At 43.8% G+C, this 127,869-nt stretch overlaps 2 protein-coding genes across 3 annotated transcripts; one reads left to right on the top strand and one right to left on the bottom strand.

Moving 5' to 3' along the window:
• Positions 1-16,736: 16,736 nt before the first annotated feature.
• On the top strand, positions 16,737-29,794 carry LOC115154627 (erythropoietin). The gene is made up of 5 exons (XM_029701068.1): positions 16,737-16,964; positions 24,426-24,556; positions 24,755-24,841; positions 28,024-28,188; positions 29,120-29,794. The coding sequence occupies exons 1-5, from the start codon at positions 16,949-16,951 to the stop codon at positions 29,273-29,275; spliced, it is 555 nt and encodes a 184-aa protein (XP_029556928.1). The 5' UTR covers positions 16,737-16,948; the 3' UTR covers positions 29,276-29,794.
• Positions 29,795-30,383: 589 nt separating this feature from the next.
• On the bottom strand, positions 30,384-110,112 carry LOC115154626 (neuroligin-2-like). Of its 2 annotated transcripts, XM_029701066.1 has the most exons (9): positions 109,386-110,112; positions 85,516-86,359; positions 77,447-77,500; positions 70,310-70,459; positions 40,325-40,510; positions 37,146-37,411; positions 36,841-36,994; positions 35,361-35,727; positions 30,384-35,215 (listed from the first exon to the last, which is right to left on the bottom strand). In XM_029701066.1, the coding sequence occupies exons 2-9, from the start codon at positions 86,009-86,011 to the stop codon at positions 34,279-34,281; spliced, it is 2,610 nt and encodes an 869-aa protein (XP_029556926.1). In that variant the 5' UTR covers positions 86,012-86,359; positions 109,386-110,112; the 3' UTR covers positions 30,384-34,278. The 2 variants fall into 2 exon arrangements, with proteins under 2 accessions (XP_029556926.1, XP_029556927.1); XM_029701067.1 differs by lacking the exon at positions 77,447-77,500.
• Positions 110,113-127,869: the final 17,757 nt, after the last annotated feature.

Here is a 127,869-nt window from a genome sequence, read left to right as displayed (position 1 = left end):
TGTTGCAGTTTGAATACACAGATGTTCATCTATTACATGATCAATGCAGCTTTTTCCAAGAAGCTTGAATCTGATGTGGGCAATGAAAGGGGTTCTTCAACAAAAAATCCACTACATTATTGTTAGCATTAGCTTGCCATTCTAGTCGAGAAAACTGCACTCTGGTAGCTAGCTAATGTTAGCACTTGCTACTAAAGTTAGCAAGGCAAACTGAAATAAATTGGATTAACTGAAGTTCTAAAACCAAGAAAACTAAATATAATTTACTTCCTCCATCTCCTGTAGTTTGAAGAAACTAATTTGAATGGAATAATATCCCAAAAATGCTCAACTATCACTCTTCCCTCTCAATCTCTATCCAATATGTCACCAACTCACCAAGCTTCTCAACACATGGAAACCCCCAAATGCTGTGTGGCACAAGCCCAATACACCACACTAGGATCATTCTCTGATCCTAATCCTATGATTGGATGGACAACATGTCAGTTCATATTGTAAAAGCTTTGATTGGTTGGAGGACGTCCTCCAGAAGTGGTCATAATTACCATGTAGGTCTATGGAAGGGGATAAGGCCTACAAGCCTCCTAGGTTTTTTATTGACGTCAATAGCTGTCCTCCGACTACACCATTGTGCTAGCCTAGAGTGTGTTGTTGAGACTACTGTAGACCTTCATTGCAAAACAGTGTGTTTTACTCAGGTATTTGGTTACGTGAATATATTTAGTATAGTTTTATCTAAAAATGAGAACTTTATTCATGTTTAATTTTTTATTTTTTATTCTGAGGAGTCTCCACTGATGCTTACATGTTCTGATTTAGAGTCCCCATTCTCCTATCACAGTAGCTTTCATCATCTCTCTTGGGTAATTATTTATAACCTGTTCAGGTTATTGATAGTTAGTTAGCATTAGAGTACAGGTACTTTATGTAGAGATACAGAAATTGCTCTTTGAACAGGTCGTATGGTTTCCGTTTACTCTATGAACTAATCCAAAACCACAGTTTCCTCAGAGAAGGTCCCGCACACTTTTAGAACTGGTGTTTGTCCTGACCATGTGACCTAACCAGGATAAACTCCTAGCCCTAATTTATGCCTCATAATTAATTTCCCTCTCAGATGACTTTGACTGACATAAAGTCATCCCTCAAAATGTCCCCATACCTCAGAACACGTTGAGCTGTGGTCATTAAACAACGTGTTTGACATGTGCAAGGTCAAATTTGAATGAATGGTGTGTGAGTGTGTGCGGTACGACAATTATTGTATAAAACTTCTGGTAAACTACAGCCACTCGTATCTGATGATGAGGAAGGACTATTTATTAGGCTGCCTACTGTTCATAGTGCAATTATACATGAGCATTTGAACATGTGACTCATGTGATGTGGGAATGACAAGAACTGTGAGTATCAAGGTTACAGGTGATTCCTGGCCAATCATACATAACACTGATTTGCATAGGGGGGAGTCATGAATAAGTTTAGTGAAGGAAATGCTGTAATGCTGACATACTGCTGAATGGTGCTGACACAGAATTAGCGACAGACGAGTGTGAAAGTACCAGAGCAGTATTAAATACGGGGCTATTTCTATAGACCTAGCATGGGATCTATATGGTGGCAGCCTTGGAGTGCTGCTGTGTGCATTTTCCTCTGGGTGCTCTGGGCCTGGTGTGGTGTGGTGTAGGACTTTAACCATGTGGAGCACTGTAATGACTCTCTACATGCTCAGCCCACCACGGGGCTACCTGGGGGGGCAGCAACCTGAAGAAGATATGCCAGTGCCTGGAGGACAAGCCCTGATTTGTCACCCTCTATGACTCCCGCAGACACATGCCCCTCTAATCTGCCTACTCCTTCAAATGGTCTGACGAGGAGAAATGCAAGGATCAGCCCTGAGGTGAGTTAAGGTCTGGGGACCACACACACACACACACACTATGAAAATGCACATTTCTACAACTTAAATTCTGTTCTTATATGAAGAAGACTATTCTGGTCCCTTAGAAATGGACTTATATATAAACTAAAGCTCACTGTCTTGATCAGAGAATGTGTGAGCCTTTCTTTCGCCCACACATTCCATAACTCACTATCTTCCTTTAGTAATAGCATGAATCACCGCAGTAAATATAGAGAATTTTAATTTCACCTAATTACAACAGTAGGTTATCATTTAAAAGATAGCTAGTAGATCGGTAGAGAGTCGGGCACTGCTTTCCCGCAGTTCTGCTAACGACGGCAAGAGCAGGTGTTCGGATACAGATTGTAAGTTGCTCTGGTAAGCAGGTGCATGGGGTTTCTCGGCTAGCGATTCCAAACAGATGGGAATTAAATCAAGAAGCCCTTTTGTTAAAGAAACAGAACATTTCACACAGTATACAGTCTGATAAATAAAATCTTTGGCTTTGGAAAAAAAAAAGATTACTGAAACACTGAGTTTTCATCATTCCTGAAATGTTAATCTGCATACCCTGTACCTGTAACGGCTGTCTGTAAGAGGGAACCAAGGTGCAGCAGAGGATGTGCTCATCATTAGAATTTTAATTCAAATAAACAAGAGAACACTACAAAAAGACCAAAACGACAGCAAACAGTCCTGTTAGGAAAATACTGAAACAGAAACAACGATCGGTGGCAGCTAATAGGCCGGCGACGACGACCGGCGAGCGCCGCCCGACCGAGGAGGGGCGCCACCTTCGTTAGATACTGTGACAGTACCCCTCCCCCGGGCCCGGGCCTCGGGGACGGCCCGGGGGGCGAGGCGCCGGCCGATCGGGACGGCGACGGTGGAATTCTTGTAGCATCGGTGGATCTAGAATGTCCGCCGCCGGAACCCAGCACCTCTCCTCCGGACCGTACCCCTCCCAGTCCACGAGGTACTGCAGGCCCCCTAACCGACGTCGGGAGTCCAGGATGGTTCGGACTGTGTACGCCGGGGCCCCCCCGATGTCCAGGGGGGGCGGGGGGACCTCCAGCACCTCATCGTCCTGTAGTGGACCAGCTACCACCGGCCTGAGGAGAGACACATGAAACGTTGGGTTAATGCGGTAATATGTAGGGAGTTGTAACCTGTAACACACCTCGTTTATCCTCCTCAGGACTTTGAACGGCCCCACAAACCGCGGACCCAGCTTCCGGCAGGGCAGGCGGAGGGGCAGGTTCCGCGTCGAGAGCCAGACTCTGTCCCCCGGATTATACACGGGGGCGTCACTGCGGTGGCGGTCAGCGCTCTCTTTGTGTCGTTCAACAGCTCTCCTTAGGCACTCCTGGACACCATTCCAGGTCTCCTGAGAGCGCTCCACCCATGCCTCCACCGCAGGAGCCTCCGTCTGGCTCTGTTGCCATGGCACCAGGACCGGCTGATATCCCAAGACCACCTGGAAGGGTGACAGGTTGGTAGAGGAGTGGCGCTGAGAGTTCTGGGCCATCTCGGCCCATGGCACGAACTGCGCCCACTCCCCTGGCCGGTCCTGGCAATATGACCGCAGAAACCTGCCCACCTCCTGGTTGATGCGTTCTACCTGCCCATTACTCTCGGGGTGGAAACCCGAGGTCAGGCTGACCGAGACCCCCAGCCTCTCCATAAACGATCTCCACACCCTGGACGTGAACTGGGGACCCCGATCAGAAACGATGTCCTCGGGCACCCCATATTGCCGGAAGACATGGGTGAACAGGGCCTCCGCGGTCTGCAGGGCCGTAGGAAGACAGGGCAAAGGGAGCAGACGGCAGGACTTAGAGAACCTGTCCACAACGACCAGGATCGCCGTATTCCCCTGGGACGGCGGGAGATCCGTGAGGAAATCCACCGAGAGGTGAGACCAAGGTCGTTGCGGAACAGGGAGGGGCTGTAATTTCCCTCGAGGCAGGTGCCTAGGAGCCTTGCACTGAGCGCACACCGAACAGGAAGAGACATAACGCCGAACATCCTCAGCCAAGGTGGGCCACCAGTACCTTCCCTTCAGGCCCCGCACTGTCCGTTCCACCCCAGGATGACCCGAGGAGGGTAGAGTGTGGGACCATCGGATCAGTCGATCGCGAACACCAAGCGGAACGTATTTCAGGCCCACGGGACACTGCGGTGGAGTGGGTTCTGACCGACCCGCCCGCTCGATGTCCGCATCCACCTCCCATACCACCGGCGCCACCAGACAGGAGGCGGGAAGTATGGGAGTAGGATCGATGGTCCGCTCCTCGGTGTCGTAGAGACGCGACAGTGCGTCAGCCTTCCGGTTCCGGGAACCTGGAATGTACGAGAGAGTGAAGTTAAACCTCGTAAAAAACATGGCCCACCTTGCCTGACGGGGATTAAGCCTCCTCGCTGCCCGGATATACTCCAGGTTACGGTGGTCGGTCCAGATGAGAAAAGGGTGACGTGCCCCCTCAAGCCAATGTCTCCACACCGTCAAAGCCCTGACCACAGCTAACAGCTCCCGGTCCCCCACATCATAGTTGCGCTCCGCCGGGCTCAGCTTCTTAGAAAAGAAGGCACATGGGCGGAGCTTCGGAGGAACGCCCGAGCGCTGCGATAGCACAGCTCCTACCCCAGCCTCGGACGCGTCCAACTCCACTATGAATGGCAAAGAGGGGTCCGGATGCGCCAGGACAGGTGCGTTGGTAAACAGAGCCTTCAGACGAAGGAAGGCTCCGTTCGCCTCTGCTGACCATCGTAGCCGCACCGGCCCCCCTTTCAACAGTGAGGTAATGGGAGCCGCCACCTGACCAAAACCCCGGATAAACCTCCGATAATAATTAGCGAACCCCAAGAACCGCTGCACCTCCTTCACAGTGGTTGGGGTTGGCCAATTACGCACAGCCGTCACGCAGTCACACTCCACCTCCACCCCCGAGGTGGAAATGCGATATCCTAGAAATGAGACGGCTCTTTTGAAAAACTCACATTTCTCCGCCTTGACGTATAGGTTATGCTCCAGCAGCCGCCCAAGCACTTTACGCACCAGGGACACATGCTCGGCGCGTGTGGCGGAGCAAATCAGGATGTCATCGATGTACACCACCACACCCTGCCCGAGCATGTCCCGAAGGACCTCGTCCACAAAGGATTGGAAGACAGCGGGAGCGTTCTTTAACCCATACGGCATGACGAGGTACTCATAATGGCCCGATGTGGTACTAAATGCGGTTTATGGCCATACCAGCCTGGGTACGCCCGATCTCGTCTGATCTCGGAAGCTAAGCAGGGTCGGGCCTGGTTAGTACTCGGATGAGGTGGGTAATTCTGTAACGGCTGTCTGTAAGAGGGAACCAAGGTGCAGCAGAGGATGTGCTCATCATTAGAATTTTAATTCAAATAAACAAGAGAACACTACAAAAAGACCAAAACGACAGCAAACAGTCCTGTTAGGAAAATACTGAAACAGAAACAACGATCGGTGGCAGCTAATAGGCCGGCGACGACGACCGGCGAGCGCCGCCCGACCGAGGAGGGGCGCCACCTTCGTTAGATACTGTAACAGTACCAGTGGTTCTTAACCTGGGTTCGATCGAACCCCAGGGGTTCGGTGAGTCAGTCTCAGGGGTTCGGCGGAGGTCAAGACACACACCCGACTCATATGATTCGTGATGACACGCCCCGCTTGGCCATCATTGGCTGCAGGTGATCACGCAACATCGCTTGGCCTATCTGTGCTGCAGGGAATTTGGCGCGCTCAGTAGTCGAATTGTGACTGTCGTGATGGTACGTCGTGTGATTTCTTTCTAAATATTTTAATCCCTTCATACTAACTATGTCGTGCAAAAAAAGAAAGTGATCGGACGAATATGTAGAGCAATTCTAGTCTAGCACCGGCAAAACTAAGAGAACACTTCCTTAAGCTGCATGGAGATGGACAATACAAGAACACAACGCTCGCTGAATTCAAGGTGAAGAGAGCCATTTTTCCAATTAAGAAGGGTTCGGTGAATGCGCATATGAAACTGGTGGGGGTCAGTACCTCCAACAAGGTTAAGAACCACTGCCCTGTACAAAACAATCTGTATCAATAGGCACCTGCCTCGCCGATAATCAAATTGATGACCCCTCTCTCTCTCTCTCTCTCTCTCTCTCTCTCTCTCTCTCTCTCTGCCAATCTCTCTATGCCTCTCTCTCTCTCTAGTTCTCTCTCTGCCTCTCTTCCTCCTTCTAGCTGGCCTCCAGTAAAACCAGTAGTAATATGGATCCCTTCCCCCAGTCTGCCTAGATGTACATGCGTCTCATGGACAGTCAGGCGGTGCTGGATGACTTTGCATACGTGACCCAGAACAAGAGAGGCCACCTGAACCCAGACCAGCACCAGACTGAGCCCTTGGAAAAGGCAGCCACCTACACCCTGACCAACGTAGTGCCTTAGATCCGAGAGTTCAACACCGGCCCCTGGGCCCAGCACAAGGACCGCATCAGACAAGGCCTCAATAACTACTGCCGTGGCAACGCCCATGTCAACACAGAAGTCACCTCAGCTGGGAACATGATCCGACGGGACAACCAGGACTGTGTGGGCATACCAGAGTACATGTGTACGGCCTACTGCTGTCCAGACTATTACCACCATGCCCCCTACCTAGAGCTCTACCGCCTCCCCGTGCCTATCAAGACCCTAGAGAAGTTTCTGAAGGGACGGATGGACGTGGACAAGAACTACCAGATATTCTACAATGAAAGTGTGCCTGATGACATGTAGCCATACTAGAAAATATTTTGTCTCTAGCTAAATGATGAAAGACATAAAAGCAAGGTTGTAGTATTGTGGTGTGGATGTATTTATTCATACATACACTAGAGGGCGCTTCTGTCAAACGTCTGTGGTCAAATGTTTCTTAATGTTTCTTTAATCTGCTTTGAAGTGACCTTTTAAAGGTTATGTGATTGTGAAGAAATGCAAAAGACTGATGCAACAATGTAATTTCATTTGTGTTGATTGACAAAGAGCGGGGAGGGAGAATCGTGCTGTGCTTGGTGTAACATTCATCTATTACATCCAGGGAGAATGACTGCGCCTCACAAGTTGACCGACCGCGGTACTGCAGGTATTATTTCCAGAAAACAGGATACCCATTACACACAATTGGAAAATGGCGATCTCCGGGGTCAATATTCATGGTATACAGTGCATTCGGAAAGTATTCAGACCCATTGACTTTTTCCATATTTTGTAATGTTACAGCCATATTCTAAAATGGATTAAATAAATAAAAAATCCTCATCAAATCTACACACAATACCTCATAACGACAGAAATATCTTATTTACATAAATATTCAGACCCCTTGCTATAAGACTTGAAATTGAGCTCAGGTGCATCCTGTTTCCACTGATCATCTTTGAGATGTTTCTACAACTTGAGTGGAGTCCACCTGTGGTAAATTCAATTGATTGGACATGGCTTGGAAAGGCACAGACCTGTCTATAGAAAGTCCCACATTTGATAGTGCATGTCACAGCAAAAACAAAGCCATGAGGTCGAACGAATTGTCCGTAGAGCTCAGAGACAGGATTGTGTTGAGGCACAGATCTGGGCAAGGGCACCAAAAAATGTCTGCAGCATTGAAGATCCCCAAGAACACAGTGGCCTCCATCTTTCTTAAATGGAATAAGTTTGGAAACACCAAGACTCGTCCTAGAGCTGGTCGCCCGGCCAAACTGAGCAATTGGGGGAGAAGGGCCTTGTTCAGGGAGGTGACCAAGAACCCGATGGTCACTCTGAGAGATCCAGAGTTCCTCTCTGGAGATGGGAGAACCTTCCAGAAGGACAACCATCTCTGCAGCACTCCACCAATGACCAGACGGAAGCCAGTAAAAGGCACATGGTAGCCCTCTTGGAGTTTGCTTAAAGGCATCTAAAGGATTGTCAGACCATGAGAAACAAGATTCTCTTGTCTGATGAAACCAAGATTGAACTCTTTGGCCTGAATGACGAGCATCAAATCTGGAGGAAACCTGGCACTATCCCTACGGATAAGCATGGTGGTGGCAACATCATGCTGTGGGGATGTTTTTCAGTGGCAGGGACTGAGAGACTAGTCAGGATCGAGGGAATGATGAACAGAGCAAAGTACGGAGAGATCCTTGATGAAAACCTGCTCCAGAGCGCTCAAGACCTCAGACTGGGGCGAAGGTTCACCTTCCAACAGGTCAACGACCCTAAGCATACAGCCAAGACAACGCAGGAGTGGCTTCAGGACAAGTCTCTGAATGTCCTTAAGTGGCCAAGCCAGAGCCCAGACCTGAACCCGATCAAACATATTTGGAGAGACCTGAAAATAGCTTTGCCATGACGCTCCTCATCCACCCTGACAGAGCTTGAGAGGATCTGCAGAGAAGAACGGGAGAAACTCCCCAAATATAGGTGTGCCGAGCTTGTAGCATCATACCCAAGAAGACTCCAGGCTGTAATCGCTGTCAAAGGTCCTTCAACAAAGGGTCTGAATACTTATGCAGAGGTCAAATTTCGTTTTTTTAACTTAACAAAATGTGGAAAAAATCAAGGGGTCTGAATACTTTCCGAATGCACTGTATAAAAAAAAATCAGCAAACACAATCATGGTACCACAATCATTGCTTCAATTTCACCAGATGTTTTTCACCAGATGTATGTCCTTGAACCGATTACTTTAAAATTCCTCAGCCTGCAGTACCTCGTCAGCCTTCAACTTGGGAAACTCAATGAGAGGGCACAATACTGAGCTACCCTGCAACGTCACTTCCTAGAGTAGCTCAAATTGTGTATCTAATGTTTCCAAAAACTCCTCCATGTAGCAAGATGGTGCAACAATGAGATGACGTCATCGATGACTTCGTAAATTTTTTTTTACAGTCTATGATTACATCAGAGTAAACTTAACATTAAAATTGGGGTTCTAGACAATGCTGTAATGCAGCATTACATCACTGCTGAAACATTACGCCTTGAGCTGCTGGCTGTGACAGAAAACCAGAACCATTAGGAATGTAGGTCAGAGGACCGGAAGGGGTTAAATGCACCCCATTGGCAGAATTGACCAGTCATAAAAGGCTTTTAGATGCATCTGTCTCTTCTTTTCATTGCTAAAGCACAGCTGAGTGGTTCCTCTGTCCTTGTTGGCACGTCTTTTTTGGTCTATACAAATCCCTGCAGCTATATTTATAGATCTGTATTTCTAGAACTGCAGGTAGTAGTGGTTAGAGTGTTGGGTCAGTAACTGAAAGGTTGCTAGGTCAAATCCCAGAGCTGACAAGATAAAAATATATTGTTCTGCCCCTGAACAAGGCAGTTAGCCCACTGTTCCTAGGCTGTCATTGTAAATAAGAATTTGTTCTTAACTGACTTGCCTAGTTAAATAAAAAAAACTGCAAGTCATCCCAAACAGCACAGACTATAGACTACACATCCCTTGTTTACCTGCATATGTATAAACTCCTTGTGTATGCCTATCTGTGCTAAATTATGTTCCACACATATAAAACAACTGAGAAAATATCTTTAGCTCAATAATAAATTAGGTCTTTGAATCAATGTTCATTCAAACCACAGGGCTGGTAACCTCGGGGGCCCCCAGATAGCATATGATAGGAAAATGTGTAGAATTGCAAGAAATGTGTTTTAAAATGGCTAAATATTTAGCTCAGCCTCATGGCAAATTGTGAACAAAAGCAGACTATAAAAGAGCAAATAAAGATCTCTGCCTCATGACAAAAATATGTAGATTAGCATTACTAAACAGCACAGTTTTCTTTCTGCACCATGGCACAATGTGTTGAAATGCAGTAAGTTAGCTGATTCCCCACTCCAAAAAAAAACCCAAAGTCGGTGCCCTATGGCCCCAAACGCAGTAGCCCAGTACTGGTTACCGAGAAGGCCTACATCAATGCCATCTCATTTAGAAAAGACCGCTGAACAATGACAGCCTCTGTTTGCAGGCTCAGAATACAGTGGTGAGATAAATCCATAAGTGCATAGTAGTTTGCCAAAACACGACCCGGTTAACCTGTAATGAAAGTATTCCCCCATAGTTCTCCTCGGCTGGGCATGTTCAGTACAAAAACTTTTTGGGGAACGGTGCAGATGGAAATCCATGAATGTAACTGACATGATTCCTTTGAATCAGTGAGGCGTGTTTGTTCTACGTAATACATTTGTATCTAAACATACACCAACGTTGTGTCAGTGTCCGTCCTCTTGCTGAACGCGGCCCTGGTTCCCAGCGTCCCTCGTACCCAAATTGTCCCTACCTATGTGAAGCTTGCCACAATAACGATTAGCCACAATAGTGGAATTTGCAGTTTGCCTTTAAAATAAAAATCCCTCATTGAAAGGGATGCAAATTGATACAAATAGCAGAATCATGCCATATTTGCCCTAGATAATGCTAAACAGGTTTGGAACATTTTTACATAATTCAAGATTAAATACAATATTAATTAGTTTGACAATAAACAGGAAAATCTGTTAAAGTCCCGCTATGGATGTATCAGACAGAATAATTGCGTTGGGGGCATACTTATGCACTGTACAGCCTTCCCTATGGACTGCACCCATGAAATGGGGTATCAGGCTACTCAGTGAAACCGACAGAACACAATTCTCAAGAGTTTGACCCCAATGCAATTCTGCAGTCTGATTCATCCATAGCGTGAATGAGAGATTAGCTTCCCTAAATGTAACAAAGAACAAACTTTGGGGGGTGTCTCTAAATAATGCTAATTTAACTATTCTTCTATTTGTTTAAAATGCTGTGGTAAATATGAAAATAAAAGCTTGCAAATGAAACGAACATCCCCACCTCTATGTCATGGTTTAAACTGTGTATTTCTACATAGCTGCATATTGCTGCACGGTCTAGCTGTCCACTAAGGGTTCACTAACTGTCCACTAATGCCTCCCTGCCCGTTCAACATTTCCTAATCTCCCACCCCTTCTAATGCAATTATCCCTGATGCGTTACCCTCTTTTTCCCCTGCCCCACGACAAAGTTTCTCCCTGCAGGCAGTCACTGAGTCCGAGGTGCTAAAGGAGCTCCTTAAACTTGACCCCCAAAAAACATCTGGATCAGATGGTTTAGACCCTTTCTTCTTTAAGGTTGCTGCCCCTATCATCACCAAGCCTATCTCCAACATTTTCAACCTGTCTCTCCTTTCTGGGGAGGTTCCCATTGCTTGGAAGACAGCTACAGTTCGTCCTTTATTTAAAGGGGGAGATCAAGCTGATCCTAACTGTTATAGGCCGATTTCTATTTTGCCCTGTTTATCAAAAGTGTTGGAAAAACGTGGCAATAATCAACTGACTGGCTTTCTTGATGTCTATAGTATTCTCTCGGGTATGTAATCTGGATTCTGTTCAGGTTATGGATGTGTCACTGCAACCTTAAAGGTCCTCAATGATGTCACCATTGCCCTTGATTCTAAGCAATACTGTGCTGCTATTTTTATTGACTTGGCCAAAGCTTTTGATACGGTAGACCATTCTAATCTTGTGGGTCGGCTAAGTACTATTGGTGTCTCTGAGGGGTCTTTGGCCTGATTTGCTAACTACCTCTCTCAAAGTGTGCATTATGTCATAGAATCTTCTGTCTCAGCCACTGCCTGTCACCAAGGGAGTACTCCAAGGCTCAATCCTAGACCCCATGCTCTTCTCAATTTACATCAACAACATAGCTCAGGCAGTAGGAAGCTCTCTCATCCATTTATATGCAGATGATACAGTCTTATACTCAGCTGGCCCCTCCCCGGATTTTGTGTTAAATGCTCTACAACAAAGCTTTCTTAGTGTCCAACAAGCTTTCTCCAACCTTAACCTTGTTCTGAACACCTCCAAAACAAAGGTCATGTGGTTTGGTAAGAAGAATGCCCCTCTTCCCACAGGTGTTATTACTACCTCTGAGGGTTTAGAGCTTGAGGTAGTCACCTCATACAAGTACTTGGGAGTATGGCTAGACGGGGCACTGTCCTTCTCTCAGCACATATCATAGCTGCAGGCTAAAGTTAAATCTAGACCTGTTTCCTCTATCGTAATCGCTCCTCTTTCACCCCAGCTGCCAAACTAACCCTGATTCAGTTGACCATCCTACCCATGCTAGATTACAGAGACATAATTTATAGATCGACAGGTAAGGGTGCTCTTGAGCGGCTAGATGTTCTTTACCATTTGGCCATCAGATTTGCCACCAATGCTCCTTATAGGACACATCACTGCACTCTATACTCCTCTGTAAACTGGTCATCTCTATGTAACCCGTCTCATTCTGTTAAAGGTCCCCAAAGCACACACATCCCTGGGTCGATGCTCTTTTCAGTTCGCTGCAGCTAGCGACTGGAACAAGCTGCAACAAACACTCAAACTGGGCAGTTTTATCTCAATCTCTTCATTCAAAGACTCAATCATGGACACTCTTACTGACAGTTGTGGCTTCTTTCTGTGATGTATTATTGTCTCTACCTTCTTCCCTTTGTGCTGTTGTCTGTGCCCAATAATGTTTGTACCATGTATTGTGCTACTACCATGTTGTGTTGCTACCATGTTGTTGTTATGTTGTGTTGCTATCATGCTGTGATGTCATGTGTTGCTGCCTTGCTATGTTGTTGTCTTAGGTCTCTCTTTATGTAGTGTTGTGTTGTCTCTCTTGTTGTGATGTGTGTTTTGTCCTATCATTATATTGTACTTGTGTTTTATTTTTAATCCCAGGCCCCCATCCCCGCAGGAGGCCTTTTGCCTTTTGGTAGGCCATAATTGTAAATAAGAATTTGTTCTTAACTGACTTGCGTAGTTAAATAAAGGTTAAATAAAAATAAAAAATAAATAAAATGGTATTGTAGAATTCTAGTGGTTCTGTTTACTCAGTAGTGCTGAATTTCAGCCTCAGCTGAGCTTCTTTAAATCAATCAAATGTATTTATAAAGCCCTTCTTACATCAGCTGATTTCACAAAGTGCTGTACAGAAACCCAGCCTAAAACCCCAAACAGCAAGCAATGCAGGTGTAGAAGCATGGTGCTAGGAAAAACTCTCTAGAAAGGCCAGAACCTAGGAAGAAACCTAGAGAGGAACCAGGCTATGAGGGGTGGCCAGTCCTCATCTGGCTGTGCCGGGTGGAGATTATAACAGAACATGGCCAAGATGTTCAAATGTTCATAGATGACCAGCAGGATCAAATAATAATAATCACAGTGGTTGTAGAGGGTGCAACAGGTCAGCACCTCAGGAGTAAATTAGTATCTCTACCGCTCCTGCTGTCTCTAGAGAGTTGAAAACAGCAGGTCTGGGACAGGTAGCACGTCCGGTTAACAGGTCAGGATTCCATAGCCGCAGGCAGAACAGTTGGAACTGGAGCAGTAGCATGACCAGGGGGACTGGGGACAGCAAGGAGTCATCAGGCCAGGTAGTCCTGAGGCATGGTCCTAGGACTCAGGTCCTCTGAAAGAGAGAAAGAAAGAAAGTAAGAGAGAAAAAGAGGGAGAGAATTAGAGAGAGCATACTTAAATTCACACAGGACACCGGATAAGACAGGAGAAATACTTCTGACTGACCCTAGCCCCCTGACACATAAACTATCGCAGCATAAATACTGGAGGCTAAGACAGGAGGGGTCGGGAGACAATGTGACCCCGTCCGACGTTTAAACACATAGATTTTCCTTTGTACTTCCTCATTTCCGCCATTTGTTTGCCATGCATCCTTGATAAAAAGAATTGCCTTCATTCCAATGCATTAGCTGTATCAGTTGGTTTATCATCGTTGCTTTTGTCAGGTCAGTCAGCTGTTTAGAGAACTCATTGCTTTGTTTTTCAGGTGTGCGCGGGTATTGGAGTTCTCCTTGCTGTCTGTGGTCAGACGAGTAGACTATTTATTTAGCTTTATGATTTCCTATCAATATTTGTTGTCTTCCCTGGAACAGCTGATGATGGTCGACAGTATCATTAGACAACTAGCCTATAGCTAGACACCAATATGCATCTAATTAAATACATTTCCTCGGCTGAAAGGGTAGGCTACCTGCAGTGTTTTATGCCTAGTGGAGGGTAAATGCAAGTAAATGCAGTTTACCCTCCTTTTTTTTCAGAAAAATGCATTGAAAGTTTAGGGAGTGTTACTTTTTTCATCGCGACCGGCAATCAGAGTTTACCCAACTATTTAAAAAAAAATGTTTTACCACTACATCACTGGCTACTGGTAGGTCTATTTGATGTTCATGGTAATACACAATAGCCTATACAAGTAAATTAACTGTGTGTTAGGGTGACCATCACGTTTTTCCAGGGACAGTTTCAGACCCATTTTAGGTGTCCCGACTTTTCAGGCTACAAATAAGGTCAATTTGTCAGCAAGATGCATCAATGAATGTAGACCTAATCAATGGCAATCACCGAATGTCATTAGACTCACTTTTTGGTGTTTTGTAAACAGATGTTGATTTCCATTCATCAAATGGTGCAAGTATACATGCAGATTGGATGCTGGAATTATTTTGGAGTACACAAACATGCATAACAGGTAGCCTACTTTTTGAAGTGATTTGTTTGACAATCATGACTGGTTGTGTTCATGCCAAAAAGGTCATACATTTTACCATTAAATTATGTCTTTGTTATTAGGCCCATAACTTTCTTTTTTAAGAGACCCCTGAATGTCACGGTGTAATTCACACTGTGACTGGATCGCCCTGCCTCCCGCCTGTGTAACAGAGTCCTAGCTTAAAAATGGACCAATATAAGTATAAAGAGGGGTTCCGATGGAATGTAGGAATGGCAACATGCAGGAATGCCCCGGATTGCTGGCCGGAATTGCACCCTTCTCGAGATGGAGAACAACAGATGCCGGTGACCCAGTGGCATGTATTCATGGATGCCAAGGGAAGTCAGGCTTCCACAAAAAATTGACCAAGAAAAAAAGACCATTACTAAATAATTAATATTTTGTCTCTCTGAGGTTTCATTATTTTACTTAATTTTGCAAGAGGCTGAATGTCTATCTGATGCTGTCTGGTCAAAAAGAGTATGATATTGTTACTGCCCTTTGCATTGAATGCAAGGGGAGCCAGCGAGCAGTTAGCCTCCCTTGATATTTAAAAAAAAAAATACAATAATATCCAAACAGCGTTGAGCTAAACTGAGTGAGCTAAAGTGTGAACGGTCCTGGCACACCAAAAACAAAAGTGTCAAGGGAAGCCAGTTTGGATTTGGCTTCACACCAATCACACCACATCAAGCCAAATGTAATTGACAGGATTTAAAAAAAAATTGTTGCATCTTGTTGTGTTGTCCTCCGGTGACTAGCTAGCTAGCTAAAATTGTCCCTTTCTTAAATTAGCCATTGACTGAGATAGGGATTTGGACTTGTGGTTTTGCTCAATTATCCGTACTGGCCAATGATTATGATGTTAATTTTGATCCAACCATAAATTCATACATTGTGCCTCTGGCTTGAGACGTTTGAAGTTCAATATGTAGCTAGATGTAGTAGTCTAATGTTAAGTAGCTGGCTAATTGTTTCCCATGAAAGGAAGTTAGGCTAGCAATCAAGCATTTTAGCCAGGTAGCCTATGGCAACAAAAACTAAAAGTGTGTACTATATAACAGCGTCATAGACTGTTTCGGCGACATGAAAGAGGAGGATGGCATTGCAGTTTCTCTACAAGTAGTATGAGTCAACATGTTTTTTCTACTTATGCACACACAAACACACACACACACAAATCAGTACCATGGACTGCCACATGAATGTTTCAGTCGTCACTGTATTAGACTAAGCATAGGTGGTTTGATGATGTTGAAATGTTGAAGTTGAAATGCTGTTGAAATAGTACTGTTTTCTTTGCGAATTGTGGTAATTGTCTGGTGTTCTAAATCAATAGTTGTTTGGTAGTCTGAAAATCTCGGCAACATTGACTTGATTGACCATGCTGTAGGTCATGTAACTGTTCGTTACATGCAATATGCTTTGTAGACTCCACCAGATGTAATATTCATATGTGAATACATACCGAATTATAATTGGATGCATTTTACCGCCATATCCTACTGTGCAGGGATTGGTTAAGACCACCCAGACGGTTAGGGCATCGTCAGATGATCGTGGTTGGAGATAGGCGAACATGTAGTTGTAGCTAGTTAATAAAGAGTTATGTTAAGAAACATCCTGTAGTTCTACGTTTTATTATTTTGTACAAAGCGTACAAAACAAGACACCAGACATGTTGCTCTCCGTTTTTGTGATGAAACAAAGGTGTGGTTGAATCTATTCTGCCACTGTGTTTTCTTATTGTTTTGGCCTTAGGCCTACATCACGGTGGCAAGTCATATGAACTAGCAGGTTATATAGAGGAAACAACGCAAGTATCACAACACATAGGTTGTAATATGTTTTTTTTCCTCAGTGACTTTACTCATGCGCCACTACTGCGGTGACCATAGCAACGGAATAAACAAACATTTTCAACAAGTGAAAAAGTGAATAGTTATAACACCATAAGCATTCATAAAATGTATTTAAAGGCAAGATAAATGATTACTAAAAATGAGATTAGAAAACAATGATTTGTTATTGTTAGACGGGACTCTGTAAACCTATAATCATATAATTGCAGTCAGCTAACTTAGATGATCTGTTACAAGTACGTGCTGATTCATCACCACGTAGCCTACTTTGTGTTGAGCGTGTTGGAATGGGAATGCGCCTTGACCAATGGAAACGTTTGGTGGGCGGGGCCGGTACGGGCCGGACCCTCCTCCTTACATGTGCTGCAGCGTGGGGTACTTGCTCCGGTGTGCACGCGGCATTTCTTTACGCTCGGAACAATGGACAAGGATACAGGTGGAGAAAACATAGACGAATTTCGAGAGAATTTCATATAGGCTACTGCAGTGTAGGCCTACAAAATAGACAATTCGGTCACGGATGTTTTTTTTTTTACTGTGTATATTACACATTTACTTTGTTTAGCAATGCATTCTAAAAATGTTGGACCATTTTGCGAATGTCTTCCATTTCAGGTAAGATATCTATAGCACACAATTGAAACAATTCTTATTTTGATAACCATACTGTGTTGGTGATATAGCTTGAAACTGAGGCAAACATATTCAGGAGAATATATCTATCCATGAACTTTAGTGCGCAAAGTTCCAAACGCATTCTTGAAGGTTTCCAAAGTAGCCTATATTTTCAGAGGGACGTGCCTACGGTGCCTTCGATGGTATCCGTATGGTATGGTTATTGGCATCGCACCACCAGTTTTGAGGGTTTAAACATTAGAAAAGTTATGGGGAACGATTTACATGGACTACACATTCATACCGCATTCATTACACATCTATACGCATTTCATGAAGGTCGTAAAGGTTAATTAAATATATCCATATCTATATCGCATTCATAGCATACTATGCAATATATCATATTTGGTATCTTAATAGATGCACTATTACAACGACAACGTCGTATCATCATTATGGCTGTTCTCAAACGTGTGCTTCTGCCATACCAGTTAGTGAATATGCCAAAAGGCTAAACCACGTTTTGGAAACTATGCCGATATAGCTGGCCTGTACCAGCCCAATTTCCCCCACTGTCCAGAATAGGCCCGTTACTTCCCTTCTGCTCACTGAAGGTCAATGGTGCGTGAAGAACCCTCAGGGTTGAATCCTCAGGGCACATTTTACGGATCAAATCGTGTAGTTGAGGGTAAAAACGCTTTCGTAATTCAATGAAGTTAAAGTAATGTCATCTATTTTCTCATTCATAAAGCATTTATAGCTAAGCACATCATGGTAATTAACTGCAGTTTGCCACCAACATTAAAGGTCAAGGTTAGAATTCTATGCAGTCAATGTAATGCCATTTCTATTCTTCCATTCATATAAACATACCTCACTTATCAAAAAGAACAGACACAACACAGAATTTTAGGCCTAAAGGAAATATGAACATTTTGTAGATGAAACACATTAAACAACTGCTGAGAATCCTACTATTAAAGTTTTATAGGTTTACTTTTTCTTGAATAGATTTAACAAAGATTCATATTCAAAGCATTACAATTAAATTCCCCATTCCAGACTCATAGCAATAACTATTTAAGTGAGTAAAACATACTAACACAGGGTGGTAAAGCTAGGAGCTAGCATTTCCCCATTGTTCACTAATGTAGCTAGCTGCTAGCTAAGCCCCTGCCCAGGCAATGTCAACACTTGGTCAATAAACTTTACAAAATCATCATGAAACTCAGAAAATATTTAGTTATCAATGGTAGCTATCTCATAATTTGAAAGTGATGTTCTGGAACTTTTGTATAATTTCAACCAGTAGTTTTGAAAGTGGTGATCACAAGCCAAAACGGGCCCCCGTATTTTGTGTACTTCGTCATCCAATTGCCTACTACATCATCAATTTCATATAATATGTTAAGTATTTAAAACATTTCTGCAATTTCAAATGATATGTTACGAATCCAATTCGTACAATATGTTACGTATTTGTTGTACTTAAGATCCCGACTGCATCTTTAAGACTTTTTACAACAGGACAAATTAATAGACAGAAACATTGGGCTTGTTCGACATTGCAGCCGACAATGCAGTCGACTGCCGACTGACTGATCTACAAAGAACCTTGCATCATAAATAACTACTCATTATTATGTGTAGATCAGTCAGTCACAATTTACCCATGATACATTACAGTTTTGATCCTCTCGAACACAGCCATCATGACATTCTTTCAATATTGTCTGCACCAAAGACGATCAATTATATTGACAAGATAGTTGAGTGACCACTCTAGCAATGGAAATATATGTCTTCAAATATGGAAGGCAGGCAGGAGGAGGCAGAAGCATCCACCTGCAGGTTATGCACTCTGATGCCGCCTGGTCTGCGAATCGCAAAGCGCATGCGCCTCAGATTATATTTTTGTGTCTCAGTTGGTATATGTGCGCAACCTGAACTCGCAACGTGTTCCAGGGCATCAGTGTGCTACGCACATACAGTCAACCCTACGTACATAACAGTTATGCTTCCATCCATCTTTTGCCCCAACCTGGGCTCGAACCAACAATCATCTGAACACATCAACAACTGCCTCCCACTAAGCATTGTTACCTATCCACAAAAGCCACAGCCCTTGCAGAGCAAGGGAAACAACTACTTCAAGGTCTCATAGCGAGTGACGTCACCGATTGAAACGCTACTAGCACACACCACTAACTAGCTAGCCATTTCACACCGGTTACACTTACCCCCCTTTGACCTCTGTCTCCGCAGCCATCCCAGCAGCTGGGCAGAGCCCAAGTGAGTTATCCGTTAGCATCAATGTAAAAGTATACATATCATGTCACCTATTGAAATGCTTCTATCGCGCAACTTTAACTAGCTAGCCATTTCATACTGGTTACACTTTGAATATCAATCTTTGTTAAATATATTGAACAAAAATATTCTCGCAACATGTAATCATTTCAAAGATTTTACTGAGTTACAGTTCATATAAGGAAATCAGTCAATTGAAATAAATTCATTAGGCCCTAATCTATGGATTTTACATGACTGGGAATACAGATTTGTATCTGTTGGTCACAGATACCTTAAAAACAAGGTAGGGGTCTGGATCAGAAAACCAGTCAGTATCTGGTATCACCACCATTTGCCTCATGCACCGTGACACATTTCCTTCGCATTGAGTTGATCAGGCTGTTCATTGTGGCCTGTGGAATGTTGTCCCGCTCCTCTTCAATGGCTGTGCGAAGTTGCTGGATATTGACGGCAACTGGAACACGCTGTCATACACGTAGTTCCAGAGCATCCCAAACATGCTCAATGGGTGACATGTCTAGTGAGTATGCAGGCCATGGAAGAACTGGGACATTTTCAGCTTCCAGGAATTGTGTACAGATCCTTGCGACATGGGGCCGTGCATTATCATGCTGAAACATGAGGTGATGGCGGTGGATGAATGGCACGACAGTGGGACATCGAAAAAATGCTAATGTTTTCGTTGTCTGTAGCTTATGCCTGCCCATACCATAACCCCACCGCCACCATGGGGCACTCTGTTCACAACGTTGACATCAGGAAACCGCTCGCCCACTCAATGCCATATACGTTGTGCGGCCGGTTGGACGTACTACCAAATTCTCTAAAGCGATGTTGGAGGCGGCTTATGGTAGGGAAATGAACATTCAATTCTCTGGCCACAGCTCTGGTGGACATTCCTGCAGTCAGCATGCCAATTGCACACTCCCTCAAAACTTGAGACATCTGTGGCATTGTGTTGTTTGACCAAACTTCACATTTTAGAGTGGCCTTTTATTGTCTTCAGCACAAGGTGCACCTGTGTAATGATCATGCTGTTTAATTAGCTTCTTGATATGCCACACCTGTGAGGTGGATGGATTACCTTGGCAAAGGAGAAATGCTCACAAAGAGTGATGTAAACAAATTTGTGCACAACATTTGAGAGAAATATGCTTTTTGGCATATGTAACATTTCTGGGATCTTTTATTTCAGCTTATGAAACATGGGACCAACACTTTGCATGTTGCGTTTATATTTTCTCTCAGTGTATATTCAAGAAAAGTCCAACAGAAAAATGTCAATAGTACTAACTTAGTAGGATTGATTATTCGGCGATGTCCTCAACATCCTCAGCAATTTCTTTTCTGTGCTAGCTACATCTATTAAATTAAATAAAATATTCATATTTCCTTCAACATTCTTTGTTGTGTGCATATTATTTTGATAAGGCTTATTAATGCTTTATACAGTACCAGTCAATAGTTTGGACACACCTACTCATTGAAGGGTTTTTCCTTATTTTTACTATTTTCTACATTGTAGAATAATAGTGAAGACATCAAACTATAAAATAACACATATGGAATCATGTAGTAACCACAAAAGTGTTAAACAAATCAAAATACATTTTATATTCTTCAATGTAGCCACCCTTTGCCTTGATGGCAGCTTTGCACACTCTTGGCATTCTCTCAACCAGCTTCACCTGGAATTATTTTCCAACAGTCTTGAAGGAGTTCCCACATATGCTGAGCACTTGTTGGCTGCTTTTCCTTTACTCTGTGGTCCAACTCATCCCAAACCATCCCAATTGGGTTGAGGTCGGGTGATTGTGGAGGCCAGGTCATCTGATGCAGCACTCCAACACTCCCCTTCTTGGTCAAATAGCCCTTACACATCCTGGAGGTGTTTTGGGTCATTGTCCTGTTGAAAAACAAATGATAGTCCCACTAATCACAAACCAGATGGGATGGCGTATCGCTGCAGAATGCTATGGTAGCCTTGCTGGTTAAGTGTGCCTTGAATTCTAAATAAGTCACAGACAGTGTAACCAGCAATGCACCATCACACCTCCTCCTCCATGCTTCATGGTGGGAACCACACATGTGGAGATCATCCGTTCACCTATCTGCATCTCACAAAGACATGGAAGTTGGAACCAAAAATCTCAAATTTGGACTCATCAGATTAAAGGACAGATTTCCACCAGTCTAATGTCCATTCCTCGTGTTTCTTGGCCCAAGCAAGTCTCTTCTTCGTATTGGTATCCTTTAGTAGTGTTTTTTTTTTGCAGCAATTTGACCATGAAGGCCTGTTTCACGCAGTCTCCTCTGAATAGTTGAGATGTGTCTGTTTCTTGAACATTTATTTGGGCAGCTATTTCTGAGGCTGGTAACTGTAATGAACTTATCCTCTTATCCTCTTTTTTTTCTTGTGACGGTCTTCATGAGAGCCAGCTTCATCATAGCGCTTGATGGTTTTTGCAACTGCACTTGAAACTTTCAAGGTTTTTGAAATGTTCCGGATTGACTGACCTTCATGTCTTAAAGTAATGATGTCGTTTCTCTTTGCTTATTTGAGCTGTTCTTGCCATAATATGGACTTGGTCTTTTACCAAATAGGGCTATCTTCTGTATCCCTCCCCTGCCTTGTCACAACACAACTGATTGGCTCAAATGCATCAAGAAGGAAATAAATTCCACAAATTAACTTTGAACAAGGCACACCTGTTAATTGAAATTCATTCCAGGCGACTACCTCATGAAGCTGGTTGAGAGAATGCCAAGAGTGTGCAAAGCTGTCATCAAGGCAAAGGGTGGCTACTTTGAAGAATCTCAAATATAAAATATATTTTGATTTGTTTAACACTTTTTTGGTTACTACATGATTCCATATGTGTTATTTCATAGTGTTGATGTCTTCACTATTATTCTACAATGTAGAACATAGTAAAAATTAAGAAAAACCTCCTCGAATTAGTAGGTGTGTCCAAATGTTTATATATACATATGAAGTCGGAAGTTTACATACACTTAGGTCATTAAAACTCGTTTTTAAACCACTCCACAAATTTCTTGTTAACAAACTATGGTTTTGGCAAGTCGATTAGGACATCTAATTTGTGCATGACACAAGTAATTTTTTACAAACAGATTATTTCACTTATAATTCACTGTATCACAATTCCAGTGGGTCAGAAGTTTACATACACTAAGTTGACTGTGTCTTTAAACAGCTTGGAAAATTTCAGAAATGATGTCATGGCTTTAGAAGCTTCTGATAGGCTAATTGACATAATTTGAGTCAATTGGAAGTGTACCTGTGGATGTATTTCAAGGCCTACCTTCGAACTCAGTGCCTCTTTGCTTGACATCATGGGAAAATCAAAAGAAATCAGCCAAGACCTCAGAAAACAAATTGTAAACCTCCACAAGTCTGGTTCATCCTTGGGAGCAATTTCCAAACGGCTGAAGGTACCACGTTCATCTGTACAAACAATAGTATGCCAGTATAAACACCATGGGACCATGCAGCCGTCATACCGCTCAGGAAGGAGATGCGTTCTGTCTCCTAGAAATGAACGTACTTTGGTGCGAAAAGTGTAAATCAATCCCAGAACAACAGCAAAGGACCTTGTGAAGATGCTGAAGAAAACAGGTACAAAAGTATCTATATCCTCAGTAAAATGAGTCCTATATCGACATAACCTGAAAGGCCGCTCAGCAAGGAAGATGCCACTGCTCCAAAACCACCATAAAAAAGCCAGACTACGGTTTGCAACTGCACATGGGGACAAAGATCGTAGTTTTTGGAGAAATGTCCTCTGGTCTGATGAAACAAAAATAGAACTGTTTGGCCATAATGACCATCATTATGTTTGGAGGAAAAAGGGGGTGGCTTGCAAGCCGAAGAACACTATCCCAACTGTGAAGCACGGGGGTGGCAGCATCATGTTGTGGTAGCAAAGCACCCGCTTTGCTGCAGGAGGGACTGGTGCACTTCACAAAATAGATGGCATCATGAGAAAGGAAAATTATGTGGATATATTGAACCAACATCTCAAGACATCAGTCAGGAAGTTAGAGCTTGGTTTCAAATGGGTCTTCCAAATGGACAATGACCTCAAGCATACTTCCAAAGTTGTGGCAAAATGGCTTAAGGACAACAAAGTTAAGGTATTGGAGTGGCCATCACAAAGCCCTGACCTCAATCCTATAGAACATTTTTGGGCAGAACTGAAAAAGCGAATGCCAGCAAGGAGGCCTACAAACCTGACTCAGTTACACCAGCTCTGTCAGGAGGAATGGGCCAAAATTCACCCAACTTATTGTGGGAAGCTTGTGGAAGGCTACCTGAAACGTTTGACCCAAGTTAAACAATTTAAAGGGCAATGCTACCAAATACTAATTGAGTGTATGTAAACTTCTGACCCACTGGGAATGTAATGAAATAAATAAAATCTGAAATAAATCATTCTCTCTGCTATGACATTTCACATTGTTAAAATAAAGTGGTGATCCTATCTGACCTAAGACAGGGAATTTTTACTATGATCAAATGAAAACTGAGTTTAAATGTATTTGGCTAAGGTGTATGTAAACTTCCGACTTGATGCAGACAAAATGATGCAACATTGATGGAAGGTACAATCTATCTGCAATATCAATATCAATACCCCCCCCCCTAAAAAAAATAAGGCCGACAAGGTTTCAGATGGCACTCTATCCCCGATCTTCAAGTGAAAGTGGCGTATTTTTTAGTTTGATGCAGAGATAGAGCAGTGTTAGGGTGAGGAATGGGGCTAGACCTGCACCGACCTCTATGGTGCGTAAAGTATGCAATGTCTCCTGTCACTCCCAACTTCGGTAGGACTATCAGGACAATCTACCTTTCCAATGAGTTCTTGCATTAGAAAGCAAAATAGAAACCACCTAAACTAAATGCAGAACTGTTTGGACAGCCAAACAGTCGGCAGTCAGTTCGTCTACAGTATTTCCAGTAAATCTGCTTAAGGGATTTCGCTGACATCCTCTGTTCTCTGGTTGACATAACGGTCTGTTATATGACTGTCTGTTATGTATAGCTGCAATTGCTGCCCGTCTGTATCTGCTCTCAGCCACCATTTCCAGCGTCTGCCTGAGGTTTGTGTGTTGTTCCCCCAGGGCTGGTGGCGGTACTGCTGACGGTACTCCAGTGGGCAGGGCGAGGCCTCCCTTCTCCTGTCAGGCCCATCTGTGACCCCCGCGTTCTGGACCGCTTCATCATGGAGGCCCGCGACACAGAGACCGCTCTGGTGAGACACTGACTGACTGGGCCTAACCACCACTAGATGGACCTGGGCAACTTTTACATGTCTGAAAAATGTCACATTAGAAGTGAAATGGATGAGGATATTATTACAGTGTATTATGTACAGAGACAATTCATCTTCATTTGTGTGTCTGATCTTGCTCTAACTGTCAATCTGTCTTGCCGTCTTTCCCTCACACAGCGAGGTTGCAAGGCAGGGTGTGGCGTGACAGGCACCTTCGTGGTTCCACTGACCAACGTTGACTTTGTGGTATTGGAGACAAAGGATGTGAGTACCTGTCTATCAGTTCAATACCTACTGTACATGAATAGCATAAGCCAGGGCCATATAGTATAGAGAGAAGCGTTTGGCCCATTTCTTCTGGTTTCTCTACACTGAGTGTACAAAACATTAAGAACACCTTCCTAATAAGAGCTGCAACTCCTTTTGCAGAACAACCTCAATTTGTCATGGCTTGGACTCTACAAGGTGTCGAAAGTGTTTCACAGGGATGCTGGCCCATGTTGACTCCAATGCTTCCCACAGTTGTGTCAAGTTGGCTGGATCTCTTTTGGGTGGTGGACCATTCTTGATACACACGGTAAACTGTTGAATGTGGAAAAACCCAGTTCTTGACACACTCAAATCTTCAATCTGCCCATACCGTAACCCCACCGTCATCACTATGGGACCCGGTTCACGTTGACATCAGAAAACCGCTCGCACACACACATTGTCTACGGTTCAATCTTCACCCTCTGAATGGCACACATACACAATCCATGTCTCAATTGTCTCAAGGCTTAAAATCCTTCTTTAACCTGTCTCCCCCCTTCATCTGAAATCAATAAGGCTTTCACCTGGTCAGTCTGTCATGGAAAGAGCCTGGTCAGTCTGTCATGGAAAGAGCTCTGGTTCAGACAGATCTGTGTTGGTGACTGCATCTGTGTGTCCTGTATTAACTATTTTTAGGGGGTAGATCAGCTTTAATATTGCAGATAGATTGTGGCTTCTATCAATGTAATTGTCTGCATCATTTCCAATCCTCCATATAGTATTGTCATATATATATATACAGTACCAGTCAAAAGTTGTCATTATTTTTACTATTTTACTATTTTCTACATTGTAGAATAATAGTGAAGACATCAAAACTTTTGGAATCATGTCCAAGTCAATCACACTTCTGTGAAATCAAACTGTCCACTTAGGAAGCAACACTGATTGACAATAAATTTCACATGCTGTTGTGCAAATGGAATAGACAACAGGTGGAAATTATAGGCAATTAGCAAGACACCCCCAATAAAGGAGTGGTTCTGCAGGTGGGGACCACAGACCACTTCTCAGTTCCTATGCTTCCTGGCTGATGTTTTGGTCACTTTTGAATGCTGGCGGTGCTTTCACTCTAGTGATAGCATGAGACGGAGTCTACAACCCACACAAGTGGCTCAGGTAGTGCAGCTCATCCAGGATGGCACATCAATGCGAGCTGTGGCAAGAAGGTTTGCTGTGTCTGTCAGCGTAGTGTCCAGAGCATGGAGGCGCTACCAGGAGACAGGCCAGTACATCAGGAGACGTGGAGGAGGCCGTAGGAGGGCAACAACCCAGCAGCAGGACCGCTACCTCCGCCTTTGTGCAAGGAGGAGCAGGAGAAGCACTGCCAGAGCCCTGCAAAATGACCTCCTGTATGTGTCTGCTCAAACGGTCAGAAACAGACTCCATGAGGGTGGTATAATGACCCGACGTCCACAGGTGGGGGTTGTGCTTACAGCCCAACACCGTGCAGGACGTTTGGCATTTGCCAGAGAACACCAAGATTGGCAAATTCGCCACTGGCGCCCTGTGCTTTTCACAGATGAAAGCAGGTTCACACTGAGCACGTGACAGACGTGACAGAGTCTGGAGACGCCGTGGAGAACGTTCTGCTGCCTGCAACATCCTCCAGCATGACCGGTTTGGTGGTGGGTCAGTCATGGTGTGGGGTGGCATTTCTTTGGGGGGCCGCACAGCCCTCCATGTGCTCGCCAGAGGTAGCCTGACTGCCATTAGGTACCGAGATGAGATCCTCAGACCCCTTGTGAGACCATATGCTGGTGCGGTTGGCCCTGGGTTCCTCCTAATGCAAGACAATGCTAGACCTCATGTGGCTGGAGTGTGTCAGCAGTTCCTGCAAGAGGAAGGCATTGATGCTATGGACTGGCCCGCCCGTTCCCCAGACCTGAATCCAATTGAGCACATATGGGACTTCATGTCTCGCTCCATCCACCAACGCCACGTTGCACCACAGACTGTCCAGGAGTTGGCGGATGCTTTAGTCCAGGTCTGGGAGGAGATTCCTCAGGAGACCATCCGCCACCTCATCAGGAGCATGCCCAGGCGTTGTAGGGAGGTCATACAGGCACGTGGAGGCCACACACACTACTGAGCCTCATTTTGACTTGTTTTAAGGACATTACATCAAAGTTGGATCAGCCTGTAGTGTGGTTTTCCACTTTAATTTTGAGTGTGACTCCAAATCCAGACCTCCATGGTTTGATAAATTGGATTTCCATTGATTATTTTTGTGTGATTTTGTTGTCAGCACATTCAACTATGTAAAGAAAAAAGTATTTAATAAGATTATTTCTTTCATTCAGATCTCGGATGTGTTGTTTAAGTGTTCCCTTTATTTTTTTGAGCAGTATATATTTAAAAAAATATATATATATTTTTTTCCTTTATTATTTTCCCTTAACCCTAACACCCTATCCCCTAATTGGAGTAAACTAATGAACAACAACACTTAGGCTTCTACTTCCAGCTTATACATACTATATACATTTTACGGACACAATGTATTTTACAACAGTTATCAATTTTTCAAAATTTTTTTATCCTTCAGCTACCCTCAAACCCTCACGTCTATCTCTTAACACCATCCAGTTCTATTTGCCGTATATTTTTTAACTGTGCTGTGATTTTTCACAAACGTTCTGAAACTTTCTATTCTCATAGTTTTACAGATTGTAAATGAAAGATACAATTTTTTGCTAAAAGTATTGTTATATTATTGATCGATTGACTATGACTTTTCAAATCACCCAGCAGTGCTATTCGCAGAGTTAACTCCAGGTAAATGTGGCAATTCTTCAGCCATTTCTGAATCTGCGACCAAAAACAAGCTACATATGGACAGTACCAAAACAAATGATTCAATGATTCTGTCTCTTCGCAGCAAAATCTGCAGAGCTGGGATGGTTGTAGCCCCCATATTGCAAGAAATGTGTATAATAATTTAAATTGAAAAACTCAAAGTTTTGAATCCGGTGTCATTTTGTGTATCAGTTCATAAACCACGTGCCATGGAATCAGTACATTGAAAATCTCTTCACAACTATTTCTAAATCTGTATAGCACAGCTGTCAATTCTTTCGTTTTGTTTTAGCGTATGTGTTTATGTAATGTGTAATTTGTGTGTGTATTCCCAGACTGAGGAGCAGGCTCTGGAGGTCCAGTCGGGGCTGTCTCTGTTTGGCCAGGCCCTGGGTGCTGTGCGGGAGTCAGTGAGCCGTGCTGCCGTGCAGAGCCTCATCGACAACAACAAGAGCAACATCCACAGCCTGGGCCAGGTGCTGCGCAGCCTCCACATCAAGGTGACTCACTGAGGACTGTGGGTGTCTCGTCTACAGCATGACCAGTGGATGGGACTGTGGGTGTCTCGTCTACAGCATGACCAGTGGATGGGACTGTGGGTGTCTCGTCTACAGCATGACCAGTGGATGGGACTGTGGGTGTCTCGTCTACAGCATGACCAGTGGATGGGACTGTGGGTGTCTCGTCTACAGCATGACCAGTGGATGGGACTGTGGGTGTCTCGTCTACAGCATGACCAGTGGATGGGACTGTGGGTGTCTCGTCTACAGCATGACCAGTGGATGGGACTGTGGGTGTCTCGTCTACAGCATGACCAGTGGATGGGACTGTGGGTGTCTCGTCTACAGCATGACCAGTGGATGGGACTGTGGGTGTCTCGTCTACAGCATGACCAGTGGATGGGACTGTGGGTGTCTCGTCTACAGCATGACCAGTGGATGGGACTGTGGGTGTCTCGTCTACAGCATGACCAGTGGATGGGACTGTGGGTGTCTCGTCTACAGCATGAATAGGGGTTCCGTGTGGCTCAGTTGGTAAAGCATGGTGCTTGTAATGCCAGGGTTGTGGTTTCGATCCCCATTGGGGACCAGTATAGAAAAAGTATGCACTCGCTGCTGTAAGAGTGTTTCCTGAAATGTAAGCAGTTTGTTACGTAAGACCAGGAAATGTTCCTGGTCTGATTAACTGACCAGGGAAAAACTCCTGTCTCTTTTTATTGGATGTGTCTCAGTGTGCACATACTGTTCCTCCACAGCAGAGAGCCTAGTTATGGAAAGGGATCTTTCCATAACTTGTGGCTTCTATTTGGCTGCATACCGTTTGGCATGGATTAGCGGGGCGGGAAGAAAACCTGGAATAGAACAGATGAGTGGTGCTTTCTTTTTATGGTTTGTATGTTAACCCTTGTTCTTCCTGTCATCTATTGAACAGGACCTGTCCCTCTCTCCAGTGCCAGCAGGAGGTGACTCAGCGACCAGGAAGGTGTCGTCCCTATCCGAGCTGTTCCGTGTCCATACCAACTTCCTACGAGGGAAGGTTCGCCTGCTGCTCACCAACGCACCTGCCTGTCAACAGAACAGCACGTGATTGGCGCTTTCCCTGAAGGCAGTGGCTGTGATTGGACCGTTGTTTAGAGAGAGGATGAGGTCATTGGACTTCTGCTGAAATCTCTGAATGGACTTCCAAGTATGGAATGTGTAGACAAGGTGATTGTTGACTGGATAAAAACTGGTGGGAAAGTCAGTTGATGTGGGTGGTGCTGATGAGAAACCATGAACGAGTGAGAGAAAAAAACATCACTTCTACAACTCATTGACCTCATCGGTTCCTAGTACTACCTGTCAGTACCACAATGAGCTCTGATGCATGCAGCGGGAATAAGCTACAGACAGTACCCGCTGGGCACAGACGTCAATTCAATGTCTATTCCACGTTGGTTCAACCTAATTTCATTGAAATGACTTGGAAACAATGTTGATTCAACCAGTTTGTGCCCAGTGGGTACAGATCATATATAATGTCCTAAATCCAAAGATTCGATTTTTCGTTTTATTTATACATTGTCTTAGTATAACTTTTGTGTTATAAATCTCTATTTTCATACTCGAGTGTGTCCTTTGAAGTCTTTGAACCATATTTTATGATTGACGCTCAGGTTTCACATACCGTAGTCAAGTGTTTGTGTGTTCATGTAATATGCTTGTCAGTACTGTTATAATTCAGACAATGTATTGGTCACTTCTCACTGTGTGCTCTCTGCACTCGGACTGTCTGTGTGGCCCTCCCTCCGACTTACCCTGTCTTTGGGGTCAGAGTAGACATTGTAATTTCACCACCAGGCATCACGAACAGCTCTCCGGCCTAGCAAGCAGAGCACAGAGTCTGAGAATGAGATCAGTTCCTAGTGGAGAGCGTTCTGGACTCTGCTGCCCTCTGCTGGATAGACCTCTGCATCGCTGCCCTACTTATTACCCGGTTATACAAAGAACAGAACCGGCTATGGCTCTAAAAATACATCATGAAATCATCTCACATGTGTATATAGACCTAGTCATTTTCAGCAAAAACGAATCAAAAGAACACCACTAATGTCAACATGGGTAATCATGAATCAGATTAGCAACCACTCACAGATTAGCGATGATAAATCATTGGGTATTGTGTGTTAATAGAAAATAGGGAGGAAAATATGATAATTTGTTTAAGGATATCTTTTTAATGTTCTCCAGTTCAGACACACAACATACAGTGTGTCATCAGCCTCTATATGAAATATTAACGTCCTTCTTTAAACCCGTTCGTTATGCTTCCTTACAGTGTCTCAATCCTCCAGTAGGTTACGGATTCCAGATGAAATGAAAACAGACACAAACAGGCAACCCAGCGCGATCATTGGAAAAGTAGAGATTTGCATCTTTGCAATGTTTTTTTGTTTGTAACATTGAGCCAACGCCAGACTTTAGTGTCACCGTGTAAACAGGTGAGAGTGTGCTTCCAGTCTGTTGGCTGTCATCCCCGGTTTCCAAATTTCAGTCATATTTTTTTAAATAGAAAAATACTGCCTTTTTTTTTTTTTTGGAAACATGGGCATCTCAAATGGACAGCAAACAGGTGAGCTGATATTCCAGAAAATGACTTAAACAGTGTGCATGGCAGACATAATAGTAAAGGATAGCAAAGCAACCACAACCATCAGAGTCTGAAACAAGACTAAAGAGTACCGAGGTGTTGACAACATAATGTACCTGTTAAGCTATTCGGTAATACTATGTCACTTCTCAGGACAGAGAGTGTCACTAACAATTACCAACAGCACCACCATCAATATTCAAATTCCCTTGTTTTGTAGGTTTGGGTTGAGCACAGTTTCACACCATGCCTATCTCTACCATTATCACTGCCTATCTCTACCATTATCACTGCCTTCCTCTACCATTATCACTGCCTTCCTCTACCATTATCACTGCCTTCCTCTACCATTATCACTGCCTTCCTCTACCATTATCACTGCCTTCCTCTACCATTATCACTGCCTTCCTCTACCATTATCACTGCCTTCCTCTACCACTATCACTGCCTTCCTCTACCACTATCACTGCCTTCCTCTACCATTATCACTGCCTTCCTCTACCATTATCACTGCCTTCCTCTACCATTATCACTGCCTTCCTCTACCATTATCACTGCCTTCCTCTACCATTATCACTGCCTTCCTCTACCATTATCACTGCCTTCCTCTACCATTATCACTGCCTTCCTCTACCATTATCACTGCCTTCCTCTACCATTATCACTGCCTTCCTCTACCACTATCACTGCCTTCCTCTACCATTATCACTGCCTTCCTCTACCATTATCACTGCCTTCCTCTACCACTATCACTGCCTTCCTCTACCATTATCACTGCCTTCCTCTACCACTATCACTGCCTTCCTCTACTATTATCACTGCCTTTCTTTCCTTCAGTCTCTCCCTATCACTCTCCCCTTTTCTTTCTCCCCGTATCCATATTCTCTCTCTAAATCTGCTCTCTATGCAGCTCTTACCATTGGCCACCTAACAGATGCAAAAGAACTCATCTTAAATGAATTGTCATTCCAGACAAAAGCTGTCTTCGTGATTGATGTGGCAGTTGACAAAATGTGCAAGTAATGCCGACCTCCCCCAGGACCCCACCCACATCCAGTATATTCCTTCTACCCTAGAGAAACCTGAGCCATATCCCTGTCCCTACTGCTATTTATGTTGAACTCAACCATGCTATGATTTTAGATGTAGTTTTCATTCACAGATCATTCATGTATGTTAATAACTGTCTATATGTGCCCATAACTTGTTGCACTTTGATCTTGAAAATCTAAGATATGAAAGAAAATCAAACAACAAGAGCTCAAATCAGCCGTCTGAACTTGCACCTGTTGTCACAAAGGAAAGATTTGGCCCTTCATTCATAAACCAAACCATAAACATAATATTTACAAATAACAGTTTGTTCTCTTACACTTTAAAAAAAAATGTACAGTTTGTTTTTCATGTGTGTTTTGTTTTTTTTCTGAGTCCTGGTTCTCTGTCCAGTCCCCTGTGATGGACCCCAGTCTATAACCCCGGAGTGTGATCATCCTCATCCCAAAACAAGACAGGAAACAAAACAGGAAAAACATCCCGCTAGGTTTGTTGTTTGTGTTATATGTGAGTAATGTTTATCAAATGTTTTTCTACTCAAGTTTCAGAATGCATCCTCTGTGCATCGGCGACATGTAAGGTTCCTGCTGAAGATTCGTCTCTCCATTGTTGTTTTCAATGTCAATGTTTTCCTAACGTTGTCTCAACTTCGGTAACAGTTTTTTTTCTCATGAATGTCCAGAGTTTGTCGTGTCCCTGTGTTCAGTTGTGCAGTTGAAAGATCTGAAACGTGCGTACAAGGTTTTTTAACCTTTGACCTACCTCAGTCTGAGCCCCCTTCATACCCCCTGCCCCTCAACAACAGAGAGAATCTCAGAACAACAGAAGAGATGAAAAGACTGACATATCCAGTATCCAGAAACCTGTAGCACGCAGCTAAAAGCCCACTGGGGAGAGGATAAGAGTGCTTAAAACTAAGATAATTGTTCAAAGACAACCCTCATTTCCAGGAAAATATTTAGAATTATATCAATTTTTACCATTGAGGCAATTCACGTGAAATATGACATTTTCACGATTGAAAAACTAGTATTAGCCTATCGTGGATAAACACTGCAAGCTGACGGAGTGGTAAAGTCCAACAATATTTTTTACAGAGGAATGATCAAAGACAATCTTCAGTTGAGACGGTAACGCGATGACCGTGCAACACTTCACAGCTGAAGTAATGAGAGAAAGAGTGAACTAAAAAGAGAGGGGGGGTAGACGGGGCTTCAAACAGTCTCTCAGGGCGGCAGGTGCTTGTGGCACAGCCTCAGTGATAAAAAATGAAAAACTAAAGGACATATTTGTTCTCCTTGTTCTAATCATAGTCAATATTCATCCCCTGATACCTCTTTTGAAGTATCTACAGAATAGAACATAGTTTTCTTCATGAAGTGCACAAAGTTCAGCCTATATAAAAAACAAAAAGAAATTACTTTTCAAGAAGAAAAGAAAACAACAATAAGAAAACAAGGCCAAACATAAAAATAAACAAGCTTTCCACTCCGATGTCCGTGCTCCGTTTAGAAAAAAAAAATCATGCAAAAGATCCCAGACAGCAAACCAGTTATGAATCTTAATATTCTCTTTATATTTTTACAAGGATATATTCAGTCTCTTCCCCCTTGAGTAACGCCCAGCCACAGTGCAACACTGAATGCAAGAAAAACAAAACAAAGTGCGATAGATCAAAAAGAAAGATGAAACATTTGGCACTTTTTTTGATGGTAATTCCTTGTGTAAGATCAAGTCAGGATGGACCTCTCCTGGTGGTCCATTGGACCCTCATTGAGAGAGGAACGTTATCACAGTTCTTGGCACCAAGAATGCTGGTAAAAACGAGATATCAGAATATCACTTTTTTTCATTCATATCCTTACAATTTATCAATAATACATAATTTACATTTATGTGTTTGTATAAAAGACTCCAAAGAGGAAAAAAGGAGTCATGAAGTGGTTTATTTGAGAGAGAAAGGAGGATGAAAATGAGACTGGGAGGATTGCGTGAACGTTGCGATCAAGAGCTACAGGAACAGACGGGAAGAGAAAGTGAGTGGGAGGCAGAGAAGAGAAGCAGTAATATGGGTTGAGAGTGAGAGAGGAAGAGAGCGAAACACCCAGATTGTACAGACATATGAACAGGTTGGAGGATGTGTGATAGAGATGTGTTAGTTGTAATGATGGGTCTTTGTCCCAGCAGTCCACAGCCTGAGTTAGACTGAGCCATGTGTCCCAACGGTAGGGGGCGACAGCACAGCCTCATGGGGAGATCGACAGAGAACAGAACAACAGAGAGAAAAAAAGAAAAAAGCAACACAGAAAAAGCTGGAGGATAATCCCAGTGAGAGAGAGAAAGAACAGGAGGGGATCCATCTGTGGTGTTTGTTTGTATCTCTGCTGAACCAGAGGTTGTGCCTGGTCCTATACGCGGGTGGTGGAGTGTTGGTGTGGCAGGGCGTTGTTGCTGTGGCCAGGGGTGGGGGTGGTGGAGGGGGCCGGGGCGGGGGGGTAGGTGTTGAAGGGGTGGAGGGGCTGCATGCCGCTGATGGTGCTTGGGATCATGGTAATGGTGTTGGCCGTCATCAGCGGCACGTCCTCTGGTGCCCGCCGCAGGGCCAGCGTGTAGTCTGGTGGGCCCACCTGCGCCCGTAGAGGCTCCAGGTCGCCGTGGAGACCGCGGGAAGGGAGGGGCGTGCCGATGCCGTGCTCCATCTCCACCCTCTGCTGCTTCATCTGCAGGGACATGAGCTCCTCCTCCTGGCTCAGCGCCAGGTCGTTGTGGGACGGGGCGCCCACCACTCCCATGCCCATGGTGGTGCCCATGCCACGCTGGGGGGACAAGCGGCGGTGGCGTCTCTGCAGCAGCTCGTGGCGTTTGTCCCGCTTGTAGTAGAGGGCTGCAAAGGCCAGCACGTTGAGGAAGAGCAGCGAGGCGCCCACCGCAACTGTCACACTCAGCTCCGTGGAGTAGTCCCTTATCTCGTCGGGGAACGGGTTGCGGCGGGGCGGCTCAGAGGGGTCTGGCTCGGGTTCGGGTGGGTTGGTGGAGATGACGGGTTGGCGGGTGGAGCGTGTCCCTGGGGGACCAGGTCGGTGGACGCGGGGACCTCCTCCTCCTCCAGGCGGCAGGCGGGTGGTGATGGGGTAGAGGTCATCATGTATGGAGTGCAGGTGAGGCACCAGCTCCAACCAGAAGGCCACTTTGTTGGCCCGGTAGTTGTCCCTGACGCGGGGCTTCAGGCCGATGTGGAGGTACTGCTTGTCCTTGGAGCTGAACTTGGTCCAGATTACCTCCTCAAAGCGGTTGGGCTTGGTGTGGATGAACTTAGTGTCCTGGGGTACAGGCAGGTTGGGATCCCTTATGGGAGGGAGTGAGAGAAAGAGAGAGAGAGACAAAAAGATTATCACAAGTATTGAGCATGTACTGTATGCATCTGATAAAGCATGTTTATAATTTGAAGTCTTAGTGCTGTGTCTAGGTCCTGTCTAAGTCCAGTACTGACCCGGTCTTGGCAAAGTTGGTCCAGTACGTCATGACCACAGCGCTGAGCATGACGTCGTTCTTGGAGAAGTTACAGGGGAACAGGTCGGTGGCTCCCACCATGGGGACCCCAAACACGTAGGGCAGCTCATCCCCGTGGGCCGCGTCCGCCCACTCTGGCCGGGCCTCCGTCTGGCAGTGGTGGTGGAAGGTGTAGAAGTAGACAGGAGAATGGAACTCAGCATGCAGCTTGGCTGTGGCCACCGCTGGCGCCACCCACTGGTGATCTGTGAACAGTGCCAGCAGGGTCTTCCTCCTCATGTCTCCGTTGTCCCTGTCGGCCCAGTCTGTGTACATGAACTTTATGGTCTCCCTCAGGATGTCCTTACCTGGAGACAGAGACAGACCGAGAGCAATAGAAAGAGCAAGCAAAAGAGATTAGAGAGAGACACAGAACGAGGGGGGAGAAAGAGACAGAGGGAGAAAGGGGGGAGAAACAGAGCGAGAGAGGCGAGAGACAGGGAGAGGGGGGAGATACAGAGAGAGAGGGGGGGAGGGGGGAGAGGGGAGGAGAGACAGAGAGAGAGGAGAGAGAGAGGGGGGAGAGAGACAGAGGGGAGAGAGACACAGAGAGAGAGACAGAGAGAGAGACACAGAGAGAGAGGAGAGAGAGATAGATAAGGGGGAGACAGAGGGGAGAGAAAGAGAGAGGGGGATAGAAAGAGAGCAACAAGAGACGGGGAGGAGATGGGAGAGAGAGAGACCTTGAATAGCCAGCAATGACATACTAAACCATAGCAAAATAAAATATATATCTATTCTTAACACACATGGGTAACTGGAGCATTACTTCTGCTCCTGTGGGGGTGTCTAACATGCAGTGGTGTAAAGTACTACAGTAAAAATACTTCAAAGTACTACTTAAGTAGTTTTTTGGGGCATCTGTACTTTACTTTTTCTATTTTTGCCAAATTGTACTTTTACTTCACTACATTCCTAAAGAAAATAATGTATTTTTTACTCCATACATTTTCCCTGACACCCAAAAGTACTCGTTACATTCTGACAGGAAAATGGTAGAATTCACACACTTATCAAGAGAACATCCCTGGTCATCCCTACTGCCTCCAATCTGGCGGACTCACTAAACACAAATGCTTAGTTTGAAAATGATGTCTGAGCGTTTGAGTGTGCCCCTGGCTATCCGTCAGAAAATTGTGCTGTCTGGTTTGCTTAATATAAGGATTTTGAAATGGTTTGTACTTTAACTTTAATTTTTGATGCTTAACTATATTTTAGCAAATGCATTTACTTTTGATACTTAAGTACATTTAAAACCAAATACTTTTACTCAAGTAGTATTTTACTGGGTGACTTTCACTTCTACTTGAATCATTTTCTATTAAGGTATCTTTACTTTTACTCAAGTATGACTATTGAGTATTGTTTCCACAACTACTATCATGTTTGTGTGTATGAGGACATTTAGAACAAACTCTCACCCTCAGGGTATCCATACAGGTTGTCCACAAAGTTGGAGATGGTGTAGTCGAAGGAAGCTGCAGAGATTCCATCATCCCCCTCACTGTCGTCCACAAACTTCAGCCCTTCTCCCTGGTTCACCCCTAGCAGGATGTCATAGTTCAGGAACTCCCCCTGGTGGCAACACACACACATAGCATCACAGAACATGGAGGAAGAAAAAGACACTGCTATAGCAACAGTAATTGCATTAACATAAGAGACTGTGAGGAATCCAGATATTTGTATTTTTTAATGGTGACTGGAGCCAGAGGCTGAGTCTGACCTGTTGCATGAGAATCTCGGGGTCATCGGGAACCACGTCTCCATCCACCACAGGGCCGAATGCGATGTGATACCTGGCCGGCTGGATGTCCTGGTCCACCAGCTCCCTGAAGCTCTTCCTCCTCAGACACTCCACCAGGTCGCCTGTGTCCCCGTAGCTGCAGCCTACCTTCTTAGCCAGGATCTTGGTGTACATAAGGGGCCGGTAGTTGACCGACCAGCTGGAGATGGCTGAGCCGCTCTGGGCTATGGCCCTCTGGAACAGCCCTGGGGGCCACAAGAGGGTCAGAGGACTTAGTGTAGTGTAGAATGTGTAGATCCCTGAGTGTAGAACATACAGTGCATTCGGAAAGTATTCAGATCCCTTCACTTTTTCCACATTTTGTTACGTTACAGCCTTATTCCAAAATGGATTAAATAGTTTCCCCCCCTCAATCTACACACAATAACCCATAATGACAAAGCAAAAACATGTTTCGAAATGTTTGTAAATCTATATAAAAATAATAATGAAGTATAACATTTACATAAGTATTCAGACCCTTTGATCAGTACTTTGTTGAAGCACCTTTGGCAGCGATTACAGCCTCAAGTCTTCTTATGTATGACGCTACAAGCTTGGCACATCTGTAATTGGGGAGTTTCTCCTATTCTTCTCTGCAGATCCTCTCAAGCTCTGTCAGGTTGGATGGGGAGCGTCGTGGCACAGCTATTTTGAGGTTTTTCCAGAGACGTTCGATCGGGTGCAAGTCCGGGCTCTGGCTGGGCCGCTCAAGGACATTCATGGACTCAGGGCACTCCTGCCTTGTCTTGGTTGTGTGCTTAGGGTCGTTGTTCTGTTGGAAGGTGAACCTTCACCCCAGTCTGAGGTCCTGAGCGCTCTGGAGCAGGTTTTCATTAAGGATCTCTCTGTACTTTTCTGCGTTCCTCTTTCCCTCGATCCTGACTAGTCTCCCAGTCCCTGCCGCTGGAAAAACATCCCCACAGCATGATGTTGCCACCACCATGCTTCACCGTAGGGATGGTATTGGCCAGGTGATGAGCAGTGCCTGGTTTCCACCAGATGTGACGCTTAGCATTCAGGGCAAAGAGTGCAATCTTGGTTTTCATGGTCTGAGAGTCCTTTAGGAGCCTTTTGGCAAACTCCAAGAGTGCTGTCATGTGCCTTTTACTGAGGAGTGGCTTCCGTCTGGCCACTCTTCTATAAAGGCCTGATTGGTGGAGTGCTGCAGAGATGGTTGTCCTTCTGAAAGGTTGTCCCATCTCCACAGAGGAACTCTGGAGCTCTGTCACCTCCCTGACCAGGGCCCTTCTCCCCAGATTGCTCAGTTTGGCCGGGCGGCCAGCTCTAGGAAGAGTCTTGGTGGTTCCAAACGTCTTCAATTTAAGAATGACAGAGGCCACCGTGTTCTTAGGGACCTTCAATGCTGAAGAAATTTTTTGGTTCCCCTCCCCAGATCTGTGCCTCGACACAATCCTGTCTCAGAGCTTCACGGCCACGGCTTGCTTTTTGCTCTGACATACACTGTCAACAGTGGGACCTTATATAGACAGGTGTGTGCCTTTCCAAATCATGTCCAATCAAGTTTTAAGAAACATCTCAAGGATGATCGATGGAAACAGGATGCACCTGAGCTCAATTTTGAGTCTCATAGTAAAGGGTCTGAATACTTATGTCAATAAGGTATTTCTGTTTTTTTATTTTTAATACATTTACAAAAAAAATAAAAATGTTTTGCTTTGTTATTATGCTGTATTGTGCGTAGATTGATGCAATTTTTTTATTTATTTAATCAATTTTAGAATAAGGCTGTAACGTAAAAAAAATGTGGAAAAAGAGAAAGCATTCACTCTTTCCATTATCCCTCTGACTCAGTCACTAGCTGTTCACGAGGCCTTTAAGGCGGTACAGAGTGAGTGCTTTAAACGAAGCGTCAGAGGAGGAGCCGCCGACGTGGCACCGTGAAGCATTACATGTGGAGGGAGCACTGTTCCAGGTACACCACCTCTCTCCAAAGCCCCACTAAATCATTGTAAACATTAGGCTTGGCAAATCCGCTGATTTCCTCACTTCACATACGGAGGCAGCGACAAGAAAATGGCGACATGCCGGCACACAGCCGTGTTGGCGTTAACACTGACTGGTGGCTGTGTTAAACGGAGAGAGAGAGAGAGAGAGGGAGATAAAGAGATAGAGAGAGGAGAGGAGAGCACTGCTGCACTGTTATGTAAAGTGCCTTGTTGTCCCCCTGTTTTCATCTGCAGATTCTGTCATTAATAATTAAGACCCCCTCCCCTCCATTCCGTCCCCATCCTCTGCAAGTGCCCGCTCCCCTGCTCCTCTCCCTGTGAAATCAATTAAGACTCGTCTCAGCTGCGGCTCAAGTCCTGAGCTCAGCTCAGCTCTGCTCTCTCCTGCTCAGACAGACATCCATATTTTCAGTCCTCATTATAGTTCTGTCAAACACCTGTCTCACATGCACAGACACACATCCATATTAACACAGTCCCAAAGTCCTGACTCACACGCCAGTCTCTCCTTTAGACAGCTACACAAACTGAGATTCCTATTCCTATACCAAAGTCAAATTCACACGGCTGTCTTGTGCATATTGATCTGATTCTACGAAACCTATTCTATGTTTCTGATAGTCGTATCCACACGGGCCCAAGGTTTTATCCAATAATACTTTACCTCATTCAAATTCACACATCATCCCAGGGTTCAATGCCATACTACCTTGTTGCTCAGTTAGACACTATGGAACTGAGGCAAGAGGGACGTTTGTCTTTAAGAACACCATTCTGGGTTTCCTTTGTGACACACACCTGAAGTACATTTAAATCATCTTGGATGTTGCTATGGTAGTGAGGATGAAAATGGCAGTTGTGATAACGATGACAGGTTTGACAGTGACGGTGGGGATTGTTGTCCTAGATTCGTTTTAGTAGCCGTTTATTACATGTTTACATGTAGGCCGTACTTGGCAGCTAAACGTTACATTTCAGTACACGTCACATACAAGTAAATAAATCTCAAGGCGCTTTAAAAGCAACGACGGTGATGATGAGATCGCTGTCATTATAGAGGATGACTGATGAATATTTTTGATGATGTTGGCGATGACGATTATGCTGCTGTTGTTGCTAATGACTAAAACGATGATGACAGGTCCTTACCCTCAGAGTGGTGGGAGAGGATGAGCAGATTGACACAGGAGGCTCCGGCACCGGAGCCAAAGATGGTGATCCTCTCTGGGTCTCCTCCAAAGTGGCCAATGTTCTCATTGAGCCAGCGCAGAGCCTGGATCTGGTCCAACAGACCATAGTTCCCCTTGGCTGACTGGTCCCCAGTACTCAGAAACCCTGCAGGACAGAGAGAGAGGGGGATGGAGGGAGAGATGGAGGGATGAGGCATGTGAGACAGAAGTAAAGAGTGATTCGAGGAATAGGAGAGTGAGAGGTACACAAGGGTGATACGATGACAGAGGGAATATTAATGAGAGTAGGAAGAGAGCAGAATGAGAGCGAGGAAGAAATGAGAAGGCAGAGGAGGGTTGGTTGAAGAGGAGTGGGAAGAGATTCAAGGAGAGAATACCAAATAATTAAATATTTCATCCTGGTCTTTTTCTGTTCTCCGCAAACAAAGATGGCAGCAGCATCCGGTGACAGTGGCCTGGGTATTTACGAGGCCGCAGCTCGTTAGCAGCCTCAAGTGCTTTAACAGAAACTTTGCCAAATTAGTCAAGCACTGTATTATCTGATAAAAGCAATGACACTCATTTTTAATACCCTTGTCGTTAAATGAACGCAGTAAAGAGAGCTCGTTAGGAGAGGCACAGGAGACACGTTTCATATGCTTCCAATATAGACACATACAGTGGCTTGTGAAAGTATTCACGCCCCTTGGCATTTTTCCTATTATGTTGCCTTACAACCTCATTTGATTTACACAACATGCTTACCACTTTGAAGATGCAAAATATTTTTTCTTGTGAAACAAACGAGAAATAAGAAAAAAAACGGAAAACTTGAGCGTGCTTAACTCCCCCCCCAAAAGTCAATACTTTGTAGAGCCACCTTTTGCAGCAATTATAGCTGCAAGTCTCTTGGGGTATGTCTCTATAAGCTTGGCACATCTAGCCACTAGGATTTTTGCCTATTCTTCAAGGCAAAACCGCTTCAGCTCCTTCAAGTTGGATGGGTTCCCCTTGTGTACAGCAATCTTTAAGTCATACCACAGATTCTCAATCGGATTGAGGTCTGGGCTTTGAATAGGCCATTCCAAGACATTTAAATGTTTCCCCTTAAACCACTTGAGTGTTGCTTTAGCAGTATGCTTAGGGCCATCGCTCTTGCTGCTGGTGAGTCTCTGATCCACCTCTACGCAGACGACACCATTCTGTATACTGGCCCTTCTTTGGACACTGTATTAACAACCCTCCAGACGAGCTTCAATGCCATACAACTCTCCTTCCGTAGCCTCCAACTGCTCTTAAATACAAGTAAAACTAAATGCATGCTCTTCAACCGATCGCTGCCCGTACCTGCCCGCGCCCGTCCAGCATCACTACTCTGGACGGTTCTTACTTAGAATATGTGGACAACTACAAATACCTAGGTGTCTGGTTAGACTGTAAGCTCTCCTTCCAGACTCACATCAAACATCTCCAATCTAAAGTTAAATCTAGAATTGGCTTCCTATTTCGCAACAAAGCATCCTTCACTCATGCTGCCAAACATACCCTCGTAAAACTGACCATCCTACCGATCCTCGACTTCGGCGATGTCATTTACAAAATAGCCTCCAATACCCTACTCAATAAACTGGATGCAGTCTATCACAGTGCCATCCGTTTTGTCATCAAAGCCCCATATACTACCCACCACTGCGACCTGTACGCTCTCGTTGGCTGGCCCTCGCTTTATACTCGTCGCCAAACCCACTGGCTCCAGGTCATCTACAAGACCCTGCTAGGTAAAGTCCCCCCTTATCTCAGCTCACTGGTCACCATAGCAGCACCCACCTGTAGCACGCGCTCCAGCAGGTATATCTCTCTGGTCACCCCCAAAGCCAATTCCTCCTTTGGCAGTCTCTCCTTCCAGTTCTCCGCTGCCAATGACTGGAACAAACTACAAAAATCTCTGAAACTGGAAACACTTATCTCCCTCACTAGCTTTAAGCACCAGCTGTCAGAGCAGCTCACAGATCACTGCACCTGTACATAGCCCATCTATAATTTAGCCCAAACAACTACACTCTTCCCCTACTGTATTTATTTATTTTGCTCCTTTGCACCCCATTATTTCTATTTCTACTTTGCACTTTCTTCCACTACAAATCTACCATTCCAGTGTTTTACTTGCTATATTGTATTTACTTTGCCACCATGGCCTTTTTTGCCTTTACCTCCCTTATCTCACCTCATTTGCTCACATTGTATATAGACTTATTTTTCTACTGTATTATTGACTGTATGTTTGTTTTACTCCATGTGTAACTCTGTGTTGTTGTATGTGTCAAACTGCTTTGCTTTATCTTGGCCAGGTCGCAATTGTAAATGAGAACTTGTTCTCAACTTGCCTACCTGGTTAAATAAAGGTGAAATAAAAAAATAAAAAAATTGTCCTGCTGGAAGGTGAACCTCCATCCCAGTATCAAATCTTTGGAAAACTGAAACAGGTTTCCCTCAAGAATTACCCTGTATTTAGCGCCATCCAACATTCCTTCAATTCTGACCAGTTTCCCAGTCCCTGCCAATGAAAAACATCCCCACAGCATGATGCTGCCACCACCATGCTTCACTGTGGGGATGGTATTCTTGGGGCGATGAGAGGTGTTGGGTTTGCGCCAGATATAGCGTTTTCCTTGATGGCCAAAAAACTAAATTTTAGTCTTATCTGACAATACCTTCTTCCATATGTTTGGGGAGTCTCCCACATGCCTTTTGGCAAACATCAAATATGTTTGCTTATTCTTTTCTTTAAGCAATGGCTTTTTCTGGACACAGTTCCGTAAAGCCCAGCTCTGTGGAGGGTACGGCTTAAAGTGGTCCTATGGACAGATACTCCAATCTCCACTGTGGAGCTTTGCAGCTCCTTCAGGGTTATCTTTGGTCTCTTTGTTGCCTCTCTGATTAATGCCCTCCTTGCCTGGTCCGTGAGTTTTGATGGGCGGCCCGCTCTTGGCAGGTTTGTTGTGGTGCCATATTCTTTCCATTTTTTAATAATGGATTTAATGGTGCTCCGTGGGATGTTCAAAGTTTCAGATATTTCTTTATAACCCAACCCTGATCTGTACTTCTCCACAAATTTGTCCCTGACCTGTTTGGAGAGCTCCTTGGTCTTCATGGTGCTGCTTGTTTGGTGGTGCCCCTTGTTTAGTGGTGTTGCAGACTCTGGGGCCTTTCAGAACAGGTGTATATATACTGAGATCATGTGACAGATCATGTGACACTTAGACTGCACACAGGTGGACTTTATTAAATGAATTATGTGGCTTCTGAAGGTAATTGGTTGTACCAGATCTTATTCAGGGGCTTCATAGCAAAGGGGGTGAATACAAAATGCACGCACCACTTTTCCTTTTTTGTATTTTAAATAAGTAATTTTTTTCATTTCACTTCACCAATTTGGACTATTTTGTGTATGTCCATTACATTAAATCCAAATAAAAATCAATTTAAATTACAGGTTATAATGTAACAAAATAGGAAAAACGCAAATGGGATGAATACTTTTGCAAGGCACTGTACACACACACACACACACACACACACACACCCACACACACAAAATAAACACAGGCACCCACATGCATGCACACAAACAGTGTATGTATATATATATATATATATATATACACATATATACACATACATACATATATATACCCACACACATATAATATATATATATATATATATGTTAAAATGTTTACCACCTCATAAACCCATTATCTCCTTCACCATATCAGTGTTGGACAGCTAATTGGTGTTGCTGGTGTTGTCACATAAAACCCTGGGCACACTGGTAGCAGAGCAGCACTCTGTTATCTGTGGGTCTGAGGCCTAACTACTGCTTTACGAGACATACACACACTCATCGGCCTGCCTGCCTGCCTGCCTGCCTGCCTGCCTGCCTGCCTGCCTGCCTGCCTGCCTCTGTCTGTCTGTCTGTCTGCCTGCCTCGCGGTCTGCTGGTTCATTGGTAGTTTGGACTTAATAGTTACTGCATGGGTGGACTGTAAACAATGCCGTCAGTGATTAATACCTGTGGTACTGACATGCTACAACTGTACCAGGAGAGGAGCACAAAGCCCCTACATGTGAACTGACATGTGTAAGACATGACTTTATGAAAAGGGAATTGATAGCTAGGAAGTGGCATTCTGTGAATGGTGATTTTACATATTATACAGCGTTTTGCCAAAGACTGTATTATTGCCTGAATAATGACCTTGACAGGCAGATTAAATGGATCATAAGGTGTCAGTAACAGAATCATAGCTAAGAATGTTGTGTAATTGATTGTCCTTGAGCAGAGCATGCCATCCTGGCTCCATGATTCCACACCATGCAGGTCAAGGATAACACCACTCCAGAAGCTGCAGTACAAGGAACTACATGGGAAAATATGGTGAAATCCTTCCATGGCTCTGGGAGAGGGTTTTGTATTCTCAGTAGCCCTGTTTGTTAGGAGCAAAGGGCAGAGAGAGGGAGAGAGAGGCCTGGGGAGAGACAAAGGGACAAAGACATATGAAATGCAGCTATTCACTCATCCACTGCTGCTTAACTGCCCCCAGCACCAAAGTCAAAGAAAAGAGACCAAAATAAGACTAAACAATAAAGCAATCTGACCTCTAACCCCTGAGCGAGAGAAAGCTGGAGAGAGAGGGAGGCAGAGAGGGAGAGAGCGAGAGAGAGAAAAAGAAAGAAAGAAAGAAAGAAAAAGAAAGAGAGAGAGAGAGAGAGAGAGGGGAATGGATTAAACAAATGAGGACTGGGCGGTCTTCACCCAGTGGCCCCACTCTGATTGGCTGACTGGTAAATGCTCGCCCGATGATTGGACAGTTTATAGAGTGATGACAGAGTGGTGTCTCTGTGTCATAATGATTTGGATCATTGTGGTCAGGGACAGGCTCTTGGCCTCCTGTGACTCAGTGACCCTACGACCCTTAAACTGTGACCCGTGCTGCTGGCCAGAGCCAGAGGTGTGAAGATGTGTCCGCTCTCATAGCATCCATGTGCTGAGCTGTCTGCCTGCCTCTGTTGCCTGGCAACTGGCCAGAGCTACAGTCACAGAGATCTAGACACACACACATGGACTTAGAGTCAGAGACACTTGCATGCTCACATGAGCTTCTCCCCACTGTCTTTGATTGGGTAAGAGGGAGAGGAAATATGGTTATCTGCCAATATTTAAGATAAGTCAGACACTCTCTCTCCCTCTCCCTCTCCCTCTCTCTGTTTTCTTTTCCATACTCTTCCTGTCTGCCGAGTTGGGCTTCCTGCCGACTTTAGCGCTGAGAGCAGCAGTTTACGAGGCCGAACTCATGCATATTCAATACTCGCTTTAGGTAATGGCCAAGGAACTGTGAGGAGAGTCTTCAACCTCGGAGAGCGAGAGAAGGAGAGATCTGGCAGAGAGAAAGAAAGGGGAGAGAGACATAAATGAAGGCTAGAGAGCACTAGATTGAGAGTGATTTGAACAGAAATGAAAAATATGAGACGAAGAGCTCTCTAAGCATCCACCAGACAACACTTCATGAAAAACTACCCCTTCCTGCTACTGGAACCATGGTCATACCATCACAGCTGCTGGGTAATACCCTACCACACATACCAATAGGATGGTTGTTTAAAATTCTCAAGTCTTATATTGTGAATGATTGATGTTTCTTCTTCAGGGGAGACGGTGAGAAACCATTATCATTAATTAATTGTAGCTTGCATATCTTAAATAGGCAACTTTATAATCATACAGACCTGGTATGTGTGGGATTGAATTGTGTGTTCTAATGACGAACTATGAGCAATGAGTCACACACACACACACACACACACACACACACACACACACACACACACACACACACACACACACACACACACACACACACACAACAATTGGCTATGAGTGGAGTCAGAGCTATGAGTGCCAATTAGGAGTAGTGATGTGCTGTTCTCCATTACAGTGGCTCAGTAAAAGCCTGTAGTGTTCACTGTTCCAAGGAGAGAGCTGTCAGTGTGTGTGAATAGTTGATGTAAGATTTGTTCTGTGAAAACTGTATTTCACACCTCATGATTCATGAGGTGGGCGTGGCAGGCGGTGATCAAATCAGGTCATTAAATTAGATAACCACGTGGTCGCCACATGTTGTATGTAAACACCTTTGATCTGACTACTTCCATATGGATGACTTTGATGTACGTTCTGCTGCCGTGTGTGTGTGTGTGTGTGTTTGTGTGTGTGTGTACCCAGGTGTGAGGGGCTTGTTGTGATCCTGGGGGTAGTGTTTTGGGCTATATGTAAGACAAAAGACTTGGTGCTTTTAATCAAGTAGAGTCCTTGGTTAGTTGTGGGACAAAGATGTGTCGTTGATCAGGGGCAGTGTATTAGACTATTGAGGAACTAAGGTCTATTGTGCCATTTGATACATTTTGTGGGGTGGAGATGAGATGGGGGGGGGGGGGTGTTGAGGGGCCTGTTGAAACTGTTTTGAATGAGGTGCGTTTTGGGTTCTGGGCTGAAATCCAACATTGTAATCAAACCGGTTGGGGCGAGGCTTACATGCTGACCACACCGCTTGCGTCACGTGTGCGAGCATGGCAAAATAAATTTAAACACACGTTTTTCAATTATTGCACCCACACTTCTCGCGCGAGCCAACGAGCGTCTGCATTGCCAAGCACTAAAATAGAAGTCAGTTCCATTTGTGACGCTGAACGTGGTGCAAGTCCTGCCTCTCCCATCACCTCATTGGTTTATAGAAGCAGATACCCACGTGCCATCTCCTCATTGGTTATACACACGTGGGTGATTGAAAGTTGAACTGAGTTTGGTCGGTCGTCATGGTAATTATGAAAGTTAGATGCCAATCACCATATAAAGTCTAAAGAAGAAATAGCCTAGAAACGATTCGGTTGACCGTTTTATGTGTGGATTAGAGCACTTTGTGCATTTCAGGTAAAATAACAATTCAACGTTTATATCCCAGGACAAATTAGCTAGCAACAGCAAGCTAGCTAAATAGGACAAATTAGCTAGAAACTGCAAGCTAGCTAGCTAAATTGCCATAAATATTTAATGCTTTTCGACCTGTCCCCAAATTAATTTTATTGGTTCAGAGTTTGTTTTGATATTTCAACCTGCGTGTCATAATCACGTTTGGTGTGGGGGGACAAAATCAATTTGCGCAAGGCCGGTTTGGGTACGGTGGTAGGCCTCCCAGAGCATTCACACCTGGCCCAGTGGGGAATCAACAAGCAGTCGGCTGGACTTCACAGAGCCTTGGAAGTTCACTTTAGTGCAATTTTTATATGAAATATTTTCACAACTCTGAGCACAAAAATCTTAAATCAGATCATCAAAATGTCTCATGTTTCAAAGCTCTAACAACATTTTCAATTGACGGAGTACAACAAACACATTCACTGCACCAAATAACTTGTTCAATTTGGATACACATTCAATCTAAGTATCTGCTTTTCAAAATGCAATATTCACTTTACTTTTGATATTATTTACTATCAGTTAATCAAACTGCTCAAAGCTGATAAGTAACGAACCAAAAGTATGTAATGCCTAGTTAATGAATATAGTTTAATAATGGCTGTACACTGTACATTTCTATATTTTTACCTCATAAATGTATCAATTTGAGTCAATTTATGTTGGAAGGTAAAACCAAATCATATGTGGATGTGGCTTCAAATATTACATCATAGGACAAAGTAGAAAGAGTCAATACGTGCTACCATTTGGAATTATAGTGTACAGTGCACTGCTGAAATACCTGGGTTATATCTAACAATATATTCCACTCATTATCTGAATGTCATTGATACATTGTAAGCTGATGAATTTTAAGGAGAGAGACAGGCGATACTGTATCAGTTGACAAGTCACATAAGAAAAGGCGATCTTGTAGTGTTGCATGGAGGGCAGAAATGGCATACAACACCATGCAACGTTTTTAAAGTAGCCAAATGCTTTACAATACTTTTCTTTACAAGGATAATGAGATTGTAAGACTGGAATATTTCTCAACATGCTCACCTGCCAAGGATAGAAATAATGAAAACAATTGCATGTCAAGTTATAGTCAAATACTGCATGGAATATTATATTTAGCATCTACTATTCTTTCTATTCAGCACTTAAAAAAAACAGTTTTGAAATGTGTATCTTATATTTTTGCTATTGGGTTAAATGGTAGTTAAAAAGACAAAAAATGGTGAGCATATCATTATCTGCTGTATTGGATGTATTTTCCATATCTGTCTCCATCACACATTTCAATGTTCACACAAACATAATACAACAATCTAGTTTATGTTTTTTCAGGTGCTTTATCATACTGCTGAATGTCCTATTCACGACTGAACAATCATTCAGACAAAACACAAAAGTGTTTATATTTGTGTTTTCCCATAAATCAGTTAGTCTCAGGTTGTCTAGATATGGATTTTGTTTGTGGCATCTGTTACAGTTGCATTTTTTTAAAGATTTGTTTTCAGCATGCTTTCATTTATATCTTTTTTTTTGTCATTCACAAGTTGAACGTCAATAAGAAGTAATATAACTGTAAGGAGTGCGCTGAGAGTTGTGAAGCAAGTTCAGGGAGTGAGTGTTTTAAGAAATAAAAGAAACACCGCACCGACATGAAAACAGAGTCAATAACACCTGAGGAAAGAACCAAGGGGAGGGAAAGATATAGGGAAGATAATCAAGGAGGTGATGGAGTCCAGGTGAGTTTCATGAGGCGCAGGTGTGTGAGACGATGGTGACAGGTGTGCGTGATAATCAGCAGCCTGATGACCTAGAGGCCGGAGAGTGAGTATACGTGATAATAACTGTGTGGTATGAATTTACAATGGAATCAGTTCCTAATCTACTGAAACTTCATGGCCAAGTTATTTTCTTTAACATTCTAACATGCCGCCCAGTGTCTTGGTACTAAAGGTTTTCTGTACCAAATCTTGGGAATAATTTTTACCCACCCTTGGATTTTGATGGATACGACATGAGATTGACAGCCCCATTTCACGTTTATACTTCAAAAATATGTTTTTACAGGGTAGTGAAATATTGTTTATATGTTAAACTGTTGAGAATAAGGAACCTATGGTGAAACAGGAAGACACATATCCAGAAGGCTCATAAACAAGTACAGTGGCTTGCAAAAGTATTCACCCCTCTTGGCATTTTTCCTTATTTGTTGCCTTACAACCTGGAATTAAAATAGATTTTTCGGGGGTTTGTATCATTTCATTTACACAACATACCTACCACTTTGAAGATGCAAAATATTGTTTATTGTGGAACAAACAAGAAATAAGACACAAAACAGAAAACTTGAGCAGGAATAACTACTCACCCCCCCAAGTCAATACTTTGTAGAGCCACCTTTTGCAGCAATTACAGCTGCAAGTCTCTTGGGGTATGTCTCTATAAGCTTGGCACATCTAGCCACTGGGTTTTTTGCCCATTCTTCAAGGCAAAACTGCTCCAGCTTCTTCAAGTTGGATGGGTTCCACTGATGTATAGTAATCTTTAAGTCATACCACAGATTCTCAATTGGATTGAGATGTGGGCTTTGACTTGGCCATTCCAAGACATTTAAATGTTTCCCCTTAAACCACTCAAGTGTTGCTTTAGCAGTATGCTTAGGGCCATTGTCCTGCTGGAAGGTGAACCTCTGTCCCAGTCTCAAATCTCTGGAAGACAAACAGGTTTCCCTCAAGAATTTTCCTGTTTTTAGCGCCATCTATCATTCCTTCAATTTTGACCAGTTTCCCAGTCCCTGCCGATGAAAAACATCCCCACAGCATGATGCTGCCACCACCATGCTTCACTGTGGAGATGGTGTTCTTGGGGTGATGAGAGGTGTTGGGTTTGCGCCAGACATAGCGTTTTCCTTGATGGCCAAAAAGCTACATTTTAGTCTCATCTGACCAGAGTACATTCTTCCATATGTCTGGGGAGTCTCCCACATGCCTTTTGGCGAACACCAAACATGTTTGCTAATTCGTTTCTTTAAGCAATGGCTTTTTTTCTGGCCACTCTTCCATAAAGCCCAGCTCTGTGGAGTGTACGGCTTAAAGTGATCCTATAGACAGATACTCCAATCTCCGCTGTGGAGCTTTGCAGCTCCTTCAGGGTTATCTTTGGTCTCTTTGTTGCCTCTCTGATCAATGCCCTCCTTGCCTGGTCCGTGAGTTTTGATGGGTGGTCCGCTCTTGGCAGGTTTGTTGTGGTGCCATATTCTTTCCATTTTTTAATAATAGATTTAAATGGTACTCCGTGGGATGTTCAAAGTTTCGGCTATTTTTTTATAACCCAACTCTGATCTGTACTTCTCCACAACTTTGTCCCTGACCTGTTTGGAGAGCTCCTTGGTCTTCATGGTGAAGCTTGCTTGGTGCTGCCCCTTGCTTAGTGGTGTTGCAGAGTCTGGGTCCTTTCAGAACAGGTGTATATATACTGAGCAGGGGCGGAAATCCCGGGGGGGACACGACCCCCCCATCCTGGGAAAAATATGATTTGTCCCCCCCAATATATCACTGAAACATAACTATGTAATTTAAATAATACGCAATGAAAGCAATTGTGCTGATTATAGACACTTAATAGCGCATTTTTAAGTTTCAAAAGATTGCGACCCCCCCACCCTTTGCCTCACAATGGTTTGGATCCACTGCCAGTTCCTTAGTTGGCAAGGTAACAGAGGGGTGGTATCCACTGTCTGAAAGGCACTCAATGAACGTAACTGACGTGAGGTTAATCCAGTCAATCGCGCACACACACTAGCTGAATATGCAGAGCTAGCGGGCAAATATTAACTATTAAGCTAGCTAGTAATTATTCCATTTATGTGGCCTCGTCAAAGATGGAATCTTTGCTATCGTCAATTTATTCCAAGATCAGCATGCGGATTATGTAAGTTAGTGCTTTAAAGTCCCTGTGATAAGGTTAGCGATAAACTGAAGTGCAAACTGAACAGAACTACACTCTCTTCTACCATTGTCTTAAATATATTTAATGGTCTCGTTGCAAAAGCTAAATTGTCGCAAGGGAACTTTTATTTATTTATTTTATTTCACCTTTATTTAACCCGGGTAGCAAAGATTATAGCAAACACCACTGAAACGGAATTGGTGCTCGCTAGCTTTGCAAATTCAGCTATTGTTGGAAGCCAGCCAATATGAAACAAACTATTAAAATTACAAAAGGTTGCAGCATATGTTGTGTAAATGGTGAACTCATACAGCTGTCAACTCTTGTCATTTTAATCCGTTTCACATTTGCTAGCTACCTTTTAGATCGAAGCCCAAATAGAATGATAAAAGATAAGATGATAGAAGCCCATCTCCTACTGTAAATAACCTACACACTGTGTGTGTGTGCAGCCAGCCAGCCAGCCAGCCAGCCAGCCAGCCAGCCAGCCAGGTAGAAAAATGGCAGAAAAATGGCAGAAAAATAAAAGACAGACATCAGAGTATTTTTCAGTACACCAAAACGCAGAGTAAGAACCCCAGTAGCCTAATATCTCAAAGACTAGTTGATAAAATGTTCATAAGAAAGAAATTAAATTCTAATGGAAATGTTTCACAATGATGTCATTAGGCAGAGCAGGCAACAGATGGCACACAGACAGCAGAGTTGGGGACAGATATGCAGGGACAGACTGGCAGAGACAGGGAGTCTCAGGTAAGTTTGTTGAGTCTTTGTTTGGCAACATTATGAAAGGTTCTCAATTCTTTTGACTTGTAAAATAGGAACATAATTGGAAAATGCCATGGATACCCCCACTCTCAACTTAAACTGGTGACTGAACTAAGATTCGTTAAAGGCAATGGTATTGCTGTTGTGATTAGTTGTGTAGTTTTGGGTACCGGTAGTTAGGAGTACGGCAAACACCTTATTTCTTTGGTTCCTCAATATACATTTACCATATTACAATGTAGGCTATGTGTTACAGCACTACTTTTGGTGTCCCCCTCAGGAATTGCTCTTGAGAAAATTTCATGTAATTGTCCCCTCCAAAGTTGATATCAGATTTTCGCCCCTGATACTGAGATCATGTGACAGATAATGTGACACTTAGATTGCACACAGGTGGACTTTATTAAACAAATTATGTGACTTCTGAAGGTAATTGGTAGCGCCAGATCTTATTTAGGGGCTTCATTGCAAAGGGGGTGAATGCATATGCACGCACCACTTTTCAATGTATTTTTTTCATTTCACTTCACCAATTTGGACTATTTTGTGTATGTCCATTACATGAAATCCAAATAAAAATCAATTTAAATTACAGGTTGTAATGCAACAAAATAGGAAAAACGCCAAGGGGGATGAATACTTTTGCAAGGCACTGTAGCTTTATACTTTTAAAGGATGTTTTAATATATATTTTAGTTATCAAGATGTCAGTACTGTACTACTACACTAATACTACATTGTAACATACTACTATTGTACTACTTTCTAAGATGGCAACCATTTACACTCATACCCATATACTGGTTGAAAATGGCAGATTTGGGAACTGATAAGCACATAAACTGGAACGCAGTGGCTGAAAGTAAGATTATATAAATGATGTCAGAGCTCAGGCTCTGCGCTTCATAGCTCTGTATGGGTTTTGACTGACAGCCATTCTGAACTTGAGCACCGCACGTGACAAAAAGTTGCCCACATCCCTCCTGCTAATTGGCCAACTTGTGCACATTTTGTTGCCTGATTGAGGGAAATGCTAAAAATTAAGAGGACTGTGTATTTTGAAAGATGAGACGTTGAGGATTATAATAAATACTGCTTTGATGTCATACAAGCAAGCCAAACACCCATGGGTCCAAATGTGCACTTCACATTTCCATATCATAAAACTCATGTAATTTACAGTGTTGTTTTGATCATTATGCTTGATGTACAGTTACAAGATGAAATGACCTCATAACCCTGGGTTGTTCTGAACAGAATTTGTCTATTGTGAAGAAAGTTTGCCGCCGAACACAAATCTGAATGCACTCGTGACTAGGGCTGTTAAGGTGACCGTATTGCCACCACACTGGCAGTCACGAGTCATGAAGGCAGTCAAATTCCACGTGACCGTTTAGTTACGGTAATTAGGCTTCTCCAAGCTCTCATGCTGCTGCTGGTCATTAGTAGCCTACCAAACTTGCTAATTGCCTGGTACTCAGCACTCTATTGTTCCTCTAATCATTCTGACATCAATGGAAATGTAATCAAAAATCTAATCAAACACTTCATGAGAGCCCATGAGCCCATGTTGCGCAACATTTCTATTGACTATGCAATTATGTGAGAAAACAGAGTGATGGCCTCTATTAAAAAGAGGAGGATCCCATCAGATGTCTATAGGCTAGACCTACTATATTTATTTCTTAACCTTCCTAATATTAAGCATATTGCTTATCTTTACATCAGGAGTATAGTCTTTCTGGTTGGCATGAAAATGAACCACGGGAAAATCATCCTCCATTCGCTATTTAAGTGCATAGATGACATGTATTTTTTTGTACACCTCATGTAGCCTAGCCCATAGGCCTATACGTTTTGATATGGTTTGTATCAAAACTAAAGTGGCCAAATAACTTCTTAAAATTAAGCACATTAATCCACTTTACAAGGGGTATAGAGTCTAAGTGGCATACATATGCAACGCATGAGTTTCAAGTTTAGGGGAAGATATTCTTCACCATAAAAAAAATCTAATTGGCCATTTGTGCTTATAGCCTTCTGCTGTGTACGCATTGCTGCGCTTATAATGTGAAGAAATAGCCTAATAATTTATCAACATTTTAAGCTAAATGTTCTGATCTGCTGCGTCAGCCTCATTGCGTAAAAAAGTTTTTTTGATGCTAGTGGTTGTATTTATTTGGGATCTATCGCATCCCACAACTGTCCCAGACGACAGTATGTTTGGAATATTTATTTATTACACAGAATAGGTCAACTTTTCTACTATGGGGAAAGTAGATTGACATAGGCAAATGCTTTTGCTGTTCGTTAGACCTACTCATGTTGTTGGCTGACGAAAAGTAAATGTGGACAGTTCTTCCAATATCTTCAATATGCACCTCGGAATTGGATAAGGACGTGCGCAGTTGTGTCCCCGATGTGTCTGTCTTCACTTGTAGCCTGTGAGAAAGACCCGATCACCTGATGGAGAGCCATGTGAGTGAGAGGTGCTTCTGAGCACGCAGCACTCAGGGAGAATAGAATTCAAATTATTATATTTAGCCCAAGGGCACAACGGCCACTGGCCGCAAAAGGCATGTCTTTTTTTAGGGGGATTTACTGCCACACAAAGGGGATGCCGCCGGAAAGTTCATAGCATTATCAAGTGCTTGTCAAATTCTGAATAAGAGACTGATGACGTGTGTACAGCCTGTGAAAAAAACAAAGCAGAGCTCATGCCTTTCAAGCTACTTTTTTCATTAGGGTCGCATCATGCAGCCTTACAATGTATTCAAAATCAAAACATTATCCCAACGTTTGTAGAACAACTAAAGTTACATGAATAAATCTAAGTTAAGCATATAGGAGAACGTATTTCTTTTTTAACCGCTCAACACAGAATAGCCACAGGTGCGCACTCCCTTCAAATCGTTTGGAGAAAATATACTTTCTATTTTATTCAGCTTTGTATTCTTCATACTATAAAATAATCTGTTTGTTAACTTGGCTTTCGAAGATTTTAGAAAGGCAGGGCAAGATGGATATAGGTCTATAATATTTGGGTCTAGAGTGTCTCCCCCTTTGAAGAGGGGGATGACCACGGCAGCTTTCCAATCTTTGGGGATGTTGAAACAGTTTTGGTGTTGAGGGTTGGATTTTGGTTGGGGGGGCCTGTTGAAACTGTTTTGAATGGGATGTGTTTTGGGGTCAAGGTTGAAATCCAATATTGTAATCAAACTGGTTGTGGTTAGACTGGTTGTTCCCACACCTGGACCAGTGGGGAATCAACAAGCAGTTGGCTGGACTACACAGAGCCTTGGAAGTTACCGTTTTTTTTTTTATCACTTAGGCACAATTTTTATGAGGAACTTTTTCACAACTCTAAGCACAAGAATCAAATCATAAAAATAGCTCATGTTTCAAAACTCTAAGCACATTTTCAATTGACTGAGTACAACAAACTCATTCAGTCACTTGTTCACTGCACCAAATCACTTTTTCAATTTGGATACACATTCAATCTAAGTATCTGCTTTTCCAAATGTAATATTTAATACATTTTTGATATGACTTTCATGTCATTTGATAACAATACAATTAAATATCACTTTGAAAACTATTACAGTCAAACTGCTCAAAACTGATGTAATGCCTGGTTAATGTATATAGTTTTATAACGGCCGAATACTGTAAATCTATCAATTTGACATCAATTTATGTTCAAGGTAAAACCAAATGATAGATGGATGTAAATACATCATAGAACAAAGTGGAAAGAGTCACTGTGCTACCATTTTGAATTATAGCGCAGTGAACAAAAGACTGCTGAAATATCTGGGTCTACTTTTAAAAATCCACCTTTTCTTAAAAAAGTCTCTCACCGTTGCCGCTTGTTATAGTCCCCCCTCAACAGTACCCTGGACACCATATGTGAATTGATTGCCCCCCATCTATCTTCAGAGTTCGTACTGTTAGGTGACCTAAACTGGCATATGCTTAACACCCCGGCTGTCCTACAATCTATGCTAGATGCCCTCAATCTCACACAAATTATCAAGGAACCTACCAGGTACAACTCTAAATCCGTAACCATGGGCACCCTCTTAGATATCATCCTGACCAACTTGCCCTCTAAATACACCTCCGCTGTCTTCAACCAGGATCTCAGCGATCACTGCCTCATTGCCAGCGTCCGTAATGGGTCTGCGGTCAAATGACCACCCCTCATCACTGTCAAACACTCCCTAAAACACTTCACCGAGCAGGCCTTTCTAATCGACCTGGCCCGGGTATCCTGGAAGGATATTGACCTCATCCCGTCAGTAGAGGATGCCTGGTTGCTCTTTAAAAGTGCTTTCCTCACCATCTTAAATAAGCATGCCCCATTCAAAAAATGTAGAACTAAGATCAGATATAGCCCTTGGTTCACCCCAGACTTGACTGCCCTTGACCAGCACAAAACATCCTGTGGCGTACTGCATTAGCATCGAATAGCCCCTGCGATATGCAACTTTTCAGGGAAGTCAGGAACCAATATACACAGTCAGTTAGGAAAGCTAAGGCTAGCTTTTTCAAACAGAAATGTGCATCCTGTAGCACTAATTCCAAAAAGTTTTGGGACATTAAAGTCCATGGAGAATTAGAGCACCTCCTCGTAGCTGCCCACTGCACTGAGGCTAGGAAACACTGTCACCACCGATAACTCGACGATAATCGATAATTTCAATAAGCACTTTTCTACAGCTGGCCGTGACTTCCACCTGGCTACCCCTACCCCGGACAACAGCTCTGCATCCCATGCAGAAACCTTCCCAAGTCTCCCCCGTTTCTCCTTCACCCAAATCCAGACAGCTGATGTTCTGAAAGAGCGCAAAATCTGGATCCCTACAAATCAGCTGGGCTAGACAATCTGGACCCTCTCTTTCTAAAATTATCCGGCAAAATTGTTGCAAACCCTATTACTAGCCTGTTCAACCTCTCTTTCATATCGTCTGAGATCCCCAAAGATTGGAAAGCTGCCGCGGTCATCCCCCTCTTCAAAGGGAGGGGGAGACAATCTAGACCCAAACTGTTGTAGACCTATCCTGCCCTGCCTTGATAAAATCTTCGAAAGCCAAGTTAGCAAACAGATCACTGATCATTTCGAATCCCATCGTACCTTCTCCACTATGCAATCTGGTTTCCGAACTGGTCATGGGTGCACCTTAGCCACGCTCAAGGTCCTAAACAATATCATAAACGCCATTGATAAAAGACAGTACTGTGCAGCCGTATTCATCGACCTGGCCAAGGCTTTCGACTCTGTCAAGCACTGCATTCTTATCGGCAGACTCAACAGCCTTGGTTTCTCAAATGACTACCTCGCCTGGTTCACCAACTATTTCTCAGATAGAGTTCAGTGTGTCAAATCGGAGGGCATGTTGTCCGGACCTCTGGCAGTCTCTATGGGGGTGCTACAGGGTTTAATTCTCGGGCCGACTTTTTTGTCTGTATATATCAATGATGTCGCTCTTGCTGCTGCTGATTCTCTGATCCACCTCTATGCAGACGACACCATTCTGTATACATCTGGCCCTTCTTTGAACACAGTGTTTACAAACCTCCAAACGAGCTTCAATGCCATACAACTCTCCTTCCGTGGCCTCCAACTGCTTTTAAATGCTAGTAAAACTAAAGGCATGCTCTTCAACCGATTGCTGCCCGCGCCTGCCCGACTAGCATCACTACTCTGGACGGTTCTGACTTAGAATATGTGGACAACTACAAATACCTAGGTGTCTGGTTAGACTGTAAACTCTCCTTCCAGACTCACATTAAGCATCTCCAATCCAAAATGAAATCTAGAATCGGCTTCCTATTTCTCAACAATGCCTCCTTCGCTCATGCTGCCAAACATACCCTCGTAAAACTGACAAGCCTACCGATCCTTGACTTCGGTGATGTCATTTACAAAATAGCCTCCAACACTCTACTCAGCAAATTGGATGTAGTCTATCACAGTGCCATCCGTTTTGTCACCAACGCCCCATATACTACCCACCAGTGCGACCTGTATGCTCTCGTTGGCTGGCCCTTGCTACATATTTGTTGCCAAACCCACTTGGATCCAGGTCATCTATAAGTCTTTGCTAGGTAAAGCCCCGCCTTATCTCAGCTCACTGGTCACCATAGCAACACCCACCCGTAGCATGCACTCCAGCAGGTATATTTCACTGGTCATCCCCAAAGCCAACACCTCATTTGGCTGCCTAAAGGAGATGATCGTGGACATCAGGAAACAGCAGAGGGAGCACCCCCCTATCCACATCGACGGGACAGTAGTGGAGAAGGTGGAAGGTTTTAAGTTCCTAGGCGTACACATCACGGACAAACTGAAATCGTCCACCCACACAGACAGCATGGTGAAGAAGGCACAACAGCGCCTCTTCAACCTCAGGAGGCTGAAGAAATTTGGCTTGTCACCAAAAACACAAACTTTTACAGATGCACAATCGAGAGCATCCTGTCGGGCTGTATCACCACCTGGTACGGCAACTGCTACGCCCACAACCGTAAGGCTCTCCAGAGGGTAGTGAGGTCTGCACAACGCATCACCGGGGGCAAACTACCTGCTCTCCAGGACACCTACACCACCCGATGTCACAGGAAGGCCAAAAAGATCATCAAGGACAACAACCACCCGAGCCACTGCCTGTTCACCCCGCTATCATCCAGAAGGTGAGGTCCGTACAGGTGCATCAAAGCTGGGACTGAGAGACTGAAAAACAGCTTCTATCTCAAGGCCATCAGACTGTTAAACAGCCATCCCTAACATTGAGTGGCTGCTGCCAACATACTGACTCAATCTCTAGCCACTTTAATAATATAACATTGGATGTAATAAATGTATCACTAGTCATTTTATATAATGTTTACATACCCTACACTACTCATCTCATATGTATATACTGTACTCTATACCATCTACTGCATCTTGCCTATGCTGTTCGGCCATCGCTCATCCATATATATTTTTATGTACATATTCTTATTCATTCCTTTACACTTGTGTGTATAAGGTAGTTGTTGTGAAATTGTTAGATTACTTGTTAGATATTACTGCATGGTCGGAACTAGAAGCACAAGCATTTCGCTACACTCGCATTAACATCTGCTAACCATGTGTATGTCACAAATACATTTTGATTTGATTTCCTTCCAGTCCTCTGCTGCCAATGACTGGAACAAATTGCAAAAAATCACTGAAGCTGGAGACTTATATCTCCCTCTCTAACTTTAAGCATCAGCTTACCGATCACTGTACCTGTACACAGCCAATCTGTAAATAGCCCACCCAACTACCTCATCCCCATATTGTTATTTATCTTTTTGCTCTTTTGCACCCCAGTATCTCTACTTGCACATCATCATCTGCACATCTATCACTCCAGTATTAAAGCTAAATTGTAAATATTTCGCCTCTATGGCCTATTTATTACCTACCTCCTTAGTCTTCTACATTTGCACACACTGTACATAGATTTTTTTTGTTATTCACTGTACGTTTGTTTATGTGTAACTCTGTGTTGTTTTTGTCGCACTGCTTTGCTTGATCTTGGCCAGGCCGCAGTTGTTAATGAGAACTTGTTCTCAACTGGCCTACCTGGTTACATAAAGATGAAAAAAAAATCACTTTCATATACACCAATACACCATCCCTAGGATCACAACAGGACTATGGTACAGGCGCGCGCACACACACACACACACACACACACACACACACACACACACACACGCACACACTCACACGCACACACGCACACGCACACACTCACGCGGTGTGAAATACAGTTTGACAGACCAAACTCTACATCAACTACTTGTATGTGTGTGTGTGTCCAGCCACTTAGGTATTGTATAAGACCTAGCTAGCCTGCAGTGTGAGGGAATAGGCCCTACAAACCCAGTGTCTCAGATACGAACAGGACAATTATCAGGAAGTAACCGAACAAACGGCTATATGAATACATGAGTAGGTGAATAGAGCTATCCCCAGAGAGGAGGAAGGGTGGTATGGAATGGAAATAAAAAGGAGATGTGAAAGGCGATGGATACAAAGAAAGAATAGATTCAGTGCATTATTCAAACGGAACGTGGAAGATGAAGAGTGATGGACAGATGGGATGAAGTTCACGGGAGGGACTTTACATTGTCCAACACATCTCTGTGCATCAGGAAGAGGGAACCAACCCATCATAGATACAAGCAGGGGCGGAAATCGCGGGGGGGACGGGGGGGACACGACCCCCCCATCCTGGGAAAAATATGATTTGTCCCCCCCAATATATCACTGAAACATAACTATGTAATTTAAATAATATTAATAATACGCAATGAAAGCAATTGTGCTGATTATAGACACTTAATAGCGCGTTTTTAAGTTTCAAAAGATTGCGACCCCCCCACCCTTTTCCTCACAATGGTTTGATCCACTGGCAAGGTAACAGAGGGGTCGTAGCCACTGTCTGAAAGGCACTCAATGAACGTAACTGACGTGAGGTTAATCCAGTCAATCGCGCACACACACTAGCTGAATATGCAGAGCTAGCGCGCAAATATTAACTATTAAGCTAGCTAGTACCTATTCCATTTATGTGGCCTCGTCAAAGATGGAATCTTTGCTATCGTCAATTTATTCCGAGATCAGCATGCAGATGATGTAAGTTAGTGCTTCAAAGTCCCTGTGATAAGGTTAGCGATAAACTGAAGTCCAAACTGAACAGAACTACACTCTCTTCTACCATTGTCTTAAATATATTTAATGGTCTCGTTGCAAAAGCTAAATTGTCGCAAGGATTATAGCAAACACCACTGAAACTGAATTGGTGCTCGCTAGCTTTGCAAATTCAGCTATTGTTGGAAGCCAGCCAATATGAAACAAACTATTAAAATTAGAAAAGGTTGCAGCATATGTTGTGTAAATGGTGAACTCATACAGCTGTCAACTCTTGTCATTTTAATCCGTTTCACATTTGCTAGCTACCTTTTAGATCGAAGCCCAAATAGAATGATAAAAGATAAGATGATAGAAGCCCATCTCCTACTGTAAATAACCTACACACTGTGTGTGTGTAGCCAGCCAGCCAGGTAGAAAAATGGCAGAAAAATAAAAGACGGACATCAGAGTATTTTTCAGTACACCAAAACGCATAGTAAGAACCCTAGTAGCCTAACATCTCAAAGACTAGTTGATAAAATGTTCATAAGAAAGAAATTAAATTCTAATGGAAATGTTTCACAATGATGTCATTAGGCAGAGCAGGCAACAGATGGCACAGAGACAGCAGAGTTGGGGACAGATATGCAGGGACAGACTGGCAGAGACATGGAGTCTCAGGTAAGTTTGTTGAGTCTTTGTTTGGCAACATTATGAAAGGTTCTCCATTTTTTTTACTTGTAAAATAGGAACATAATTGGAAAATGCCATGGATACCCCCACTCTCAACTTAAACTGGTGACTGAACTAAGATTTGTTAAAGGCAATGGTATTGCTGTTGTGAGTAGTTAGCCTTCCCTGTAGCTCAGTTGGTAGAGCATGGTGTTTGCAACGCCAGGGTTGTGTGTTCGGTTCCCACGGGGGGCCAGCACAGAAAAAAAATGTATGAAATGTATGCATTCACTACTGTAAGTCGCTCTGGATAAGAGCGTCTGCTAAAATGTAAATGTAGTTGTGTAGTTTTGGGTACCGGTAGTTAGGAGTATGGCAAACACCTTATTTCTTTGGTTCCTCAATATACATTTACCATATTACAATGTAGGCTATGTGTTACAGCACTACTTTTGGTGTCCCCCTCAGGAATTGCTCTTGAGAAAATTTCATGTAATTGTCCCCCCCAAAGTTGATATCAGATTTTCGCCCCTGGATACAAGGCCAATAAGAGAGAGACCGATATATAGTAAGAAGACTAGGAGAGATACATAGACAAAATAGAATTATAGAGACAGAGGGACAAACACAGGGAAATAAAAAGAGACAGCCTTCAAAGCTATGGTAGTGGGGTCAGGTTGTGTATAAAATCCCTTAATGGAGGTAAATCCACAGATGTACACGTCAAATTTCCTGTGTTTGTTCTTTACAGATGGAGTATTACTGTAAGCTGTTGTCCTCCACAGATGAGGCTGTGCTCACAGAGATGCGCTGTGTTTTCAGACTAAATTGTTCATGGACGGTTTGTTCTTTTTAATATTGTTGTAAACACGAGCCTGTGTCTAACAGCGTAAAATTGGACTCATAAGTGAAATTGCTCATTGTGCGGTAACCTTTGAGATCAACTGTATCCACCGTGGCCTTCATCAGTATCTGTGGGTTTTATAGAAACCACTATGGCACTGTATTCTGTTATTGGGCTGTGGTGCTCTCTCCAATGTTATCCTGTTGTGGTATGCAGTATTGGGCTGTGGTGCTCTCTACAATGTTATCCTGTTGTGGTATGCAGTATTGGGCTGTGGTGCTCTCTCCAATGTTATCCTGTTGTGGTATGCAGTATTGGGTTGTGGTGCTCTCTCCAATGTTATCCTGTTGTGGTATGCAGTATTGGGTTGTGGTGCTCTCTACAATGTTATCCTGTTGTGGTATGCAGTATTGGGCTGTGGTGCTCTCTACAATGTTATCCTGTTGTGGTATGCAGTATTGGGCTGTGGTGCTCTCTACAATGTTATCCTGTTGTGGTATGCAGTATTGGGTTGTGATGCTCTCTACAATGTTATCCTGTTGTGGTATGCAGTATTGGGCTGTGGTGCTCTCTACAATGTTATCCTGTTGTGGTATGCAGTATTGGGTTGTGGTGCTCTCTACAATGTTATCCTGTTGTGGTATGCAGTATTGGGTTGTGATGCTCTCTACAATGTTATCCTGTTGTGGTATGCAATATTGGGCTGTGGTGCTCTCTACAATGTTATCCTGTTGTGGTATGCAGTATTGGGCTGTGGTGCTCTCTACAATGTTATCCTGTTGTGGTATGCAGTATTGGGCTGTGGTGCTCCCTACAATGTTATCCTGTTGTGGTATGCAGTATTGGGTTGTGGTGCTCTCTACAATGTTATCCTGTTGTGGTATGCAGTATTGGGCTGTGGTGCTCTCTACAATGTTATCCTGTTGTGGTATGCAGTATTGGGTTGTGGTGCTCTCTACAATGTTATCCTGTTGTGGTATGCAGTATTGGGTTGTGATGCTCTCTACAATGTTATCCTGTTGTGGTATGCAGTATTGGGTTGTGGTGCTCTCTACAATGTTATCCTGTTGTGGTATGCAGTATTGGGTTGTGATGCTCTCTACAATGTTATCCTGTTGTGGTATGCAGTATTGGGCTGTGGTGCTCTCTACAATGTTATCCTGTTGTGGTATGCAGTATTGGGCTGTGGTGCTCTCTACAATGTTATCCTGTTGTGGTATGCAGTATTGGGCTGTGGTGCTCTCTACAATGTTATCCTGTTGTGGTATGCAGTATTGGGCTGTGGTGCTCTCTACAATGTTATCCTGTTGTGGTATGCAGTATTGGGTTGTGGTGCTCTCTACAATGTTATCCTGTTGTGGTATGCAGTATTGGGCTGTGGTGCTCTCTACAATGTTATCCTGTTGTGGTATGCAGTATTGGGCTGTGGTGCTCTCTACAATGTTATCCTGTTGTGGTATGCAGTATTGGGTTGTGGTGCTCTCTACAATGTTATCCTGTTGTGGTATGCAGTATTGGGCTGTGGTGTTCTCTACAATGTTATCCTGTTGTGGTATGCAGTATTGGGCTGTGGTGCTCTCTACAATGTTATCCTGTTGTGGTATGCAGTATTGGGTTGTGGTGCTCTCTACAATGTTATCCTGTTGTGGTATGCAGTATTGGGCTGTGGTGCTCTCTACAATGTTATCCTGTTGTGGTATGCAGTATTGGGTTGTGGTGCTCTCTCCAATGTTATCCTGTTGTGGTATGCAGTATTGGGTTGTGGTGCTCTCTCCAATGTTATCCTGTTGTGGTATGCAGTATTGGGTTGTGGTGCTCTCTACAATGTTATCCTGTTGTGGTATGCAGTATTGGGCTGTGGTGTTCTCTACAATGTTATCCTGTTGTGGTATGCAGTATTGGGTTGTGGTGCTCTCTACAATGTTATCCTGTTGTGGTATGCAGTATTGGGCTGTGGTGTTCTCTACAATGTTATCCTGTTGTGGTATGCAGTATTGGGTTGTGGTGCTCTCTCCAATGTTATCCTGTTGTGGTATGCAGTATTGGGTTGTGGTGCTCTCTACAATGTTATCCTGTTGTGGTATGCAGTATTGGGCTGTGGTGTTCTCTACAATGTTATCCTGTTGTGGTATGCAGTATTGGGCTGTGGTGCTCTCTACAATGTTATCCTGTTGTGGTATGCAGTATTGGGTTGTGATGCTCTCTACAATGTTATCCTGTTGTGGTATGCAGTATTGGGCTGTGGTGCTCTCTACAATGTTATCCTGTTGTGGTATGCAGTATTGGGTTGTGGTGCTCTCTACAATGTTATCCTGTTGTGGTATGCAGTATTGGGTTGTGGTGCTCTCTACAATGTTATCCTGTTGTGGTATGCAGTATTGGGCTGTGGTGTTCTCTACAATGTTATCCTGTTGTGGTATGCAGTATTGGGCTGTGGTGCTCTCTACAATGTTATCCTGTTGTGGTATGCAGTATTGGGCTGTGGTGCTCTCTACAATGTTATCCTGTTGTGGTATGCAGTATTGGGTTGTGATGCTCTCTACAATGTTATCCTGTTGTGGTATGCAGTATTGGGCTGTGGTGCTCTCTACAATGTTATCCTGTTGTGGTATGCAGTATTGGGTTGTGGTGCTCTCTACAATGTTATCCTGTTGTGGTATGCAGTATTGGGTTGTGGTGCTCTCTACAATGTTATCCTGTTGTGGTATGCAGTATTGGGCTGTGGTGTTCTCTACAATGTTATCCTGTTGTGGTATGCAGTATTGGGTTGTGGTGCTCTCTACAATGTTATCCTGTTGTGGTATGCAGTATTGGGCTGTGGTGCTCTCTACAATGTTATCCTGTTGTGGTATGCAGTATTGGGTTGTGGTGCTCTCTCCAATGTTATCCTGTTGTGGTATGCAGTATTGGGTTGTGGTGCTCTCTCCAATGTTATCCTGTTGTGGTATGCAGTATTGGGTTGTGGTGCTCTCTACAATGTTATCCTGTTGTGGTATGCAGTATTGGGCTGTGGTGTTCTCTACAATGTTATCCTGTTGTGGTATGCAGTATTGGGTTGTGGTGCTCTCTACAATGTTATCCTGTTGTGGTATGCAGTATTGGGCTGTGGTGTTCTCTACAATGTTATCCTGTTGTGGTATGCAGTATTGGGTTGTGGTGCTCTCTCCAATGTTATCCTGTTGTGGTATGCAGTATTGGGTTGTGGTGCTCTCTACAATGTTATCCTGTTGTGGTATGCAGTATTGGGCTGTGGTGTTCTCTACAATGTTATCCTGTTGTGGTATGCAGTATTGGGCTGTGGTGCTCTCTACAATGTTATCCTGTTGTGGTATGCAGTATTGGGTTGTGATGCTCTCTACAATGTTATCCTGTTGTGGTATGCAGTATTGGGCTGTGGTGCTCTCTACAATGTTATCCTGTTGTGGTATGCAGTATTGGGTTGTGGTGCTCTCTACAATGTTATCCTGTTGTGGTATGCAGTATTGGGTTGTGGTGCTCTCTACAATGTTATCCTGTTGTGGTATGCAGTATTGGGCTGTGGTGTTCTCTACAATGTTATCCTGTTGTGGTATGCAGTATTGGGCTGTGGTGCTCTCTACAATGTTATCCTGTTGTGGTATGCAGTATTGGGCTGTGGTGCTCTCTACAATGTTATCCTGTTGTGGTATGCAGTATTGGGTTGTGATGCTCTCTACAATGTTATCCTGTTGTGGTATGCAGTATTGGGCTGTGGTGCTCTCTACAATGTTATCCTGTTGTGGTATGCAGTATTGGGTTGTGGTGCTCTCTACAATGTTATCCTGTTGTGGTATGCAGTATTGGGTTGTGGTGCTCTCTACAATGTTATCCTGTTGTGGTATGCAGTATTGGGCTGTGGTGTTCTCTACAATGTTATCCTGTTGTGGTATGCAGTATTGGGCTGTGGTGCTCTCTACAATGTTATCCTGTTGTGGTATGCAGTATTGGGCTGTGGTGCTCTCTACAATGTTATCCTGTTGTGGTATGCAGTATTGGGCTGTGGTGCTCTCTACAATGTTATCCTGTTGTGGTATGCAGTATTGGGCTGTGGTGCTCTCTACAATGTTATCCTGTTGTGGTATGCAGTATTGGGCTGTGGTGCTCTCTACAATGTTATCCTGTTGTGGTATGCAGTATTGGGTTGTGGTGCTCTCTACAATGTTATCCTGTTGTGGTATGCAGTATTGGGCTGTGGTGCTCTCTACAATGTTATCCTGTTGTGGTATGCAGTATTGGGCTGTGGTGCTCTCTACAATGTTATCCTGTTGTGGTATGCAGTATTGGGCTGTGGTGTTCTCTACAATGTTATCCTGTTGTGGTATGCAGTATTGGGCTGTGGTGCTCTCTACAATGTTATCCTGTTGTGGTATGCAGTATTGGGCTGTGGTGCTCTCTACAATGTTATCCTGTTGTGGTATGCAGTATTGGGCTGTGGTGCTCTCTACAATGTTATCCTGTTGTGGTATGCAGTATTGGGCTGTGGTGCTCTCTACAATGTTATCCTGTTGTGGTATGCAGTATTGGGCTGTGGTGCTCTCTACAATGTTATCCTGTTGTGGTATGCAGTATTGGGTTGTGGTGCTCTCTACAATGTTATCCTGTTGTGGTATGCAGTATTGGGCTGTGGTGCTCTCTACAATGTTATCCTGTTGTGGTATGCAGTATTGGGCTGTGGTGCTCTCTACAATGTTATCCTGTTGTGGTATGCAGTATTGGGCTGTGGTGCTCTCTACAATGTTATCCTGTTGTGGTATGCAGTATTGGGCTGTGGTGCTCTCTACAATGTTATCCTGTTGTGGTATGCAGTATTGGGCTGTGGTGCTCTCTACAATGTTATCCTGTTGTGGTATGCAGTATTGGGCTGTGGTGCTCTCTACAATGTTATCCTGTTGTGGTATGCAGTATTGGGCTGTGGTATATTCTATTCTAGTGTGTCGTTTGACCATCTAAACGATGATTCCATACAGTAACATTACAACCCTTTCTCTTTTCATTTCATGCTTCCTCCACTCGGTTAATTTGTGCAGGCAAATTCACTCTCTCCTGACAGCCCCATGCAACAATAACCATATGATCGCCTCATTATAACCGGGAACATGTTATTTCTCATAATACTCAAATCCCAATACTGGCTCTATTTATTCAGTCTGAGCCGGGTTTGTAATTATACTGTACATCCAAACCAATAGAATGTATGCTGAAGTATTAATAACTCCAAAATAACTCCTTGGGTGCATCAGGAGAGCGCTGGGAATCATAATTCTGTGATTTGGTGTTTGTTGGTTGCAGAGGGAGAGAAACAAACACATGAGATTAACTCATTAAGAGTCATCCGATTCTGTCTGTCAGATAGGACTGATCTGATGGAGAGAATGGGGACGAGATGAACAAAAAGAAGAGGAAGAATGAGTAGGAAGAAGAAGAAGGTCGGAGAAGAAGAAGGAGAAGAAAGAAGAAGAAGGAGAAGAAAGAAGGAGAAGGAGAAGAAAGAAGGAGAAGGAGAAGAAAGAAGGTCAGAGAAGAAGAAGGAGAAGAATAAGGAGGAAGAAGAAGAAGGTCAGAGAAGAAGAAGGAGAAGAATAAGGAGGAAGAAGAAGGAGAAGAAGGAGAAGGGGAAGAAAGAAGGAGAAGAAGAAGGAGAAGAAAGAAGGAGAAGAGAAGAAAGAAGGAGAAGAATAAGGAGGAAGTAGAAGAAGGTCGGAGAAGAAGAAGGAGAAGAAGGAGAAGAAAGAAGAAGGAGAAGAAAGAAGGAGAAGAATAAGGAGGAAGAAGAAGAAGGTCAGAGAAGAAGGAGAAGAAGAAGGAGAAGAATAAGGAGAGCGGAGTGTTTCATCTCTCTTCTTGATGTGAGAAAGCCTCTCTCTCTCCCACAGCCCAGTGACGGTGGGCCCTTTCCCAGAGTTCATTAATTAGTTAATTAGTTAATTAGTCAGAACAGATGGCTTTGCAGCACAAATCAGGAGGCTGCATGGGCCTGGAGCAGTCAGGAGGAAGGTAGGGGCAAGGTGAGCAGGCAGCAGCGTTGGGGTGGAGCTCTACTGTAGGTAGGTACTAGTGTATAGACTCCTAACTCCTAACATGCTAAACACTCCTGGACTGTACATGGCAGACATTTAGGATTTTCTTATAGACATATTCTCCCCTTTCACAAATCACAAGCATATCATGAATTAACTTAACATCCACCAAACGTTAAAAAAAAATTGAAAACCCTTATGTAATTGTATGTGAGTTTATAGAGATGTGTGTAAGCCTATATGTGTGTGTGTGCCGTGGCCACATTGCATTAACATTTGTTTGAATGATTTTTTTTGCTTCGCTGCAGATTTAAAAAGCACTTCTGATGGTTTATTTTTAGATTGTTCCCTTCTCCCCCTTCTGTTGCTCCTTCCTTCTCTTCAGCTCTGTCTCTCTCTGTTTCTCCCTCTCTCATCTGTCTCTATCCCCCTTCTCTGTCGTCCCCTCCCTCCCTACCCCCAGCTCTCTGTTAAAGACACAGGCAGAAGTAAGGTTGGCATATGTGAGTGTGCGTGTGCATGAGTATAGGATAATACTATGTGATTATGTGCTAAACCTATTGTAGAAACGTGGAGCAGTTGTCTTTCTCTTTTCAGGCCAAAAACGTTTTTGTCCATTGAGAGAGGTGGTGAGAATGGATGGCACATTGTACTGTTACATATTCAAACATACACACACGTACGCAAACACATACACTTACATGTACGGACACACCCACACGCACGTACACACATACAAACTCCCTAACACACACACACACACACACACACACACACACACACACACACACACACACACACACACACACACACACACACACACACACACACACACACACACACACACACAATCCCTTCAGTACAGTAGAGTAACCCATTAAAAGCAGAACAGAGGGAGCGAGATGAGGAAATAGAGAGAGAGAGAGAGAGAGGTTAGTCTACTCGCCCACGTACCAAAATGTTCAACCATGTTAGAGGAATCGAGGGCACTGCATCATCTCTCTGCATCGCTCAGCAGGATCGCTCTCTACCTCTGTATGTCACTGTGTGTGTGGTGCATAAATACTGTACACTACACACAGGTAAACTACACACACCACACACCACACATACAGTATGTAAATCACACAGACAGACTACTAGTTGGCTTGGGAATGATGCAAACATGGACTCCATTGAGGACTGTTTGGATCAGTGAATTAGAGGCATGCAGAGCAAGGATTAGATAGTGCATTAAGGAAACTTAAGTTCACACGGCGGATTGTTCTCACGCTCCACTCGCTAATGTTTCCAGTTTGTCAGACAGATGTAGAAAAGCATAACAGCACGTGAAACATGCACCACAAAACAGGCAGGACAGAGCTGCTGCCAGGTGTACCTCAAACTCTCAGTATGTTCCCTCTATTGGCTGGCCCAGTTGGTCAATGACTGTGTGGATCACGTTCCACTGTGTTTACACTAGTGGTAAAGCTTGGACTGTGTCCTAAAATACTCCCATTTCCCTCTTTATGAATACTCTGATGTGTTGAGACAGGCTTGATACAATAAACCAGATCCCATTACCCAACCTGGCAACCACAATGGAGATTGTGGATGCTCTGTGGTGTACAGTACACAAACAAACAGCTGTAGAAACAAACAGGCAGTCAGCCCCTCAGAACAGCTGACTAAACTCCTATCCACTGGCTCAGAGTCTGTACACAGGGACAGGGCAGAGCACACAAAACTCAGGTCACATGGTGCAGCTAGGGCCAGATGGTTCTCCTGTTCTGGTCATGTGATCAGGACCAACTCCAGGACCTAGCTGTAGACTGTAACTAGGACCTAGATATCTTCCTGGTCAGTTCACATCATTAGGAAAAGTGCCTCGTTCTATATAATTGTAAGGCGTCTAATTAAGGAGAGTGAAACCATAGAATAAGAGTTCTGGGACCTGATGGTGCAAGCAGGAAGTGATGTCATAGTATGCAGACAGACAGACTCACCGAGCACGCCCAGACGGTAGTTCATGGTGACCACGATGACGTTGCCGTAGGCTGCGAGGATGCTGGCGTCGAACATGTTTCCAGCCCCCTCCATGTAGGAGCCGCCATGGATGAACAGCATCACGGGCTTCTTCCGACGGTCACGGATATCTGTGGCGAAGAGCGGGACATGGACATACACAGAAGTATGCACAAACACAAAAGATGAGAGGATGAGAGAAAGAGAGTAGAAACACTTTAGATTCTGAGAAAGAGATGACAACTTTTCGTCTCTCTACAAAAAAACAATCCACAGGAATGTCCACAAAGCCATTCACTAAAAATCATATATCCCCCTCTGCATACAGATATAGGATCTTAATTGGATCACTCTTTCGTTGCTGAGATCCTTCCTGCACAGGTTTAAAAATGTTTCTAAAGTTTATTTTCCACTTGCCCTGAAGGAAAAATGTATCAACCCCTACAAAAAATGTCCATTAATTATAATCAACATAATAATACACATTTCCTGTTGCTGCAGGATTATTTACCTGATGTAGCAAACTGGCACAAATGAGGATCCTACATCTGTATGTGCCTTTCGATCTCCCTCATCTTTAACTATATCCTCAAAGTCTGAAACATACACTTCTTCTCCTCATTCCTGCTCTTCATACTGAACTGAGGTGACATTATAGGTTGAAGCAACAGTGTTGAAAGCTACAAGGTTGGAACCTATCCAGTACTGTCTCTTATCAATGGTTAGCCATTTTAGATATTGGAACATTGTCTTAGTGTTGTCATGGCAGTCTGTATTTTTCTGCCCCCTCTTGTAGTGTCGTGGTCCTATCTGTAAGTTTCCCTGCGTCCCCTCTCTCTGTGGTATTATGGTACAGGTACAGTCTGTAACTCTCACTGTCCCCTCTGGTGAGTTATGGTACAGTCTGCCACTGTCTCTCCTACTGCAGTATAATGGTACGATCTGGGTTTTTCAGGGTCCCCCCTCTCTGTGAGGTACTGTGGTACGGTCTGCGTGTCTTTAATAAGGCAGAGCTGCCAGTGGTTCCCAGTTAGCCTAGCGTCTGCCCTGTGGATAATTCATATGAGAGCCAGACCAAGTGGAAACATAAATAACAGCCACAACATCTGTTTACCCTGATGACTTTCTGGAAGGAGATGGGAAAGAGACAGAGGGAGAAAGATGGGAAAATAGAGAGCAAGAGAGAGAAAGATGAGAAAATACATACTGTAACTTAGAGAATGATGGGGAAAAAGACAGGAAGGAGAGCGAGAGAAAGAAAAGAGAGAGAAGAGGAGAGATAGAAAGAAAGATACATGGCCCCTGAACAGAGACAGAGAGAGAGGGAGTGAGCAAGAGAAGGAGAAAGAGTAATGTCACAAGAAAATGGTGGGATGGGATGAGATTAAACAAACCGTTACAAAGTTCTACATGGCAAGGTCTCTTCACGGACACAGAGATGCATGTAGGAAAATGCACAAACGCGTGCACACTGACACACAGAGACACACAGAGACACAGGCAGGCAGCTGCGATGCTGAGTCGCTATGGAAACTGCCTCCTCTCTCTCTAATAGAACCGCACCAGCCATTCCATTGCATTGACTCACTCGGAGCCTGTTGCCGTGGTAACAAATTCTACTCACGTATTTGCACACCCGCCTGCATCACAACCTGAATCTCAGGTTACACATGCACCAGAACGCATCACTCACACACCACTGCAACAATGTACAATTTATCAATACACACACATGCAGTCACCTTTTATAGAACATACAGTGCACTCGAGAGACATGAACATTCACACACAATACATTAAATTCCTGACACACACACACTCTTTTCCCATCTCTCCGACATTCACACTTATGCAACCAACATTGCATATGCACACACTCAGCAATGGAGGAGTTCACACACACACACACACACACACACTCTCCCACCCTCCATTCCTTTTCCCCCTCTCTCCAGTGTGTTGTGAGCCTCTGGTGATTTCCCAGAGGAGATGTAAACAAGTTCAATTATCCCAGCATTACCAGGCCAGCAGAGCCCTGGGTGTGATGCCTGGCTAATGGATCAGCTCTCCTCTCTGTCACCAGGCAGTCACACTCCACAAACACATGACAAATGACACCCACACACGCACACACACACACAGACAGAGAGGGACACGTAGCACTGGACTGGCGCTCATCAAGAGCAGAGCTAGGACACTTGGAATACCTGGAGCAGGAAATACGTTTCCCGTTTCACGGAAGTTCAGCACCATAGCGCGATTGAAATGTAAAGTATAGTTTACTGTGAACGCCGTCTAGGCGCACATTGCCTTTAAATGACATTCGCCCTACAGCGCTGAACTTCTGCGATCAGGATTGAACCGAGCCCTTTGTCTCTGAGACTGTCGTTGTATGACTGTTGTGTGTTTGTGCGACCTCCAAAGGATGCAAGACAATATATCTCATTGTATACCCACATAAAGCATTCAATTATCTCTGTGTGAATAAGAGCTAAATTAAAGTACACTGACTGTACAAAACATTAGGAACTGCTCTTTCCATGACATAGACTGACCAGGTAAATCCAGGGGAAAGCTATGATCCCTTATTGATGTCACTTGTTAAATCCAATTCAAATCAGTGTAGATGAAGGGGAGGAGACAGGTTAAAGAAGAATTTTCCTTGAGACAATCGCAACATGGATTGTGTATGTGTGCCATTCAGAGGGTGAACGGGCAAGACAAACGATTTAAGTGCTTTTAAACGGGGTATGGTGGTAGGTGCCAGGCGCACCGGTTTGAGTGTGTCAAGAACTGCAACACTGCTGGGTTTTTCATGCTCAACAGTTTCCCGTGTATCAAGAATGGTCCACCACCCAAAAGACATCCAGCCAAACTTGACAACTGTGGGAAGCATTGGAGTCAACATGGACCAGCATCCCTGTGGAACGCTTTCGACACCTTGTAGAGTCCATGCCCCAACGAATTGAGTCTGTTCTGAGGGCAAAAGGGGGGTACAACTCAATATCAGGAAGATGTTCTTAATGTTTTGTGCACTCAGTGTATATACAGTGCATTCTGAAAGTATTCAGATCCCTTGACTTCTTCCACATGTTGTTACGTTACAGCCTCATTCTAAAATGGGTTAAATAAATTATTTTCCTCATCAATCTACACACAATACCCCATAATGACAAAGCGAAAAACAGTTTTTTGAAATTTCAGCAATTTTCTTAAGAATAAAAAACAGAAATAGGTGCAGGTGCATCCTGTCTTCATTGATCATCCTTGAGATGTTTCTACAACTTGATTGGAGTCCAACTGTGATAAATTCAATTGATTGGACATGATTTGGAAAGGCACACACCTGTCTATATAAGGTTGAAGGAATAGTCCGTAGAGATTCGAGACAGGATTATGTCGATGTAAATATCTGGGGAAGGGTACCCAAAATTTTTTGCAGCATTAAAGGTCCCCAAGAACACAGTGGCCTCCATCATTCTTAAATGGAAAAAGTTTAGAACCACCAAGACTCTTCCTAGTGCTGGCCGCCTGGCCAAACTGAGCAATTGGGGGAGAAGGGCCTTGGTCAGGGAGGTGACCAAGAACCTGATGGTCACTCTGACAGAGCTCCAGAGTTCCTCTGTGGAGATGGGAGAACCTTCCAAAAGGACAACTATCTCTGCAGCACTCCACCAATCAGGCCTTTATGGTAGAGATGCCAGACGGAAGCCACTCCTCAGTAAAAGGCATATGACAGCCTGCTTGGAGATGACCAAAAAGCACCTAAAGGACTCTCATACCATGAGAAACAACATTATTTGGTCTGATGACTGGTGCAAAGGTTCACCTTCCAACAGGACAACAACTCTAAGCCCACATCCAAAAGACAACGCAGGAGTGGCTTCGGGACAAGTCTCTGAATGTCCTTTAGTGGCTCAGCCAGAGCCCGGACTTGAACCCGATCAAACATCTCTGGAGAGACCTGAAAATAGCTTTGCAGCAACGCTCCCCATCCAACCTGCAAGAGCTTGAGAGGATCTGCAGAGAAGAATGGAAGAAACTCCCTAAATACAGGTGTGCCAAGCTTGTAGCGTCATACCCAAGAAGACTCAAAGCTATAATCACTGTCAAAGGTGCTTCAACAAAGGACTGAATCCTTATGTAAATATAAAAAAACATTTTTTGCTTTGTCATTATGGGGTATTGTGTGTAGATTGACGACGAGAAAACAAACAATTTAATACATTTTAGAATAAGGCTGTAACGTAACAAAATGTGGAAAAAGTCAAGGTGTCTGAATACTTTCCGAATACACTGTACATGTGCGTTTGAGTTTGATTGCATGTATGTGCGTACGTGTCTAACATGATGATGTACATGTTGCAGTATGTCTGTTCATGGTGAGTAAATGTGTCATTGAGCCACCTGCAGCAGTCTCCAGGTGTACTTGTCTCCTCAGAGAGACATCTCCCTAAGTGATTGACTCACATCTTGTCAGACAGCATTTCATTAAACTATTAACAATGTTATTAACATACCCAGTCATAGAAACAGCTTTTAGACACTGCCACACGTATGTGTCATGCATGTAATATGCACATGTATATAATATTTACAGTGTCATAGATTTTCAAGCCGATTGAAGTCAAAACTGTAACTAGGCCACTTAGGAACATTCAATGTCGTCTTGGTAAGCAACTCCAGTGTATATTTGGCCTTGTGTTTCAGGTTATAGTCTTGCCGAAAGGAGAATTTGTCTCCCAGTGTCTGTAGGAAAGAAAACTGAACCAGGTTTTCCTCTAGGATTTAGCCTGTGCTTAGCTGTATTCAATTTTTGTAATAAAAAAAAAATCCCTAGTCTTTGCCAATAATAAGCATACCCATAACATGATGCAGCCACCACCATGCTTGAAAATATGAAGAGTGGTACTCAGTGATGTGTTGGATTTGCCCCCAACAACGCTTTGTATTCAGATGATTTCTTTGCCACAATTTTTGCAGTACTACTTTAGTGGCTTGTTGCAAACATGATGCACATATTGAATATTTTGATTCTGTGCAGGCTTCCTTCTTTTCACTCTGTCATTTAGGTTAGAATTGTGGAGTAACTGATCCATCTTCAGTTCTCATATCACCACTATTAAACTCTAACTAACTGTTTTAAAATCACTATTGGCCTCATGGTGAAATCCCTGAGCAGTTTCCTTCCTCTCCGGCAACTGAGTTAGGAAGGACGCCTGTATCTCTGTAGTGATAATTAATAACTTTGCCATGCTCAAAGGGATATTTAGCGTCTTTTTTTCTCTTTCTTTACACATCAACCAATCGGTGCCCTTCTTTGCAAGGCATTGAAAAAACCCTGGCCTTTGTGGTTGAATCTGTGCTTGAAATTCACTGCTCGACTGAGGGAACTTTTTATTAATTTCAAACATTTTCTACAAACAAAATTCCACTGACATTATGGGTTATTGTGTGTAGACCAGTGACACAAAATCTCAATTTAATCAATTTTAAATTCAGGCATTGACAACAAAATGTAGAAAAAGTAAAGGGGTGTGAATACTTTCTGAAGGAACTGTACATCATATATATGTAGCTGTACACCCCTTTGTACAATATATATCATTCATTCATTCTCATGGAGGTGTTACTAAGCTTCAGCACCGGAGCCAACATGGCAGCAGGGGTCTGGACTGACCCAGTCAGACTGGTTCATCCTTAGGAGCAAGAGGACCAGGGGTTTGTCAAGACTTCCCACTTGCCTATGTTTGTGTGGGTTTTGCTGCCCATGTTTGTATGTGATGGAGTGTGTGTTGGTGTAGGATGTGTGTGTGAAAAAAAGTGATGGAGCGTGATTGAGTGTCTGGATTCATGTGTATGTGAGAGTGCTTGGAGGTCATGTGTGTGTGTTTCACGCATGATAAGAGTGCATGTGTTAGTGCATTATAAGAGTGCATGTGTTAGTGCATGATAAGAGTGCAATCGAATGTGAGAACGTGTGTATCATTTTCCTCTCTAACCTTGCAGTGACAGTTGGGGATGAGCCTGTGTCCAGATGGGGAGAGGACAGGAGCAGTCTCACTCAGCCTGAATCCCAGGCCTACAGGGCCAACAATGCCCTCACTGTCCTGCCTGCTTCAAAACAGCCCCTAAAATATTCTCCCTCTCTCCCTCTCCAAATGGATTAGCAATCTCTGTCTCCTTTTAAACCATAGCAATTAGAGACGGCAGAATGGGACAACTTAACACGTAAACAGCATACACACTCTAACACATGCACGCCCACATCATCACACACACACACACATATATACAAATCAGACACACAAACACCTGATCGGATGCACACACAAAGATGCACGCACACACACAAACACTATGGTAACAGTCTGATCTTTCAAACCGCTTGATTACATAAAGTCAATGCATCTTTTCCTGGCTAGTTTTAACAACTGATTACCTGGTTATTTGCATGTGTAATGCATGTCAGTTAGCAAGCTCCACTGCTTGGAATCCATTCAAATGACAGCCTACAAGCCCCCCCCACCACCACCCACCCAAACTATACTGCTTTTACTGTAAAAGTCCTCACCTATTCCCCAACATATAACTTAATAAAGAAATGGTAAAGTGGATCAATCAAATGACCCAATCCAAATGACGAAGGTAAAGAATATTACACAAGGTTAAATATTCACTGGCGCAAGACAGAATACAGTCAAAACAGCACGACTTTGTAAAAAGTTCTACGCAAATCAAATTCTGTTTATTGGTTGATTAACCATATAGCGAAAAAGGAGAAAACTGCTCTGTGGCAAGGGTGTGTGGAACAATTGAGGTGTGTGTGTGTGTGTGTGAGAGAGAGAGAGACAGAGAGTGAGTGTGAGAGAGAGTCTATATCAGTCTACTTCACACCATTAACTAGTGTAGCTAGTTAAGTATATGGTATAAAATAATATATAATTGTGTATATTATTAGACGTATTATATTATTGTGAGACGATTACAATTACAGAGAAAAGTGATGTGATTACACTTAGACACAAACTAATAATATTAGTTTGTTATTCAATTCAACTATCCCCTCCAAAAGTCTGAAAAATACAACAAAAGGGTAAAACATGCAACAAAAATACCTTCATCCCTCGGTTTGTTCATTGTAGACTCATCGTGTTTTTTTGTGAGCGGACCTAAGGTTCAGAAAAAAGGGAGGGAAAAAGAGAAAAGAGAAAATTCAAAAAGATTTTACACTTTGCTGAAAAAGCAAAAACTAAAAAGTCAACAAGAAAACAAGAGGAGAAAAATGACAAAGCAGGAAGAGCAACCTCTATCTCATTATCAAAAGTCTCCGAAACAACCGAAAGCTAAAAGTAAGAGAGCATTACAGATACAGTCTCCTGTGGAGACAACTAGCCTGTTCCCCTGCACAGTACCTAGCCAAGAGCTGCCTGGTCAACGACCCCAGAGAACATCTTATTGTTTTTCTCTTCCCATTTATTCCCTACACGTTAGTGCTTTGTAGAGGAAAATCAATGAAGAGAATCAAGCCATCATTCTTTGCCGTCAGAAGGCAGACAGGGGAATGCCAACCCATCATGAAGCATGTGCCCACTTAGCCCCTTAGCCCAGCGCTGCAGCCCTCAGGCTACAGGGTATCTGGGCCCTCTACACCACGTCCATGGGGACTGGTCTGCCACTATACACAACTACACTGGAGGGGATGACCAGGGACACACACGCACACTCCAGCGATGTTAATGCACATGATGAGTGTCTCTCCCTCCTCCAGTGTAACCATACAAGAAGCCGGCCAGGGAGTGGTGGTTCAGTATTTACGCAGCCATGTGAGGACTTCTGACAGGGCTCCCCTACGCCAAGGTCACAGAGGTCCACATTCCGGTTTAATGGTGACGGCAGTTAAACGCTCCATAGGGGAAAGACAATAACGCCGCTCTCTGTAAGCCTGGCCAATATGGATCCTGTTCATTTGTTTATTGTCTCCATCTGTCAGCGGAGCGCTACATGGCCAGCCCAATCACTGCACAGCTTTTATCATCCCTCTCAATCACTGTTAGCATTTAGCACGCTAGCCTGTCCACACACACACACACACACACAGTGTGCTAATAACATAGTGCCATCTGGCATGCTAGCTATGCTAACAACACACTCTCCCTTTATGATGCTAACACACTCCTTACTAGGCACACAATGGTTGAATCATTTCAATGAAATTACGTCGCACCAACGTGGAATAGATGTTGAATAGACGTCTGTGTCCAGTGGGTCCTCTCTCCCTGTGTGTTGGCGATACACTCTCTCGTCTAACAGACACAATGTACTCTCTGTTGGTGCGCCAGCAGCTTTATCAGTCTCACAGTGTGCTAACTACATCTCTCCCATTGTCTTCTGATGGCTCCCTCATAAGGTGCTAACAACAGCCTCTGTCACGCTGTGCCGCAAAGACAGATCTATTGGCAAAACGCATGGCCAACACTCTGCACTGCTGGATGAATGGCTGCTGGAACAGGGACACACCCAGAGCACCAGCACTGCTTTCTCGCTCGCTCTCCGCTCTCTCTCGTCATTACTATAGTGCTTCCTCAACCCTCATATGCAAGTGCTTTTTTACAAGGGGAGTGATCAATGTTGACCTGATTCCCTTCCGCCGCCAGTCTCCCTGGTGTAAGGGCAGTTCCAGTAAGGGGGTGGGGGTGAGGGACGACAGGTAGACAGCCTCGTAATGGAGGGGAAGGAAGATTAGCCCCTGCCCAGTCAGCACTTTCCCAGCAGCACTTTAATACCACACCTAACTGCTTAATGGAGAGCACAGTGATTTCATACCTGCTCTAATACCCATTAAAAAGCTTAAGCTGCATACAGAGAGCAGCTCTGCTGAAATGGAACCCGTCTCCCTTTGAAATAGAGTGGCAGACTTCAGTTAAAGACTTTGCATGGGCGTAATGCTTCCTGGAAGCCCAATTCTGTCTCTGATGGGAGAGGAGGCTCAATCCGAGATGATTGTTGGATGTGTTTTGTTGGAATCTGTTGTGCTGTCAAAGAGGGGGTTTTTTGTGTTTGGAGGAGAAAATGTAATGTGCTGGAGCACACTTTGGGACATCTTCTGCAGTGCATTTTGGGATGCGACAAGCAGGTATGATAGCGTTGTTCCCTAACAGAGACATGGCTCTGTGGGGAGAGAAACAAACAGGTTTGTCTTTGTGTTCAGCGACGATGTCAGCATGTGCAGTGGTGCTGCATGGGACTGTAGCTGGGGCCTTCTCTCACAGCTAATTGACAGAGCCAGTTCTATGGAGTTGTCAGGTCCATGTGGACAGCCAGCCACTTAGAGTAGGAACTAGTTACAGCACCTATACGCCTGCTTCAATGGCTTGACACTGAACAAGATGTCTGAGAATGGCCAAGAACACCTTAATACACACATCCATCCTTGAAACAGTCACAAATACTCCACCGGACATACGTCATAAACACGTATACCATACTGCAGTATTTACATACGGTACATGCCTCATTTTAAGGGATAACCTCATTGCCACTTTCCTCATCTCTCCGCCATCACTCTCACTCCAATGAACTCATTGTTACATTTCCAGGAAAAGGATGGCGGCACAACAAGTTTGGTAAAGAACGGTAGACACCTCGTTTGTCTGCATACTACTGAGCAAGAACAGTGTTACTAGATGTGAAAGCCTTCCCTTCGGTTTCTAGACAGGTCAATAAGGGCACAAATACATTTTCATTCCGATTATTTTACCTTGGAGAATTCTTCTGCAGTTTGGCCCCTGATTCTAACACCATTTATAAAGTGAAATTGGCAGGAAGATGCAGCCAGGATCAGTCATGCAACCAAAAGAGTGAGAAAATAAACAAACACATCTTACGCATAATAATCAACCACACCGAAGAAAAAAAAACACGTCTAAAGAATTTTAACAAGCTTGATTTGAATATATGTGCAGTTGAAATGTAGCTGGGTCAACAGAGGAACAGAGTATCTATTTCAGCCCTTACATGTGCTCCAATTAGGAGCTGGCCAGCAGACTGACTAACACATGATGTAATGGACTGGCGTTCAGTGAAATCCAGTGGTTCACAGATGATCATTTAGTTCAGCTCCTGTCCCCCTCCTCCCAGTCAACACTGTTTCTCCACGGTTGAGTGAGCATGGAGCGGCCTGAACACAAGCTGCCGTCTGCTGTCCTTCTCCATTTCCCCAGTGTGTCATGACCGTACTGTGCTGTGTGCTTGACGAGGTGTGAGACACAGCGTCATGCCCCCACCGTGCTTCTCCAGCGGCTCACAGTGTTCACAGTGCCTTTCCCATACCCCTCCCTCCATCCATCCCTAGCTCTGTGTCCCCGCCTGCTGAGATATGGACGGTAAAACGGACGATCCGACCGTCGGGAGGAAATAGGAATGCAATGACACAGTGCTCTCGCCGAGCAGGCTGACGGCTCGTACAGTACAGGGGATTCTCCACGTGAGGAACCCAGGCTCAGCTGGACTAAACAGAGCCCCTGTGTGTGTTTGTCTCTGACATTAGCTCAGCTTTGTTTTCATTATTCTAAAAAGCTATTCAAATTTCATTGGAGCTGAGGGCGCAGCGGGCTACATAGCGGCCTGCTGGGGAAGGACATGGAACTGATTTGCATTCAGAGCCTGTGACCTCCTCTACCACAGCCCGCATAGAGAGGACGAGGGAGGGGGGATACAAAGAGAGAGGGAGGGAGGAGTTCAGAGGCTGAGAGCAGAGGGGGTTCTGTCTGAGTATCTCCTCCTTCCACGGTACTACTCTTAAAACTGGGCAAAAGGGTGTGATGTGTGGTTTCCTCTGTGGTCTGTGAGTGTTGGGTCATTCTGAGGCCTCAGATTCAGGTAGCAGATGAGGGTTCATTAGAGGGACAGTCAATAAAGGGGATGCATAGAGTGGTGCACTAAACAGGCCTTGGGCGTGTGGGATATTGAAATGTGATGTGTGGAAACTGTAATAATCCATATACTCCAAGCAAATCAAAATATGTCAATACTGTATGAACTATATCTGCTGTATGAACATGGAACATTGATATTTTGACTTTCAAGAACACTCAATTGTTTCACACACAGGAAGTAATAGATGAGGACAGCGACAGGCCTGTGTGAGCAGTGACCCCTAACAATATGTGACAGAATATGACAAGAACACAAGCCACATGTAAAAAACACACTTTCACTCACAGACAGGCAGTCCTGTACCCTTGGGAAGAACCAAATCACACACACTCTGTTTTCCTCCCAAGCAGCATAACCCATAGCAACTTGACATAGAATATGATTTCAGCCAATCACAAGCCAATCGCAGGCTTCCCAATTACAGTAATCTCCCCTTCTCTCCAGTACTTAGACAGTATTTAGAAAAGATTTACAACATAACTAACTACTCTATTCATACACTATTTAGTGTTCAAGGTGCTGCCTCACTTAACAAAATGATTAAACGCAATTAATCAACAGGATGAAAAATGTCTGTTGGCCAGGCCGAGCTAGAATCCAGCAGTGTTTCTGGTGCCCCTCGTTTCCCATCCCAGCCCAAAGCTCACTTTCAAAGGCATCCCTCTTTTGTGTACATGGAATTAGATAAACCTTCAGTTTGTGGGCTAATTAGCTGTGGAGTTGTGCACTAGGCAGGAGCTAGCAGAGGTGCGACTGCTACAATACAGTACGCAACGATGTCTCATTTCCCCCGAAGAACAATCCTGATCCAATTTTCACCAGATCAAGGGCTGCTGCGATAGCAAAAATAGAATCATTTGTTTGAGGTTTGTTCTTGCATCAGAGGCAATTCACACGGTAGTTCTTCTGCAGTGTCAATTGTTATTTATTCATTTATTTATACATTCATATCAGTTTCCCCTCCCCCACCAATCATCATCATCCTACCAGTCTACATGTATATTATACTCTGAAGCTTGAAATGACTCTTGAGCACGTACCATCTTTTTGTTTGGCTGTGGAACATATTGATCGGATTAAAACGGAAATTAATTTGGAACGCTGCCAAGACGTGGCCTGGTGGATTGTGATGTCACATCCTTCGCAGTGTATTGCTGTTGAGTAGACATCACAATGGGATTGCAACGCTCTAACTCTCTGTTACAACGCCTCATACACAGTGAAATATGCATGTCGGCTAAATGTAGACTGCAGCCTAAGCCCATTACTTCTAGTATACTGTGTGAGCTGGGTTTTGACATATCATGGGGTGAAGCAAAGCCCAGTATGTTACTACAGTAACACTATAGAGCCTGGACATTTACTTAGGTCCTTAAAAAGGGTCTCTATTGTGAGGTCAGTGTAACAGTACTTCATATCCATAGTCCAGGGGGATCGACATACTGCAATTCTGTGTGGAGTGAGTTTTGTGAGTCAGTACTGTGTGTGTGTATATATGTGTGTGTGTGTGTGTGTGTGTGTGTGTGTGTGTGGCTTATGTTAAAAACTACCTGCTAATTAGCTTTACTGAACACAGAACAATCTTTGAAAAAAAATCCTTCCCTTTCCAAATGTGTTTAATTGGTCCCGATTGAAGAGAATATTGAAGTTACACTGTTATGTTCCATTATGCTTTTATTAAGTGAAAATAAATCAATGCTTGGATAACTAATCAACTACAAGGGGGCAGAACCTGTCAAAAGAAAAAAAGAAAAATACTTTTTATCCCTCTCCTTAAAGCCACAATCCAGAGTCTGTACTTCAACCCAACAGCAGCCCCAACTCTGACTTGGGCTGTGCTACGGTATATCAATAATACACATTTAAAAAACATGAAACAGCAGGAAATCTTACAGATTGTGCCTTTAAGTTATTACATCAATCTTCAGCAGTAGATTTCTGTCACATAGAATATAATCAGAGATCAGCAGACCCCTGTCAGAACACTGCTTGATGCAGATGGAAGCAGGCTGATCTGCTGAGGCAAGCACTTCTTATTGAAATTATTGGTTCGTGGCAGATAGTGGGAACCAATGAGGCTAGGATTCTCAGGCCCTCTATTGCAGTGATGCTTTGGGTCAACCAATTATGACAAGCTAATGTATACAGGTTGACCTCCATGACAACCAAGGAGATGAGCTATCATCTGTAGCATATGAAGTCTCTCAACCTGATCATAGGTTCACTGTGCTTACTGGTTACTGAGCTGAGCATGTTAACATGTCATACCTACATTATTTTCTTCAGGAAAGGAATTTACCTTCGGAGTGTGTGTGTGTGTATGTGTATTGGTGTGCTGGTCTTGAAAATAATTCAATATGAGTGCTATAAATGGCTTAACCCCAAACGGACTGGTAACACTGCCTGAAATCTGATTATAGCTAATGCTCAACTCCAATGAGATTCAGTACACAAAGGATTTCAGGAGCACAGCTGAAATTCTCAGAACCGAATGCCCTTGATACAAGCAAGCCCACTGGGCAGCCTAAAATGGAGATACAAATCCCGTATATGTAAATGCTAAACCTAAAAGTCTCACAAGTATGTGCAAAATATTGTTTTCCCAGCACACAGCGGGGAGGCAAACACAGCCCAGTTGGGTCAGACAATAAAGATGATCTGGTATAAACATACAATTCATCTATTTGCTTCATTAGAGGGACATGTTTTTCCCTCTCTATACTGTGGTCTAGATTTACTGTTGTCCCTCGCCAAGAATGAATGTTTATTTGAAGTTTATGTTATTTAGTCAATTTTGTCAATGAAATGTCTCAATCCTCAAGCCATGGGTAAATATACTTACTCAACAAATTTGAGGGAGTAGCATAGCTAACAAACACTGGCCTTTTGAGGGAGTAGCATAGCTAACAAACACTGGCCTTTTGAGGGAGTAGCATAGCTAACAAACACTGGCCTTTTGAGGGAGTAGCATAGCTAACAAACACTGGCCTTTTGAGGGAGTAGCATAGCTAACAAACACTGGCCTTTTGAGGGAGTAGCATAGCTAACAAACACTGGCCTTTTGACTGAGCCTATACTTCAATAAAGCATGAAGCATCACTATACACTAGTGATGGGGGTTTCACAGTTATGTATCATTTTGGAGGATATTATATCGATACTTTGACTCCAAGGTTGTTGTTTTTGTTGTTGCTAGGTAGCGTTAGCTAGCTCTAGTCAGCTGTACCTGTGCCAAGACTCCAGTATTTTTCATCCTATAGCTTGTTCTTTTTAAATAGTGAGCCAACATGATTTGAGCACTTTTGTGGTTGATCAACACTCCTTTTCTCACGCTCTCTCTCATCTCTCTGCAGCAGACATATAGTGAGAAATATGTTTGGAACATCAAATCGCAATACATATAGAATCGAGAAAATCCCAATAAAGATCGTATTGGCACCTAAGTATCGTGAAAATATAGTGTATATTGACTGAGGCATTGTTTGATGTGTATTGATGAGTATAAAAGGGCTCATTTGTGAAAGAGACCTTGGTCTCAGCATGACTCCCCGTTAAAATAAATAAAATATCCTATTGTGAGGTCCTAGGCAACTTCCAGCTCTACTATACACTGAAGCTAAAACTCCCTTGCTCTGACAGGACTAGGGAACAGTATGCATATCAAGGAAACCCTGCCTGAAGAACAGACTAAACAGTAATCGAGGCTGACATGAGTGTAAGTGCTGCTATTCTTTGGTAATCTCATGGGTGTCTATTGGCTCAGCTTAAGAGCCCTTGTGTCTCTGATTACAATCTCCTGAAAGAATGATCCAAATGATACCACTCCATAAAGATGCTTCTATAGCGTTCCCTCTTGCTGGGACCAAATAACGGACCAAATAACAGTTGCACTGTGACATAAAAAAGGCTGAGGAGGATGACACATGTAATGCATCCTGGTCATTTTCACACTACCGTCTTACTCTGGAGTGAGATGGCCAAGAAGGACCTGCTTCTCAACCGGAGACGAAACAAACACAAGGTTAGTAGTGATACCTCAGAGGTGTAAATGTGGTAGCTTACTCCTAACCTTAAATGAACCTAACCTACTCCACACCAGTTAGTTCATTTACATCCTGTTCTATCTGACCAAAACTGAGGAGATCTCTTCATCCCCAACAGTAGAAGCCCTAGACAGTCTGTCCTAGCCTGAGCCTGCCTGACTGGAAGTGTCCTCTGGCCTGATAGATGGAACAGGAGGTGTACTCACCATCCTCAGTGGGCACGTAGACATTGAGGTACAGACAGTCCTCACTCTGGTTCTGAACGTAGCCTGCTGCAGCATCCAGGTTGTCGGTGAACCACACCGGCAGCATGATCTCAGGCAGCACCCCGTGTACGTTCTGCGGGCACACAGGGGCAAACTGGGTGGCGTTGCGGATCTCCTGCCAGGAACCTGGTGCCTCAGGGGGCTGGAAGCGACGCTCGCCGATGGGCGGGGTGGCATAGGGCACGCCCAGGTACTGCTCCACGGGCCCTAGGATCTCGTTGTTGAGCTCCTTCCTGACGCCGCGCAGCTTGCCATAGCCCGTGGTGACCATGGGGTGTTTCCCGCTGAGGTCGGCCCGCTGGCAGGAAGACAGGGTCAGGCAGAGGGCCAGGCTCAGGAGACACACCAGACACGGGTCAGACATCCTGCAGGGGCTGGAGCGCCGCGTCCCACCGGAACCCTGCCGTCTGGGACCACTCTCTGAGAAGAAGGACATGTCCTCCAGTCTTCTAGCCAGAAAAACGAATTATGACCAGGAGATCACTCGTGGGCAGATATGGGTATAGAAAGGACCTCCAAATAACCTAAAATTAGTAGGTTATTGGAGATACTGGGAGAAATAAGGTATTGGGAGGGGTAGGGGGAGTGGGGGGGGGGGGAGTTGGTCAAAAGCAGAGGTGCAGAGTGTGTCTTCCTGGCATGGTGTGAGAAGTGAGAGAGCAGGTGTAGAGAGGGGGAGGGACGGGGGGCATCCTCAGCTAGACTGTCTGCTCTGGTCCATTCTCTTGGGAGCTCCTGATAGGCCAGCTGCAGACTGACAGCTCCCACAGCCAACACGCCACACCTGGGTACACACAAGGGTCAGAGGTCATGTTTCATTAGTGGGTCTGTGTTTGGAGAGACACACGCACACACATCGAGAGTCATTAACTATAGCCGTTTTTGGTAGTCCTACATCAGTTACGTATGCACGTAAGATTTGCATTACATCGTGTACATTGTGCACTTGAGCTACCATAACTAAGACATGTTCCCATGTTCACATCTTGGATACTGTATATCCATCCATGCTACGGTACTTTGAAGTGTAAAACGCTCTCCATGTAATCGACTTGACTCCTCAGAGAACACAACAGCAATAAAAGCCCATTGACACATCAATCAGGAAGACTAAAAAAAGCGTGACACCCTCTCTCCCCCCTCCGGTGCGTCTATGTTAGCTTCCCCCTCACAGCTTTGTTTAGTTGGTTCCTGCCTTCTCATGGTTCCACTCGAATGGGCGGCGCTAATCTGGCCCTGGCTTTGGGAGATGGAGCCGTTTAGGCGTGATAAAGGCTTTATGTGGCTAGCGCTCCCTGTCTGCTGAATACCTCCCACCCCACCTCCACACCGCCCCTCACCTCCCCTGCTGCAGCCACTCCACCTGATGACAGACTAACACGCTACAGTGATGGCATATGATGCTACAACACGCTACGACAAGACGAGGATGTGAGCCCTATCAGGTTGAGGGAAAGGAGAAAGGAGCCAGCTAGCTGCCTGTAAAGACAACAATTCATTAACAAGCATCTGACTCCATTTTAAGACCGGCAGGCTAGGCTGTCTGTAAATGTCATGGAAATGACACAGCTATACTGAATGGATGTTACTGACTATGCTGTAGCCTACACGTTCAACTGAGCCAGGGATATAGTGTTTCCAAAATATCAATAAGCCATAGAAAGCTGGTTGCAATTTCAGTTTAATCTACCAGAAAAGACAGAACAAATATCACAACAAATATTATGGTTAAACTCAAATATGCTAATTGCTTAAAAAAATATATTTGTTGAGAAATGTTTTTTTAAAACGGTATAATCTTTGTAAAAAATATCATAAATAGGACTGGTGGAGTTGTCACACATGCAGTTAACAACAATATGGAAACATCTTCTCTATCCAAAATTACAACCAACTGATTGCAGCATTACCGCAAAAATGGAAGAGGCAAGTGGAAGCCGGAGAAGGAACTTGTCTGTCGGCCCTGCATTAAAGACCAAAATTGGTTAAAGAAAGTTGTGATGAATAAAAAAGTATACCAGTTTCATTTAAGGACCAAAACATTAACAGCTGAGAAATACAGGTTGCAAAATAGTTGGTAAGAGATTTTCGATGTACCGATTCCATGGCACATGGTTTATGAACTGTTACATAAAACAACGTTTTTCAATTTAAATGATACAATATCCTTGCACCCAATAGAATGTTATATACGGTATATTCGGAAAGTATTCAGACCCCTTGACTTTTTCCACATTTTGTTACATTATAGCCTTATTCTAAAATGTATTAAAAAGTTTCCCCCCTCATCAATCTACACTCAATTACCCATAATGACAAAGTAAAAACAGTTTTTTGACATTTTCGCAAATGTATTAAAAAAACAAAACTGAAATATCACATTTACACAAGTATTCAGACCGTTTACTTAGAACTTTGTTGAAGCATCTTTGGCAGCGATTACAGACTTGAGTCTTCTTGGGTGTGGCGCTTCTTGGGTATGAAGCTTGGCACACCTGTATTTGGGGAGTTTCTCCCATTCTTCTCAGCAGATCATCAAGCTCTGTCAGGTTGGATGTGGAGCATTGCTGCACAGGTATTTTCAGGTCTCTTAGATCGGGTTCTGGGCTCTGGCTGGGCCACTCAAGGACATTCAGAGACTTGTCCCGCGTTGTCTTGGCTGTGGGCTTAGGGTCGTTGTCCTGTTGGAAGGTGAACCTTCTCTCCAGTCTGAGATCCTGAGCGCTCTGGAGCAGGTTTTCATCATGGATATCTCTGTACTTTGCTCCCTTCATCTTTCCCTCAATCCTGACTTGTCTGCCAGTCCCTGCCGTTGAAAAACATTCCCACTGCATGAGGCTGCCACCGCCATGCTTCACCGTAAGGATGGTGCCAAGTTTCCTCCAGATGTGATGCTTGGCATTCAGGCCAAAGAGTTCAATCTTGGTTTTCATCAGACCAGAGAATCTTGTTTCTGATGGTCAGAGTCCTTTAGGTGGCCTGTCATGTGCCTTTTACTAAAAGTGGCTTCCGTCTAGCCACTTTACCATAAAGGCCTGATTGGTGGAGTGCTGCAGCGATGGTTGTCCCTCTGAAAGGTTCTCCCATCTCCACAGAGGAACTCAAGAGCTTTGTTAGAGCGACCATCAGGTTCTTGGTCACCTCCCTGACCAAGGCCCTTCTCCCCCGATTGCTCAGTTTGGATGGGCGGCCAGCTCTAGGAAGAGTCTTGGTGGTTCCAAACTTCTTCCATTTAAGAATGATGGAGGCCACTTTGTTCTTGGGGACCTTCAATGCTGCAGAAATGTTTTGTTACCGTTCCCTAGATCTGTGTCTTGACACAATCCTGTCTCAGAGCTCTACGGACAATTTCTTCGACCTCATTGCTTGGTTTTTGCTCTGACAAGCACTGTCAATTGTGGGACCTTATACATATATACAGGTGTGTGCCTTTCCAAAGCATGTCCAATCAATTGAATTTACCACAGGTGGACTCTAATCAAGTTGTAGAAACATCAAGGATGAGCAATGGAAACAGGATGCACCTGAGCTCAATTTCAAGTCTTATAGCAAAGGGTCTGAATACTTATGTAAATAATGTATGTGTTTTTTTTGTTGTTTTTTTTTATACATTTGCAACATTTCTAAAAAACAGATTTTCACTTTGTCATTATGGGGTATTGTGTGTAGATTCATGAGGAATGTATTTATTTAATCAATTTTAGAATAAAGCTGTAACATAACAAAATGTGAAAAAAGTCAAGGGGTCTGAAAAGTTTCCGAATGCACTGTATATGGCGGCTACAACCATCCTAGTTCTGCAGATTTTGCTGTGAAGAGACAGAATCATTAGATCATTTGTTTTGGCACTATATATCAATAGCCTAGTGAATTTATATATATTTAAAATATATACAGTACCAGTCAAAAGTTTGGACACACCTACTCATTCCAAGGTTGTTGTTTTTTTTTTAATTACATTTTTACTATTTTCTACATTGTAGAATAATAGTGAAGACATCAAAACTACTACATAACACATATGGAATCATAACCACCAAAAAGTGTTAAACAAAATATATTTTATATTTGAAATTCTTCAAAGTAGCCACCCTTTTCCTCGATGATGGCTTTGCGCACTCTTGGCATTCTCTCAACCAGCTTCATGAGAAATGCTTTTTCAACAGTCTTGAAGGAGTTCCCACATATGCTGAGCACTTGTTGGCTGCTTTTCCTTCACTCCGCGGTACAACTCATCCCAAACCATCTCAGTTGGGTTGAAGTAGGGGGATTGTGGAGGCAGCACTCAGCACTCCATCACTATCCTTCTTGGTCAAATAGCCCTAACACAGCCTGGAGGTGTGTTTTGGGTCATTGTCCTGTTGAAAAACAAATGATAGTCCCACTAAGCGCAAACCAGATGGGATGGCGTATCGCTGTAGAATGCTGTGGTAGCCTTGCTGGTTAAGTGTGCCTTGAATTCTAAATAAATCAAAGACAGTATCACAAGCAAAGCAGCCCCACACCATCACACCTCCTCCTCCATGCTTCATGGTGGGAACCACACATGCATAGATCATCTGTTCACCTACTCTGCGTCTCACAAAGACACGGCGTTTGCAACCAAAAATCTCAAATTTGGACTCATCAGCCCAAAGGACAGATTTCCACCGGTCTAATGTCCATTGCTCGTGTTTCTTGGCCCAAGCAAGTCTCTTCTTCTTATTGGTGTTCTTTAGTAGTGGTTTATTTGCAGCAATTTGACTATGAAGGCCTGATTCACGCAGTCTCCTCTGAACAGTTGATGGTGAGATGTGTCTGTTACCTAAACTGAACTGTGTCTGTTACCTGAATTTGGGCTGCAATTTCTGAGGTGCAGTTTACTATAATGAACTTATCCTCTGCTGCAAAGGTAACTCTGGGTTCTTTTCCTGGTGGTGGTCTTCATGAGAGCCAGTTTCATCATAGCGCTTGATGGTTTTTGCGACTGCACTTGAAGAAACTTTAAAAGTTCTTGAAATGTTGCTGATTGACTGACCTTCATGTCTTAAAGTAATGATGGACTGTCATTTCTCTTTGCTTATTTCAGCTGTTCTTGCCATAATATAGACTTGGTCTTTTACCAAATAGGGCTATCTTCTGTATACCACCCCTCCCTTGTCACAACACCACTGATTGGCTCAAACACATTAATAAGGAAAGAAATTCCACAAATTAACTTTTAACAAGGCACACCTGTTAATTGAAATACATTCCAGCTGACTACCTCATGAAGCTGGTTGAGAGAATGCCAAGATTGTGCAAAGCTGTCATCAAAGCAAAGGGTGGCTACTTTGAAGAATCTCAATTATAAAATATATTTTTGATTTGTTTAACACTTTTTTGGTTACTACATGATTCCATATGTGTTATTTCAAAGTTTTGATGTCTTCACTATTATTCTACAATGTAGAAAATAGTAACAATAAAGAAAAACCCTCGAATGAGCAGGCGTGTCCAGACTTTTGACTGGTACTGTATATTTCCCAAAAACATATATGGAGGATTGGAAATGATGCAGACAATTACATTGATAGAAGCCACAATCATTATGCAATATTAAAGCTGGAATAAAAGTGTCACTCTTACTCTAAATGTCTGTAATTTTAAGATTCACACGTTATTTGAATCTATGTCATAAAAAAAGAAGAAAATAGATATATTTAACAATAAGAGCAATGGTGTGAAATTGTACATTTCATTACGGGAGATAAATGGAAAAAGTGAGATATATGACACTCTGTATCTGTTCTTTAAAAGGTAAAACATTGTGTGGGTCGTAATGGAGTGAGAATATGTGATTTGAAAAGACGTTCCTAGGTTGGTATCTCAGACCGCCAAGTGGAGAGGCAGAGGAAGGAGTCAGGTGCCAACCTATCTCACAGAGATTTACACCCAGAGATTTACACCCAGATGAGATTCCTCTTCTGACCGATATGCCATCGGTTTGCCAGCCAACAACTACCCGTCCTGTTTTAAATATGGACCATTAAAACAATGAAGTACGACAATGATGATTATGATCCCAGTTTGGCAGGTGTAAAAGCCAGAGCACAACTTCCTGTGTCACATTGTATATGAGGGTAATAGGACAGAGATTAAGATAAAGCATGATTTATAACTTTAAGTTTCAGCCCATTGGTTTTTGAGATGTGATTGTGGACGATTGGAATTCCTATACTTGATGACTAAGGATTTGTGTTGATCTGTTTCTCAACATTATGATGTTGTGGTATTGGTGTTGATGTAATGCTAGACTGTAATGGTTTCTCAGGGTGTATATACCTTATGACTGCATCCAGATATGAGTCACCCTCGTGTTTTAATGAGATCTCTTTGCTCTGATTATTGGAGATCCTCAAATGTCGTTAGTCATGCATATTTATCAGATATAATTAGGGCCTGCTGCATATCGCACTTGGCAAGTGGGCTGAAATTAGATTTCATAAATATGCATTTGTTTTTTTGACCCCACACCCCCACCCCTGAAAAAGAAGACAAAACAAAGAGAAGGAAATGAAAGGAACATGACACACTAAACAACAATTGGGAGACATAGCTATGGCTGCATCGACCAAACCTTCACAAACACCACATTTCCACCTGGTTTTCACTCCCACAGATTAGAGAGCAGGAGAAGAGGAGCGAAGGTAGTTATGCTAGCAGATGACAGTACAGTGATGGCCTACCACTGCATATTGTGCGCTATCATTAATACGGGCAACACACCTGGAGGGCATTACTAGCAACAACCCCCCAGCCATACGCATAAGATTATTGATTTTATGAAAATGGATCCACCACCATTTTCTCTAAAAAAATGTAAGACAAAATGTACCCTGGCAAAAACACCACTTGGTTTGTAAGCAATGTTACTAACAACCCTGTCAAGTCTCTTAAAACCCCACCAGGGGAATCATGTTCTCCAATCTCTCAAGGGTTTATGACCTTAATGATCAAATGTTCTGAAAAATAATTACAGGAAGGGACGCTTTGTGGTTTTGCCACTTTGTCTGTCATTCTCATCCACTGTTAAGAGTAGAAGTACTGATCAAAATAAGTGTGGTCATCCCTCTTGATCAATCAGTAAGCAGGACAAAAGGATCCATTTGATAAAGTGCAGGTACGCAGCAGCATGGAGAGCAGTGATGATGTTGTATGAGCTGCTGGCAGTCAGAGCATGGACTCCATAGCAACCCATAGCATGGGTCTGCTGGAGACAGCGTGATGCATTACACACCCATGAGTTGTCAATAAGAAGTGCTTCAATAAGACCCCAGCAGCTCTTTATACAGCAGGAACAGATGATCTTAGACTCCCTTCCCTTCCCTGCACACACACACACACACACACACACACACAGTAAATTGCAGTCTGGACATAGGCATGCCAAGCATAGTTAAATTCACTAGGCTATTGATAAGGCCTAAAAAGACAGTATATAATGAAAAACAAAACAACAATATGTTTTAAATAGGCTGTCTAAACAGTTACAGGCAGCATAATTGCTCCCCGTGGGCGTATTATAGGTCCATAGACAAGGAAACTGAAGACTATGGAGGGTTTTACACGCACCCAAACTTTTCACAGGAGCTGGACAAAGATCCAGTACGAGGAGAATGGGGGATGTCCACTCACCGTGATACTGCTCCCAAATGTAATGCTTTCCAAACATCACGGAACCATCTTACAGATCATATTTGGACTTCTACAAAATTGCATCGCGAGCCATGTACGTTCTCAACAAACTCATGGACGGTGAATCATTCTAATAAGTTAGTTTTTTCATCAAATGAAATGAAAAACAATCCATCTGTTTGTTAAAATAGGATATGGTCAGAAGCATGATATCATAAATCACATCTCTCATTCCATGCGCAAAAGGCATTGTGTGCACCCTAACCCCCACCAGAAATATCAAAATGAACTCTGAATTAATTTGGAGACATTTAGCTATTAGCGCTGCTTGAACATTGGGACACATTTGTAAGGACACACCTCAGTTATTTCCACCACTCCCACCTCAGCGCAACCAAGCTCTCATAATAAGGCACCAGGGTTGGAAAATAGCGGAGTGCCAGAGAAGTGCAAGTCGAAATTGCAAAAGAGCATGCGTTTGAAACTAGCGCCGCTTTAACTTCAGCAGAAAATACAGCCGAGTCTCTAAGAGACAGGTTTATTTATATATCAGCATGATAAGGTCAGCTCATAAATCACTCACAGATTATATTTCTCTCTTCACGACGCAGTATACGTGTGTGTACAGTAAATGTGTGTGCGTATGCAGATGTCTCTCAGTCAGGGAGGTGTTGTGTGTTCTGGCCCAACAGAGTGCTAGCATTAGCGTTTAGCTCACGGGGAGGAATCCCACATGTGGGCCCTTATTGATTAGCTTAGCGTGGGTTAGGGTCACATTCTACAGGGCCTGCAGTCTGACAGACTTCCTCCCCACTGCCCGCCCTGCTCCCCGAGTGTGTACGAGCTACAGACACATACACACTCTCACACAAGATGCGGAGTATTGACTCCAGGGGGAGGGGCTAGTGCACAAATCTCAAATTATTCCATTATCAGCTCACACAATGAGAAAGACAACACTAGCTATATCTCTAAGGAATGGCAAAGGGAAGCAATGAAACCAGCCAAAAAATTATATAACCATTGCCATATTGTTCAGGCCCACCACATAGGCCTACAATATGTGTTGAAATAGGGTCAGATAGTACTAGCACCAGCAGCCCCATCAATAGAAGTGTGTAGGGTTGTGTAAAAGGCCTACAAATGTAGGATCTTAATTTGATCACTCTTTTGTTGATGAGAATTTTCATTCACAGCAGGAAATGCAAACTTGTAGTGTATTCAAGGTTTAAAAAGTCTTCTAAAGGTTGTAACTTCACCTTTAAAATTTCAGACTTGATTTGCCCTAATGTGAAACGTATAAACCCCTATGAAAAATATCCATGAATTATAATCCACATAATAATTGACATGAATGTAATAATTGACTGTATGTTTGTTTATTCCATGTGTAACTCTGTGTTGTTGTATGTGTCAAACTGCTTTGCTATATCTTGGCCAGGTCGCAGTTGTACATGAGAACTTGTTCTCAACTAGCCTACCTGGTTAAATAAAGGTGAAATAAAAAAAAATTAAATGTTTTTCCTGTTGCTGCAGGATTATTTTCCTGCTGTAGCAAACTGGCTCAAATTAAGATCCTACATCTGTAACAGTCATTGTGGCTTTGTCAGGTGAAGCCGTTTGATGTAGTAATACCTTCTGCCTCCAGGACAGTTTTAGAGGTGTGTTTAAGTGGACGAATGGTCAAAGTGAACCGTGAAAACCCTGCAGAATGGTGGTGTTTGAACAAACAGCGTGTCATAAGCTTCTTTGTCTCTGCCGCCGGTGCTAAAAAACACATTCACTGTTTCAACCATCAAGCTGTTCTGTACTCCTGTGCTAGTGTACTTCTGTGGATGTCAAGCAAGATTTACAGCAAGTACAGTAAAACTGAAAGCTGGATAATTCAACTCTAATGTTATTCTTAGTTAATCTATCCCTGGTTAATATACAGTGGACGGTAATATCCCCTCTCCTCTCCCACTCTGACTGAATCTCTTCTGATTCTTAGTTCAATCTATTCTTAGCAAATCTGTTCTGGACAGCAATATCCCACTGAAGGTTAATCTGTCCGAGAAAATAATCATTTTAGCATGTTATTTCTTGTTCCAGTGTTAATTTCAGGGTGACCTCATAATCACACTGAACCCCTGGGCTGTCATCCTTCATGAAGGCTGGGAGCTTCATCCCAGAATTCCCTCTGTTCAGCGTGAACTCTCTTTCTCTCCAAGCAGCTCCACTCTGAGAAGTGCTCAGTCAAACACTACAGAGTACACGACCACCACCCTCAAACCGCATCTCACTCCAGCCAGGGGAATTTAGATTACAACTAAATAAAGTTCCCAACTTAAAGTTATGATATTAATTAACCCAAAGTTCAACCATGACTTTGGAAGTTTCTGGCTAGGGGAATCCTAGAGGAGCCAGTGAGAACGAGACAGAAGACCGTTGAGTTCATTTGAGATTTTATTGGTCTTTATTTCTCCCAGGATGCATTCCTACAAGTCACAGCATGAGAGAACCAATCAGATAAACAAGCTCATGAATAATCAAATAAAAGTAAATTAAGAGGCCTCTAACGAAGAAGGTTGTTAATGAGTCAGGGAAAGAGACTAGGGACATAAAACAGCGGGCAGAAGGGAATGTGAGACAAAAAAAAAGTATCTCTGCCTCTGTTAGGCCGGACAATGAATGTGTCGCCCACGGTGACCACTGATCTTTAATGTTAATGCTAGCAGCCCACATACAAGCCAGTGACCCTTCATCTGACTACCCTCCACACACATACACAAAAACATGTCCGCACACAAGAATTATTGCCCAGATAAAATTCTAGAGATTTCTACATTATGTTTTGTATGTATGTACAGTATAGCTGTGTTCGAATACTCATACTAACCGCACTAACCATACTATTTGTAATGTAAATTGAGTATGTAGTATTGGTCATAGTATGGATAAAGTTAGTATGCCAAAATTCCCAGATGTCGTACTACATTCGCCAAAATACGAAGACTACACGCAGTGGACACTATTTCCGTACTTTTAAGGCCCATAACGCAATTCATCGAACTTGCCAGTATATTAACTTATATGCTAACTTAACTACCCAACGTTTATTGACTTGATTATTCACGTCAATCTTAACTAAGTGGTATAGTTGTGCGTTCTCAGACTCAATGGACATAAATTCGCTCTGCCCATCTACTCCGATTTCAGAGCACTCTCGTCTTCGTGTGCCAGAGCGCAGACTAACTGATGAATTTACGAACGCTCAACACCTGTTGAATATGGCCTGTGTCACTAAACGTCGGCAAAAAAAAGCGTAATTAAATTGTTGCCAGCAGCACAGATACAGTCACCAACGCTCTGGATAACCAGCTCTGCTAGGGCAGTTGTGGTCAGAATGCTCGGAACAATCCCTACTCCTCAGCCAGAGAGTCCAGTATGCATTCTGAACGCTGCCAGAGGGAAACGCTCTGAATTTACGAACACCCCCCCGAAGTGTCTAGCTAGTCATTTGTTATGCTAACAAGCTAGCAAGAGTTTGCATAGCAACATCATCAACTTCCGGTAGTACGCTCAACTGAAAGGATACCATTTGTTTACAGTATACAAAAATGAACACACACAATCATAGTATGTTAGTATGGGTATTCGAACACAGCTTACGTCTATGCTGGCATTCGTGAGTGCCAGTGTGCGTGTTACTGAGGTACTCTGGTGTGAACAATCTGGCCACACACTAATTACTATTTATCGAGGCAGCAAACTAGGTGTGTGTGTGTGTGTATATTGGGGGAGTGTGAGCAGTTTGACAGCTGCTTCCCCTCTAGCCACGGCTAATTTAAGAAGAGCGATCCTGGCTGAGAAGAATGGTCTGAAAGGTTGAATAATGAACCCAAGTGGCCCCGATAACATAGAGCGCAGCAAGCACAATTTAACTGACCCATTGTGTCTGCGCCAAGTCATGTCAACTGGGTTCAAATGTCATGCCGGCTTTTCTATGACTGCTTAATGACTGGTGATGTTTAATGTTACAATTGATAGAAGGATAATCAACATTTGTAATAGATTTGAGCTGTACTCGTATCTTTCAAAATGTATATGGTATCATTTAAAACATGACGTGGACATGTTCTAAAATGATTCCAGCTGAGAGATGATGAATATGACTGAATATTGCAGGTTGTGTGCAGGCTGGTGTAACATGGGAGGTGGCCTGTGTATGGGGGAAAGTGATGTACCTGTAGAACAAATGGATGAGGGGTGGTCTAAGGAGGGATAATCACTCTGAGCCATATCAAATGCAACAGCTACACTTCATCATGGATTAAAACAGTTATAGCCCTCGCATACCTTCCCTTGCCAAATCCCCCCCCCCCACCCACGCACGCACACACACACACACACACACACACACAAGTTCCAGTAAATTGGTCCATGCCTAGGGGCAAGACCTGGGAGCAAGGCAGGGGAGCTGGGAGTTACAGCCAGGCTCAGGAGAGAGAGATGGAGAGAGATAGAGAGAGAGTGGAAGAGAGAGAGAAAGAGAGAGAGAGGAATAAAGACAGTGAGAGAGAGAGAAAGGGTGGAAGAGAGAAAGGGTGGGAGAGAGAGTGGGGGAGGAAGAGAGAGAGATAGATAGAGGAACAGAGAGAGACAGAGAGAGGAAGAAAGAGACAGAGAGAGGAATGGAGGGAGGGAGAGCAGAGCAAGGACTAAATCCTGTTTGTGTACTCTCATGTGTCTGTCAGGGTGTGTGTGGGTGTGCATGTGAATGTGTGAGTTTGGGAGTATGCCGCTGTGCATGCCAGAGACAAACAATGTGTGTGACTGGACCGGGTGCCGGCCGGGCCCATTGATGTGAGTGTATGACACACACAGGCTCAGAGTGTGGCATTTCATTTCTAAAAGCTGGAAACCTTTTCATATGTCTCTGAATGAGAGGGCAGAGTCGTGCAGTGTCCTCTACTGTGGCACACACCTGCATCTCAGTCTCCCCCTTCTCTCTCTCTACCACCATCCCTCTCTCGCTCATAGGTGCTGCAGGGGCCTGATCTATGGCACGGAGTGGCAATGTACAGATGAGAAGAGGCGAGAGGAGGATGTGTGAGAGATGCTGGGGGAATGGGAGGTGCACTCATTTCTGACGTGTGAGCCGTTCTTGCGAGCGGTTCTCGACCCGACGGAAAGAGGGCTTTGATTTAGCTGGGGGTCCAGGGCGCCCTGGATGGGCTCCATCCATCTTGTAAAGTAATTACGCTACGAGCGTTTCCATTGGAGGGAGGAGGGGGGGCAGCTGGGGGATCTCAATAGCTTTGTAAATCACATTCTCTCACTAGAAACTAGAGGGAGATGGAGGCTTAGAGGGTCCTATTATATTTCAGACTTTGTAAAAAAGACTGTAAAACACTGCTGTCACACCTTAAAAAGCCAATTTAGAATTTGGGGAAAGTGCAAAGAGAGTGGGAGCTATAGCATGAGAGAGACATTGCAATGGTTCAGGTATAGCTTTACTAACTTCATTATCTTCACAGCTTTGCAGGTCTGTTTCTTGGTCAAGTTTTTAAATGTTTTATTGTATTTAATTTAGTTAACTAGCTATGGATTGTTATAACCTGCTTTAGCAACATTAATATACAATAGTTTGCAAAGATAGAAGCAATGTATGTATTTGACAGAGAGATCACGCACAAAACACATGTAATCACGCAGGCACTCTCTCTTTCACCCTGCCTCCCACTCTCTCGGGACAAGAATGACTAAATGTGTCTTCAATGGGGTTGCCATCCTCTTCACTCTGTCTTTAGGGACAGCAATCACATCCCCCACAGTCACGGCCTGTCTTAAAGTGGACTTAGCTAGCATTAGCACGTCCACAGCCAAGTCATCCTCTAACCTTTCCCCAGACCCTAACATGGACAGAATGATAAGCGGTGTTAGGACTAGTTGTCTTGGCATATATATATATATATAGATCGGGGTCGGAAGGTTGGTCTGGCTTGATATGTTTCCCCCGAGGACCCAGCCACATGTCACTCAGGCCTGCTGCTGGCCTAGGGGATAAATTGCAGCAGATACGAGATTGACTATCCCTTGACTCAAACACAATATCATAGTTCCATGCCTTTTGGCGTTTGAGATATCTTAATTACGCCATACCGTCTATGTTGTCTGTAGCTTAGAGTTCACACAGAGTTCAATTGATCATATTTTTTAGTTGGTCAGAGTTGGTGATGTCTGGCTGTCTTTTTAGCAATGTCAGATACAGAACACCCTGAGGTGAACCATAGGATCAACAAAATGTGCAACTATGCGCAATGAAAAAGAATGAAATCATTGACCTATTTGGCGGTAGGCTGGCATCGTATCACTTCTACACCGATAAATAAGACATGCAATATTTGTATTCGTTTTATTGCTGATAGTTGGGAACGTTTGTTTTTAAAGGCTGGAATAATTTTCTATGCCGGTTTTGGCCGAGAACCAGAACAATGCGAAATTAAAGTTTAAATTGATATCCGGATTTGGCGCGTCTGAAACTCTTCAATCTGTCACTAAAAGACTACAGGTGCATGCTGCCAAACTCATCAGTGGGAAGGCATCCCTCATGTGTCCCTACAGCAGCGCTCTCAAGGCACAGGCAGTCTCTCAGGCCGCAGAATACTTCTCACTTAGCAGACGCTCTTATCCAGGAGCAATTAAGGTTAAGCGCCTTGCTCAAGAGCACATCAACATATTTTTCAATCAAGGGCACATCAATATACTTTTCACCAAGTTGGCTCAGGGACTCGAACCAGCAATCTTTCAGTTACTGGCCCAGCACGCTTAACCGCTAGGCTACCTGCCGCCCCATTCTCATTCCTCACGCTTTCAATTTGGCTGTTCAATAATGTCAAAAAGGATCTCTTTTTGGTTTGCTTTGTTTTAGCAGCAGCTCCTTCAAATGATTTATTTATGCAGTGTTTTTTTCTCAATATTTATATCAGCTGCTTCTGGGGAGGGGGGGACGCAATGAAATGAAATATGCAAACGGCTACGCGGAGTCATATTGCTGCATGAAATGGATTTTTTTAATGAAGTTACTGGTGGACAAAATGAAGAAGAGTTCTAGGACATTTCTAGTTAGCCTTGTAATCTCCATACACCTAATTTCACCTCTCCATCAATATATCTGTCCACCATACATGTTTGGCTAACAGTACGAGGAACTTCCAGAGGGCTCAACAGGTTGTTATTGTCACGAATCTTGCCCTGGAGGCAGAAATGAGCAATTTCTGCTAGATGGGCCAGCTGCAAAGTACATTTTTTTATATATCGTAAAGATTTATGAAAACAAAAATGTGCTTTTTGGTCTTTAAGGTTAGAGTTAGGCATAAGGTTTAGCAGTGTGGTTAAGGCTAAGGTTAGTTTTAAAATCAGATTTTATGACTGTGGCTGTACCAGCTAGTGACCACTCTGCGGAGCTGCCTCCAAGGCAAGATTCATAAATGCCAACCTACGAGGGCTCAAATCATAAATATCACCATAGCTTATATATGAGAGCAGAGCAGTGATCTATGTCCTCTGAGACACACGATGCTGAGAAGAGCAGAAGTGCAAGCCATATGTCATATGCGCTACAATATGCGACATAATGTATGAACATTGATCTAATCATATATATATATATGTGAAAAGGTAATAATTGCCACAAGATAAATCAGATGTTTTAAAAACTGTTTAATAGATTGGTTTTATGCTGATTATGATATAAAACCACCAGTCTATTGTGTCTGGTCACTGTTTCAGCAAATGTTTGGTTTTGATGTCACCATTTTTACCTTTCAGTGGCTCAGTTGCTGCTATAGCTAGCTTCCGTAGAGCCAACTGTGATTCACAGCTCTCTCTCTCCCCATGTCCAGAGTGAACCGTGTCTGCACCACCTGCCTCCGTCTTACATAAGAGCCTGAGAGTGCAAAGAAACCCTGGGCGGCAGGCGGCGCAGCACGCACGCACACACACAGCTGTGCAGTCAGGGGATACATGCAGGAGAGAACAGCAGCAGAGACGGTCTAGGTAGTAGGTAGGTACTGTACCAAAATGGGAACCCATGATGTTGGACCCAGATGGAGAGGTTTGGAGGATGATGGAGAGCCATAGGGATGTGGAGTGATACAGGAATATTGAGAGTGATATGGGAGTAATGAGGTTTGAAGACTAATGCAGAGCATGTAGGGAATAACCAGGTAAAATGGATGGTGACAGACAACGGGTGGTGTAGGATGACATGGGGGAGGTAGAGTGATACAGGGTATTCAGGAAGGATAATATGGACAGTGTCATAGGATGATGTGGAGATGGTGATGTGATACTGTTTAGAGTAGGATGTGACAGGGAGTGATTAGAGATGAGTTATGAGGAGGGTCGGGGGTCACCCAATCCTAATCATTTGTCTCAAGGGCACCCCGTGTTGCTCTAAAATAAACAATCAATATACAATTTTACAATCATCACGTGACACGCAATACATAATTGGTTAGAAATGAACATGTAAAATATCAATAGAGCGTTTGATGACGGGGCCTTGTGAGTGAGCTGTAGAATGAACCAAGTCTTGATCAGCCTCAGCAGACATACAAAGCTTCCTTTTGATAAATGGTTAATATCCTGCATTAGTTAGATGCTTGTTATGTGATGTATCATAATTTGGGAGGCCAGATGCTCACCTTCAGGGAGCCTTCCATGCTTTAAAACAGAGCACATTCCACAATGTTTCATTACACAGCACTGTACACTAGCGCTTGGCGTTAAAAACTAAGCACATCACTTATAAATGGGGACATGGACGTTACTCAACTTGGGATGGAACAAATGTGTGGCCAGGTGGCAAACCCAACTCTTGTGATGAATAATGTCTGGAGGACTGCTACACCCTTGCAAAAAAACACATGTGAAATTAGCAGTTCACAAGGGATTTGCAGTTTCACAAGCGAAATAGCTATTTTCAAATGTTGAGCTTAAAAATGTCACATGTGAAACCAGATTTCATGTTCACACCACCTTTTCACATGTGAGGAGAATAACATGTTTTTTAATCTCACATGTGAATTGTAGTTTTACGTGTGAAATTTGTGGTTTCACAAGTTAAAAACATTCACAGGTGAAAAACACATTTGCCGTTCCACATGTAAAAAATTGGCACATGTGAAAAAGAATCACATGTGAAACAATCTCATTTGCAGGTTCATATGTAGGAAAACTCCACATGTGAAAATCTCACTTTCACATGTGGAATTGCAAGTTCACATGTTAAAAACAATCACATGTAAAAAATAAAATGAGCATTTTCATATGTGAAAAACTTCTATGTGACTGTTTTTCACACGAACTTTCAATTTCACGTGAAAGTGAAAATCGAATATGCAGTTTCACTGGATAGCCACATTAAACTCCACATTAACTACAATGTTTGTAAACAAAGTAAATGTAAACAAACACTGTATAGCCTAAAAAACATCATTTACAGTATATCATTTTGATATCATGGATGGTCCAGCCTCATACCTCAGCTTTTTACCAAAACTGTGGCAGCAAGACGCCTTTGTTCATGTTTCAATTAAGGATTGCAGCTTTAAACACCTTTAATAGAGTCGTAGTGTTATTATATAGTGGAATCCTCTAGGTAGTGAGTTACTTTAATAGAGTCGTAGTGTTATTATATAGTGGAATCCTCTAGGGAGTGAGTTACTTTAATAGAGTCGTAGTGTTATTATATAGTGGAATCCTCTAGGTAGTGAGTTACTTTAATAGAGTCGTAGTGTTATTATATAGTGGAATCCTCTAGGTAGTGAGTTACTTTAATAGAGTCGTAGTGTTATTATGTAGTGGAATCCTCTAGGGAGTGAGTTACTTTAATAGAGTCGTAGTGTTATTATATAGTGGAATCCTCTAGGGAGTGAGTTACTTTAATAGAGTCGTAGTGTTATTATATAGTGGAATCCTCTAGGTAGTGAGTTACTTTAATAGAGTCGTAGTGTTATTATGTAGTGGAATCCTCTAGGGAGTGAGTTACTTTAATAGAGTCGTAGTGTTATTATATAGTGGAATCCTCTAGGGAGTGAGTTACTTTAATAGAGTCGTAGTGTTATTATATAGTGGAATCCTCTAGGTAGTGAGTTACTTTAATAGAGTCGTAGTGTTATTATATAGTGGAATCCTCTAGGGAGTGAGTTACTTTAATAGAGTCGTAGTGTTATTATATAGTGGAATCCTCTAGGGAGTGAGTTACTTTAATAGAGTCGTAGTGTTATTATATAGTGGAATCCTCTAGGGAGTGAGTTACTTTAATAGAGTCGTAGTGTTATTATATAGTGGAATCCTCTAGGGAGTGAGTTACTTTAATAGAGTCGTAGTGTTATTATATAGTGGAATCCTCTAGGTAGTGAGTTACTTTAATAGAGTCGTAGTGTTATTATATAGTGGAATCCTCTAGGGAGTGAGTTACTTTTGTGCCATTAATATATATAATGATATTGAAAGCAAAACATAAATAGGATAGTGTTGATATCAAAACAAAAGATTGCAAGGAAATAATATTATATTGCGAGAGCAAATTAATTGTATATGGATGCAAAACAATAGTTTTCCCAAAAAATGTAATTAAATAAAACGCCTCCCTCTTCCTACAATTTTCCCTGTCTTTGGTTATTACCCTGGTCTTTGCTTTCGCTTTCTTTTTTCCATTTGCAAGTTCTGGCCCATTCATTCCAGCAACAAAGCTAAGCAGGGTTGGTATTGGTCGGTCCCTGGATGGGAGACCAGATGTAGCTGGAAGTGATGAAAAAAGTTCACCGGGGGAATTTATTTTTTCATGAGGGAAAAAGGTGAAAAATGTAAATGTGAAACTTCACACATGTCCGAAAACCACATCTTACTCATGAGAACATTTCAAATGGGATTTGCATACACGTGTTCGAAAACCACATTTTGTTTCACGTTGTTTTTTGTCAGGACAGGTACGCTACAAATGAACTTTAGGGCCAATACTACAACACTTCTGTCTGCTCTGCTCTGACTCGGGGCCTGCCTCTGTCTATTTGGCTATCTGCTTACCATCTGGTTTGCGCGTGTTTGTTTGCTTGGCTTGTCTCCTCCACCGCTGCTGAAACCTAGTCCCTGAACTGACGCAGCAATGTAGTCCAGTTGGGATCTGAGTTTCCAAACAAATGAATAATTTAAGGCAGTTTTCAGAAAAGCAGGAATAAACTGCATTGCTGTTTTTTCCCCCAGCGGTATAAATCCCTATTCCCCAGCAAAGTGATAGTGGGGCTTTCACCTGAAAGTGCATTTATTCCGCGAAAACCCACTGGCGGTCCACTGACTCCACAAACGGAAACTCCTCCCATTATGCCTCTGTGTTTACTTGTGTTTTCCCTTCAGGTTCACCCCTCAAGCGAAGGAGCTCTATGTCCTGTGACATCAGGGCCTAACACCCACAGGAGCCGCTTACATACTAATCCCTGGCCCCTGAAACACAGAGGGAACCAGGATTTGACACACTTTAACACACATAGAAGCTATATTCCAGCTCTGTTAAAAAAAGATTCTCTCTTCTCATAATCCTTTATTATCCCTGTAATGTGACAGGGTGAATGCAATAAGAGGTCTGGAATGTGAAATTAAGAAATGGGACATAAGCAGCCCTGTGTCATGTTGTTGGGATGTGACTCGATAGTGACACGTAGCAGAGGAATGCTCAGGAAATAATTGCTCCTGGGCCTTGACAAAGGGACAGGCTGGGGACAGTATCTAGAGCAGTGGTCACCAACCGGTCTATCTTCAAGGCATTCCTAGTCGATCGCCAAACATTTCTGTAGAAAAGCCAAAGATAAACCCTTGTGCTCCTATTTGTTTTTCAATTCGTCTCGCGCTGTTGGCACCGAGTGCTAACTCAAGTGTGCCCATTGCTGGCCAGTCAGATAGCTCAAATCACGGTGCCTGGAACTTCCAAGACGCCACAGCAAAGTTTGATACTAAGTGAGATTTCCGAACTGTTAAAACCAACACCAGAAAGAGACTGTCAAATAACGCAGCAAAGAACTCCTGTTTCTATGAGTGAGTTCATGTTTAAGTTTTTATTCAGCACTGTTAACATTGGTTTTTATGAAACACTTTTACAAATAAAACGTGCCTCTCCCTACTTCTACTCTCGCTACAACCAACCAACCAGCACTGCAACTGCAATGAATGAATAGCCAAATGTAGCCTGTTGATAGGCCTGCGTTGTTATTATTGCCGGCTTGTTGTTTCCATTTCAATATCAAGGAATATTTGACTTTCTATGGTCATAGGAACAATATGAATTTGTGCATGAGGCAGAAATAATGCAGTGCGACTCGAGTTCCACCATCAGGTGGAAGACGGTGTCCCCTCTCTCTGGTCAGTCTCACCGGAGGAAAGGAGAGAGCAGGGAACGTATGAGGCGGACCCTCTGCTGCACTCTCCCTCCCTCCACTGAGACTGACCATCAGAAAAATCCAATAAAACAAAAAACCAAATTAGTTCAATTTGTGCTCAGCTGTGCCCCAAGTAATACAACAGATCTATTTAGCTCAAGTTTTGAAATATAATATGGTCTGAGAAGAACAATATTGCCAGGCCAAGCATAGCCAATATGCTGTGATAATGTATTAGGCCTACTGCACAAACCTTACTCCTACAGAACAGTTTTTAATAGGTTAATGTTGCATAGGTTTACGTTTTTTAAGTATTCTTTTTTTTTTTAAGTCTGAGCGGTAGATCTCAGCTTGGATTTTGACTTAGAAAGTGATCTTGACTCAGAAAAGGTTGGTGGCCACTGATCTAGAAGCTAATTGGACAACACTGGGTTTAACTAGGAAGAGTTCCGCTCCATCATTTACAATGTTGTTTTGAATCATCTCTACATTACTGGTCAGAAGGTCACAAGCTTGCAACAAATGCGGCATGTTTGACCACAGTTCCCCATTTTCTTTTCCTTCTAATACAGTAAAAGCTCAAACTTTAGTCTTCACATTCTAAATAACACTAGCACTTTCCATCAGGACTCCATAGCCTGTCAGTCATAGCTCACGATGGAACACAACAAAGGAATCTCCTTAGTCAGCAGCTGCAGCGGAGGCAGGGCAGGGGGGGACCAGCCACTCCTCTCAGTCCAGCCAGTGTTGCTCTGCGACCCGGAAGGCATCATTAGTCTGGTTCACTGGGCCACATTGGGGGATTTGGGGTTAGGCACATCACATCACCCATCTGGGCAAATAACCACGGTTCATTGGGCCATGTTGAGAGCTTTTTGGAGTCTGGCACCATCACAGGCAGCTGCTGAAATATAGATCTTGCCTTGAGAAAAGTGTTGAGTCCAGCCGATGATTCACACGCTACACTGGTCTGTTTGGTGTGAAGCCTGTGAATGTAGCAAATTATGAAGAACAACAAAAATGACAGCTGGCTACAGCACATTGAGGTGGTGAATAGGTCAACCAAAGTGGTGCACTGAGATCAGCTGTATGTGAGAAAGGACCGTACCGACATCATTTGTATGCACAAGAGGCAAGTGTACTCTGAGATTTCCTGTCCTCTGAGGGAACTGTACGTAACTCAGCGTAAGACAGGGTTGTACTGATATCAGCCTGATAAATGTGTGAGAGAGGACTAGGGAGGACTAGGGATCACCTGAATGGGAAATTAACCAGCACTAAAAATGACCTTGTTATACACGGTGAAGACATGAAAAAGATGGCTGCACTGGCCACACACACCTGCAAAATGCAGCGTTTTCTGTAAACAACCCTATTCATTCTACCAAGAAAAAACGTCTACATCCAGACGTTTCTACATTTCACCACATATTGCCATAGAAGTTGCATATGATATGACATGGTTATAAAGTTTCACTTAGGACAAGAAGCCGACAACTTAAAAAAGAACAGAACATGAAAATAAAAGCACAAAACCGAGCCAACTGTCTTAACGTTAATATCTGAGTGTGAAGGAAGCAGGCTCCACCCACCCTGGCCCCTGATGATGGTTTAAATGTTAATCCAGCTGCAGTAGATGCCTACAAGCTGGCCCCGTGTAAAACAGAACACACATTAGTTGTGCCAGGCACCAGAGAAGAAGTGCATACTCAGGGGTTAGTGCAAACTGAACATCGCCGTACCCTTCATTATTCATCCGCTCTGAGGAAAGGCCCCATGCATGCATCCATGATGAACTCACTGCTAGGCTACATCCCTATAGCCTCTTCTCTTCCCTGGACCTGGCCTGCTCCACACAGCCACACGAGACTCCACCAGTCTTCACACAGAGAAGATGTAGTATAGGTCTACTAGGTGAATCTCTCTACTCCAACAGGCTACAGTAAAGATAAACTCTCTCTACTCTAAAAAAAGTATATGGTAGATTCAACGCATCTGTTATATATGAAAATGCTATGTTTGTGCTGTGAGCATGTCAAAGTGTGAATAATGAGTGTGCCTCATAGGTGAGTGCAGACCCTTAAGCCCTACACCCTCCTTTGCATGTAGTCTGATTTGATGGCAGCGTTATGACACAGCGAGTGCTGCTCCAGGCATGGGGCCAGGGTACAGGCCATAGACTTAGACTCAGCCTGTTGGTTTTAGTCAGTGGAAACCCCCCTTGTGAGTTTTAACTTTAAGTAAATTAATCATGTTGATGCCCTTTTTTCCCCCAGACGACAGATCCAGAATGCTGTACATTAAAAACCAGCACAACTCAAGAGGGCTCCGCAAGTTCCGTAGTTCAGGGCTCTAACTCGTAGCTCACACTTTTTCCTCATAACCGTCCAAATCATTGGACTGATAGGATCCTTCTCCATACATCATGTACACATCGCAGATGTACCCGGAGTCATTAGTGTAGTTAGGAGCACTAGCTGATTAGGAGCCCATCATTCAGATCAGTGGGCAGCACAGAGACTGATCTGCTATCATTAAGAAGGCCAGAGTATAAACGTACCCAGGACCTCCATCTGAACAGAGGTCCTCTTGTCTGAGCTGAATTCTGCCATTTACTGAGTACTGCCCAACCAGCAATGAATATAAATGTGCCTCTCTCCTTAGACCAGAGTGTGTGCATTCACTTGCATAGTCACAATGCACTCTCCTGTGATGTGCATCTGATCATACCTGTGTGGGAGTGTTTGTGCGGGTGTGTGTTTTACATGTGTGACTGTTAGGGCGTATGTTGATGACAGTGATCCATATTAAAAATTGCCTTTAAAGTGGCACTCCAGTCTCCTTTTCACCTCATTTAACACCTGATTTACTTAGCAAAAGGCACATCTCAATAGGAGGTCCAGGTAAGTCATGACATGGCACAAGTGTGTGTGGGGGTGCTCCTCAAGTAAGAGGGAGGCCGATGACATCACGACTTCCCATCAGACCAACTCTTTGAATGCCCTACTCCTTGAAGTTACCAGTTGTGTATAAAAAAAAAAATACACAACATTTTTTTGTGTGTGTACTTTACTGTATTTATACTTGGGATATCGCTTTTCAACAGGAAAGGTAAAACAAAAAAGTCGCTGCAGGACGTTGAAAGAAATCACAAATGCCATCAAACACACGGCAATCTATTTAATCTATGGTGGAGGGATCTGGCACGCGCACTCTGAGAGCACAAAGCCTACAACCCTTATCTTATCAAGTGAAATAAGAAATAAGTCCCTACGTAGCCAACGGGGCTAGCGATGGGCGCAATTAAGCCCCTAAATGGCTCCTCGGTTGGTGAGCAGCACTGCCGGTCCGACTCATAGGCATATCCTGAATCAAATCAAATCTGATACCGACCGTCTTGGTTCCATTTTATTATTGAGTAAGACGGAAAGACAACTCGGCATCGTGGGTTGTTCTGCGGATAATAGCCAGCCATAATGTTACCGTCAAAACGTCAGGAGGCGACAGTTTATCAACAGGCAAAGGCCACTGATATAGCCCACTGTTGAAGGAAAACGTTACCAATTCACAGGAAGATTTGCCAATTGACATTTCATTTCCCAACAGTGACAGTGCGCCAGGATCGATACATGGGAAGAACCTATGGAGCAACCGCATCACCCAGATGCTTGCGCACACATAAAAGCTATAGGAAATCATGACAATTATGTTTCAAAAAGGTAGGAATAGGCTTACCCCAAATATTCCCAATAAGCGTGAGAACGCGAGGGTCTCCCTTGAAGATGTGTCTTGTTCGCTCTCTTGTTTTATGGGGTTATGGTTTACGCCATTTCTTTCTTTTGCATGATTATTTCTCAGGAAAGTGACGTGTCGCAGGCTTTCGCACATCAATTCACCTTCTCGGTGTCGGTCTGTCTCCCCCTTTCCCCCCCCAAAACACCTAATGCCCCCTCCTTCTGTCTTTCCTCTTTCTGACAACACCCTTCTCTCTCTCTCTAGTCGACAGATAGCTCACCACATGTTTGATACCGTAAGAGAAAGCAGAGAAAATAAAACAATAATAAAAACAAATGCGTATAACGCATTAGCGGCTAACTCAACGCAAAGGATGCTCGTCTTCTCTCCGTCTCTCCATGGTGATACATTTCCACGGTGCCTCCCTCTGTTGCGAGAAGGCCAACATTAACGAATTATTTAAATGAATAAAATAAAGACTCTCCAAACAGGGTTTCAGACCTCTCCTTTGCTTAGCCTATTTGCGTTTCGTCGTTGATGTTTAATATTGGCTACAAAGGGGAGCTATGACTGGATCTTCCGTTTCGTTGTGGCTTCGTTTGGCATATCATAATTACTTTTACAGGATTGTTGCCTAACGATGTTCATTATTTTGCAGCCTCTCGCTCGCGAATATTCTTCGGCTGCTGCCTTAGATGAGCTGCTTGTGTGTTTCATCTCTCTCTCTCTCTCTCTCTCTCTTTCCTGTTATTCTCTCTCTCCTGTTCTCTCTCTTAATTTCCCTCTCTCTTTCTTTTTCTCTCTCTCTCTTTTTCTCTCTCTCTTTTTCTCTCTCTTTTTTACATTTTTCTCTCTTTCTCTCTTTTTAAAACTGACACACGCTCACTCGAATTCACTCAAAGCTACTGCAGATTGAGTGCGGTTCCCATTTTTGCCACAATAAGGATGTCTTATTATCTGCCGAAGCCACTCTGTATCTGTGAAATAATATTTACATAAATGTTGTTTTGTCCACACTCGGAGCAGTTTTAACTCTATCGAATAAAGTAGATTTTTCAAATGGAGATCTGCATCTGGGTGACGTCATAACATGTTAAAGCGATAGGAATATTTTCCTTCTCCCTCGTCGACAGATAACCCATCTGAGATACAGCAGCACCGGGTCTCGGTATCTTGAAATAAAGCATCTGTATTCAGTATCCGATGACTTCAATGAACCATGCTACTGTGATGTTGCATTCAGTCCTAAAAAATGTGTTATATGTATAGGCGATGCCAGAGTAGCCTATGATGCCAGAGATTCACTTCTGTGGCACCTTGGGAGAATCTCAATTGCATACTCCTCACATCCTCTCTCCTCGCCTCCTTCTCAAAACCTACTGGAGGAGGAGTTTCTCTGACTTTCTCATCCAATAAGTTTTGAGAAGGAGGTGAGAAGAGAGGACGCGAGGAGTATGCAATTGAGGTTTATGGCGCCGAAGGCGTGGATGTCGATTAAGGCAGCCCCCCTGCACCTCTCTGATTCAGAGGGGTTGGGTTAAATGCGGAAGACACATTTCAGTTGAAGGCATTCAGTTGTACAACTGACTAGGTATCACCCTTTCCCTATTCCTTCTGTGGACCCTGTCTTGCTCAGTCTGAATAAAATCTATACTGTATAGCCTTGGTATTCAATGGGCTGAGGAAAGGGATATGATTATTGGCTGGTGTTTCAGTGGGCTGTTATTCTGTAGCAAGCAAAACTCAGATGTCATGTTAAAATGAGAGAGGGGGTGGGTTGTTGGGTGCTGGTGCCCCCGGGGGGTCTGTGACCACTCATCACAGGTAAGGGGAGAGCAGAGGACTGACAGAGAAGAGAGCTGGCCGCTGCAGGCGCATCATCCGCTCTGTGAGTCCGTGTGATTAACCACAACAACAAAGCAGAAGAGCTGCCCAAGCCAGCCCCAGGGCTTTTACTCAGCAACTCTGCGTGTGTGTGTGTGTGTGCATGCCGTGTGTCCCAGGAGATCGTATTGTTTAGGTTAGGACATGGGTCAATAATGTGTGTGTCCCAGGAGATCATATTGTTAAGGTTAGGACATGGGTCAATAATGTGTGTGTACCAGGAGATCATATTGTTTAGGTTAGGACATGGGTCAATAATGTGTGTGTACCAGGAGATCATATTGTTTAGGTTAGGACATGGGTCAATAATGTGTGTGTACCAGGAGATCATATTGTTTAGGTTAGGACATGGGTCAATAATGTGTGTGTCCCAGGAGATCATATTGTTTAGGTTAGGACATGGGTCAATAATGTGTGTGTACCAGGAGATCATATTGTTTAGGTTAGGACATGGGTCAATAATGTGTGTGTACCAGGAGATCATATTGTTTAGGTTAGGACATGGGTCAATAATGCGCTAGAGTTCTATGAGTTTCAATCGTGAATCGACTGTTCATACACAGTTGTCCATATGAAGTTGTAAATGTATGGGTTTGTTGGGTTTGTTATGTAGATGATAGCTTGCAGGTTTCTACGTCCGAGGTTGTAAATGCTAAGAAAGGTCACACACACACATACTGTACACACACACACACACACACACACACACACACACACACACACACACATCAACCCCTAGCCCACCCCGCCTGTGTATGTCAACAACTTTGGGCTTGATTAAATCTGTATCGCGAAAGTTCAGCGCCATAGCGCGACTGAAACGTAAAAGTAATTTCAGATTGACCTGTCCTACGCTGTGTTTACCGTGGATGCAGAGTGTCTGCGAAAACAGGAACATTGGCTTTACATTTCAATCGTGCTATAGTGCGGAACTTCTGCCATAAGGATTGAATCAAACCTTTTATTTCAGACATATAATGTTGTTCGTCTATATTCATCTCAGTCTGGGCCATGGTCTCACAGACAGTAGTCATCACCGTACACATCATCAAATAAGGTGGGGGAGGGAGAAGAGAGATGGGAAAGGATGAGGGGAGTGAGTGGGAGAAAGACAAAACTGACAAAATAAGAGCAGGATTTGGTGAGGCACTGCGTTTTAGAACGCTGTCTGTGTAATACACTGTGTCATAATCAACTGCATGCTTACGGTATACATTTGTGTGAGGACTGGGTTAAATAGGCGGAAGTACAGGTGATTGTGAATGTACATGTGTTGGTAGCAGGATGGCGTTTCATGTGCCGCTGTGCTACACGGTAATGTCGGAGCATTCGTGTGATGCATACAAAGTGTTGTTTTGGGTGTGTTTTGTAGCCAGGGCTCTGCTTACAGTCTTCTCTGACCAGGTGCTAATTGGAGCCAGTGGCAAAACCCATCAGTTTGTTTCCATCGACTTTAAGGCAGGAGCACAAAGCACTCTAATGAGCACCTAATTATACTGACCACTTTCTCCATAGCCAAGACCACAAGACAGGACAATGCTGTTACACACACACACAAACACACAAGCACACACACAGACAGACACAATATACACTGAGTATACCAAACATTAGGAATACCTTCCTAATATTGAGCTGCACCCCCTTTTCCTTTAGAACAGCATCAATTCATCAGGGCATGGACTCTACAAGATGTCGAAAGCGTTCCACAAGGATGCTGGCCCATGTTGACTCCAATGCTTCCCACAGTTGTGTCAAGTTGGCTGGATGTCCTTTGGGTGGTGGACCATTCTTGATACACACGGGAAACTGTTGAGAGTGAAAAACCCAGCCTGGCACCTACTACCATAATCCGATCAAAAGCACTTCAATCTTTTGTCTTGCCCGTTCACTCTCTAAATGGCACACGTACACAATCCATTCTTCTTTAACCTGTCTCCTCCCCTTCATTAACACTGATTGAACTGGATTTAACAAGTGATATCAATAAGGGATCATAGTTTTCACCTGGATTCACCTGGTCCGTCTATGTCATGGAAAGAGCAGGTGTTCTTCGTGTTTTGTCCACTCAGTGTATATTATTGGGCTCTATACAGAGCTAATGCTTTATGTGCAGTGTATTTGCGGGGTGGTGTTTTTCTCTCTCACCAAATGACTCCAGTGTGAGTGCATCCCTCCATGGTTATGTGGGAGAGGAGAGAAGTTTGGGACATTCAACATGGCGCAGTAGAACAGTGCTCTCTGTTGGACATAACTTGTTAGTGTACCCACACACAGAAATGGATTTGAGCTTTAATCCAATTTAGTCTATACTCTGATGTCGTGTCAATTAATAAGTCATTGTCTATTTCAATTATTAGTCACCATTTCTAAAAGTAGGCTCAGCGAAGTGACGTTGCCACGAGCAGCACCGGAGATATTGAGATGAGCGAGATGCAACACTTTTGTCTCACACTGTCACACACAGTATCTGCGCATGTGCACGTGTTCTTTTCACGCTGCGAACATCGTGGCAGCCACGGGACCAAAACAGCAGAGAAGTTGAGATTCGCGCTTCAATACTCTTAATTGTTTTGCGGAAATTGACCCACTATGCTGTTCACGTTCTGCATCTACGTCATATCACTGATTCTACCTTTAAGGTCGTCCTAAATGTTTAGAATCAAATATGGCTCACCAGTCAATGGCGTGTGTAGGCCTCTTGTTCGAGTAAATTGGGGTTCTCCCAGTGGATAGCTGAGAAGCAATAGTAGAGTACCTGAGTGATGGTCGGTATCCACTGCTATGTGGTGCTGAAATTCTGAACTTCCGGAACGCATTTATCGCCGCTGTCCATGGTACTGAAATCACCGCTATTAGCTTGATTTGTTACATTCTACATACTTCACATCTTTCGGTTATGTGACAAGTCACAAGGCCATTCATACATTTGATACAAAGTGTGTGACAATGGAAAAGAGTAAACATAGTCAGTAGGTTTAGTCTGTTAAATAGGATGATGTAGGCCTCTTTCAAAGGACCTAAGGATAATGTTAACTATTGGGGAACACATCCCGATAACCAATCCTCAGGTATGAAAGTTGATTCATAAGCAGGGTACAAGCCCCCTGAGTACACCAGCTGTCATCAAACCATATGTTTCAGTCGAATGACTAGAGGGTAAGACTAGATTAAATACTACTACCTGATGTCAAGTAATGATCAGTGGTGGAAAAAGTACTCAATCGTCATACTTGAGTAAAAGTAAAGATACCTTAATAGAAAATGACTCATGTAAAAGTGAAAGTCACCCAGTAAAATACTACTTGAGTAAAAGTCTAAAAGTATTATGTTTTAAATATACATATTTTTTTTTTACCCCTTTTTGCCCTCAATTTCATGGTATCCAATTAGAAGTTACAGTCTTGTCTCATCACTGCAACTCCCGTACGAACTTGGGAGAGGCAAAGGTCAAGGGCAGTGCATCCTCCGAAACACAACCCAATCCAACCAAGGCAAGGCGCCTTCACACAATGTCCACTTAACCCGGAAGCCAGCTGCACCAATGTCTTGGTGGAAACACTGTACACCTGGCGACCGTGTCAACGTGCACTGTGCCCGGCCCGCCACAGGAGTCGCAAGTGCTTGATGGAACAAGGACATCCCTGCCGGCCAAACCCTCCCTTAACGACACTGGGCCAATTGTGAGCCACCCTATGGGTCTCCCGGTCACAACAGAGACAGGACTCGAACCCAGAATCTCTAGCAGCACAGCTAGAACAATGATGCAGTCCCTTAGACCACTGCGCCACTTGGGAGGCCCCTTAAATATACTTAAGTATCAAAAGTAAATGTAATTGATAAAATATACTTAAGAAGTATCAAAAGTAAATGTAATTGATAAAATATACTTAAGTATCAAAAGTAAAAGTATAAACTAGACAGCACAGTTTTATTTTTCAAAATTGATTTACGGATAGTCAGGGCCACACTCCAACACTCAGATATCATTTACAAATGAAGCATTTGTGTTTAGTGAGTCTGTCAGATCAGAGACAGTAGGGATGACCAGGGATTTTCTCTTGATAAGTGTTTGAATTGGGCCATTTTCCTGTCCTGCTAAGCATTCAAAATGTAGCAAGTACTTTTGGGTGTCAGGGAAAATGCATGGACATTATTTTCTTTAGGAATGTAGTGAAGTAAAAGTAGTCAAAAACATCAATAGTACAATACAGATACTCTAAGTATTTTTACTTAATTGCTTTACACCACTGGTAATGATCCAGACACGGCTGTTATGTCTGTGTGTCAGGAGCAGGTGCGATGTCTGTGTCATCTCGTAAGGCTGTGTGATTTATGTTCCTCTATCCCTGTCATTTCACACTCCCACTGAATGCTTGATTATTTCACTGCACCTCATCTCCTGGAGTGTTATAGTTTTTCACCGTCGGTTTTCTCTGATGAGAGGTGTGTGTTCAATCAATTTGGGTTTGAACACATTACACACATGAGTGCTTCTAAAATGATGGACCTCCTAAAGTCTAAACTCTTACACTGTCCTCCCATTGTAAAGCAATGGACTGCCAACATAGCCTATTGAGAGTATCATAAACCCAGGCAGATCGCTCAAGACTGACTTTGAAATTGGACGTCTAGCCATGTCCTGACGTCGTCGGGAAATGCCGTTAAAACCGGCCACTAGGGGCAACAGTAACTGTTATTACCATCAAGTAGGCTTGGGTTTTGGGGGTTTTGGGTGTTGTGGATGGGCGTAATCCAATGATTCTGGAACAGAAGGCTGCGTGTTCGATCCCAGTAGTGGATACCTTTTAAAAAAGTATTTTTTTTACCCTATCCAAAACCTTAACCCTTACCTTAACTATTCTGAATGAGTGCCTGCACTTCCTGTTTTAACACGATCAAAAACCTTAACCCTTACCTTAACTTTTCGGATTGAGTGCCTACACTTCCTGTTTTAACCCTATCAAAAACCTTAACCCTTAGCCCTCTAAAATGTATTTGATTTGGAGAAACGTGGATAAACGTCTAATTCTGCAGTGAGGCTGTGAGAGCTAATTGTGGTCCCCACACACACACACACACACACACACACACACACACACACACACACACACACACACACACACACACACACACACACACACACACACACACCTTAGCTCTCACTCTATCACAGCATATCTCTCTCTCCAAAGCCTTGTCCTATACACACCTGCACCTCTGAAGCCCTTTGCGAATACTGATAGGGTTTCCTGTAATCTGTCCAGGTGTTGTGGGTTCTGGACCTGCCCCTTGTCACAATCTCCACCATTCCAATTATCCGTCTTGTCATAGTCCCTGCAGAGGCTTCAAAGAGGACACATTTCAAGGTGACACTGCAGCGGGGAAGGGGATTCTTTAAAGGGACGGACACAGGAGCTCAATAAATGATGTTTCCTCCCAAGATTGTTAGAATCTCAACTTTATTTCCTGTCTTGGAAAGGTTGGATAGAGAAATGGACACATTGAGTGAACTAAATTATAATTGTAGTTACTCTGATATGAGGCATTTGGAATAACTGTGTATGCATTTCAACTTATAATTGGTTCCAAAATAGGTATGATTCACTGCAGTTCTATTTAGTTCTGTTCACCGTGCAGTACAAAAATAACAAAATTAGGAGTGAATGTAACTACGTATGCAATGGGTTTGTCTTTTGAAGACATTGTAGTAATGGCTGGTACAGTGTATTTACACCAGTTACCCAGAGGGTGTCGCTGTTTCCTCACCTACTGCACCCATCATCTCCTCAGCAGCAGGTCCTGCAGTGAAAGTCAGTGGGATGGAGCATGGCTCACAGTTAACAGTGACAGAAACCAAGAGTGGGACAATCCTTTTAGGATTAAACTGGACAAATCTCTGTTTAGTTACAGTAGACTACACAAGTTGTTGCATGTATAATTAAAGTGCAATGTGTCTCTATCCTACTGACAGTGTCCCCCTCAATGACCGCAATGCTCCCAAGGCTTTTAACGCACTCTACCTCCCTTCCCTTTTAATACAACTCTTCTTTCTATTGGCTGTCACATGATTGTCAGCTGTAGGCTGGAAGAAAGAGATAGATAAAGAGACAGAGTGTGAGAGAGACATAGTGTGTGTGAGAGAAATAAAGAGAGAGAATGAGAGAGAGAGAGGCAGACAAGGAAGGAAGGAGGGAAAGAGTGTAAGAAAGATAGGTGCGGGTGTGTGAACCATGCAGGGGGGGGGATCTGAGTTTTAATGAGTGTCTTTGATCTCACTGACATGTCTCCATCTTATACCTCATCGATACATCTAAGTCCCCTGTCTCTCTGTTAGAAAGAAAGATTGAAGCTTCACCTTCATCTGACCTTTTACTGATGCTGAGAGGAGAGGGTGAAAAGGGAAGATGAAGGAAATTCAAAGACAGATAAAGAGTTGGGGAATGTGGTTTTGATGTGAATGTTGATGAAGTGTTTTATGCGCCCATTAGCATCACACATGCGCACAAACACACACACGCTGTATTTAACAGTCTCACTTCCCATAACCATGTCTGTAATAGGATTAGGGAAATCGTGTTAAAGGATTTAAACCTCTGCTGTGTAGGGGTCCAAAGCTCTCTCTCATTCTGTTTCCCCCTCTCTCTCCTCCCCCTCTCCTTTCTCTTCCAGTCACCTAATTCTGTCACACACTGTCACTCCCCCAGACTTCTGACTAACCGCAGGGGTCCCATGAGGACAGTGACAAAGGCAGAAATACAGAGGAAAGGAATACAAGTTTTTCCAAACCCCAGTCAGAGGCACTGCTGTGCTGTGAGAAGGGTTGTCTCTGATACAGATAAGGACTGTAGTAATTGATAGTTACGTAAGGTCAGGTTCTGTACACTCGGGGTTCCTGAGTGGCGCAGCGATCTAAGGCACTGCATCTCAGAGTTAGAGGTGTCACTACAGACCCTGGTTCAATTCCAGGCTGTATCACAACTGGCCATGATTGGGAGTTCCATAGGGTGGTGCACAATTGGACCAGTGTCGTTAGGGTTTGGCAGAGGTAGGCCGTCAATATGAATTTGTTCTTAACTGGCTTGCCTAGCTAAATAAAAGTAAAAAATAATTAACCTTTTAGAGATAAAAGGGCTCCTTAACATTACAATACCTCACCCCATGATGACAAGGAGTGAACACACTTACTCACCAATGTTGATGAGCCAAGTTTAATGAGAGGCCTCAGGCTGAAGAAGAGATGGAGAGATGAAGAGAGAAAGAAAGAGAGAAAGAGAGGGACGGATACAGAGAGAGAGAGAAAGAGAGAGAAAGAAGCTAGCATAAGATAGAGGCGTGCATGTGTGTGTCTCTGTCAGCTGAGGACGCTGATTGGCTGAATACCCAGTTATAAACTAAAGCAGCATGACAGAATACTGCCACGTTTTCAAACTACCGCTAGTTTATTGGAAAAGATATATAAAGCAATCTGTGCATTTGAACAACAGCATAAATACACCTATTTCACTTTTGCATGACAAAAACCGATGACCACTGCTGCACTTGCTGCAACTGTTTTGAACTGATTAGATTATACTATATACTATACTATATACTAGAATGAGCAGCCAGCTCACGAACGAACAAGTGCACTAGGGAGAACAGTCGTGACTAGTTACCACAGCTATAAAGTCATAAAGCCGGCCTATTTCTACAATTTATTTAAATTGTGATTTTAAACCTAAACCTAACCCTTTAACCTAACATTTACCACACTGCTAACCTTATGCTTAAGCCTAACCTTAAATTAAGGTTTTCATGAATTTTTACGAAATAGTCAAGTATGACTTTGCGGCTGTGGTAACTAGTGGAAACCAACACAACAAGCATGTTCAATAAGTGAAAGCACATGATCTAGCTGGGGATAGCTAGCTGACACAATGCCACAGCATGATAAGCTAACCAACTAACTTTCATTCTGAAATAACTTAGTTTAGAAAGACTTGAAATTGGCATTGGAGCCAGCTAGCTAGCAAGCTAACAGCTAGCTATAGCTAGCTAGCTAGCTGGCTGCTTATCAAAGGTAGATAATTGGTTAATTTGACAAAAAACGACTTCTCAATGTTTCTCAAATGTACTGTAGCTGGCTAATTAATTTCATCATGCTTTGTGATACACCCGGTTTGACGTGTTTTAGTCCACACAACACGTCGCCCTGTCACCAGTAGAACCTGATGGACAACATGGAGGGGTAACAAAATTGGCCATGCTTTTTTGTCCAACCAGATCCACAATGAGAAGGTTGTAGCTTCACAGCCTTTTCTCAACGTAATTTCATTTAAAAACATAGAAACAACGTTGTTCCCACTGATTCATTTCCATATCCAACTTGAAGTGTCGTATTCTGAAGATGAAAGGTATTTGTAATTTAAATAGCACAATGTCAAATGGCTCCAATTGTGCTTGAATTGAACGCACCATAAATTCTTGGTTGGTGTTTGGTACAGATGAAACAGGAACAAACAGATATTCATCATCACCGTGTCATCTCTCCTCTCCCCCCTTGTTCTGATCAGCCCCCCTTCTCAGTTGAAGAGGCAGACAGTGAGGCATGGCACCCTTCAGCCAGGCATCATTGCCTTCACACCAATACGAATCTCCTCTGAGATTAAACACAGTTAAAGCATTAGAAGATATTTAGTCATTTATAAATGATGTTGGAAATCAGAGCATTACCGTCAGCATCAATATTCAGCATGTTGAGGTATGGCGCCTCATTCAGTTAAGCACTCTCGATCAATTAGAACATGACATACCTCATTCTATGTTGCTCAGCTGAAGTTGCCTATGTTTGAGTCCAAATAGAGCTCAGAATGTATTACATGTAAACACGCCTATTAACACAAATGAATCAGCGGAGTCACCCGTATTTTATTCACAAAGATGGAGCGACCTTTAGCAAGACAAATTAATCCGATGACTTTGATTAGTCCTGTAATCATAGATTAATTCCTCCACCACAATGAATCACTGAATCAATAACACACTACCCTTGCTCTGTTTCTCAAGAAGGACACCATGGCTGGGTCTGTTCTGGCTGTGGCCAGCAGGAGGGGCTGGCTGCCTACACTAACTCTCTTCTTCTTTGTTAATCCGGTGGCAGCTCTGTTTGTGAGAGATAGTCACGGTGTGTGAGAAAGACCATCAAGGAGGAGAGGGAGACCAGGACGAGAGGGAAGTAGAGGACAGAGGGAGAGGAGGATTGATGAAGGTGGTGCTGGGGAGGCAAAAAGATGAGAGCACTGGACAAGTGTCTGTGTGTGTGTGTGTGTGTGTGTGTGTGTGTGTATATATATATATATATATATATATGTGTATGTTTCAGTGGAGGCTGGTGGGAGGAGCTATAGGAGGACAGGCTCATTGTAATGGCTGGAATTGAATCAAAGGAACAGTATCAAACACATGGAAACCACATGTTTGACTCCTTTCCATGTATTCCATTCCAGCCATTACACTGAGCCCGTCCTCCTATAGCTCCTCTCACCAGCCTCCTCTGGTATGCGGGTGTATGTGTGTAATTGGGGGAATGGAAGAGCTCTCCTTAAGGACATGGCTCGATTTAGAAGTACCTCTTTCCCCCCTCTAAGAGTCTGTCTCTGTTCATGTCTTCTTTTCCTCTGTCTTCTCCTTGTTGGGTTTGGTCCAACCGCTTGTTCTAACTTTCCATTCTCTGCCACCCCCACCCCCCTTTCCACTTCCTCCTCCTATTCTCTCCCCAAGGCTTGTCTCTGTTGGAGTTGCAGGAGGAGTTGGTGGGTATCATTTCCCGCAATCAGCAGAATCCAGTCCATAGCCCCCCTCCCTCACCCTGCCTCCCTCACCCTGCCTCCCTCACCCTCCCTGCCTCACCCTCCTTGCCTCTCCACCTCGCCCCTCCACCCCCTCCATTGCCCCATGGCCAGAGGCAGAGAGAATCCCCAGCCGTCTCAGTGGGCAGAGAGAGAACACCCTCTATTTCTCTCCTCCGAGGAGATCTTTCATCTTCTGATCACAGAGGATAGGACAGACAGAGAAGGAGGGATAGAGAGGATGAAACAAAGAGATGAAGGGATTGTGGGAATGTGGGAGATAAAGGGATAGATACGGATTACAGACAGAGGTGGAGAAGATTGGGGTTAAACAGATGAAAAGCACGTAGGATATTGAGGGATGAAGAATAGACTATGAGTGGGAGGGATGCTAGGACAAACAAACTGCACAACACACACACAACACACACAACACACACACAACACACAGACACATGCACCAATCTGCCATGGATAAGAAGATTAAGGCCCTTTGAGTTTCCTGGAATGTACTCTGCTGTAGCCCCCTCTCTCTCAGTGTTGGACGCCCCAGTCTGTCACAGCTCTGGTTATGTAACCAACTAAACTACGGCCCCACAGCCCCTCAGCTGCCTGCCCGCCTGCAAGCCTCACTAACTCAGACTCTCTACTTTAGCACACACACTGTCCCAAACAGCCTGCAGCACTCTGACTGTTTACTGTCAATAGTCTGCAGCAGTCGGACACCGTCTGAAACAGTCTGGCCGTTTGACACGGTCTCAGATAATGGGAACTCTTGGCAGCTGTCTGAAGCAGCGTGACTCCTGGCTAGTTACATATTCATATACAATTAGCTGGCCTTACCTGTGCTACTGTGTACTGTGCTATCCTGTGCCATGCCCTGCCTTACTGTTCTCTGCCTGACTCCTCTATGCTCTACTGTGTTCTGCTGTGCTGTAACATGTTCCCATGTTGAGCAGAGACAATGGGCTTGGTGATAGTGTTAGTGTATTGCTGGGTCATGCTGGGCCAAGCTGAGCCATGCTGGGCCATGCTGCATCATGCTATGCCATGTTGGGCTGTGCTGAGCCATGCTGGGCCTAACTGGGCCATTCTGCGCCATGCTGGACTATGTATATTTCTCTGTGTGTGTGTGTGTGTGTGTGTGTGACTAACCCCCTTTAGCTCTCATTGAGCATGGCAGGGACAATAAGCTGCAATCCTTAGGGGAACACCTTGCTCCGATGGAGGGCCTTTTTAGAGCTGCTGTGATAAGGTGTTTTTCAAAGCGGAAGTCAGTGTTCCCTTCTTCTCTCCCTAATGACATCTATCTTTCACTCTGCCCTTGTTTCTACCTACCCCATTCCCTATTTCTCTCTGCCTCCCCCCCTCTCTCTCTTTATCTCTCTCTCTCTGTCTCTCGTTCCCTTTCTGTGGAATGTTGTTGCCTGTGTCCATTCATCTCCATTAACAGAGTGAAAGAATTCATAGTTTCTGGGGCGAAACAGAAGGGATATGGCTGCTGGAGTTTGGAGGGGTGGGGGTGTGAGGGTTGGATTTGCTGAGGAATAAATCGTGTCCATTAACTGGGTATTTTCTGTGTCTCTATCCTCTCTCTCTTTGAACTGGGTATTTTCTGTGTCTCTATCATCCCTCTCCATTAACTGGGTATTTTCTGTGTCTCCATCCTCCCTCTCCCCTGTCGTCTCTCCACATTTATCAGTCTGCACATGTGTCTTTCCCCCTCCCAACCCCAATAGTCCCTCATCCCCATATCCCCTCTCTCTCCATCTCTGTTCAAAGGAACCCCCCCCCAAAAAAACATGCTAGCAAGATTTTCGGCCTCACCAGATTGGGTATGTTAATTCTCTTGTGTATTGGAGTAAGTGTGTCAGATTCACTGGCTCACTTGAATAAGTAGTCTAAATAAGATTCACACATTCACTAGAGTGGGTCCATGCAAGTCACTCTATGCTACAATGGATCTGTCGCTTTCATTTGTTCATGGTTTCTGGAGGAGCGACTTAATGGTTGTGAAAGAGCCTTGGTGAATGGGATCCATTCTGGGTCCTCATATGAACACCGAGACAGCTAAAAGATGTATTTTCTGCCCGTGACTCTATATTAATTAAAATTCTCTTTAATGATATATTTTTGAATTCCAAAAGGAAATCTTGGATGCGACGTAATTGGCCATGCCTCAAAACCTTTGAAGTGAAATTGCTTCGTTGAAGTTGACTATTGAAAACTGGATTAAGAGTCGATGGGGGAAATCAGTCATTCCTCTCTCCTCTTCCTCTCTCGCTCCCTCACTTTCTCTTCCTCTCTCTCCCTCACTTTCTCTTCCTCTCTCTCCCTCACTCAAATGCACTCGTTCCTCTATTCTTCCAGTCTAAGCTGCTCTGTCAGGCAAGCATCCCAATCTCTTACATTGTCCCCCGCCACGTTGCCATTTAAAGAGCATTCAGATCTCACTCCGTTGCTGCACTTCCAGCTCAATGTCAGGTTGGGAGGCCCATTCTGCAGCTAGCCTGTTATGCTCAGACAAAAGTACAGTTCAAGACAGCGTTTTTTTTTACCCCCTTCTTGAAAAATGCAGATCAATACACTGCTATTTTACTGTTATTATTTTAACACCGTTCCTCAATAGATCGGCAACAAGCTTCAAGTTACATCTTTGGAAGGTATGGTATACTACTTGATCATAGCACCATCTCTAACTCTGCCTGTAGCTCAAATTCATTTCCAACCTACTTTAATCATAAACCCGAAGCCAGCACCAGCTTTTTAACCAAACATTAACACTATCCCAAACCTTTGGTTGAACAGTAACCGACATAAGCTCGAAAAGCAAACCTCCATCTGTAAACCAAGTTCACTGGTTAAACTTTGAATCTGTCCTTTGCAGTATCAGTGTCATGCATCCTGCACACCCACAGCCCAGTGTGTGGCGGTGTGACTAAGTGCTCTGTGAGCCATGCCTCTGGAGATGGGCTCCAGTCCAACAGAGGACCGAAATGAGAAGAGCCACTGTCTACCAGTCTAGATAGGCGAGCGAGTCTAGACAGAAGATGTAGGAGTGAAGTAGGAGGAGAATCATATGACAGTAGCTGGCCTAGTCTGGGAATGTAAAGGTTACAGTCACTCACAACTCATCCCTCAAGCTAGCAGCATGTGACAGGACCATGAGTATTGACTGCCAAATAACTGAATTGGGATGAGCACTGACCCATTCCAATACACAGAGAAGGGACTGCAAGTGGAATGGTCTTAGAACCACTTCATTTACTTTCATAGAAATGTGCATTTATTATCCTTAGGTTATGGCAACGCAACTTTTCCCTAAAAGCACGGCCATTGTGCACCATCATGATTGAGTAGCTCCATCTGAAATCAATGTGTGTTGGAGTAAATGGTCTGGAGTCAGAGGTCCAGAAGGAATTCATCAGGACATTTGATGACCCACTGCTCACACACTGGTTGAATCAACGTTGTTTCAATGAAATGACGTGGAACCGACGTGGAATAGACGTTGAATTGACGTCTGTGCCCAGTGGGGAGTGATTCATTTCATTTCTCTCTGTCTACCCACACACTCCAGAGCCTGAGTATCTGATCAAGATTTCTCAGATACATAAGAACACTCAAGTACTGTAAAGAGCAGTTGAGGACACACAGGCAGATTATCCTGAAGTGTGTGTGTGTCTCTTCTCTCATTGGCTGTGTCTCTCCATGAAACATGTGTGTGAGAGAAGCTGGATGGGACATCGAGTCACATCATATTCACAGATCTAACAGACAGGTGACAGTGAGAGACAGAGACAGAGGAGAGGAGATACTCACTCTCCCTCCTGCCTCCCTCCCCCCTCCCTCTTCACACTGCAGGGGTCTCCCCCGGCAGCCCAACACCCACATCCACATGGCATGTGAGGGGCATCTGTAGGCTTATTTATGTGTCCACTAGGTAGATTAGAATGTATCATATTAATATCTGCATTGCAGGCGCTGCCAGGGCGTCTGTTGACAGACGGGCTTAGCGAGTTGATAGATGAAGGCTGAATGGTGTGAACCGAGGGTTGTCCTCTACCACAGGTGAGAGGACAGAATTGGGGTTGGGAAGGGGGATTACTGGCTGGCTGCTAGACACTATCCTGAATGGGTGGTAGGTAGCCTAGTGGTTAAGAGCATTGGACCAATAACCAAAAGGTTGTTGGTTCAAATCCCCATGATGACTAAGTGAAAAATCTACCAATGTGCCCTTGAGCAAGGCACTTAACCTTAGATGCTCTGTATAAGAGTGTATGCAAATGTTAGGAGACAAAAAATTCCACAGTGAGGCTTCAGTGATCACAAGGGACCCAAGCATTAGCCACCAGATATTAGTGACTAAGTGATTAAGGCTCTCAGATACAATGTGTCATTCTCTTATTATCTGCATAATGTGTTACAAACAATATGTTCAACAGGATGTGGAATTGGCAGACTTTACCCTTGAAAAGGTCAAAACATGAATCATACCAGTTATAATGAATTTGGCCACCCACCTTACTCTGACTGTAACCACTGAGAGTATCAGGATATGGTAAGACCCAGATGTAGACTGTGTTGAAGTAACAATGTTTATTACAGCAACAGAGGCAAGGTACAGGATGGCAGGCAGGGTCAGGTCAGACAGAGGTCAAAATCCAAGGACAAACGCTTGTACATGGCCACTGGTCGTGTTGAAGGCGGTCTTCCACTCGTCCCCCTCTCGCATCCGCACCAGGTGGTAGGCGTTCCGTAGATCCAGCTTGTAAAACACAGTGGCCCCCTGGAGCGGGTAACAGTTCTTAACCATAATGTCATTGAGTCCCCGGTAGTCAATGCACAGGCGCCCTGGTCATGTCCTTTTTCTCCACGAAGAAGAAGCCTGCGTCGGCAGGAGAGGAAGAGGGATGGATAAATCCAGCAGCTAGGGAGTCCCCAATGTAGGTCTCCATAGCCTTGGTCTCCGGTCCCGACAGAGAGTACAGACGTCCCTGGGGCAGCGTGGTGCTAGGGAGAATGTCAATCCGGTTGTCATAGGGTCGGTGCGACGGAATCGACTTGACCCGGGCCTTGCTGAACACCTCCTGGTGGTTCTGGTACTCCGCATAATGGCGGAGAGGTCCGGGGCACCTTCTGAGCCTCCAGGAAGACGTCCGATTGTGCTGACTTCAGGCAATGGGCATGGCAGAACGGGCTCCAGCCCATGATGGCACCAGTAGACCAGTTAATGAGGGGATTGTGTCGTTGGAGCCAATAGAATCCCAATACCATGGGAATCAGAGGGGACTTGATGAGCAGGAACTGGATAGCCTCACGGTGGTTCCCTGACACCTGTAGGTGGATGGGAGTGGTGTTGTGGGTGACTCGGCCTATAGAGCACCTGTGCAGCGCTATAACGTCCATGGGAATGGAGAGGGGTTGAGTGATGTTCAGCTCAGATGCCAGGGTAGTGTCCAAAAAACTCTCGTCGGCCCCAGAGTCAATGAGAACCCGGAGAGATTTGGACTGGTCTCCCCACAGCAGAATGGCATGAAAAGGGGTGCGAGCAGGGGAAGCAGAAACGTTCTCCATATGGCCCACCAGAGTCCTTGCTCTTACCGGTGAGCCTGGCTTCTTTAGAGGACAAGGGGACACAAAATGACCAAGAGTCCCGCAATACAGACAACTCTTCGAGTGGAGCCTGTATTTCCATTCCGCTGGCGACAGCCCAGCTCTGCCTAGTGGCATAGGCTCAGGAAGCGGTGACTCAGCCGTTTTCGGCAGCCTTTGGGGCAGGTCGGTAATCCTTGGGTCCTCTCAGCAATGAGACCACTGGGAGCTTCAGGGTTGACTCGGAGGCAAGGTGGGATCCCTGGGAGTGCGAGTGAAATTGAATTTCCTCTCCCTCTGTCATTCCCATAGTCGCACATCGATTCGGATGATCAAAGCGATGAGGGAATCGAGATCCGTAGGTAACTCCCGAGCAGCAAGCTCGTCCTTGACCTCCTCCGAGACGCCATGCAGGAATATATCGAACAGTGCTTCCTGGTTCCAAGCACTCTCCGCTGCCAACGTGCGGAAATCCACCGCATAGTCAGCCACACTGCAGGAGCCCTGCCAAAGCTGGATTAGCCTCCGGGCAGCTTCTCTCCTGGAGAACGGGGCGTGAAAAACCTTCTTCACCTCTGCCACGAATCTGTCCAGACTAACGCATATGGCCGGCTGCTGTTCCAATACAGCAGTAGACCAGTTGAGAGCCCTCCCGGACATCAGCGTGATGAGATCCGAGGGGAAGGAGGAGGGCACACTGAGCTAGAAACGTCCAACAGGTGCTCGACTCTCCATTGAAGCATTCCGGGGTGGGGGTTAAACGGGGCTCCCGAGAAGGTGGAGTGACCGATGAGATGGCGCTGCTAGCAGTTGGGTTACTGAGGGGCTCTGGGGTTACCACCGTGGTAGGCTGCCTCCCAGACAACCCGCGGAATTGCTCCAGCAAACCGTCCAATGCCTGGTCATGGCGTTCAGCCAACGTTTGGACCCCCTCCATAAGGCCACGAAGCAGTTCCTCATGCCTCCCGATGGTGGGTCCTTGGGGAGATGGCGTGGCGTAGCTGGCCCCGGGAGGGCGAGACCAGGAGGGCGAGAAAAAGAGAGGCTGGGAAAAAACAGGAGCTGACAGGACAAACGCTGGTAAGCTTGACAAACAAGAAGAACTGGCAACAGACAAACAGAAACCACAGGTATAAGTACACAGGGGATAATGGGGAAGATGGGCAAACACTGGA

The sequence above is a fragment of the Salmo trutta genome, chromosome 19 (genome assembly GCF_901001165.1).
Source record: "Salmo trutta chromosome 19, fSalTru1.1, whole genome shotgun sequence".
NCBI lineage: Eukaryota > Metazoa > Chordata > Actinopteri > Salmoniformes > Salmonidae > Salmo > Salmo trutta.
This window is presented reverse-complemented; position numbering and strand designations above follow the sequence as displayed.

What these genes read in the sequence shown, in the direction of transcription:
- LOC115154627 (XM_029701068.1), top strand. An exon ending in TGGTATTGGAGACAAAGGAT is followed by an intron (nt 24,842 to 28,023) that starts GTGAGTACCTGT and finishes GTGTATTCCCAG; the next exon opens with ACTGAGGAGCAGGCTCTGGA. An exon ending in TGCGCAGCCTCCACATCAAG is followed by an intron (nt 28,189 to 29,119) that starts GTGACTCACTGA and finishes TCTATTGAACAG; the next exon opens with GACCTGTCCCTCTCTCCAGT.
- LOC115154626 (XM_029701066.1), bottom strand. Translation starts at nt 86,011, where the DNA reads ATGTCCTTCTTCTCAGAGAGTGGTCCCAGACGGCAGGGTTCCGGTGGG. An exon ending in CTACCGTCTGGGCGTGCTCG is followed by an intron (nt 40,511 to 70,309) that starts GTGAGTCTGTCT and finishes TCTGTCCTGCAG; the next exon opens with GGTTTCTGAGTACTGGGGAC. An exon ending in ACCAACTTTGCCAAGACCGG is followed by an intron (nt 35,216 to 35,360) that starts GTCAGTACTGGA and finishes CCCTCCCATAAG; the next exon opens with GGATCCCAACCTGCCTGTAC.